Genomic DNA, 141,847 nt, shown 5'->3' with positions numbered 1-141,847 from the left:
ACCGGGCCTCCCACCCTAATCTTCATCTCTCCAGATAGCCTGTTAGCTCCTCTACTCCGTCATCTCAGGTCTATTCTATAGAACTTTGCAGACCATTCCTTACCTCAGCCATGTGATAGTTCCTGCCCACCCCCAATCCACATTGGGGATCAGGTTCTTCTTTCTCCTCCAGGCCAGCACCCCTCACCCCTTTCTCCTAAGTGGCAGGGACCCTTCAGGGTACTTCTTGTAGCTCCAACAGCTGCTAAGCTCGAGGGCTTTCCTCACTGGATTCACCTGTCCCATCTGAAGCCTTTCACTTCACCTCCACCCCAGGAAAATCTCTCTTCATACACAGTCACACAGACAGGGCCCTGCTCTCCTAAGTTCCAGAGGACACCAGGATCCACTGACCTGCCACCAATTGCAGAACAGTGAGGTCCCAACTCAGAAGATTTTCCTTCCTGATTCCCACTCCTAATTAAGAACCCAGCTAATTGTTACAGGACCACCATAGGGCTGGAGGCAGAGGACCACTGAGAACATCCAGGTGGTAAGGAACAGTAACAGTGCTCAGCAATTGATCACCTATGTCTCCTGGATGCCAAACTATAAAGGAAACAGGTGACTTAGAATTTACCTCCGATAAGACATATCTCAGGTAAAAGAAGAAAAAAATTTCCCTAAGCTCCAGAAACCAGCTTGAAATCATCCAGAAGGACTGGATCTGCTTCAAAATAAATATAACCCAAACTTTCCTGGTCCCAGGACCCCTCTCCTCCCCTCACCTACCTCACCCTGGGACCCCCTCCAAAAGAAAAAATAAAAATAACAATTTTTTTCTAAGTTCTCTCTGTCTCACTAGCGCTCTCCCAGACACAAGCAGTCATGGAGCCCCAAGCTGGGACAGATGGACGGATGGCTCCAGGACAGCAGATGGCAGCCCACCAGCCCAGGATGCCTGACTACCTCAGAAGCCCCCTTCTACCACCCCCCAAGAATCAACTGATGCTCACCAAGTCAGCTGGAAGCAGTTTTTGGGAGAGACGATGCCCCCATACTCACTTGTCCACCATCTTTTATAAAAACAAAGAGTCTGGAATGATAATCATGCCCAGTGATCACGCATGCTCTGGCAGGACAGTCATTTCTGCCCAGTCATTTCCGGGTCATACATCCTACCTAAACCCGTGCACTATGTGGTCGCATAATTCTCGCGCAGTGTAACCATGTAATCTATGCGCATGCGTGGAGTAGCCTCATGGACCCAAGTGGGCATGCACGGGTTAGTCCTTAAAAGGGGAGCCCTGCGTACCTGCCCTCTCTTTTTACGTGTTTTCCACAGGCCTGAGCACATCTTCTGTTTCTCTCTCTCTCTCTCTCTCTCTCTCTCTCTCTCTCTCTGTCTCTCTCTCTCTCTCTCTCTCTCTGATAAAGCTCTTGTTAATGGGTTTGCCATGTTTGTGTCTTTTCCTTGCCGCAAAAAACAACACATATGCCACCATTTATTTAAATTCTCTAGAAGCTTGGTGTTGAATACTTGGCAAAGACATAGGTGTAAATCTCTAAGTTAGCTTTTGTTAATCTGAATAGATCTTATAACATTAAATTTCTATTATCATATGGAGTATATTATAAACCAGAGTTGAATCAAATATAGCTTTACACTGCTATCATCATACAAAAAGTCCATACCAATCCTAAACATCTGAGGCTTGTTGCTTACTCTAGAAGGAGATAAAATGAACAAAGAGCTCATTAGGACTAAGAGGTGTACTCTTTAACCTTAGTAAAAGATGACTGCCAGCCATGTAGCTGCTTACATCATGATGAGGTCACCAGCCAAGATAGAGAAGAGCCATGTGGTTGCTGTTTAAACATGTTTTTCTAAACAATAGTTATATGCACATATACTCAGAGTTGAACCCAAATTTCATACATATATACACAGAATTAAACCCAGCTTACATTTACACATATAGGGTTAAATCCAAGTCACATGTGCACACACACACACATACACACACACACACACACACACACACACGCACGCACACATTAAACAAGAATTGAGTAAATTAAAAGAAAGGGAAAACCAGTGTGTGCTGAGTCAGATGAATCTGGCTTCTCCATCTCTGACTCTCCCACATTGCAGCAGACCTAGATAGGACAGAGAGAGAGAGAGAGAAGAGAGAGAGAGAGAGAGAGAGAGAGAGAGAGAGAGAGAGAGAGAGAGAGAGAGAGAGAAGAGATGGACACAAGCATGTCTTGGAGCAAAGAGAAAGACAGTGGAGAATTCTTTCTTGGTTCCCCAACTGCCGGGTCCAAAGAATACTGAGGCCAGTCTCACATCCAGGGTAGTGGTCAGAGGCGGGTGGCCCCACCAGAGACCCAATTGTTGGTACTGAATGGAAGGCAAAGCTTTTGATGAATGAGAAAACAGATTTGTTACAGGTGGAAGAGAACAGATCCGTTGTGGTTGGAGCAGGCAGATAAGGTCCTAGTGTGAAGTGGGTACCTTTCACGGTATGCCACTAAGCAAACACGCCACACACAACAGAGTTAGTGCAAGAGGTTTATTGGGAGGGGGAGAGTGGAAGAATGAAAGGCTGCATTGGAGTGGGGACTTGAGAGAGGCAGGCAGACAAGAGGAAGAGAAGAGAGACAAGAAGAGGCAAGAGAGGGAATGAGAGACAAGGAGAGGACGAAGAGGCAAGAGACGAGGCAGAGAGAACAAGCTCGGCCTGGCGGACGCTTTTAAAGGGTGCACATGCCGTGGAAAAGGACCTGGAGACAGGTGAGGATGTAACTGCTTTGGCAGAGGCTGAGCAGGGGACATGCAGCTTAACAGGGAGGCACAGGAGCAGGCTTTGTAGTTAGCAGGAGCCGAGGAGAGCAGGAAGAAAGAACAGAGAGAGGGGCTTGGAGAAAGCTTGAGAACAGGGGACCCCCTTCCATCTGTTGGATCGCTGGCAGAAGTTGCAAAGGTTCCGTGAAATACCAGGATATGAGATGCCAGTAAGCAGCCATTTGGATTGATATCTAAAGGGTATTGGGGCAAAGGTGAATAAGTTTAGGCCTTAAGTCGGGTGGTAGGTATGGTGGTAGGCACATTTTCCATGAGTGAGGTAGAGAAGATCCAAGGGCTGGAATCTCTAGCGTTCCAGAAATTCAGTGAGGACTGAGGGGGAGGCACAGGCTGCCCAGTGGACCATCATCCAAAAAAGCAGGGGCGGATGGGTTAAGAACCCAAGTCGGACACAGTCACCTGGTACCAGGACTTCGAGAAAAGCCCGAAGGTGAGGATTGTGCTCAAGAAACGAAGCCTCACTCGTGGGAAATGGCCAGAAGTGAAGAAGGGGAGAGTTTACCAATCGTTGGTGCTGGATGGAGAGTCCCAGAGATCCATTAGGTGGGAAAGTCGAACTGTGGCAGGCAGACCAGGTTCCAGGTTCCCCGCACATCTCAGACTGGTGGGAGAACCTGTCTGAGTCTCGGCACCAAATGTTGTATTTTAAAAATAGCAGGAAGGCCGGGCGGTGGTGGCGCACGCCTTTGATCCCAGCACTCGGGAGGCAGAGCCAGGCGGATCTCTGTGAGTTCGAGGCCAGCCTGGTCTACAGAGCGAGATCCAGGAAAAGCGCAAAGCTACACAGAGAAACCCTGTCTTAAAAAACCAAAAAAAAAAAGTAAATAAAAATAAAAATAGCAGGAAGGAGTCACACCGTCAACAGGGCCCACACGGGAGGGGCAAAGAAGGGGGCAGTCCCTGAGGATGAGAGCAAAGGAAGAGAAAGGGATAGCAGGTGGGCAAGGCCTGTCTTTTATAAGGAAACGTAAGGGATGTGCACAGTGGGTGTTCTCAGTGGCTGCAGCTGAGGATATATCCTATCAGGACATGAAGGGCAGGCCAGTACAGATGACTAAATGCTGACACTTTTAACCAAGCCACTCTCCAGCACCATAAAGTGAAATAATTTAAAATAACAAAGAAACAAACAAACAAAAAAAAAAAAAAAAACATGATTTGGGTTCAGGCCCCAGCTGCCCCTCCGGCTGTCGTGAGCACCACAAGGTGTTCTTTCACCTGGAAGAAGGTTCAGTAGCTCCAGGCTGGACCCTGGGAAGGTTTCCCAGGCAGCTACAGACTTGAAACAGTTCAGTCTGCAGAATGCTCAGCCTGACCCTCTGCTGACTGGAGTGCCTTCAAATACAAACACCTTCAGACTCCAGAAAGTCTGCTCCTCTTTGTAGCCATGTGTCTTGAGGTGTCCCAAGCCACTTTTCATGAACCACTGACTATTCAAGAGAACTGAACGGAAAGTCTGTCCAAAAGCTAGTCTATAACATACAATCTTCTACTCGTCAGTCCTTAACATCTACCTCCCTGAATTTCCATGGGATTCTCTTTTCTATGCAGTGGGCTGTAGCATGCAGTAAAGAGCATTCAAAAGAAAAAACAAAACATGATTCAGCAATCCCCCTCCTGTTATATATCCAAAGAAAATGAAGTATATGCACTGAAGATGCCTCCTCACTCCTGTGTTCAGTACAACACGATTTACAATAGCCAAGAAACAGAAACAACCTTCGTGTCCACCAACCAATGAATATATAAGAAAATGTGACTACTGTACACCTGTGGCAGCACTCCCGCTGAGCTACTGTGGGCCTGGCTCCAGAGAGTAGCACCTAGCCCTAATCCATCCTTTGTTTAACTGACACCTTTTGTTTCTCTTATACCTTTTGTTTCTCTTGTCGCCCTATGTGAATCTTCTCTGAGAGTCTCCAAAGGATCAAAAGCCTATGCAAAACTTGGTTCAGGAAACCCAGAAAATCATGGTACCTGAGAAATCAAGGAATTTGCACTTGACATTTTATCTGTGGGAGATCCTTTCAGGTTGCTTTGAAGGTACAGAAATTAACTGGTTAAACAGTAAATAGAGGGAAATAAAAATGCCCTAGGCGAAGGGAAAGTGCTTCAGTCCTTAGAGTCTGGACCCCTCCTCCCCCCGACCCTCCGCATTCTTAAGATGCCTCTGAGTCTTCTTTCCAGGATGGATCCGTGTGAATGCACACACCCATGCTGCGACAAACAGCGACAATCACCCACAAGAATGAAAGAAATACTGCCACATTGTGGCAGGGTGGGTGAAAGCCAGGGCACTTTGTATCTAAATCATAACAAGCAATTACTGCAAATCCACTCACCCCTGACACGACCTCCTAACACCTACCTCTCTCATTTTACAGCTGACAAACTGAGACACAGGGAATGGGAGGACTTGCTGAGGACCATGCAGTCAAGGTGAGGGTCCAAACACAGTACTGCTCAAGCTCATGGGCACACTGACATTTTGTGTTTGTTTGTTTGTTTGCTTGCTTGTTTCCAAGACAGAGTCTCACTATGTAGCCTGGCTGTCCTCGAACTGAACTCACTCTGTAGACCAGGCTGGACTCAAACTCACAGAGATCACTGGGGTGTGGCTCAGTAGTAGAGCCCCTGCCTAGAATCCCCCAGTGAGGGGCTGGGATCATGGGTCAGTGGTAGAGCCCCAGCCTAGAATCCCCAGTGAGGGGCTGGAAGTGTGGTCCAGAGATAGAGCACCTGCCTGGAATGCATAAGACCCTAGGTTCCATCTCCATCACTGCCCAAAAAACCTCATGTTGTCTAAGGCCTTGAGGAATCAGGAAGGGCTTTAAGCAAAGCAGCATCATAGTCAAGTTTGTCCTTTGGGGAAAATCACTCCAGTTTGGAGAATAAGAGAAGACAAGGCAGATTATGGGTGGTGTGGGAGAGGAAGGAGGCTATCAGAGCTCCTGGGGTAACAGCCAAGACAAGCTGATTGTTCTAACAAAGAACCCCAAAGATCTATGGCTTAAAGTAACTGAAGCTGAATTCTTATTTTAATCTCATTTGAATGAGGATCTGGTGGGTCTCCCCTGGTTGTGACCTTCTGCTATAAAGATACAAGGTAGACGATTTCACCACAGATATAAAATCACTTTGTCCCAGAAGTGATATATACCACTCCTTTTGCTGAGGATTAATCACCCAGTCCCATCCCATCAACATGCAAGAGGACTGGGGAGTCTCATATAACTGGGCAGACACTGCTCCATAACAGCTCTAAATTATGAAAAGCAGAGTTGAGTTTTTTGTGGTCATAGAGAGTCAATACCCATCACTTCCTAACTCACCAAATACTTACTGAAAGCATCTGTCACTCCAGTTCCAGAGGATCTGATGCCCTCTTCTGGCCTCTGAGGACATTACACGTGGTTCACACGCAGGCAAGTAATCACACTCTGAATGAATAAATAAATCTTAAAAGAAATGCGCTTCCTGGGTTTAAATCTCAGACGTGGGACTTTTGACAACTCACTTTCTTCTCTCTAAGCCTAAGTCCCTTCTAATGTACAGGGACTTCTAAGTCCCTTCTAATGTACAGGGACTGTTAATGCAGCTACCTCGTTCTGTCTTAGGAGACTCAGCAGGATGATGCGCCTGATACACAGTAACCCATCAGAAATATGATCTTCGTCTTCTTAATATTTTAATATTGATCAGTTACTATTTGTACTAAGATATGCTGCTAAAGTTGGACCCTTGATGCCTAGCCAAAGACTTGCGGCTGTTAAAAGCTTACTCCTCGACAGGCAGTGGGGGCACATGCCTTTGATATCAGCACTCTGGAGGCAGAGGCAGGCAGATCTCTGTGAGTCCCAGGACAGCCAGGGCTACCCAGAGAAACACTATCTCAAAAAAGAAAAAATAAATAAAAACAAAAAATTGTAAAAAGCTTGATACTCTGGGTGCTGGGGAGTGGGGCACCATCAGGAAATACTTGGGTCTTTAGGAGATAGACATAGAGAAAGATCTTTAGATCTTTGGGAATATGCCCTCGAAAAGCACTGTTGAACAAAATGCCCTTCCTATTCTTTTTGCTTGCTTCCTGTCCATGAGGCGAGCAGTTTGTCCTGCCACAGGCTCCCTGCCATTGTCATCCAGCTAGGAGTCTACCCGATAGTGGACTGCAGTCTATACTACTATGAGCCAAAGAAAACCACTTCCCTTCATAAGTCAATGACCTCAGGCATTTTCTCTTTTATTTGCCTATGTATGTTTATGTGGTGTGCATGCCTCCCTGTGTCCATGTGTGTGAGACCACATGTGAATGTGGGTGTATGCAGGGACTCTGACTCAACTCAGAGGTCATTGTTTCAGCTACTCTGACCAGCCAGTTTGCCCCAAGGTCCTCCTGTCTCTCTCTACCTCTCCTCAGCTCTCAGATATTTTCTTACAATGAAGAAAATGAACAAACGCACATGTATTAAATGCTTTACTCAAAACATCGCCCTGAATCCTCATGACCATTTGTTATTCATAAATATCCTCAGGCAAGTGTGGTACTAAGAGACTATAATCCCAGCAACATGTGAGACCAAGATGAGACAATGGTAAGTTCAAGGCCAGCTTGGGCAACACATGCAAGAATTGCCCCCATGCGTGAACATACATTTTAAAAAAATGGAAGACAGAAGAGCAGTTACTGGAGTATAGCACAGTGGTAAAGAATTTGCTTGGCAAGGGCAAGTAAGATCATGGGTTACACACACACACACACACACACACACACACACACACACACACACACATCAAATATTCAGCGTATAAACAGGTCTCAAGTGTAAAGTGGTGTCTTAGGGTTACAACTGCTATGATGAAACACCATGACTGAAGCAGCTTGGGGAGGAAACGGTTATTCTGCTTACACTTCTGTATCACTGTTCCTCATCCAAGGAAGTCAGGACAGGAATTCAAACAAGGCAGGAACCTGGAGGCAGGAGCTGATGCAGAGGCCATGGAGGAGTGCTGCTTACTGGCTTGCTCCCTCTCTCTTGCTCAGCCTGCTTTTTTTTTTTATTAAAATTTTTCATTTATTTTACATACCAACTAGAGTTTCTCCTCCCTCCTATCTTCCCATTCCCTCCCCCCACCTCCCATCTACCCCCTTCCATCCACTCCGCCTCCATTCAGAAAGGGGCAGGCCTCCCATGGGAGTCAACAAAGCATGTCAGCCTGCTTTCTTATAAAACCCGGGATTATCAGCCCAGGGTTGGCATCACCCACAATGGTCTGGGACACCCCCCCCCCGCCCCCATCTATCAATAATTAAGAAAATGCCCAATATCCAGATCTCATGGAAGCAGTTTTTTTCAACTGTGGTTCCCTTCTCTCAGATAAATCTAGCTTGTGTCAAGTTGACATAAAACTAGCCAGCACAGGTGAACACTCAGAGATCCACCTGCCTCCGCCTCCTGAGTGCTGGGATTAAAGGCGAGCGCCAGCATCTCCCAGTTCAGCCTCAAGTCTTTAAGCCTATCACCAAACAGCTTGTTGTAGACGCCCAACTTCCGGGGGCGACAGCGCCTTCTAGTGGCTGTTCGGGGAATGGCATGGCCAGGTAGAGCCTCCACGCCACCGCCAACCGCCACCGGAAGTACTTGTACGTGCAGCGGAAGTGATGCTATACCCACACTGCCGCCATTACACGGAGCCAGCAAAAAGAGCCACCACCATTAGATGGACTCTTCCTTCCAAGAGATCAGTGCCGTCCCCGATATCGTATGGGAAGAGATAGTTATGGGAGCTGTCTTCTAATACCAAAGGAGTCGTAGAAGTTGTGTTGACTTTTTTTAAGTTTTCCAGTTAGGTTCTCTGTAGCTTTGTTTTGTGAGGGGGGAAAGTAAAACATTTAATTTTGGTAGTAGGATTTTTTCCACAGGAAAATGTTAAGTGTGTTAAGTCCTGACTTGGACCAATGTAAGTTTGCAAATAAAGGCATTCCTAAAAGCCATTTCCTGTCCTTTTTTTTTTTTCAGTAAAGAAGTCAATTCCCAGATCATCCATGTGTATCTCCCCATCCAGAAGCCCATTGGTTTCTATTGAGAAATGAGTCACCCTGCTGCTCAAACAAGCCAGCTATTAGAGGGTAGCTGGGGTAGGCTACATTAGGACTTCAGGGTATCTTTCACCAAAACTCAGATCCCACATAAAATATCTGGTTCCGTCCGATACATAGGAAATTGCCATATACCCAGTAAACCCAGAGAAAGCTGGCCATACCCCACCCTCCCATCCCTACCCCAGGCAGTTCTTTGAGAATCTGGGGGGGGCAGTTCTCCCTTACCCCTCCCACAATAAAACTATCAAATGTGTATTAACTGCAGAATGCTAATGAAAATATTTGGTCAGAGCAAGAAAGAAAAGCAGTCCCCCTGTGCCACAGTAAACAATGCAAAACGTTAGGCTGGAGGAATGACTCAATGACTGCTCTTCCAGAGGACCAGGGTTTGATTCCCAGCACCCACGTGTCCATCCACAATGGTCTGCAATTCCAGTTCCAGGGGATCCAGTGCCCTCTTGTGGCCTCCGAGGGGGTCAGCCACATAAGTGCTACACATAGACTTACATGCAGCTAAAACATTCATACACAGAAGACAGACAAATTGGTGTTTAAAATATAATGCACCACAGGCCAGCCTGAGCCCTCAAGGCCTGAGCTGGAAGACACACACACACACACACACACACACACACACACACACACACACACACACACCCCGGTGCCAGGCTTGTGGGTCCCATTATGATGAGCAAATATGTGGTGGGAAAATGGGAGAAAAAGAAGTGAAATGGTTATATGCTGCGGAAAGAAGTGGAATAGAAGTAAAGGCAGTGAGGAGTAGACTAAGGTGGGAGGCCTTCTTGCCACCTAAGGCCAAGGTGATGTCTGGGCCTAGGCTGCTGCCAAGGACCATGTCTGGGTCCGTGGTCCGACCATAGCCAATCTGTGTAGACATCCATGGCCCATGTCTCCACCAAAGGCCACAAGGATGCCCAGTGCCTGGGCTGCCACCTGTGGCCATATAGGTTCCAAGAGCTATGCCACTCCCAGAGCCAGGCTGAGCTGGAGGGCCTGTGCTGCCACCAGGACCTCCAGGCCCAAGCTGCTGCCAAGGGTCATGTCTGGACGGTGGTCCTCCATCAACCAGGGTCTGTTTACATCCATGGCTGCTATTGCCATTGAGAGCTATTTGGATTCCAACAGTCTGAGCCACCACCTGGGGCCATGTTGGTGTCCAAGGGCCACAATGCCACTGGGGGCCATGCCGATCTGGGTAGACTTGACTGCCACCTGGGCCCATGATGGCATCCAGACCTGGGCTGCTGCCGAGAACCATGTCTGGGTCCCAGGTCCTACCACAGCCAGGGTCTGTGTTGAAGTCCATGGCCCATGTTGCCACCAGGGCCCACATGGAGGCCCAGAGTCTGGGCCACAACCTGTGACCCGGGCCATGCTGCAGCCAGGGCCACACAGATCTGAATGACCTGTGCTTCTACCCAAGTCCATAGTGTTACGTGGGCCCGAGCTACTGCCAAGGGCATGTCTGGGACCATGGCTCCTGTTGCCACCAAGGGCCATGTGGATACCTGAAGTCATGTCAGCTGCCAGAGTCCATATTGGTGTCCAAGGGCCATTCTGTGGCTGGGGCCATACAGGTCTGAGTAGGATGTCAGGTCCAGAACTGCAGCTGAGGGCTATGTCTGGGTCCCTGGTTCTACTGAAGCCAGGGTCTGTATTGAAGTCTGAGGCCACTGTTGCCTCCAAAGATCACACGGAAGCCCAGGGTTGAGGCCAAAATCAGTGGCCTTGTTGGTGTCCAGGGGCCAGTGACTCATTGCTAGTAAAGCTGATTGGAAAAAGGGTATACTGTGTGACACACTGCAACTCCCAATGCCACCAGGATGAATGAAGAGGTGTTGGAGAGGTGGGAAAGATGGAGGAACAAAGAAAGTTTTTGTTTCTGTTTTGTTTTGTTTGTCTGCTTGCTTGGTTTGGTTTTTTTATTTTCTTTTGGGAGGACGCTGCAGGGGTGAGGGGAGGATATGGGGATACTGGGAGGTGAACAGAATTAGGGCGCATGATGTGAAATTCTCAAAGAATCAACAAAGAAATTATGTTAAATTTAAAAAATAAAAAATACATAATGTAAAATCTTGTAACATAAAAACTGGTTATCTATTCTGAACTTCACAATCTCTTGGGGTGGTGAAAGCTTCTCCATGGGAAAGGCAGTGAACACAGACCAGACCCACCCCTGGAAAGAGGTTTTCTCAAAGGTGTTCTCCAGACTTTCCATCAAGGGCTCTGAGTTGTCCTGACAGTAGGAAGCTGATGCTGCCATGGGCTCTTCGCCTTCACTCCGGTCTCCCTCACTGCACTCCCTCCCTCTTGTTTTTGTTCTTCTAGTTTGGTTTGGTTTGGCTTTTAGACAAGACCTTGCAATGTAGGCCAGGCTGGGCTCATACTCATTGAAACCCTGCCCCAGCCTCCCAAGTGTAAGAATTACAGATAGTGCCAACATGCACCGTGTATGTGATGCTGGGGATCAAACCCAGGACTTTGGGCATGCCAACCGAGCACTCTACCCACTGAGCCGCATCTCCCAGCCCCTCTTGCCCAGTTTTGGGTTTACATCATGAATGGAGTGGGGCTTAGCTGGTACCACAAATAAGAGGTGAGTGGTCAGCAGCCTGATGGACAGAAGCAGCAGAGCCACAGAGCAGCTAGCAACATTGACAGCTGCAGAATAGCAGGAGTCACGATACTGGGATACTGGTACCGGGATACTGGTACCGACCACAGATACAGCGGCAGAAGAAACAGCAGCAGTAAAGGCAGAGTTAGTTGCTCAACCCAGCAGCTCAATAGTTGAGGAGAGGGACCGGGACAGGAACAAGAAGCTTGAAGAGAAGGTGAGTCAAGACACTTGCCACTAAGCCTGGTGACCCAAGTCTGTCCCTGGAACCCACATGTTAGAAAGTGAGATTGATTCCTCTAAGCTGTCCTCTGACCCCACACACACACACTTCCGTGTTGTGGCTTGTGGCGTATGCAAACTCCCCAACCTGTGCCCCTACACACAGACACACTAAATAAAGTGAGAAAGAACATAGAGCTGAGGCTAAAGGATAGAATACTGTAAAGAATTAGACAAGAGAAACTGAAGGTCCTGGTTGCAAACTTCCAGAGCCCTAAGGGCCAAGGGTCTCGGGCACCCTAGGCTCTGCTTCCTGGGTCCCTGCGAGAGCCGAATGCTAGAGGGCACCACCTGCTGCTTCTTGCTGCTGTCTATCCAAGAGGGCTACAACTGGGCCCTGGGTCAGCACTGGGTCCTCACATCCATGATTTACACCTGTAGAACAAACGGACCTCGGCTGGCTGTTTGATGATGGTAACATCACTCCGGTTTGGTAAACAGCTCGGTTTTTTGTTGGTTTGTTTGGTTTTTGTTTGTTTTTTTGTTTTGTTTTGTTTTTCCCTCATGATAGGCTTTCCCCCTGCATAAAACGAAATAACAGGCAATTCTGTTACTCCGTGAGTGTTGTGTGCTTGTAGCGTACTTGGCAAGTGGCCTTTCCTACTCTAGCGTTGAGAGTTAATTCTTTGCGTCAATCTGCCAATTCCTCTGCATTCGCTTTGGGAACTTAAGCGGCTGCATCTCCTGCCTGACCCTCAGTTTATCTGGAAGGGGAGAATCTTAAGCGCACTCTCCTCGGAACTTTTTTTTTTTTTTTAAGATCCGTTTTATTTTTAACTATTTATATGTGTGGGGGACTGTGCAAGGGAGTATAGGTACCCACTGAGCCAAGAAGGCTGCAGATCCCCTGGAGGGCGCGGGGGTGGGGGGCGGCGGAGGGCAGTTACGGGCGCTTGTGAGTCTCCTGGTGTGGGTGCTTGGAACCAAACTCAATCCTCTGCAAAAGCAGTACCCATTCGTCACCCCAGGGCCATCTCCCCAACCCCTTCTCTGCACTTTTGAGAACTGGATGAGCCCCTATCATTCTCTCTTTCCGTAATCTCCCTCCCACTGAACTGTAGTTTAGTCTCTCCCAGTGATTTGCGTACTAACAGCGCCACCTCGTGTTATGGAGGGTCTCATCTTCGGCGGGGAAACACAAAACTGAATGGTAGACTAGAGGAGAGGAGCTGTACAGAGAAGGATTGTAGAGCCGTTATCCCGGGAGGAGACCTGAGGAATTTTGTCTTGTCTGTGGCTGTCATGGCTAGAAAAAAAAAAATGTGACCTGTCCGTTCTGTCTGAGCCTGGCAGGGTCTGGATCTCACGAAGCACGGATATATCTGTGGACCACTACAGGCAAAGCCCCGGAGAAAGTCTGGAGTTACAGGGCTCTAGCCTGAAGTCAGAAAGACTTAAGTGAGCATGCGTCTCCCCCAGCAGGATCAAGAATTGGTCTGGACACTATTTGGGTACCTGTGTAGTTGGGATGATGTCCATGAATGTGAGTGAGTGAAAATATTAGACCTTGCCAGGTGGTGGTGGCGCACGCCTTTAATCCCAGCACTCGGGAGGCGGAGGCAGGTGGATCTCTGTGAGTTCAAGGCCAGGCTGGGCTACAGAGTGAGTTTCAGGACAGGCTCCAAAGCTACACAGAGAAACCATGTCTCGAAAAACCAAAAAAAAGAAAGAAAATATTAGACCTTAACTGCTTTATAGTCAAGAGCCAAAATGAATCTAGCTAAAAAAAAAAAAAAAAAGCCTTTCAGGAATATATAGTAATAATATTAATGTCATTCTGAATATTGTACATAAATTCAAGATGAGCACTTATTAGCCTAGATACAGATAGTTACAGATATAAGCAAATGATACAGACAATATATATAGTGTAAGAATGATCTAGAGCTATATGAGAGATAGTAAGAGATTGTAAAGACATAAATGGCATATAGATCATTCAGATACTCGGACAGCAGGCGGGTAGAGTGGGTCAGGTGCTCACATAGCATACACTAATTGGGTTCAGATCCTAGCACAGACACACACCTGTAATCCCAGCACTTGGGAAGTGGAGGCAAGAGAAACAGGAATTCAAGATCATCCTCTGTGTGTGTGTGTGTGTGTGTGTGTGTGTGTGTGTGTGTGTGTGCGCGTGTGCAATGCAGGCATGTGATATGGATATGACATAGATATAGACTGGCATGGTGAGGCATGCATACAATCTCAACATTGTGGGGGGTTTTTTGTAGTTTCTAGAGGAGCTATAGGCAAGATTTCCTCTCAAGAAAAAGAAAATTTAGGCCAAGCATGTTACCACACGGCTTTTAATCTCAGCACTCAGTAAGCAGAGACAGGAGGATTGCCACAAGTTGGAGACCAGTCTGGTCTACAAAGTAAGTTAAAAGCCAGCCAGGATACACAAGGAGATTTTGGAAGAGTGGGGGAGCAAGGAGGGAGGGAGGGATACAGATCACATAGAGAAGACAAATGTCACTAAATATTATGTTACTACCTTTGAGAACCAAAATCTTCCTGGGTATGGTGGTTCCTTACAGCAGTGCTTGGGGATCTAAAGCAGGAGGAGGATGAGTTCCAGGACCACATAGTGCAGCAGCAGAAAAAAAAAAAAACTAAACCTTCAGCTTAGGAGAAAGGGAATCCTGGTGTACAGTTTACATAGAAAAAGCCAAAGAGGGCTGGCAGAGATGGCTCAGAGAGTCAAGTCACTTAATGCCAACCCTGACAAGATCCCTGGGACTCACATGGTAGAAGAAGAGAAACAATTTTCTCAAGTTGTCCTCTGACTTTCATGTGTGTGTGGTACACATTCACCCACATAAATGTGTGCATACATAGGTAAATGTAATTTAACTTGTATTTGTCTTGGTAGTAATAAACATAGGGCCTCGAACTTGCTAGGCACAAACCCTGACAGTGAGTGCTAGCTCCAGCCTTTTACTTTTATTTTGAAGCAAAGTCTCTTAGAATAGCCCAGGTAACCTTGCACCTGAGATGCTCCTGCCTCAGCCTCCCAAGTAGCTAGGATTACAGGCCTCTGCCATCAGCCTTGGCTTCTTTTATGAATCTTCAAAATAATATTTTATGCCCTGCCCTGGCTAGGTTTCTGTTATTGTGTTAAACATCATAACCAAAAGCAACATGGGAGGAAAGGGTTTATTTCAGCTTACACTTTACAGTCCATCACTGAGGGAGGCAGAGCAGGAACTCAAGACAGGAACCTGGAGGTGAAAGGGCCAAGCAGACGCCATAACAAGCTGTCAGTCTTCTCCCAGAGATCAGGCCTCAATCTCAGTTTCCTGAGACTTGAGCAAGCAGTTTCTGGGAGGGCCGTGAACAAAAGACATAGTCCTTGCAGTAGCTCCCTTTCTGTGCATACTCTGACTGTTCAAGGTTCAGCCAGTTGTTTACTGTCTGGGACCCCTCACCAACTTAGAGCTATGTGCATGGGTCAATGTGAATGTGTGAAGCCAGCCAGTCTCTATGGCAGCTTAAGGACAAAGCCTGGGACTTGTCCAGGCCTGCCCAAAAATGATAACTGTAACCCTCAACCACTGAAATTCAAAGGTTACACACCCTCATCCAATCATATGATACCAAGGCTTGTACCACCCTGCTTATAGTTTTTTTTCCTTTAAAAACCCCTCACCCTAAGAGCTCAGGGCTCTCCTCCTCCACCCACTGTGTCCAGTGTTGGACATGGACCAGGCCTGGGTTTGCTTTTTATCAATAAACCCCTGTGTGTTTTGCATTGGATGTCGGCTCTGTGGTGGTCTTGCTCGGGGGTCTTTCGACACGAGCACAACAGAGGCAGGTACAGAAGCAGAACCCTGGAACACTGCTTACTGGCCTGCTTCCCAATGCTTCTAGCCCCAGACCACTTGTCCAGGGGTGGCCACATCCACAGTGGGCTGGTCCCTCCCAGGTCAACATTAATCAAGAAAATGCACCCACAGACTTGCCCCACAAGCTAGTTAAGGTTCCCTCTTCCCAAATAACTCTAGTTTGTGTCAAGCTGATAAAAACTAACCAGTACGGGGGCTGGAGAGATGGCTCATTGGTTAAGAGCACGGGCTGCTCTTTCAGAAGACCCTGGTTCAATTCCCAGCACCCACATGGCAGCTCATAACTGTCTGTAACTCAAGTTCCAGGGGATCCAGAATCCTCATACACACATACATGCAGGCAAAACATCAATGCATGTAAAATAAAAATAGATAATTAAAAAAAAACTAACCAGTACAGGTCTCCCCACTGGCACAGGCCTATAATGCCAGGACATAGGAGGTGGAGGCTGGAGGATCAAGAGTTAAAGGTCATCCCCAGCTTAAAATGGCGGCACTTGCCTTTAATCCCAGCACTCAGGAGGCAGATGCAGGTGGGTCTCTGTGAGTTAGAAGTCATCGTGTTTAATATAGTTCCAGGACAGCCAGAACAATATAGTGAGACCCCCATCTCAAAAAGAAAAGAAAAGAAAAAAAGAGTGGACTCCTTTAACATCTAATGAAAAGGACTCATGGAGTTCTTTCAAGTGTCATTGATAGGCTTGGTCACAGGGTTTTACAGCTGTCAGAATCTAGGAATGAAATATTGACAAGTGCTTCAAAAGCTAAACAAATGAAAACCACGGCAGTTATTAACTTGAAAAATATGCTTTGGGAAAAATGTAATCACGGGTCACTTCATGGCCCGGGTGAGGACTCATTTAAATAAACATAGTAATGTAAACATTCAATATTGATTTAGTTAGAAACTGAGATAAACCAAACTCAGGAACTGTAGGGAGGGGTAGAGAATGAGCACTGAAGGATTCTCCCCCAGGCTTGCCAGGATTTGGTTTCTGGAGGAATTTAATGGGAGACTAAGACGCTCCACCTCCTCGGTCCTGCTAAGTCAGGCTGTAAATGCAACCCCTGTATCATCATTACCTTTCTCATCGCTGGGACAAAAGCAGCCAGCAAAAACAATTTAAGGAAGGAAAGGCTTCTGGCTCGAAGTTCGGGGTACAGTCACTCCCCACCTCAGGTGAGGCTCTCTGGAAATGCCTTCATATACACTCAGGGCTTTGTCTCCTGGGGGATTTGAAGTTCAGTGAAGCTGGTAAGATTAACTGTCTCAGCCCTAAAGAACCTCACTCCCTGTGGTCTGGAATCTGACTGGGCTCTGGGGCATGGCAAAGGCATCTTGGTAGAGGTGATTATGTCAATCATCTTGAGATGGGGAGGTTCACCTAGACCAGCGCCTCTCAACCTTCCTGATGCTGCGATCCTTTAATCCAGTTCCTCATGCTGTGCTGACCCCCAGCAATAAAATTATTTTTGTTGCTGCTTCATAACTGTAGTTTGCTACAGTTATGAATTGTAATGTGAAATATCTGTGTTTTCTGATGATCTTAGCCAAGCCCTGTGAAAGGGTCATTCAACACCCCCAAGGGAGTCATGACCCACAGGTTGAGAACCATGGTTCTAGACCTTTTTCTGATTGCCAAATGTGATCACAAAGTTCTAACACGAGACAGGCAGAAATAAGAAATTAATGTGATTATATCCAGGAGCTAACAGCAGGAAATCAGCATCCTCCAGATGTCTGCAGAGGGAGGCAAGAAGCAGACCCGCTCATGGAGCCTCCAGGAGGAACCAGCCTACCGACACCCCATGCAGGCTTCTGTGATTCAGATCATCCTAAACCTCCAGAGCCATAAGAAAACAAACTTGTCGGCATATGCCTCCAAGCTGGCAGCAGTTTGTTACAGTGGCCATAGAAAAGAAATACGCTGGCATACTGAGTCCCTCCAAAGTGGAAGAGGGAGGGGAAGCCTGCTGCGTGAATTCCCTGGGGGTCATAAAACAGCTGCCTCTAGACAGCCGTGACAGCCCAACTGATGATTCATGAAAGTCGGGCTCTCCAGAGCTGGAGAGATATACGGCTCATCGACAAAGAGCACTAGCTGATCTTCCAGAGGACTTGGTTCCATCACCAAGGCCCATAGGGCAGTTCACAGTAACTGCAGTCCCAGGGGATCAGACGCCCTCTTCCGGCCTCCTTGGGACCAGGGACTCACATGTGTACAGATAGACATGCAGGCAAGACATGCAGGCAAGACATCCATACGCGCAAAATTTCTTTTTAATTTTTTAAAAAAGTTTACTTTTTAAAAACCAGCTTGCCAAGCAATTAAATTTCATTTGGGATCAATTACAGAATATTGCATACTCTTAGGCAGCTGCTCCACTGAGGACCTGTGTGGTGGTTTGAATAGGAAACCTCCCCACCCACACACACCACACCTCCACTCCCCGTAGGCTCATAGATTTGAACGCTTGGTCTTTAGGGGGTGATGCTATTTGACAGGGATTAGGGGGTGTGGCCTTGTTGGATAGGGTGTTAATAGGTTTTCTGTACCCCTATGATAGGTTTTTCCGCTGCCTCAGTAAGCAAGATCTAGCCTAATTAAGAAGTAAATGACCAGGTTTATTTGGGGCAAAGCCAGCCCCTAGTGAGTCCTCCAGCCCCCAGAGATCAAGGATGGTGAAGAGGCAGGAGAAAATTACATGGCCGAACTAAAGGAGGGAGCTGAAGTACCCTGTGGGTGAGGAGTGACGACGTGTCCTCCATAAGCTGGGTTTGTGCCCAATTATAACACTTTAGGCAGGGATTGGGCCGCTGACAACTTTAGGGAAGGAGCCGCCACAGTTGCCAAGAGTTCGAAACTGGGCTTTTGGGTAGCTCTTCTTCCTTGGAGATTCTCTGAGAGGGCAGGGTTTGGAGAGAGGGAAATGGGACTTAGGAAGGAATGAGTTGGAGGTTCCAGCCAAACAGGTGTGGCCTTGTTGGAAGAAATATGTCACTGTGGGTAGGCTTTGGGATTTCAAATGCTCAAGCCAGACCCAGTGTCCCTCTTCCTGCTGCCCGTTGACCGGAATGTAAAACTCTCGGCTCCTTCTTCAGCACTGTGTCTGCCTGGATGCTGCCATACTTTCCACCATGACAATAATGGACTAAACCTCTAAAACTGTAAGCCAGCCCCAATTAAATGTTTTCCTTTACAAGAGTTGCGGTGGTCACGGTGTCTCTTCACAGCAATAGAAACCCTCACTAAGACAACCGTCCACGATGTTTGTTTGCTGTTGTTTTGTTTTTTGTTTGAGACAGGATCTTGGCATATAGCCCAGGCTGGTTTCAAGGCCAGAATCCTCAGAATCCCATTTTGCCTTATGTTGCTGTAATGAAACACTAACCAAACCAAGTTGGGGGAGAAAAGGACTTATGTGGCTTACAGGTTACGGTCTATTATCAAAGGAAGTCAGGGCAGGAACTCAACCCAGGAACTGAAGTGGAAACCATGGAGGAATGTGGTGGGGGGCCCAAAACAGCTTAACTACACAGCTGCCATGACAGGCTTAGAGGCCCAGACACAGCTTCCGTGACAGACTTACTGGAAGGCAACACCTGGATCCAGGAAAAGCCATAAACCGACCCCACCCAGGGGAGCCTGCATCTAAGGAGAACTTCCTGACATCCCACATCCCAAACATTCTAACTGCTAAGATTAGATAAGATCGCCAGATGTCCCTGAGCCTAGCACAGACCTATTTCCCCTTTTTACCAAGATACCCCCTAGACAAATGCCGGCCAATCAAGGTCCTGGACACTAGAAATCCCCTCACTCCAACCTCTGCTATGATAAAAACTCTACCCTGCCTGGCTCTCTGCTCTCACCACTGTTCGAACAGACAGAGAGACCAAGCTTGAAATAAAGGCTCTTTGCTTTTACATTTGGGATTCAGTCTCCATGGTGGTCTTTTGGGGGGGGTCTCCACAATTTGGGCATAGCAGAATGCTGCTTACTGGCTTGCTTTCCATGGCTAGCTCATCTGGCTCTCTTCTACAACCCAGGACCACCTACCCCCACCTACAGACCAATCTGATGCTGGGGAGGAACATTTTATCAATTGAGGTTCCCTCTTTCCAAGTGACTCTAGTTTGTGTCAAGTTGACAAGAACTAAGTAGTTTTTGTAGCCTAGTTGGTAGAGTCCTAGCTACCATGCACAAGGTCCTGGATCTGTCCCCAGCACTGCAAAAACCAAGCATGGCGGGGCATGTCTATTAACCACGGCGCTAGGGTAGTGGAGGTAAGAGGATCAGAAGTTCAAGACAATCCTCTACTACAGAGCAGGTTCAAGGCCTGCTGGACCACATGCAATCCTAGCCCCTCAAAACAGAAATCCTTCTGCCTCTGTGACTCGAGGGCTAGGACCTGGCTCGGACTTTCTGTGTAGGTGCATTGAGCAAGGGAGAGGTGGTGAGAAATCAGAAGGGAATGGTGATAACAACCTCACTCCTCTTGGAATGGGCAGTTATAGTAAGCATGCCTCTGTCCCCAGGAGGAAATGCTAAAGGCCTCAGTATTCGTTACCTCCTGCTGCAGTCATTATCCCATTAGTGCGGTATTGTTTCCTTTATGTTCTTGCCTGAGCTGTGGACATGAGGTCTCCATCAATCTGCCCCCAAATAATGATGGGCATGTCAAACCCAAAGGACCAGTTTCCACACAAGGCCCAAGGCCCTTCTCCTGTCTTCACTCCCCTTTGGTGCTTTTGCTTTTTTTTTTTTTTTTTTTTTTTTTTTTTTTTTTTTTTTTTTCTGGTGACAAAGATTTGGGGAGTACCTTCAGCTGAAACTCCCAGCCTTCTCATCCCAACACGTATTATCTTCCCCTTGGTCTCTGCATGAACTTGCCCTGCCTCTTCTGTGGCTGGATTTAGGGTCCAGTAAGGTCAAGCGTTAGGATGGGGCTGTCGAGACGAAGGAGCAGGAAAGGGTGCCTGCTGCCAAGCCTGACGAGCTGGGTTCGATCCCCAGGACTCTCGCGGATGGAAAGAACTGACCGACTCCTGCAAGTTGTCCTCTGACCTCCACACTTGCCTGACATCGCACTTGATTGCACACACACACACACACACACACACACACACACACACACACATACACACACACCCCCAGAGGCACACATTCATACACACATGCATGCATGTACACACAAAATACAACAATTTTTCAAAAGTTAAGATGGGTGAGTCTGTACCCAGGGGCAGGATGGGGTTTGCTCCCCACACCCCCTTGTTTGTTCTGAGACAAGATCTGGCTTTCTAGCCCATGCTTGCCTTCAATTCATTATGTCTAGCTTCAGCTGCCCAATTCCTGGGATTACAAGCAGGAGCTACCACACCCGGCCAGAATGCTGATTTCTTTCTTTCTTTCTTTCTTTCTTTCTTTCTTTCTTTCTTTCTTTCTTTCTTTCTTTCTTTCTTTCTTCCTTCCTTCCTTCCTTCCTTTCTTCCTTTCTTCCTTCCTTCCTTTCTTCCTTCCTTTTTTCTTTCTCTCTCTCTCTCTCTTTCTTTCTTTCTTTCTTTCTTTCTTGGATTATCTACCAGTGTTGTGAGATTTCCCAGTCTGGCTCAATAAAGCCATGACAGAAAATCCAGGTTGTCAGGGCACCTGGTTTGGGTTACCCGGAGGTAATCTCATCTGTCTTCTAGAAAAATTTTCAGCGTGGCAGGTGGGGGTGGAGCATGACTGTCATCCCAGTCACATGGGAGGCTGAGATTGGAAGAGATAAAGTTCATGGCCAGCGTAGGCTATGGAGTTCAAGGCCACCCTGGGCAATTTAGTGAGGTGCTCTCTCAAGATGAAAACATAAGACCCGAAAGAGTGTTCAGCAAGTAAAGGTGATTGATGCTGAGCATGATGACCAGAGTTTGATCTCCGGAACTCATTTGGTGTAGGGAGAGGGCTGACACACACACACACACACCTCCAACCCCCAGGTAGCCTCCTGACTTATTATACACATGCAATAATGGTATGTGCGCACCCATCCATCCACACATTCCAAGAAGGCTGGAACTAGAGCTCAGCGGTAGAGAGCTTTGTCAAGCATATGTGAAGCCAAAGAAAGGGGAGGAAAGGGAGTAGTGGGGGAGCTCAGAAACTCAGCTTCTTTTCCTGGGTTTTTACTAACTTCAAACGAACTTGTGCCCAGCTCCTGAGTATCAGAGTTCTCACCTACAATTCCAACTTCTCCCTGACACTTTACACCTGCTACAACTGAAGTAGATGATCTTGTATGAGTCACGTCCTGACTCTGGCCAAGCATGAGTCTGTGCAAAAACATGAGCAGTGGATGGGAAGAGTCTCTGGATTATTAAGATTCTGCAGTTTTGCTGGGCCATGGTGGCACATAGCTTTAATTCCAGCACTCGGGAGGCAGAGGCTGGTGGATCTCTGTGAGTTCAATCAGCTTGGTCTACAGAGTGGGTTTCCGGACAGCCAGGGCAACACAGAGAAATCCTAAAAAAAAAAAAAAAAAAAAAAAATTCTGCAGTTCTGAGAGTCTATAGTCTCTAGGCAGTGTGGCATGTGTTTGCATTCAATTGGACCTGAATTCAAGCCCTTGCTCAAGAGTTACTCATTGAAAAGCCTTGGGGAGAGGCTTCCAAGCCCCCATTTCCTTGCCTGTAAAATGGGAATTAAATAAGGCAGTGCTCCTCGTGTGCTCAGCACGGTTCCTGGTGACACAAGCCATCGCTGTTGGATCGCAATGGTTAGCAATCGTTAAGTAGGTCTGTGCTGAAAATGCACCCTAGAATTAAGCATCCGATAGGACACAAACCTACACAACACACACACAAGGATGTACAGTAACAACTATGAAGTTGTAAAAGGATTATTATAGGCCATAACAGAGCAGAGAGTGAAAAACAGACACCATGACCCTTCAAGGTCATGACTAGACATTAGCCTGGCATACATTTACCAGAGATCTGTGAAGATTTTCCTGGGACAGACAGATACGGGAATGACCTAGAGGGAATGAGCACCCAGATCCTCATTTCTAAATAGGCAATCCCAGGTGAGGTGTTCTGGTGCACGCTTATATTCCCAGCTATTCAGAAGGCTGAGGCAGGGGACCACATGTTCAGAACTGGGCTAAATAGCTAGATCGCCTTCTTAATAACAATAATAATGATAACAGTAATGATATGCAGCAACATGAACTGAGAATCATCCGAAAATAACTAATTAAGAATGGCTTGCTCATTACCTGCAGGGGTGTGTGCGTGTGTGTGCATGCGTGTGTGCGTGCGTGTGTGTGTGTGTTGCTGATTAACTCCTGGGCTCTGAAAATGCTAAAACTGTTTCATTCTACCATTGAGCTACACCACCATCTTTTTGTGATTTACTTTTTGAAAGAAAAAAAAAAATAGCTTGGGATACATCACAGTGGTAGAATCCTACCTAGCCCAACATGTATGAGACCTTGGGTTCAATCCCCTAGTACCACAAAAAGAAAGTAAAATCAGCGTTACTTCCCTGCTGTCCTCAGTTCACACCGACATTGCAGAAAATGGGTGAACAAATAAAGAAATGGTTAGAACATTAATAGTGCACATAGCTGGGCTGGAAAGATGGCTCAAGGGTCAAAGTGCACATTGTGAAACCTAACAACCTAAGTTCGATCCCTGGGACCCACATGTTGTCCTGTGGCCTTCATACACACCCACACATGAGTACACAAAATAAATAATGGAATTTCTGAAGTGGCCAGTATCTTCGGTGTGCTAAACTGATGGCTGGTGGCTGATCCCCCTAGGTAGTTTGAGATGAGGGTTGGCCACTGCCAAGACCAAGGGAGGGTTAGAAGGTTGAGGCTTACAGCTAATTAATTCCATTAGTGTGGAGAGAGAGGTTGAGGGTCAAGTTCATCATCATGACCCATGATGTATTCAAGCAGGCTTAAATAAACAAGGCTCCATCAAAATGAAAAAAGACCAGGGCTGAGGGTGCAGTTCTGTCGGTAAAGGGCTTACCTAGCACCAACAAGGTCCTGCCTCCAGCCATCCTTAGCAGCCACATAAACTAAACATGGCACGCGCCTGTGATCCCAGCACTCGGGAGCTGGAGGCAGGAGGATCAGATTATACTTGGCTGTGTGGTGGTTTCCGGGCCAGCCTGAGCTGCATAACGTTACTTCCACAAAAAGGAAAAAGAAATCAAAAGAATGGGGTTGAAGAGCTTTCAGATAGCTGAATATGTGCTACCACATCTGCTAAGACATGATGGGCCATGCCTGTGTGTTCCCAGCACTGGGGACGCTAAGGTTGGGAGCAAAGAGCCCCTCCTCCCACACTTGACCCCATCTCTTTTATCTGTCCTTTTTAATAAACCAGGAAACATAAATACTGCTTCCCTGAGTTCCGCTCTGGCAAATTAATTGAACCCTGGGTGGGGGTGGGGAGTCATGAGAACCCGACTCATAGAGCACAGAGCAGACAACCCGAGGCTTTGCAGCTGGGTGGGGGGAAGCCTTTCAGGAGAGTCTCAACTTGTGGGATTTGGTACTGTCTCGGAACTTCAGGGAATTGGAGGGTACCAAGCTGCTGCCTGCTGCAGAATTGCTCGGAGTGTGGAGAAAACAATCCTCAGGGTGACAGGCCTCGTGATAACATACAATAGAGGGGCCCACAAGACGGCTCAGCTAGTAAAGGCACTTGCTGCCAAGCATGACAACCTAAGTTCAATGCTCTGGACCCACACGGTGGTATGAGAGAGCTGGATCTTGAAAGTTGCCCTCTGACCAGTCTACACTCTCACAGTACATAAAAATGTAACTTTTTGAAAAAGAATACAAGATTAAGCAGCTGGGTGAGTCCTTATCTCAAAAATAATTAATTAGTTAATTAAAAAGACAGGAAAAAACATTTTGGGTTTTCCTGTGTCTCACATGATTTTCTTGAAAGTCTTTGCATTTTAGTTTAAAACACACACACACACACACACACACACACACACACACACACACACACACACAGAAATGGTTTTTAATTGCAAGCCTTTAACCAGTAGAGGCAGGTAGAGGCAGGCAGATCTCTGTAAATTTGAGGCCAGCCTGGTCTAACATAGCAAGTTCCAGGCTAGCCAGAGCAATATAGTAAGACCTTGCCTAGAAATAGATACATGAAACAATTTTTGGAGGGGGTAGTGGTTATAGAACATAGCTGGTTCAAAGCAAGCCTGAGCTATGCAGAGAGACCTTCCTTATCGCAAAAACACCCCCCTAAAAAAATATGAGAGGAGATGTTACCGCATTAATACACCTTGGATTCCTGTTAAGTTATATAAATGCCATTTCTCCATACTTGCAGCAGCAAAAGTAAAGAGATGAAATTTTTGAAGTTTTGGTTTTTAGTTTGTGTGTTTATGTGTGTGCTTACATGAGTTTGTGTGCACCGTGTGTGCTGGTGTCCTCGAAGATCAGAAGAGGGCATCAGATTCCCTGGAACTGGAGTTCCAGGTGGTTGTGAGTCACCCAGCATGGGTGCTGAGAACTAAACCCAGGTCCTCTAAAAAGAATAAGTGCTCTTAACCAGCAAGCCCCAGGGATGAAAATTATTAAGACGTGGGGCTAGAGAAACAGCTCCATGGTTAAGAGAACACACTGCTCTTCCACGGGACCCAAGTTCAATTTCCAGCACCAAGTCTGGTGGCTCACAGCTGCTGAAACTCCAGCACCAGGGCATCCAATGGCTTTGGCCTCCTTGGGTACCTACAGTCATGTGTGCATACCCACATGCCGATACACACAAACATATAATCAAAAATAATTAAAATAAATTATTCTTTTAAAAAACTTTAGGGGCTGGAGAGATGGCTCCCTGGTTAAGGGCACTTGTTCTTGAAAAGGACCTGGGTTTGATTCCTAGCATCCACAAGGTGACTCACAGCCATTCACAACTCCCGTTCCAGGAAATCTAAGGACCTCTTCTGACTTTGGAAGGTACCAGGCACACATGTGGTCCACAGACATACATGCAAGTAAAACACTCATACACATAAAATAAACAAGTATTGGACTGGGGAGATGGGTCAGTGGTTAAGAGCACTGGCTGCTCTGGGTTCAATTCCCAGCACCCACATGGCAGTTCCCAACTGTCTGAAACTCCAAAATCTGGCCACCTCACACAGACATACATGCAGGCAAAACACCAATGCACATGAAATAAAAATTAAATTAAATTAAAAAGTAAGTAAATCATTTCTTAAAAATTTAACTGAAGGGATGGTGATGTAACTCCGTTGGTAGAGTGCTTGCCTAGCATGCATGAAGCACTAAACACCGGGTGCAGGGCTTCATGCCTATAACCTCAGCACTCAGGATGGGGAGGCAAGAGATTCAAAAGTTCAAGGTCCCCCTCAGTTACCGTGTGAGTTTGAAACCAATCTGGGCTACATAAGACCGTGTCAGAACAAGAGAGACAGAGAAGCATGAACACATGAGTGCTAGGAAGAGGGAGCCAGGGATCTCTGGGGCTCACTAGCCAGAGAGCATAATTTAATTGATGAGCCCTGGGCCAGTGAGAGACTGTGTCTAAAAATAGAATATATACTTTTCATATGTGTGTGGGGATGTGGATATATGGATATATATATATGTATGTATATACATATACATATTTTTTAAGTGGATATCAACTGAGGAACAACACCTAAAATTTGTCCTCTGGCCTCTATATGCACCTACCTACCTGCACATTCTCTCTCTCTCTCTCTCTCTCTCTCTCTCTCTCTCTCTCTCACACACACACACACACACACACACACACACACACACACACACACACTCACTCACTCACAAAACTGAAGTCTGTAATTACTAAATGCCTTCCCTAATGTTTCTCTAAGGGAGAAATATAATGGAATCATTACACAAACTCTCATAGGATGTGGAGATCAAAACACTCCAAGTTCGTTTCTTTGGTATACTTCAAGTTGGGTACCAAGAGAGACTGTAGACTGATCTGTCTCCCTGGCCTCTGCTGGACTGTGAGATCCATGAGTCAAGACTGTTTCCAAGTCCCCAAGATCCCCAGAGTGTGGCTTGGACATGGAGCTGATTCCCAAGACTGAGGTGGGAGTTCTTTAGACCTTTGATACCAGGGATGGCTAGAAGCACCTTCTACACCATCTTCTCCAGGCACTCCTTATTCTAGAAGCCAAGGCATGTTGACATTTTTTTTTTTAAAAAGATATGAGATTTACTTTTTCTTCAGAGATGTGGGTGTGTCAGGAGGACCATGACTCTCAGAAAGGAATGTTCAGGAGCCTCTAACCTTCTCTGTGAGGGTGGGTTTTTTCCTTCTGGAAGGGCAAAACAGGCGAGCCCAGGCCGGTTCAGGCAAAGAAAGTTAAACATTAGTAACTGCAAGAGTTGCCTGGATTGAAAATGGGGTGTGGCTGAGATAGCCAGTAGCCTGGGAGGGAGTGTACAGAGAAAAGAAATTCTTTTCATGAGGTCTTTTGAAATTGGTAACAAACCTGTTTTTACAAGTTACTACAATTGGAGGAACTGGATTTCTGTGAGAAGTTATACTGGAGAAAATGATGATGTCCATTCTTGGGTGGTTGTAAGACTTGGGGTCCACCCCAGGCACAAAACAAACACCTATAACTTTAGTTGCCACACATTGGGTGACTGACACATTTGCCAACCTGTGATACAGACATTAATCCTAGGATTCCCATGATCCTCTGGAAGAGGGATTGATGCATTGCCTGGACTTGCTGGGTGAGATCACTGGGGAAGGGCTCCTGCCCAGGGCCACACACAAGGCCAGCACAGGGTTTGAATGCAGCAGGGAAACAAGAAGGGAGGAAGGGGAAGGGTTATGGTGCCCCTCTCTGATTCCAGAGTATTTCCATCCCTGTAGGGACCATCTTCCTCCTGGTCCCATCTAGCCCTCCAACCCCAATTCCTTCTTAAAGTAGTGGCTCGAGGCCTGGAGCACGCTCTGGTGGACACTGTGTGCATGCAATGGAGTGAGCTATCAAGGAGCCACTCAGCTCACAAGAGGGTACAGTTCAGCTGGGCAGAGGGTCCCAGAGGATACAAAAAGATGGGAACCCACTCACCCATTTCTTCATCACCGCCCAGGGGGACCATTCTGACCATTCTTTACTGGACAAAGTGAAGCAGAGGAAAAAAAGGGGCATGGGGGGAGGGGTATCTTGGAAAACCAGATGCTGGGAAAATAACCTATTGTCCTTCAGCCCCAAGTTCCTCAATACAAGATAGAAAGGGTAGAACAGTACTTAATTTAAAGAAGGAATGGGGATGGGCTGGAGAGATGGCTCAGCGATTAAGAGCACTAGTTGCTCTTCCAGAGGATCCAGGTTCAATTCCCAGCACCCACGTGGTGGCTTACAACCATCTGCAACTCCAGTTCCAGAGGACCCAACACCCTGTTCTGTCCTCTGTGTGTATTTCACATGTGGTGCACAGACATACGCGCAGGCAAAAGACTTACACGCATGATAAAAATAAATCTTCTTTAAAAAAAAAAAAAGAAGTAACAGGGAATAGATGCAGATATGAGTGGCATTTACAGAGGAGGAAAACTGGGAGCTGAAAGGGTTTGCCAAAGCCACACAAAAGGCAGTGGCTGTGGCAGGGTTAACAATGCAGATAACCCCCTCCCTCGTCTAAAATGTCCAAAAAAAAAAAAGACTAAATCTACCCCCCTCCAACCTCCAAACATTGTCTGATCTTTTCCCAAGAAAACTCATTCTCCTCTTGGCTCCTCCCACTACCCCATCCACTCACACCAGACCCCTGACCACAGGTTTTTATCCACCAAGATAGCTCTCCCGCTCTGAGAATCCCTCCAACTGTTGTTTGTGTTTTTGTGGTTCGGCCTTTGTTGTTGTTGTTGTTGTTTTGTGGTTTTGAGACAGGGTCTCACTATGTAGCCCACACTGGCCTGGAACTTGCGATTCTCCTTTGGCAGCCTCCCAAGGATTGCAGATGTGAGCCACCAAGCCTTGGAATCCAGTTGTTGAGATTTGTAGGGTACCCAGCGGTGAGACAGATGAGAGATGTCTCTCCTCTCCAGTCTAGGCAGAGAAATCAGAGCTGAACATGCTGCATGCAGCTGGGAGTAGAGAGGCTTGCAGGGGAGGCCTGGAAGCCAGCTCTGGAGGGAACTAGACCCGTGGAGAAGGGCTTAGAGGGCAGGTCAAAGAGAGGGAGATGCAGAAGGAAACAGACTTCCTCTGACTCTGGCTTCTGAAATTCGATTCTCAACCCAGAAAAAGATGCGGAACTGATTTTAAAAGGAAAGGCCTGGAAACAATCAGAGATCAGCTGCGTCTCTGGGGGCAGCAGATGGAGACATATGTCAAAGTCATTTTGTAAAACGCCTCCCTGGAGGTAAAAACAAATGAACCAGAGCCACAGGCCTGGATAAAGACAACTGTGAAAGCTGAAGTGAGCCTCCAGTTGCAAAAGAATTAAGCGTGGGAGGTGGGGAGATGCCTCACTGGGTAAAGCCCTTGTTTTGCAAGTGTAAGGTCAGAGTTCAAATCCCCAGAACCCACAGAGAGCTGTGTAAGTACATCTGTAATCCCCATGCTATGGCAAGACAGAAGGAGGAGACAGAAGGATATCTCAAAGTGTACAAGGCCAGAGCAACAAAGAGAGAGTCAGTCTCAAACACTGTGGAAGGCAAGGATCAGTACCTAAGGTTGTCCTTTGACCTCCACACATTCACAGTGGCACACATCTCTCTCTCTCTCTCTCTCTCTCTCTCACACACACACACACACACACACACACACACACACACAAGAATAAGTGCCAATTGTGTGCCAAGCTGTTGTGCCTACAAAGGAAGATTTCTGTAGCCTGGGCTGTCCTCCTTTACCAGCTTCCCAAGTACCTGCACATCACCCCTGGCTTCTTTTCTTTTTTTTAACAACTTTTTTTTTTATGTGTGTGTGTTTGCCTATGTGAGTTTGTATGCACCATGTGCATATGGACTAGAACAGTACATTGACTTCCCTGGAGTTGGAATTAAAGGCCATTGTGAGCGGCCGTGTAGGTACTGAGAATTGAACATAGTTCCTCTGCAAGAACAGCAAGCGTGCTTAACCACTGAGCCAACTCTCCAGCCTCCCTGCCTTTCTTCCCCTCTTCCGCTTACAGTATTTATAAGGATTTTGTTTGCTAGGCAGGCACTCTGTCACTGACCTACACTCCCTGCCTCACATATAAAGATCTTAAATAAAAGTCAGACATAGTGGCACATACCTTTCATCTCAGCACTTGGGAGACAGAGGCAGGAGGATCTCTGTGAGTTTGAGGTCAGCCTGGTCTACATAGCAAATTCGAGGCCAGCCAGGGCTCTACAGGGAGACCCTGTCTCAAAAAAAAAAAATGTTAATTAATTATCTTTATAGGAAATTCTAAAACCATGCAACATTTCATTCAACCAAACAGTTTAAGTGTGCCAGTGGGCCAATTATGAGTTTCTACTGTGCTTTGTATTGAGCCCAGGTTTTTGCACACGATAAACAAGCTCTCTACTGCAGAGCTACATCCCCAGCCTTCCTTTTACTTTTTACACTGAGACAGGTCCTCATTACTTACTCAGCCTGACCTTGAACTCACTGTGTAACCCAGGCAGGTCTTAACATGAGATCTTCCCACCTCAAACTCACCCCACAAATAGCTTGCAGCACCAAGTCCTGCTCAAAACCCCTTCCTTTGTAAGATGGAAACAGAGAGGTACCGTAGGAAAATAACTTGTTAACATCAGAATTCCCTATCTGTGGGAGAATTGAGGCATGACAGCATAAGATTCAGTCGGGCAACACGGGACTTAGCATGATGACTCCGTTTTGATTTTTAGTCAGTACAGGAAACTAGTGAAAAATAATGGTGTATGTTGGACTCTGAGCACCACACCCTACAGCCTGAGGTTCTGGTGTCCTGACAGGGGACTATCAGGTGCAAAAAGAGGTTTTCCCTAAGGCCCATTTATCTTTCTAGAGATGGATCTAGTTTTAGCACAGCTTGGTTGCCTGAACCTGTAATCTGAACATTCCAGAGGCCAAGGCAGGAAGAGTTCATTGTCAGTGTGGGTCACTATAAGTTCCAAGGCAGCCTGGTCTACATAAGGAGACCCTTTCTCTAGAAGCAAGGAAGGGAGGGAGGGAAGGAGGAAGGGAAGAAGGGAGGGGAGAGGGAGGGAGGGAGGAAGGAGGGAGGGAGGGTCAGCCAGATTTGTTGGAACAGGCCCAGAATTCAAGCTACTCTGGAAGCTGAGGCAGGAGGATCACAGCCTGGGCTATGGAGTTCAAGACCAGCCTAACCAATTCAGCGAGTCTCTGTCTCAAAGTAAAAAGAGGGTACGGATACAGTCCGTGGAGATATACTTGCCTAGTATGTGCAAAGCCTTAGAGGTTCAATCCCCATGACAGCCACACACAGAGAGAGACAAACAGGAGAAACCCATTTTTACCATATGCATGTGTGTGGAAGACACACAAAAGTAAGAGACCACCCAAGAAAGGCTGCATGAAGTTTATTTGACCGTCCAGGGGTCACAGAAGAACAGAAGTTTTGGAGAGGGAGAGGGGAAGACAGGGGAGGAGGGACAGAGGGAATGAGAGAGGAAGGAAGGGAGGAAAAACAGTGGCTCTAGATTAGAATTGACTCACAGAGGAACTTGGACCTTGTTCCCATCTACCCACTCCTCTTCTTACCTTTCCCCATTCCTTTCCTCCCCTCACTCTCTCATAGCTTGTGTTTTAACTCCCCCACGCTACCCCGCCCTCAAAAAGAGCCCAGACAGCCGCTTCTGTCTTTGCTTCACAACAACACCGAAAGCTCGCCTGGCCCTTCTTTACTTCATGCGTATGGTGCTTTGTCTGCCTGTGTGCACAGCAGAAGAGGTACTAGATCCCGTAGGACTATGATTATAGACAGTTGTGAGCCAGCCTCCGTGCAGGGGCTGGGAATTGAACTTAGGGCCTCTGGAAGGGCATGTTCTTAAACACTGGGCCTTCTCTCCAGCCCCATCTGGCCCCTCTTAGGGACTTTCATTTTGTGTGACTCGAATGCATGTGTATATGATAAGAATAGATTTATCTTGCTTTTGAATTATTCTTTCTTTTTCTTTTTCTTTTTTTGAAACACTACATAGCTCAAACTGGTCTTGAACATTCTGTGTAACTCAGGCTGGCCTTGAACCCCACAGTCCTCAGTGTGTTGCTCCCCGACAACTCTGTCTCGTTTTTAAATTTCATTTTTATAATTTGCAGTGTGTGGAGGTGGGCACAAGCTGTGGCATCCACGTGGAGGTCCAAGGACAACTGGTAAGAGTCAGTTCTCTCCTTCCACCACGTGCGTCCCAGGGTGCAACCTCAGGCCCTCAGGCTTTAAAAGTAAAACACCTTTACTCTCTGTAGCAGCTTGAATGAGATGTCCACCCCACCCCCAACCCCGCCCCCACAAGTCTCTGGTGTTTGAATTCTTGGTCCTCATGGCAGCACTGTTGGGGTAGGCTCAGGGAGTGTGGCCTTACTGGAGAAAGTGTGCCACTGGGGGTGGTCTTCCAGGCATCAAAAGCCGTGCATGTTTCCACTTTGTTCTCTCTGCTTCCTGTTTGCCATTCCGGATGTGAGCTCTCAGCTGCTGCTCCATCCTCCATGTCTGCCTGCCTGCTGTCGCTCTGCCTCATCACGATGGTGAGGGACCCTTCTCCCTCTGGAACCTAAGCCCAAAATAGACCCTCCCTGCTCTAAGCGGTCTTGGTATTTTACCATAGCAATAGAAAAGTAACTACCACACCCACTGAGCCACCTCACCAGCCCCTCTTTGGTTCTTTGGGACAAGGTCTCATGTGACTCATCGTATAGCTGTGACTGTGACTCTAAACTCCTAATGCTCCTGCCTCTGCTTCCCAAGTGCTAGGATTACAGATGTGTACTATCAAGCCCAGCACATCTATGAAGTCCTCAAGGTGCTTTTTCTATCTAGCAAACAAAACCACCCCCCTTCCTCACTTCCTGAAGCCAATAATTAAATTAATTTGATATGTCAGAAAACCCTGGTTCATAGGTCAATATGTGATCTGAAATTCTTTTTTGTTTGTTTGATTGGTTGTTTTGGTTTTTTGTTTTTGTTTTTGTTTTTTTTTCGAGACAGGGTTTCTCTGTGTAGGTGCCTGTCCTGGCTCTCCCTCTGTAGACCAGGCTGGCCTCGAACTCACAGAGATCCACCTGGCTCTGCCTCTCGAGTGCTGGTATTAAAGGCGTGCACCACCACTGCCCAGCTGTGACCTGAAATTCTTTAGCAAATCCCAAAGGGTCCTTGCATTGATCAGGAAATACCACAACCAAAGTTTCCACCTCAATTTTTAAAATATTTGTGTGTGTGTGTGTGTGTGTGCGCGCGCGCGCAAGCATGAGAAAGGAGGGTGTGCCTTTGGAAGCAGGTTATCTACATTCACCTTGAATTGCAGGCAGCAAACCCAAGTGCCCAGGCTTGTGTGTCAAGGGCTTTCACCTGCTGAATCATCCTGCCAGTCACCAGCTCAATCTTTGGCCCAGAGAGTATAGATAGAGGCCACAACAATGTCTTCTTTTGATAGAGAGTATTGTTCCTGGGCAAGGTGGTATGTACCTTTAATCCCAGCACTTGGGAGACCGAGACAAGATCTCTCCTGAGTTTGAGGCCAGCCTGGTCTACATATTGAGCACCAGGACAGCCAGGACTACATAGAGAAACCCTACCACAAACAAACAAAACAAGGAGGAGGAGGAGGAGGAGGAAGAGGAGGAAGAGGAGGAGGAGGAAGATAAAGAGAAGAAGGAGAAGAAGAGGAAGAAGGAGGAGGAAGAGGAGGAGGTGACAGAGCATGATGGAGGAGAAGCCTGACAGGGAAACGTGGATGAAGTGGGAAAGTGGGGGTTTGCTTCCTCAGAGTTCATCTTTAGTTCTGATATAAGCTCTGAAAATTTCTCTTTTTAAAAGATTTTTATTATTTTTAATTACGTGTAGGTGTGTGTGTCCGCGTGTGGATATGTGCATGTGAGGGCAGGTGCCCTTGGAGTCTAGAGGTGTCAAATCTCTGGGAGCCAGAGTTACAAATGGTGTGAGCCACCCAGTGTGGGTGCTGGGAATTGAACCCGGGTCCTCTGGCAGAGCCACAAGTGCACTAAACCACTGAGCCAATCTGTCCAGGCACTGACCTTTTCTTATCAATTTCCTGTCCTTCAACATCTTTCGAGTCTCATGATACTGGAATATTGAGGTGTATAAGAATGATGGAGCCTTTCTCTTCTTAGGGAGCTAGGATCCGGGAAACTCAGCAGCCGCCAAGGCTGCCCTGAGCCAATAGCTTTGGGGTTCACGTCTCTCAAACTTAGAGAATGAAATTCATGGACCAAACAGAGTGAGTTTTAGAGAATTAGAAGGGAGGAGGGAGGAGGGAGGTAGGGAGTAAACACAGAGCTAGAACAGAGCTCCTGCAGAGCAGGAGAGGTCCCAGGAAGTAAAGTATCACCTAGCTGCTTCTCTGGGGCTTTTTGAAAGGACATATGCACGCCAGACATTTAATCCGAGTATTCATGCGGCAGAGGCAGGAGGATCTCAGAATTGGAGGCTAACCTAGTCTATCTAGTGAGTTCTAGGACAGCTAGGGCTACATAGAGAGACTCTGTCTCAAAATAAATAAATACAATAAAGTACTTATGCCAGAAACAGGGGTGTGCTATGGGGAGGGAATGAGTTAGCATTGCTGGCATCCAGCAAGGACAGTTAAGAAATGGCTACCTTGGGGTCCCAGCCCTACCTGACACCTTTCTGCAGCTTAGTCCCATCATTTTCCCCTTCTGAAGAAGTAACCCTAAAATCTTTAGGAACCAGACCAGGGAGCAGAGCACCAAACACTTCCAGCCTCTAGCCAGGAGAGGACCAAGGATAATTTTGGCTTATGGCTGAGGACATCACTGGAGGGGACCCCTGCCCTGTGTAACCAGCTTCTATCTCCTAAAACTCCTTCATCCATTTCTTGTACATTGACAATGTTATCATTTCTTCTCTTAGCTGTTTCTAAATTCCAACCAAAGTAGGGCCCCAACTCACCACCATCTTTCCTTTTACTACCAGACTCTGACTCAGCCACAGGGATGTCAAACTTCCCCATCAAGGAAAACATACACCCTGATTATCTTTAGTTCAGTCTCCACATTTTCCCAAATATTTGCAAGTTATCCTAACTATCAAAACAAAACTGTCTGGTATACCAGATGGCAGTTTTTCTTGAATGCGTTCCTCCTTCTTTACATTTCTTGTTCTGTTCCATTTTGGCTTTTGAGACAGGGTCTCAAGTAGCCCCTAGACTGGCCCTGCATGCACTGTTCAAGAATCTCCTTGAACTCTGGTCTTCTTGCCTCCCAAGTGCCGTATTGCTGGTAGACATATTGCCCTTGTATTTCTGTGTCCCTTCATGGCCTTTTCTCCTGAAATTGACAACCTTCTGTGCTAGCTGGAGGCTTATGCTTCAGACTTACTTAATCACCTCATGAGAGCAGGTGGTTAAGGTTTTACCCCAGCAGAGTCAGTTCCTCCCACAGGGTCTGATGTTCATGTTGTGTATTTATGGAAATGTGAGGGGACTCCAGGCACTGGGTGGTCACCCCTTATCTGTGCCTATCTAAGTGAGCCAAGAAAGGAACTTTTGGCCCAGGAACAAGGTATTTTGTTTAGTTTATTTTTTTTCTTTTATGTTTATTTATATTTGGGATGGAGCATACCCATGTCACACTGCATGTGTGGAGGTCAGAGGACAACTTGCAGGAGTCAGTTCTCTCTTCCACCTTGTGCATCCCCAGGATTGAACTCAGGTCATCAGACTCTGCAGCAAGCACCTTTACCCACTGAGCCACTTTGCCTGCCCAAAGGCATGTTTTGGGGGAGTCTCAAAAGGAGGCCACCATATGTCTCAGGGAGTTTCTCCAGACACCACCACCTGCTGGGTTAGAAGGAACTGGGGCTTCTTATCATCAGCATCTTTACAATCAGCCATCAGAATTTCTAAACTAAATGGGGTGAGGCTGCAAAGAAGAGGAGCAGGAGACGGGGAAACAAAGTTAGATGTTAGAGGAGCGGCAGCAGCAGAAGACCCAATGCTAGCAACAAGCGTCCTGAGACAATGTTTTGAAACAATAATAGGATGTCCAACATAACAACCAGCTTAGTATAAACCAACAGGCCATCAACCAAAACAAAAAGCCGGCAGCGGAGGGTGCAGGTTACCGACGGATTCGCCATTATCCACTCAGAGGGGCAGCATGGATGGTGACAGCCCCGTGCTGGGACCTGGTGCCAATGCAGATGACGCCTCGGGTGAAAATGATTTATCTCTGAGGTCCCACATCACAGTTCTTGGTCCAAAGGGAGTAAGAGATATTTCTTCAGAGCCAACTATGAGTACCCATGGCTGGAAACAGGGATTCAGACTGTCCCTCCCTTGTGGCATGTTCTACTGTGGAGGAGGTGACATGAACTTTTTATAGTCACAAAACAAAAGAAAGCTATAAGTCACTGTATTTACCAAATACATCAGTGGGGACTGAGGAAGGTGGGACTTTATAAGTTTCAGATGCTATCTTCTAATAGTCTAAGCCTTGGGGTTGGTGGGAGCCTGTGGTCTGCTAAGTTTAACAATGCATTCCAAAAGTTGCACCTAATAGGCACAAAGATGTGAACTCAGATACAGAGCTAGTAAATCTCTGTTACAGGGAACTAAAGATAGCCCAGTGTCCTTCGGACTCACAAGGAGCAACACTGAGTCTCTTCTTCGCAATCTGAAGTTGTAGTTCAGCCCTCAGCACGCAGGATCTTCAACCCAGATATGGCTTCTTCGGGGAACATCCGTTCATACTGCTTCCCTAGCACAGAAATGAAACACAACGTTTTCTTGTAAAATGTAAAGTCTTGCCCTACAAGAGGCACCCCCACATCCCTAGAGTCCTCACAGGTCCTATCTCCTACTCAATTTTTGGTACAGCAAATATTTATTGAGTGGCTGTCTGTGCCGAATGCTAGGGATACTGCAGCCAACCAAACCAGCAGCTGTCTATCATCTGATACTGCCTTAACCCTCTCAGGCCTTTGTACTTCCGGATTATCTGATCTCATCCTCATTTGCATGTGGAGATGAAGAACCCAACCCTCCTCTAGGTTGCTTACAACCCCATTGTCAAGATGGCTCTAATTCAGTGGTTCTCAACTTGTGGGTTGAGACCCCCTTTGGGTCACATATCAGATATTTACATTATGATTCGTAACAGTAGCAAATTTAGAGTTATGAAGTAGCAATGAAATAATTGGGGGGGGGGGTGTCACCACAATATGAGAAACTGTATTAAAGGGTTGCAGCATTAGGAAGGTTAAGAACTGATAAGTTTTTAATCCCAGTTGCTGGGTATCCGCTGCCACTGATGTAATAAACCAATCAAGCTGAATTAGTAAATCCAAGTTTAATTAACAGAGCAAAGCAATCCTGGGTAACCCTTGGGAAGGCTGGGGAAGAGTCACATGGCAAATATGGCTACCAGGCCTTAAGCGGCCTGTAGACATGGTCTTGAGCAGCCCCAGGGGGTGGGAGTCTGGAATGGGAGGGCAGCTCTAGAGGAGGGGCTGCTGTTTGGTGGGCTTTGAGGGGGCGGGTTCAGGGAGAGAGATGGGGGAGGGGAGTTCAGGCGGAGCTTCCACCAGAACATTCCAGACTCTTTGGGGATATGAATGCCAGGGTGCCAGGGTGCCAGGGGCTGAGGCAGAGCATCCACCAGAACAAGAACCACTGCTCTAAGTGAATCAGTGAAACAGTGGAGCTAGGAGAGAGCGTCTCATGGGGCCCCAAGCCACTCTGAGGCAGTGAGAGTCCCGGGAAGAGGGAGATTCCTTTCAGTGGTGTGGCCTCAGAATAAGATTGTAAACAATCTCTCACCTAAGACCCTGTAAGCAGCCCTAGTAAAACTCATCAGGTAACAGGTTGAATAGGATAAAAATATGTTGTATGTGCTTGAAAATGCCAGAATGAAACTCATTATTATATGTATCATTAACATGTGCTAATAAAAAATAAATTAGGGCTGGGAGATGGCAGAGTGGACAAGCACTTCCACCTGAGGACTGGAGTTTATAGGCCCAGAACACTTGTAAGGAAGACAGGTGACCCCTGGGGCAAACTGGTCAGTTAGAGGAGGAATTCCAGAGAAAACCTGACTAAATAAATACAGTAGAGAGGAATTGTGGGATGTCAACTCCACCTGCCCGGCAACGCCCATGTAGGAGCACCCCCATACACATGTTAACACATATACAGAGAAACACGAACACACAGATACACACTCAAAAACTAATTTAAAACACACACACACACACAAATGAGTCAACCATCCAGGCTTGATGTAGCAAGCCTTTAGTCCCACCAGAGAGCAGTGGAGGCAGGAGGATTAAGAAGTTCAAGGTCATCCTTAGTTACACCCAGAGTTTCAGGGCAGCCCGGGCTACCTGCGACCCCGTTTCAAAACCAAAGAATGATTCCACCAATCCAGACTGATCTAGGTCGGATAGCCATGTCACGGAGCCTTGTAATCTAGGGACAACAGAATGTCAAGTCCCTCCTAGTTGGTGAAGGTAGGATGCGGGAGGAAACTGCCTCCAAGACACGGTGACATATGCACGCAAGCACGCACACCAAGATAAGCAGAGGGAGAGGGAGCCGGGCAGAGCCACCCAGGGTCACCGCCCTGGAGGTGTGGCCGCTGCAGCCAGCCAAAGTCTCCTGCTCCCAGGTTCCTCTCGTTCGCTTACTACGCCCTACCTGGAGCCCAAGTCACTGTCTCCTCCCTCTGAGCCCCAGGAAAACCTAGATGACCTGGGAGATCCGTTCGTGCATTGGTGTGGGACCTCTAGCGTCTGCGGGCCGGAGGCGGAGAAATTCGGGTGCAGGGAGCAACGCCTTGCAGGAGGCTGCCCCGCCTCCCTCCGCCTGATTTCGTTGAGGAGGGAGCCGCCCCGTTCCCGCCCCTAACTGGCCAGGCGGCCGGGAGCTTCTAGGAGGTGGAGATCGAGCCGACCTGCAGAGATGGAGGCAGCTAGCACCTGGGCACTGCTGCTAGCGCTGCTGCTGCTGTTGCTGCTGGCGCTGGGACTGCCCAGGACCCCGGCTGGAGGCCACCTGCCCCCGGGGCCCACCCCGCTGCCGCTGCTGGGGAACCTCCTGCAGCTGCGTCCCGGGGCGCTGTACTCCGGGCTCTTGCGGGTGAGGGGACTTAGGGACTTCCTAACCAAGGGTGAGGAGGGGGGGCGGCGGGTCTCCTGAGTGCCTGGGCTCTGCAAGAGTCTTAGGCTGTTTTAGAAAGAAGGCAGAGGCAAGGGTCCTCGGGGCAAAGGGACTAAGAATGCCTTGAGCTGAGGGTGCGAACGTGCTGACCTGCGCTGAGCAAGGGAGGGTGCCCAGGATGGGAAGGGCAGAGCTCCCGTAGTCCTGGAAGCGGGACCAAGGGGAAGCGGAACCCAGGAGGTAGCCCTGGGCTAAGAAAGGGGCTAGAGCTGGGAGGGACACAGCTCACAGAGATTTAGAAAGAAATGAGAGCAGGACCCAGAGAGGCAGGGGTCCCAGGTCGCAGGGACCTACAGAATGCTGGGAAGGTAGTGAGCTGGGACCAAAACTGCAAAGCAGGCACTCTCTGAGGCGAGAATGGTAGTGGGCAAACTTGTTCCCAGTTCCCATGTTGGGAGGGAAGCATCTGGAAGCTTGTGGAGGCTGGAGGGGCTGAGCAGAGAGCATCCTGGGTTAAAAGAATCTGCCTCAGAGACTCCCGGAGTGGGAGGATGGGTGTAGCTCAGCTAGGAGGGAGCTAGGAGTTCCTGCCACCGGGTGGGAGGATGGGGAGGCAGTCCCAACCTGCCTGGGGTAGTGGGGGGTGAAACATTCCATTCAAAAATATTCTGAGGTAATTTTAAGGACAGAAAAAGGGGGTGGGCGTCTAAGGGAGAGAGATGGGACACGTTTCACTGAAGCTACCGTGGGATTTAAGGGTTTAGCAGAGGTTGAAATGGGTAGCTGGATATTGGGGAAAGGGAGATTATGGGAAACCAAAACTGGTTGTGGATGGTCCCAAGATCAGAGGTTAGAGCCTGGAAGTGAGAGAGAAGGCACAAGGATGTGTTTAAGAAGCACCCACTCTATACTCCCATGCAAAAAGAGAACAACCTCCCAAGTATTTTTGCTTGGGGTGGGGAGGGGACCAGTTCCTGGTATAGGGGCAAAAGCCAGACCACATGACTTATCCGAGGTACTAATACAGCCTGGCTGTTGGAGGCAGCTCCTGGGACCAGTGATCACCCTCTTCTCCCTCCCTTTCTGCCCCCAGCTAAGTAAGAAGTATGGGCCTGTGTTTACCATACACCTGGGGCCCTGGCGCCGTGTGGTGGTCCTGGTTGGGCATGATGCTGTACGAGAGGCCTTGGGAGGTCAGGCTGAAGAATTCAGCGGGCGGGGAACGTTGGCAACGCTGGACAAGACTTTTGGTGGTCATGGTGAGTCATGAGGGCAAATGGGGGCTGGTGGGTCCTGCCCCCACTTACAGGTATGGAGGTTATTTTTGCAGGTGACTTAGTGCCTCTCCTTCTCTTTGAAATGGGATGATAAATGGTGACTGTCACTTTGGGTTGTACTAAGGCCCAAGTGGAACTGGGCTTGTGCCAAATGAGTGTTTACTCACTAATTGCCGACTTATAGTGACAATAATTACTACTCAAGGGTCTGAACTGATAGACAAGCACTCACGGTACAGGAGCTTGACCAGGTGTGGTGATCCAAGTCTGCAACCCCAGCATTTAGTAGGCTGAGACTGTAGGGACTCAAGTTTCAGGCCAACCTGGGCTACATAGTGAGTTTCAAGGCCAGCTTGAGCTACATAGTACAAGACAGTGTGACCCTGTCGTGAAAAAAAACAGGACTAAGTGAGACGGTTTTGCACCCCGATAAGCCTCTCCGCCAACACAGCAATTCAAATCAGACCGAATTAGAAAAAGTCCCGGTTTAATGGGTAAAGCGTTCCGGGTGATTCTCCGGCACCCCCAGAGAGGAGACAGGGATGAGAGACCAAAAAACCACGTTTGTTTTCTGGAGTGCAGCTGTTTTGTTTTGTTTTGTTTTGTTTCGAGACAGTGTTTCTCTGTGTTGTTTTGGTGCCTGTCCTGGATCTGACTCTGTAGACCAGGCTGGCCTCAAACTCACAGAGATCCGCCTGGCTCTGCCTCCTGAGTGCTGGGATTAAAAGTGTGCACCACCACCGCCCACCCTGGGTTCAGTTTAAATACCCTATGGCGCCCCCCCACCCACCCACCCCGTGTTTGGCAGGACTTTCTGAGGGACAGGGTCTGGGCAGAGAGGTGGGGCTTCCACCAGAACATTCCAGACTCTTTGGGTATAGGGACACCAGTTCAAATATGGCTACTTCCTGCGGGCATGGAGCAACATGGAGAAGGGGTGAGTCAGGAGTTGGTGGGCTCACATTCAGCAGGAGGTATGAGTGGAGGAGCATCCAGTAAATTGTCATCCTAGAGAGCTCAGGCATCTGTTTCTTGATGAAGCAGAGAAGGCAAGTTGCTAGGGAAAAAAAAACCCAGATTATTAACATCTGCCCTAGTTATACCACAAAGATGAATGCACAGGGCAGAAGAGCAGATTGGCCCTTCTTTGGGACATCTTGGAAAACCGGAGGATGGAGAGTCCTAGCTGCTGGACAGACCACATATCCTGAACAAGTGCCCACTTGAGCCTGGAGAGATGGTACCAGTGTTGATGCCCCAGGAGCTTGGCAGCTGAGGGGGTGGTGAGGATCACAGCATAAGGTCCTGTCCATCGGGGCTCGAGAGACTTAGGGGCTAGCTGTTTGAGGAGTACTCTGTCTCCCGGGGAGAGTGGGGCTGGCAGTTGGGTCCATTTGATGTGGGGGCAGGGAGATAACTGTCAGCATGTGAACAGAGAAGAGACCTCAGAAAGGAGCTGTAGGGGAGGTACCCAGCCAGTGGAGGAGTTTGGGTCCGGAGGTGGTGACTGAGGAGGAAGGGCCTTCCCTAAAGGAGCTCAAAAGGGATCAGGCCTGTAGGAGAGTGTGGGGTGGGGACAATGGGGAGAAGGGAGGGTCAAGATAACCTGAGTTCACTGGAGAGCTTGGTGAGCTGTTGTTTGATGAGACCACTGGCCCTCTCCCACCTTTCCTGACGATTATGGACAATAGGGAATTTGGACCTTCCAGGAAATGTTGAGAGCATCTAACACCAGCTGCATGACCCTGGAAGCAAAGCCTGGCCCGTTGTCCATTTGTATGGTCTGTGGCAGGCCAAATCTAGGAATGACATGTTCCAGGAGTACTTGGGCCACCACATCTGCTGTTGCCCTGCCAATCCTCACCCGGTTTGTGTCCTCAAAGCTGGAGCAGAGGCTGAGGAGGGCCCCCTGTAGATTGACCTTGGCACATGTCTGGCAGGAGGAGTGGACCTGTGAAATACTCGGGAGAGTGTGTGGTAGCCAAGGTGAGTGTGGCCCCAAAGCAGCTGAGAATATCCCAACCAAGCAGCGGTACAAGCAGGTCTGACTAGAAAAAGAGTGTGAGAAGAATCACCCTGCAAGAATGCAGGGAAGTGTCAGGGTCTTAAGTGGGAAGGAAGGGATCCCATCCACCCCTTTGACAGAAATTGGTGAGGGAACTGTAGGACCCTAGTGAGATGTCATCTTGTCCACTAGGTGGGTTTGGTCTGCATACTGCCTAGCTGCTGCCTGAACTCGAATTCACTCCTGGGGAGTGAGAGTGGAGGCCTGGATCACATAAAGGTCATGTCAGGTGGGATCGTAGGCCTGAGACAGATAACGGAACTACTTGATATAAGGATTAGTAGAGAAGGAACCCAATTGCTTTTCTATTTGTCCTGAAGAGAGAAGGGCAGGCCGACCCAGACAATTCCATCATCTCTATCTACCTCTCAGAGAGAGCAGAGCAGGGCAGAAGTCTGGCAATATCGAGTATGAAAAGAAATGGGAGAATTCGGGGCATCAGGCCAGTGTATAAAGGGGACCAGGAGGTAGGTTGAGACGCTGGAGACTAGAGGAGAGGGAGGGCAGGAAGGTGGATAAGGAGGAGGAATTTGGTCTTAGACCTTTTTTTTGGGGGGGGGGGGGGAATGTGAGGAATGTTGTCTACTGAATGGAACGTGTGGCTCCCGTAGGAGGGGAGTGGGTAGGTAAAGTTTGGGGAAGTGGGGGAGGGGCCAGTGTCCCCAGCAGCATGGTCAGGGCAGAATTTTCAGGGTCCCAGTTTCCAGATAGGCAGGAATCTGGAGGCATCATGACCCTACCCAACAAGATCAGTGCTGTGGGACACTGGCTGCTGTAGGGAGGGTGGGAACACAGAACCCAAACACCACGGACCTAGGGCAGTTCTGTCCATTTATCTCCACACCAACAAAAAAAGATCGCAGAGGATGGAAAATTCTAAGGTTCCCTCCGGAGGCCACCTTGATTGGTTATCAAGAGGGTACTATGGCCAGGCCTTAGTGCTCAGAGAAATCAAGCGTTCAGGACAGAATGTATCAATTTAAATAGATTTTGTAAAAGACACCACAGGGACTAAGGTAGAGCTTCCACCAGAACATTCCAGACTCTTTGGGTATATGGCACCTTGGCATTCATATACCCAAAGAGTCTGGAATGTTCTGGTGGAAGCCCCACCTCTCTGCCCAGACCCTGTCCCTCAGAAAGTCCCACCAAACACAGTGCCTCCCCCAGAGATGCTCAAGACCACTCCCACAAGGTATTGAAACTGCATCCCAGAAAACAGACATATGGTTTTTCAGTCTCTCATCCCTGTCTCTTCTCTGGGGGGGGGGGGGGGGGGGGGCAGAGAATCACCCAGGAACACTTTACCCATTAAACCAGGGCTTTTTCTAATTCGGTCTGATTTGGTCTGATTTGGATTGCTGTGTTGGCGGAGAGGCTTATTGGGGTGCAAAAACTTTTCACTAAGGATATATAGTTCAGTGTTAGAACATGCACAGACCCAACAGTGATGATTGAAGGTCTTGTTCAGTGGAGAATGCTTGCCTAGAATCCCCCAGAGAGGGGCTGGATGTGGCTCAGTAGTAGAGCCCTTGCTTAGTATCCCCCAGTGAGGGGCTGAGGGTGTGGCTTGTTGGTAGAGCCCCTGCCTAGAGTCCCCCAGTGAGGGGCTGGGGGTGTGGCTTGTTGGTAGAGCCCCTGCCTAGAATCCCCCAGTGAGGGGCTGGGGGTGTGGCTCAGTGGTAAAGAGCTTAACATGTACGATGAATGCCCTAGGTTCATGGCCAGCAACCCCTAATATGATGGAGGGGCATGAACTTGATACAGACAGAGAAAACGGCAAGGACCCAGTTCAGGGTGGGGAATCACGATGCCTTTGAGGAAATGAGAGAAGTTGTAATAGATGATTAATAAAGCTGAAAGTCATTGTGACTCTGGTCACCTTGCAGTCCTGTGAGTCACACCAGAGCCGCTGGGCTTTTCTGGTTTTCTGAAATCTGTAACTTTTCAACAGGCAAAGTGAATAGAACTGAAGGATGGAAGAGACGAGCTAGACCAGGCCAAGGGCTAAGGATGGGGAGAGAAGGCATTTGGAAGAGACAAGAGCGTGAGAGGCCTACGGCTCTGTACAACAGCCAGAGGGTGGCTGGTGGGCCTGCGATGGGGAGGAGAAAGGTCTGCAGGCTAGGGTGTCAGACATGAGGGGGCCAAGGACAGCTCCCAACTGCCACGACAAGCCAGCCTTCAGCAAGGGTCACCGCCCTGAACTCTGCAGGGGAGATCTGTGCTGAGCAGGCATCGTGGGCAAAGGATTTCTGTTCATATTCTCGCCATGGCCTCATCTGACCATGCATGCTGGGATGTGCAGATGGGACAAAGAGGTAAAAAGGTGATGGGGGGGGGAGGTTAGTCACACATTCAGGAGACAATCTCCTCTGGCTTAAGCTCAAAGGATAAAATGCTAATTCAGTTATGCACTTATGGAGGACCTCATCACACACACACACACACGCACACGCACACACACGCACGCACGCACGCACACACACACACGCACGCACAGGCACGCACACGCACACGCACACACACACGCACGCACGCACAGGCACAGGCACACATGCGTGCCAGACTGGTACAGATTCAGGACAGGGCCCTAGGGGCATCTCACTGGGAGGATGGAACCAGTCCCTTCTTGAATCTAGCTTTCTATGCAGGGGTTTTCTTTGCCAATGGGGAGCGGTGGAAACAGCTGAGGAAATTCACCCTGCTCGCTCTACGGGACCTGGGCATGGGCAAGCGAGAAGGCGAGGAGCTGATCCAAGCAGAGGTGCAGAATCTGGTGGAGGCATTCCAGAAGACAGAAGGTCAGCAGGGAGGGGCCAACAAGTGCTTCCCACCAAGAGGAAGAGGAACCATCTCCATTGTTCCCCGGGTGGTGGTGGATCTGCTGGGGGCAGGGTGGGGGGCGCTTTGCTCACCTCCACACTGACTGAGTCCTTTCTTACCTGGGGGTGTCACAGCAGCCCTCTCTATTGTAGTCTCTCTCCTCCTCGCTCCCTTCTTCCATCTTTACCCCCTACCTACTTTGTCTTGTTTTGTTTAAGACGGAATTTCACTAGTTGGGCCAGGCTAGCCTGGAACTGGTGACTAGTCCTTCTACCTCAGTCTCCAAGTGATGGGATTACAGGTGTGAGCTACCGTGACTGGCTCCTTTTGTTGTTTTGTTTTGGGGGTTTGAGGTGTGTGTGTGTGTGTGTGTGTGTGTGTGTGTGTGTGTGTGTGTGTGTGTGTGTATGTGTGTGTTAAATACTTTTTATTTGATAACATACATAAGCCACAGTAAGTGCCTTTCAGTGGTAAAGGCAGCACCCTCGACATAGGGCATTCTAATTAAATCGTCATTGTCAAGAATAGACAGTTGCTTCCTGACATGTAGCCCTTGCCTGTCACAGGCCAGTGAACACAAACAGAAACACAGGTGAGTCTTCTCACTTCTGAGACAGTGATAGAATTCTCCTGGTGTTTAAACATATTCGTATGCCCAGTTACATAAATCAAAATACAAAACCATGCAGTAGGTTTGCACTGACACCCCCATCTCTGTGGAGAGTAGAATTACTAATTACATTACTAATTAAGTCCAATCTCATCTTGAGAAAGGGAGAAAAGTAATAGGACTTATCTACTGGAATTGTTGTTTTAAGAAGGATCACATCCGCGGGCGGTGGTGGCGCACGCCTTTAATCCCAGCACTCGGGAGGCAGAGCCAGGCAGATCTCTGTGAGTTCGAGGCCAGCCTGGTCTCCAAAGCGAGTTCCAGGAAAGGCGCAAAGCTACACAGAGAAACCCTGTCTCGAAAAACCAAAAAAAAAAAAAAAAAAAAAAGAAGGATCACATCCACTTTACTACATACAAGTCAGTTTTACTTAAATCAGGACTGCCCAACAAAAACATTGTTAGCCATTCATGATCTGAATGTTGGTGTATGAGTTAAATCACGACACATATTAAAAGCCATGAGACAGCTGGGAGGTGGTGGCGCATGCCTTTAATCCCAGCACTTGGGAGGCAGAGGCAGGCAGATCTCTGTGAGTTCGAGGCTAGCCTGGTCTACAAAGTGAGTTCCAGGACAGACTCCAAAGCTACACAGAGGGACCCTGTCTCGAAAAAACCAAAACCAAAAACAAAAACAAACAAACAAACAAAAAAGTCATGAGATATTTGTTATGTGATAAATGAGGCAATGGTGTAACTCTTAGAGACCTTTTTAAGATAAACTATTAGGTCTGCCCTTTCTCCCTTCTTAATTCCAGCGAAGACTGTTTTTGTTCCAGGGATGTACTTTCTGGGATTCTCCAAATGCTCCCTCAGGTGTCCCCTCCCCAGGTGATGCCTTTGATCTTGTTGGCATCTGTGTAAGAGAATCCAGCCGCCTGCCCTGTCTTTCGCCCAAACAGAACACGGAGATTCAGTCCAGTCTTACGCTTGCCTCCCTTTCCCAGAGTGTGGCACCAGGCACACTTCTGAACAAAAATCTCCTTGCCTTTCTCAACATCACCCATTCTTAATTTGTTCCCGGCTGGTCAACACCACAAATGCTACGACCCGGAGATAGACATCCTGCTCTCTCGACTTTTGTTGTTTTTGTTTTTTGAGACATGGACTCATTCTCTGTAGCCCTGGCTGTCCTGGAACTCCCAGGAGTCCTGCCTTGACTTTTCAAGGCTGGGATTACAGGTGTGAGCCACCACACCTAGCTCTAACTCTCTTTCTGTCCTGTCTCTTCATCTAATCCAGTCTTCTCCCTCTCTCTCTCCCCCTGCTGTCCATGCCTCGCAGGATGTCCGTTCAACCCTTCTATGCTGCTGGCCCAGGCCACCTCTAATGTCGTCTGTTCCCTCCTCTTTGGCGTCCGTTTGCCCTACGAAGATAAAGAGTTCCAGGCTGTGATCCAGGCAGCAAGTGGTACCTTGTTGGGGATCAGCTCCCCGTGGGGCCAGGTAAATGGTGGGAACCTTCCCCAGCCTCAGAGCTTCCGAATGAGCTCACTGAGAACAAGCTGTCTTCCTGCACCCACAGGCCTATGAGATGTTCTCCTGGCTGCTTCAGCCCTTGCCAGGCCCACACACGCAGCTCCAGCGCCACTTGGGTACCCTGGCTGCCTTCGTTGTCCAGCAGGTACAGCGGCACCAGGAAAGCGTCCACACTTCAGGTCCTGCACGTGACGTCGTCGATGCTTTCCTGCTGAAGATGGCACAGGTGTGGCAACGTGGGAGAGGAAAGGGTCCCTCTGGAATATGGCTACTGGCCTGACTGATAGTCCATTTACTTAGCATCTGCTGAGTCCTCATCCCTGGGCTGAACTCTGGATGGGACTGGGAATGGTTTGCTTTGCTGGGAGAAGAGACCATCCCTTCTTGAGTCTTAACCTACTTTACAGAGGAAATTCTAAGGATTTCCATTGGTCTCTTCCCTTTTTATTCTTGGTGAGATATAGTTTTACTTTGTATCTCAGGCTGGCCCAAAACTCACTCTGTAGCCCAGGCTGGCCTGGAACTTGCAGAGGACACACACACACACATACACACACACACACACACACACACACACACACACTGCTTCTGCCTCCCAAGGGCTAAACCACCAGGCTTGGCTTCAGGTCTCTTTCTCTACCAATATGTCTCTTTGTGGAAGATGTAACTCGGCCGACAATTCTGCCTACCGTTCAGGAAGTCCTGGGTTCCAACCCTAGGACCACATGACCTGGGAATGAACTCACACCTGTCATCCCAGCACCTGGGAGGGAGAGGCAGCAGTTCATCCTCAGCTATATAGCAAATTTAAGGCTAGCTTAGGCTACATGTGACCCTGTTTCAAAACAGAGGGGAATGGACAATGGCATGTCTCTGGGTAAAGGTGTTTGACACCAAGTCTGAGACTACCTGTGTTTGAGCCCCGGGACCCACACAATGGAAGGACAGAATCAACTCCTACAGGTTGTCCATGTGCATGCCATGGCATACACAGGCCCACAAATGAAATTAAAAAAAAAAAAAAAAAGATTTTTTTTTTTCCCTTGAATCTTTATCCCACTCAAATCACAGTCCCTCATTCCTCAACTTGTCCCAAACATTTCTCTTAATTTGCAGGAGAAACAAGACCCAGACACAGAATTCACTGAGAAGAACTTGCTGATGACAGTCACCTACCTGCTGTTTGCTGGGACGATGACCATCGGTGCCACCGTCTGCTATACCCTCCTGCTCCTGATGAGATACCCGCAAGTGCAACGTAAGAAACTGTCCCCACCAGCCAGGCCCCAGGAACCCAAGTGATGGTTCCAGAGGACAGAACATGCAGGGAGATGGAAATGAGCACGGAGTTTAGGGTTCCCCGAGCGGTGAGGGAGCTTCCGATCATAGTCCAAGGTATAGTGAAAGGCAAGACAAGACCTGTCTATGGCACCTTGTTACCTTTATCATGTGGCCTTGCCCCCAGTCATGGGGCGCCATAGAAGGACCTTGAGCAGGGAAGACATGATTCAATTTACATTTATTTATTGATTTACTTTTGTTTGAGATAGGGTCTTACTGTAGCCCAAACTGGCCTGCTACTCACTGTATAGTAGTGGCCTCTAACTCAGTGTCCTGGCTCAACTGAGTTTATAGGTGTGAATTAGCACTCAGCTTAAATCTGCATTTTAGAAAATCATCGAGCTGCCATGACAGGATGAACTGTAGGAGACTGTAGCTCAGAGGCAGAACTCTTGCCTAGAACTTCAGGGGAGGGTGGAGAGGGAGGTTCATGAGCCCTTGATTAGAATCCGCTGGTGAGGTGGGGATGTGCTCAACAGTAGTGATTACCTAGCATCCAGGAAGCTCTGGGTATCATTCCCAGCTACCCCCCCAACACACACACACACACACACACACACACACACACACACACACACACACACACAATGCATGCACGAACTCACGTGTGTGTGTGCACACACATGCATTCAGTGGACTGTAAATATGAGAGGATGCCAAGCACCTAGGAAAGTGGACAGAAACCTGAATAAGTAAGAAGCTGGGGGTAGGCCAGGCTATGGAGGCATGGGAGCGAGGGCAGAAAAGGCAGGTCATGGAGAATGAGGAAGGAAGGACTTGTCCAGGGGCAGACTTGAGTTTCTAGCTGGGAAACTGAGGACAGAAGACTCAACCTGAGCAAGGTACAGAAAGGATGAAGATGTAGCTGGTTTCAAAGGGGATGCTGAGCAGGGACGGTGGCTCATGCCTGTAATCCCAGCACTCAGAAGGCCTGAAGCAGGATGATTGCCACAAGTTCAAGGCTAGCCTTTTGTACACAGTGAGTGCCAGCCTTGGCTACGTGGCCCTGTCTCAAGAGAAAGGAAAAAAAGAAGGGTGTATGTAGGGGGAGGGATATTAAAGTCACCTCAGAAGGGCCTAAGCCTACAAAAGAGATGAATCCAAGCTCCGCAAGACACTGGATCAGGACTGGAGATTAAAAATTGTGGGGTTGGGGATTTAGCTCAGTGGTAGAGCACTTGCCTAGCAAGCGCAAGGCCCTGGGTTCGGTCCTCAGCTCTGAAAAAAAAATTGTGATCAGGGCTGGGGAGATGGCTCAGAGGGTAAGAGCGCTTTCGGTACAACATGAGGAACTGAGTTCATACCTCCACCATTCAGTAAAAAGCATGGCATGTCTGCACTTAACTGTAACTCCAGGGACTAAGACATGAAAAGGGATGAGGGCCTGAGATAGGAGAATCTCCGGGACTTGCTGGCTGCCGCCAGCTCCAGGTTCAGTGAGAGACCCTGTCTCAGGGGATTAAGGTGGAGAATGGTAGAGCAGGCACCTGACACCCTCCCTAGGCCTCCACCCAAGCACACTTGTGTGCACACCCACACACTCACACACACAGAGTCATCATCCAGATGAGACAGTACACAGCTGTAATCCCAGCACTTAGTAAGCTATGAGACAAGAGCATGGTGAGTGAGTCCCAGCCTTGGTTACGCATTGAGTTTACACTCTAGCCTAGACTATAGTGTGAGACCCTGTCGCAAAACAAAACAAAAAAACAGCGTCCTCCATTTTTTGTTACCGGAGTTAAGACAAAATAGATAAATACGCAGCAAATAGGATGAACAAGACCTCAACCAAGCCTAGCTGCTCTTCGCCTGTTGCCAGCCTCACCCCCAAACCACTGCTGCACAAGAAGATGAGGCTCCCAGAAGGAGGACCCCAGGGTCCATCCCACCCGTGACCTGCAACCCTCCTCTTGCATGCAGAGCGAGTTCGGAAGGAGTTGATCCAGGAGCTGGGTCCCGGCAGGGCTCCGAGTCTGAGCGATCGCGTACGCCTCCCTTACACGGATGCAGTTCTACATGAGGCCCAGAGGCTGCTGGCACTGGTGCCCATGGGAATGCCCCACACCCTCACAAGGACCACTCGCTTCCGAGGATACACTCTGCCCCAGGTGGGTGTGTGGCATGGCCACAGCAGTTATCTCTGCCCTAGGGACTCGAGTTTTGATTTCTGTGTGTCTGTCTGGACCCTCCACACAACCACTACCCCTTTCTCTTTGGCCTCAACTGAAAAACACTTCAGACATACAACCACCAGGGGGCGATATAGCCTCAATCCTGAGATAAGATTGGCAGCCGCTCCTTCTTGAATCAAATCCTTATGTTTTTAGCCCTGCTGTTTTCTTAGCTAGAACTTGAACAAATTGTTTCATCCACTGAGTTTCAATATGCCCCTCTTATAAATTGAGAATAATAATAATATCCAATTTGGACTTGAAAGGTAATGCTTATAAAACACCTACCCAGCTCTTAGTGGTGGGTTGGTACCCTGTGTACATACAAAGGACAACCACAATGTCACAATAACATGAATCTAACATATCCTTTACATTGTGCCAGCTGTTGTTCTGAATGCTTTCATTTAGTATTATTTTCTTTCATCTCCAAAACAACCCTGTGTAATTATCACACTCACTTTAGAGATTGAAAAACTAAAATCTGTAGGAATTCACCCAGCCCTCAAGTAGGAAGATAGGATTTGAACCCAGAACCTAAACTTTTTTTTGGTTTTTCGAGACAGGGTTTCTCTGTGTAGCTTTGTGCCTTTCCTGGAACTCACTTTGTAGCCCAGGCCAGCTCACAACCCACAGGCCAGACTGCTTAGCAAAGAACGTCTTGCCTCTCTCCTCCAGCTCCCCCGCCTGCCTTCACCCTCTAATGCAATGATTCTCAACCTGGGAATCGAATGACCCTTTTACAGGGGCCACATATCAGATATCCCACATATCAGATATTTACATTATGATTCATAACAGTAGCAAAATGGCAGTTATGAAGTAGCAACGAAATAATTCTATGGTTGGGGGGGGTCACCACAACACAAGAAACTATATTAAAGGGTCCCAGCATTAGGCAGGTTGAGAACCCATGCTCTAACATAACGGCCCCAAGGATATATATAAGAAGCTCTGATCTGGCTTGAGAGGCTGCAGCCCTGCCTGGCTGTGGCCTTCAGGGACAGCCCTCCCCCCCCCCCCCCCACACACACACACACCCTTCCCTTTGCCTTTGGAGGCATTCCCCAGAGAGGTGACTTTGGACAGCCACGGCTTAATCTCGGTATCACAACATACTCCCAGAATTTCAAAACAGTGTAAAAAGAACACACTCTGCCCGGCTGCCCCGGGGATTCCTTTGGCTACTGTTTAAGCTCTCCAGGCCTTAGCTTCCTCATCTTTTTTACCTTCCCACCCCCCACAGGGGAGCAGGGGTTGAACCCAGCACCTCTCACACATTCGGCAAATGTTCTACCACTGACTGGCATCCCTAGGCACATGCCCTTTTTTCTTCTCTTTTGAAACAAGAGCTTGTAAAGTCGGCCAGGTGGGCCTTGAACTTGCAATCTTGCCATCTTCCTGTCTCAGCCTCCGCAGTGTTGAGATTATAGGCATGTGCCACCACATCCAGATTCTCTTGTCTTTAAATTGGACATATTATTATCTCCTTCCTGGGCTTATTCCAGAGATTCAGGGAAAGAGGAAAGGAAGTAGGACACCGTGTGCAACCGTTACACACGAGGCTGTGTGTGTGAGTACCCAGAGAAAGCATTTGATTATCCCAACACAATGGCAGATGCCTGTAAATCCTGCAGGTTGAAGGCTAACCTGGGCTACATAGTGAGACCCTGTCTTGAAGGAAAGTAGGAGCAAATGGGAGAAAGGAGAGTGAGAGATACAGATGCATTTACTTAACACTGACTTTTTGGGTTTTGGTTGTTTGTGGAATTCTTTGTTGTTGTTTGAAATAGGGTCTCACTATGTAGACCAGGCTGGCCTTGAACTCAGAGATCCACCTGGCTCTGCCTCCTGAGTGCTGGGATTAAAGGTGTGCGCCACCACACCTGGCCCTTAGTATATATTTATTTTCATTTTTTATTTTATAATTTTTTTTCAATTTTTAAAAACTATGACCCAGCAGTGGTGACACATGCCTTTAATCCCAGCACTTGGGAGGTAGTATTTACCTATCCTTAACTTGCTTGAATTTCAAGTTGACAGTCAATATTAGACAAAAACAAATACAGTTAACGATAAAATAAGAAATTAACAAATCACTAGAAATGTTTAAAGAAATGTTTTGTGGTTTTGCTATTTATATTACATGGTAATAAAAATGTCAGTGGCTCAGCTGTTAAGAGCGCTTACTGCTCTTCCAGAGGACTCATTTTTAGTTTCCAGCACCCATGTTGACTGGCTCTCAACTTCCAGAGTATTTAACGCCCTCTCTGGCCTCCCAGGGCTTGTGAGCAAGTGCGCGTGCGCGCACACGCACGCACGCACGCACTCACAAACACACACACACAGAAATAAACAAACAAACAAATAAATAAAAATAGCTGGGCTGGAAAGATGGCTCATCAGTTAAGAGATCAGTGAGTTCAATTCCCGGCACCCACATGGTGACTCACAACCCTAACTCCAGTTCCAGGAAAGCTGAAGCCCTCTTCTGGCCTCCGTGAGCACTGCACTCATGTCGTACACAGCTGTACGTTCAAACAAATACTCATACACAGGAAACAAAAATAAAACCTAGCCTGTTGTGTTAGCACATGCCTTTAATCCCAACACTCGGGAGGCAGAGGCGGGCAGATCTCTGCGAGTTCCAGGACAGTTTGGTCTACAGAGCGAATTTCAGGACAGCCAGTGCTGTTAAACAGAGAAATCCTGTCTCAAAAAAAAAAAAAAAAAAAATATATATATATATATATATATATATATATATGTGTGTGTGTGTGTGTGTGTGTGTGTGTATATCTTTTTATTTGATTTTTAATCAAGTTATATTAAAATTACCGCCGGGCAGTGGTGGCGCACGCCTTTAATCCCAGCACTCAGGAGGCAGAGCCAGGCAGATCTCTGTGAGTTCAAGGCCAGCCTGGGCTACCAAGTGAGTTCCAGGAAAGGCGCAAAGCTACACAGAGAAACCCTGTCTCGAAAAACCAAAAAAAAAAAAAAAAAAAATTATCAATAGGAAACCTGTGTATGTGAGCTTTCATCTTTTCCCCTCAGGGCATTGAGGTCTTCCCCCTGATCGGCTCTGTACTGCATGACCCTGAGGTTTTCCAGAACCCCGAAGAGTTCCAGCCAGACCGCTTCCTGGACACTGATGGCCGGTTGAGGAAACATGAAGCCTTCCTGCCCTTCTCCTTAGGTATCTACTAGGCCTTAGGGATAACCAGAGGGTGCTGACTGGATATAACCAGTGGGTGTCAGTGCCAGTTGGGGAGGCACTTTCCTGCACCCCAGGGTCTCTGTTGGCTCCCCCTCCTCCATGGGCCCAGATGTGAGCACAGCTGACTCAGCCTCCCCTACTCCTGCCAGGTAAGCGGGTCTGCCTGGGAGAAGGCCTGGCTCGAGCAGAGCTATGGCTTTTCTTCACTGCAATCCTGCAAGCCTTCTCCATGGACACGCCATGCCCGCCAGAAGACTTGAACCTGCAGCCAGCTGTCAGTGGACTTTTCAACATCCCTCCAGACTTCCAGCTACAGGTCTGGCCCACTGGCGACCAGTCCAGATGAAGGAAGGGGTGGGAGCCACCTGGGATGATAGCCTCAAGGGGGTGTGTGAACCAGGTGTCTCAGAAGCTACACCATACCACACATCATGTATCCAGGCAGCTGCCATGACCCAGGACCACATTCCCCTACACAACTACAAGGAAACTGATGTGTATGCTTTTTTTTTTTTTTTGAAGAGGGCTCTCTGAACCAGGGTCTGGCTATGTAGCACAGGCAGGTCTCCAACTTGTGATCCTCCTGCCTCAGGTTCCTGAGTGCTGGCATTACAGGTGTGTACCACCAAGGGGCTGCATAGGCTTTCAGACTACTTAAATGTAGTATACACCATCTGGACTCAGAAGCATATAACCAGATTCCCCCACCAAGCCAGTCACCATACCACTCCTTGTCCTCACAATCCCAATCCAGCTACCACCTACACAGCCACACAAACAGCCCAACCGTGTTCCATGTCTATCATGGAACTGTGCTGCTGGGTCCCGGCCATAGAAAACAGCATGCCCCAGCTGGGGTCACGTCACAGCCAGAACCATGTCCTTGTCTACTCCCGTGAATGACCTCACCACCATCCAGGCACATGAGTACCTCCATCTATGGCCGCCAGCCAGTCATCCACACAGCCAGACCATACGTGACAGTGTCTTGGCTCTTCCGAATTTCTTCCTACTGAGACACACACCGTGACGACAAAACTGTTTCCGGCCACCTCCACACCCTTGTTGGTCAAACACACTCCTTCCAACCCATTTTCCCAAATCTAAATGTTTCCCCGTCTGTAGTTGAACACGTAGACCTTGTACAAATGAGGACCACCAACGGAGAAACTTCCCCAATCATGTTTATGTGCTCGTGTTTAATCAGGGCTCTGTTCTCAAACACATCCTGACTTCACTTGGCATCGAAGTCCCTGTCAGGGTGCTGGAAATGTAGCTCAGAAGTAGAGTACTTGCCTAGCATTTGTTAAGCCTAGGGTTCAATCCCCAGCACTGCTCAAAAAACAATTTTAAATCTCCATCGAGCCATTCCCCTGGAAGGACTAGATGACCAAAAGGAACCGGGTTCTACCCCTCTGTAAGAGGACAGAGGCGGGGTTGGGAATTTAGCTCAGTGGAAGAGCCCTGGGTTAGGTCCTCAGCTCCAAAAAAAAAGAGGACAGAGGCCATACCTGACGTCTTTGTGATTTGCAAGTCCCCATTTTGCAATAAAAGTTTGTTTCTGGCCATGGACTGGACCCCCTCTGCTTGTGTGACCGAGTCCCTGTGAGTAAGGGGTGGGGATGGGGAGTCCGCCCCTCCCCTGAGGCTGGGAGGAAGCTGAAAAACACGGGTCACCGCCCACCTCGCTGTTGACATCAGTACCAGATGTGAAGCTGTGGGGGAGGGGAGAGACAGGGCTGAGGCTGTCTGCTGTCCTGCTGGAAAGTCTTCAGCCAATGACAGATCTAGCCTCTGGAAGTTCTCCAAATCTGAAAGCAGAAACAGACACACAGGCTCTAAGGACCGTCGCCCTGCCTCTTGCCTCTCCAACCCTTTTTCTCTCCTGTTTTCCCCATTACTCCATTATTTAAACCATCAACTCTGCCTGGAAGTGTAGCTTGGTGGTAGACACCTGCTTGACCTGTATAGAACCCCGAGTCCCATTCTCATCACTGACAGAATTGAAATTACAATAACCACTGACTTTCTGCTGCATCTATTCCACTTACCACTCTTTCTTAGGGTTATGTTAAGGCAAACATTAGGAAATAATTGAACATGCCTGTCTTTTAATTTCTTTTTTTTTTTTTTTTTTTTTTAAGACAGGGTCTGTGCAGGCAGTGGCGGCTCACACCTTTAATCCCAGCACTCAGGAGGCAGAGGTAGGTGGATCTCTGTGAGTTCAAGGCCAGCCTGGTCTACAGAGCGAGTTCCAGGACAGCCAGGGCTACACAGAGAGACCTTGTCTCAGGGGAAAAAAAGAAGACAGAATCTTAGGTGTCCCAGACTGGCCCCGGATTTTCCCCTTCCTCTACCTCCCAAATGCTAGGATCACAGATGTACTCCATCATACCTGGTTTTTGTTTTGTTTTGTTTTTTGAGACAAGGTCTCTCTGTGTTGTCCCAGAACTCGCTCTATAGACCAGGCTGGCCTTGAATTCAGCGATCTGCCTGCCTCTGCCTCCTGAGTGCTGGGATTAAAGGCGTGTGTCACCATGCCTGGTCTGGGTTTCATATTGTTATTGCACTTCAAGTGATTTGAAAAGGGATAAGGTTTAAGGCTTTTTTCCCTTTTAATTACAGTTTTGTTGTTGTTTATTCTGGATGCATGTCAACGGACACACACACACACACACACACACACACACACACACACACACACACGCCACAGCTCCCCTGTGGAGGGCTGAGAAAAACTTGATGAAGAAGCCAGTTCTCTCCTTCCAACATGTGGGTCTCAGGGGTTATCTCAGGCCATTAGGTTTGGCACCAATGCCTTTATGCTTTGGGCCATCTTTATGGTCCTTAAAAAACAAAAACAATGGACCCAGGGTGCTACCAAGGACCACGTCTGAGTTCCTGGTTCTACTGTAGCCAGGCTCTGTGTTGAAGTCCATGACCCATGCTGCCGCTGAGGGCCATGTGGATGCCCTGGGCCAAGTCAGCTACCTGAGTCCATGTTGGTGGCCGAGGGACCTGCCGCAGCTGGGGCTATGAATATCTGTGTAGCCTGTGCTGCTACCTGACCCCATGGTGTCTGGCCAGAGCTGCAGCTCAGGGCCATGTCTAGGTCTGTGGCCCTACTGCAGCCAGGGTCTGTACTGATGTCTGAGGCTTCTGTTATCATGGAAGACCACCTGAATGCCCAAGATCTGGGGCAATGTTAGTGTCCAAGGGTCACGCTGCCGCTAGGGCCAGTTTGAGTGGCCTGCACTGCCACCTGGGGCAGTGATGACATCCAGACGCAGCTGTTGCCAAGGACCATGTCTGGGTCTGTGGTCCCACCACAGCTCAGGTCTATGTTGCCACCAAAAGATTACAAGGAAGCCCAGGGTCAGGGCCACAACTTGTGGCCTCTTTAGTGTCCAAGGGCCGTGCCACCACCGGAGCCACCCTGATCTGAGTCGCCTCTGCTTCTGCCCAGAGCCAGGTTGTCATCTGGGCCATGTTTGAGTTCGTGTGCCTGTTGTCTGATGTCTGTGGCCCATGTTGCCTCAGGAGGCCATGGGAACCATGTGTGATGGAATCAGAGGGCCATGCTGAGCCAGCCCTGCCCTTCACTGGCCCTGGGAATGCTGGTCCTGCCCCTTGCTGGATGCTGTAGCAAGAGAGCTCCCCAACCCCTCCACAGAGATGGCTCCACACCTCACTGAGGGTGGGGGAGGGCTGACCCTGAGGGCATGGGCATAGGGGAATTGGCTCTGCCCCTTGCCTCATAGGGGCGTATGGTGGCCTGATCTGACCAGCTCAACTACCACTCAGGCCCACACCCGGGCCTAGGGTTGGCCTACCCTAACATCCACCCTATCTAGGACCTGCTAGAGCTCCTGAAGGGACCAGTCCTATGGAATGATACCGCAAGATCTCCATGACTCTGGGCAGCCGGGGGATATCCCAGAGGAGTTTTGGTGAGGATCCAGTGTTGATGGTGTACCAGAAACCAGAGGCCTTGAACCAGACCAGTAACCCATTACAATGAACATTTGCAAGTAAAGCCAACTGGACAGAAAGGTCTACTTACTATGTGACGCACTGCAGCTCCCAATGCCATCAGGATAAATGAAGAGGTGTTTGAATGGAGGAGCGAAGAGGTTTCTTTTCTTTTTCTTTCTTTCTTTCTTTCTTTCTTTCTTTCTTTCTTTCTTTCTTTCTTTCTTTCTTTCTTTCTTTCTTCCTTCCTTCCTTCCTTCCTTCCTTCCTTCCTTCCTTCCTTCCTTTTTCTCTTTCTTTCTTCCTTCCTTTCTTTTTCGTTGTTCTTTTTGTTTTTGTTAGTTTGTTTAGTTTGGTTTGAATTTTTTAAATTTTCATGGAGGGTGGTACAGAGGGGAAGGGAGGGTATGGAGGGACTGGAAGGCGAGCAGAAATGGGGTGTATGATGTGAAATTCTCAAGATTCAACAAAGAAATTATGTTAAATTAAAAACAACAACAACCAAAAGGTCTTGCAGTGGTGGCACATGCCTTTCATCCCAGCACCTGGGAGGCAGGGGCAGATGGATCTCTGTGAGTTTGAGGCCAGCCTGGTCTACAGAGGTAGTTCCAAGACACCCAGGGTTACACAGAAAAATCCTGTCTCAAAAAAAAAAAAAGGAAAAAAAAACCAACAACAATGGCTTGTCTTTGCTTTGCATTCAAAATTCACATTCAAGGAACTCTGGAATCCTTGAAGTAATGTATTTAAAGAGTTTTGGAGCTAAATATGGTGGTGCATGTCTCTAATCCCAGCACCCAAGAGGCTCAGGCAGGGGGATCACCAAGAATTTGAGGCCAGCATGGAATACACAGTGAGTCTGAGATAGCCTCAGCTACATCTCAAGGCTGTCTCAAACTTAAGTAGGTAGATAACCCTGGACCTTGCACTATATTAACATAAAAGTTGACATTATGATGATTCCAATAGGAAAAAGATAAAGGAAAAAAAAAAAGACAAACTCATTCATGGCTTCATCCACAGACAAGAATTACTGGACACCGAAGGACAAACATGGTGTGTACTCACTCATAAGTGGATACTAGATATAAAGAGCAAAGAACAATCAGACTGCAACCCACAGAACCAGGGAGGCTACATAGCAGGGGTCTAATGACTGTGGCTTATAATAAGTTTTGATTTTACTCAATCACTGGGCAAGCCCTAATGAAACATTTCACCATTAGGACAAGAATTTGTACTGTATCAAGCTGGTAATAGAAAAAAAATAAATAAATAAAAATGAAAAATAAATAAATAAAAGCATGTGCCACCACCACAAAAAAAAAAAAAAAATTACTGGACACCAAGGCAAAGCCTACTGGATTAGTCAATGTGGTCTTTGAGCATTGAGTTGGAGACATAGTTTATTGGTACAATGTTTGCCTAATAAGCACCATAAAAACACTGATGCAGCTTAACCAGTAGAGTGCTTGCCTTGCAAACCTGAGTTCCTGAGGTCAAAACCCAGCAACACACACATACACACACTACACATTCTCTCCTTTCACCATCTGTGAGCTCCAGGGCTCAAAACCCATCAACTCTTTACTCTTTTTTTTTTTTTCCCCCCCGAGACAGGGTTTCTCTGTGGTGTTTTGGTGCCTGTCCTGGATCTCACTTTGTAGCCCAGGCTGGCCTTGAACTCACAGAGATCCACCTGGCTCTGCCTCCCGAGTGCTGGGATTAAAGGCGTGCACCACCACCGCCCGGCTTCCCATCAACTCTTTTAGCCAAAAGTGTATAATTTAATGACATTAAATAGATTTATGTTTATTGTTACGTGTGTGTGTGTGTGTGTGTGTGTGTGTGTGTGTGTGTGTGTGCATGTGTGTGTGCAGTACCTGCAGAGGCCAGAAGAGGGCGTCAGATCCCTTGAAGCTGAAATTACTGGGGTTTTGTGAAAGGCCCAACTTGGATGCTTGGAATTGAACTCTGACCCTCGGCAAGAGTAGCAAGTGCTCAATCACAGAGCCATCTCTCTGGCCCCTAATTTTGTTTGTACTGAGGCAGGAGCTCACTCTACAGGCCAGGGTAACCCAGAACTCACTATGTAGTCCAGGCTGCCTTTGACTACAGTGACTATCCTACCTCAAACTCCTGAATGTTGGAATTACAAGCATGAGCCACCACACCCAGCTAAAGTTTACTTTGAAAAATCAAAACTATATGACTCACTTTGATGCTCATTGTGACAAACAGATTAGTGTTTACATTTCCCTGGTAGCCTCATAAATGGATTTTGTTTTCACTCTTTTACAATTATTTATTTTGTGTTGGAAGGAAGTGTGGGTATGCGCATGCCATGGCACAAAAGTGGAGGCCAGGGGACAACTTGCAGAAGTCAGTTCTCTCCTTTCACTGTGTGGATTTCAAGTATCAAACTCAAGCTGCCAGGCTTACAGGCAAGCATCTTCACCCAGTGACCCATGTCACTGGCCTTATAAGTGTGTTACTAGTTTTATTACTCTTTTGGGGGGCCCATCACCCAGCTCCCAAAAAGAAATCACACACAGAGGCTTATTCTTAATTATGAATGCCCAGTATTAGCTTGGCTTGTTTCTTGCAAGCTTTCCTTAAATTATCCCAACTACCTTTTGCCTCTGGGTTTTTCCTTTTCTATTCCTGTATACCTTTCTTTGTTTCTTACTCCGTGTCTGGCTGTGTAGCTGGGTGGCTGGTCCTTGGAGTCCTCCTCCTTCTCTGGCTACTTCTTCTTCCCTCCCAGATTTCTCTTTCTATATATTCTCTCTGCCTGCCAGTCCTGCCTATCCTTTCTCCTGCCTTGCTATTGGCTGTTCAGATTTGTATTAGACCATCATGTGTTTTAGACAGGCACACACACAGCTTCACAGAATTAAACAAATGCAACAAAAACAAAAGTAACACACTTTAAAATAATACTCCCCAACATAAGTATATTTTATACATTTATTTTCATATTTGTTTATTTGGTGTCCCTGTGTGTGGGTGCAGATTTAAAATTTTTGTGTGGCCGGGCAGCGACCGCACATGCTTTTAATCCCAGCACCCAGAAGGCAGAGCCAGACGAATCTCTGTGAGTTCAAGGCCAGCCTGGTCTACAGAGCGAGATCCAGGACAGGCACCAAAAACTACACAGAGAAACCCTGTCTCAAAAAAAAAAAATTGTGTGTATGTGTTTATCTACATGTATGTATGTGTGCCATATGTGTGCCTGGTGCTTGTGGAGTCCAAAAGAGGGTGTTGGATCCCCTGAAATGGGAGAGAAAGGTGGTGAGTGGTGGAAACTCAACTCCAGACCTCTGTAAGTGCAGTAAGTGTTCTAACCACGAAGAGGTTGCGCTAGCCCAGTGGTTCTCAACCTGTAGGTCATATATCAGATATTGACATTACCATTCACCACAGTAGCAAAACTACAGCTATGAAATAGCAACAAAAATAATTTTATGGCTGGTGGTCACCACAGCATGAGGAACTGTATTGAAGAGTTGCAGCATTAGAAGGTTGAGAACCATTGATCTAGCCCCACTCCGTTTTGAGACAAAGCCTTGTGTAGCTCAGGCTGGCCAGCCTCAAACTTACCATGTAACTGGGGCTGGCCTTGAATTCTTGATCTTCCTGCTTCCACATTCCAAGTGCTGAGATTGTGGGTCACCGTGCCTCACTTAGACTTGCTGAAATTAAAACTCAAGGGCTGGAGAAACAGCTCAGCAGTTAAGTGCACTAGCTGTTCTTCCAAAAGACCCAGGTTCAATTCCCAGAACTCAGCTCACAACCACCTATAATTCTAGGCACCCTCTCCGGTGTTTGGGGCACTGCACACACAGTGCACAGACATATGTGCAGGCAAAACATCCATACACATAAAAACAGAAGCAAATTTTTTGTTTGATTTGGTTTTGTTTGGTTTTTCAAGACAGGGTTTCTCTGTGTAGCCCTGGCTGTCCTGGAACTCACTCTGTAGACCAGGCTGGCCTGAAACTCACAGAGATCCGCCTGCCTCTGCCTCCCAAGTGCTGGGATGAAAGGCATGGGCCACCACACCTGGCAATAGAAGTAAATTTTTCAAAAACTAGAATCCCAATTTCATTTGATAGGTTTCTTAAGTTTTTTGAAATCTGTAACCACTCTCCATCCTTTTGCTTATTAAATTTACTCTTTTTTAAACAATTTATTTAATTTCATTTTATGTGTATTGGTGTGAGGGTGTCAGATCCCCTGGAACTGGAGTTATAGACAGATATGAGCTGTCATGTGGGTGCTGGGAATTGATCCTAGGTCCTCTGGAAGAGCAGCCCCTACTCTTAACCACTGAGCCATCTCTTTGGCCCCAAATTATTAATTTTTTAAAATTTTATGTGCATTAAATAACCTAGCTGTCATCATAGAGCCTTTGTCCAGTGACTGATGGAGGCAGATGCAGAGATCCACGGCCAGGCACCAGGCTGAGCTCCTGGAATCCAATTGCTGAGAGAGAGGAGGGATACTGCAGGCGGGTGATGTCGAGATCATGATGGGAGGACGTGCAGAGATGACCGGCCACACTAGTGGAAGCCCATGAACTGTGGACTGGTGGCTGTGGAGCCCCCATGGGACTGGACTAGGCCCTCTGGATATGGAAGACAGTTGTTTGGCTCGAACTGTTTGAGGGGCACCCAGGCAGGGGGATCAGGATCTGTCCCTGGTCTATGGGCAGGCTTTTGGGAATCTGGTGCCTGTGGTGTGACACCTTGCACAGCCTTGGTGCAGTGGGAAAGGGCATGGACCTGCCTAGGCTCAGTGAGCTGGGCTCTGCTGACTCCCCATGGGAGACCTCGATTTGAGGGATGTGGGGATTCAGGGTGGCTTGGGAAAGAGGCCTGGGGGTGGAAGGAGGGAGGAGGGAGGAGGGGGGATCTGTGGATAGTATGTGGAGTGAGTAGAAAATTTCTTAATAAAGAAAAGTGAAAAAAAATAAAATAAAATACGTCTGCTGGTGAATTACAATTTCATTTGCATTTTAGTTATTTATGTATTTGTGCTGATTTTTCTATTAAATATTTATCCTTATTGATTGAAAAAAATTTATGTGCATTGGTGTTTTGCCTGCATGTGTGTCTGTATGAGGGTGTTGGATCCCCTGGAACTGGAGTTACAAATGGTTGTGAGCTGTCATGTGGGTGCTGGGAATTGAACCCGGGTCCACCTGGAAGAGCAGCCAGTGCTCTTAACCTCTGAGTCATCTCTCCCCTAAATTTATTCTTATTTTATCATTATTACATGTATTTATTTTTGTATGTGTTGCTTGTCTCCTTCCACCATGTGAGTCCCAGAGATTGAACTCAGGCAGTCCGCCTTGGAGCTGTTGCCTTTGCACATTGAGCCATCTCAGTGACCCTATTTTGTTTCATTTTATATCAGACAGCCGTGCTATGAAGCCCAAGATGGCCTCAGACTCAACATCTTTCAGCCTCCATCTTCTGAGTGTTGGTATTCTAGGCATGTGCCAAGACCCTCCATTTATCATTTATATTTTAAGTAAACTGAGTCATTTGCCCTGTGTAATTGTTTATATACTAGTTTTGGCTGATGGCATCTTTGTGCTACCATTCAGTGTTCTTCCCTTCCAAGAATCTCCCATCAGCTGGAAGCTGGACCAGATGCAGGCTCATTTTAGCAAAGAACTCCTTGTTGGAGGTGCAACACCTGTGACAGGCTACTAGGCCTTAGCACAACTGACTCCATGATGGAAATCCCATTCAGGCCATAAAACTCAGCACATGGACAATACCACCTGCCAAAATGAAAACAAAGACCTAATCCATCGAAGTCCATAGTCCTGGGAAAGTCTAGTAGTTCTGCTTCTGGCTAACTGTTCTAGTTAACTGAAATATGTCAACCCAGGATATGTTTTTGTGCTTAAAAGTTCACCCTGAGAAAGGCTCAGTGGTACAATGGGATCCTGAACACCCAGTGTAGTAGCCAGGCAGCAAATAAAGACTTTCTATTGGCTTAAGCCCATATTCAAGTAGTATTCTCTGGTGGATACCCTACAACATACCCTTTCTCATTGCATCACACCACAAAAACACATCCCCTGGGTCGTAATAGTTAGGACCAGTATGTGTGGGTCCTGGTGTCTGTCAGGAAGTCTCCCATCAACTTTCCCTTAATGGCTTTAGCAGGTAGGTCCTTTAGAAACCAACAGAAGATCAGGGAGACAGGTCACGGGGGGAAACGGTCTGCCACCAAACCTAACAACCCGAATTGTTCAATCCTAGGGACCCACATGGTGGAAAGAGACAGTGACTCCTGCAAATTATCCTCTGACTTCCACAGAGGCACAGTGACATGCCCCATACACACAAAATAAATAAATAAATAAAGTACCAATAAAATAAAAACAATCAAACCAAAACCCAATGGAGGTCTGGTGGTGTAAGTCAGTGATAGAGCACTTGTGTGGAACCTGTGAGGCCATTCATTCTATTGATTGATTGATTAAATTTATCAGCTAGGCATGGTGCCCCACCCTTCGTAATCCCAACACACAGGAGACTCAACAGGAAGATCAATAATAATAGTTTAAGGCCAACCTGAGCTATAAAGTGAAATACTGTCTCAAAAAACCCTGGGCTTGGGATGTGGCACAGTGGTAGAGCACCTCCTAGAATCCCCCAGTGAGGGACTCGGGGGTGTGGTTCAGTGGTAGAACCCCTGCCTAGAATCCCCCAGTGAGGGGCTAGGGATGTAGCTCAGTCACTTGATTCTTGCCTAATATGGACTTATTAGGGTGATTGCATTAAGGCCCCAGGTTCAGTTCTCAGCACCTAAGAAATAGTAATCAATAAACAAAACCAGATCAAATACTATTTTTCCTGCCCAAAACCCACTCTGGCCTTCAGAAGAACAAGCAAGGTCTTCTCTGGGCTGAGACTCTTCCTGACCCTACCTGGGCCTGCCCCAGTCTGCATTCATTCCAGTCACAGATGTGTCTCCCTGAAGTTGCTCATGCCTGCCTCAGTCTTTGCAATGGCTGTTTGCCCTTCCTGGAATGCTCCTGCCATGTGGCTTACTGCGGAGTTCCTTAGCTCTCCAGGTTAACCTCAGAGAGGCCTTCCTTAGCCACAGGCTCTAAATGTAACACAACCATGCCTTGCTGTCCCCTCCCCTATGCTGTTTCCTCAAGGTACAAACTACTTCCTCATAAGTATTTTTATAATTGTTTTTCTGTCTTTTAAGAATGGGAGATTTGGAAGCCAGGTGGTAGTGGCGCACGCCTTTAATCCCAGCACTCGGGAGGCAGAGCCAGGCGGATCTCTGTGAGTTCGAGGCCAGCCTGGGCTACCAAGTGAGTTCCAGGAAAGGCACAAAGCTGCACAGAGAAACCCTGTCTCGAAAAACCAAAAAAAAAAAAAAAAAAAAAAAAGGAAAAAAAGAATTGTTATTGTTATTTTTATTTTTTCTTTTGGAGGGGGGTCCCAGGGTGAGGTAGGTGAGGGGAGGAGAGGGGTCCTGGGACCAGGAAAGTTTGGGTTATATTTATTTTGAATCAGATCCAGTCCTTCTGGATGATTTCAAGCTGGTTTCTGGAGCTTAGGGAAATTTTTTTCTTTTTTTACCTGAGATATGTCTTATCTGAGGTAAATTCTAAGTCACCTGTTTCCTTTATAGTTTGGCATCCAGGAGACACAGGTGATCAATTGCTGAGGACTGTTACTGTTCCTTACCACCTGGATGTTCTCAGTGGTCCTCTGCCTCCGGCCCTATGGCGGTCCTGTAACAATTAGCTGAGTGCTTAATTAGGAGTGGGAACCAGGAAGGAAAATCCTGTGGTTTGGGACCTCTTAACTTGCTGGCTGGGTGGTGGTGGCACACGCCTTTAATCCCAGCACTCAGGAGGCAGAGGCAGGCGGATCTCTGTGAGTTCGAGGCCAGCCTGGGCTACACAGAGAAACCCTGTCTTAAAAAACCAAAAAAAAAAAAAACAAAAAAACAAAAACAAAAAACAAGAGCACTTGCTGATCTTGCAGAGGACCGGGGTTCAATTCTCAGCACCCACATGGGGGCTTACAACCATCTGTGACCCAAGTTCCAGTGATTCCAATGCCCTCTTCTAATCTCTGCAGGCTCCTGCACCCACACAGTACACAGAGATACTGAAGTCAGGTACACACACCACATAAAAATAAATGAATAAATATTTGTAATAAAAGCAAGAACAAGGCTGGAGAGATGGCTCAGAGGTCAAGAACACTGACTGCTTTTCCAGAGGTCCTGAGTTCAATTCCCAGCAACCATATATGGCTCACAACCATCTGTAATGAGATCTGGTGCCTTCTTCTGGCCTGTAGTCATACATGCTGTATACATAATAAATAAATCTTAAAAAAAAAAAAAGCAAGAACAGGTACTTCTTGCAAAAACCAACTTGTCATGCTCTCAACTCCTAGTGTGAAGGGCATTTCTGTCCATCTGTCTCCAATTTTTAAAGTTTTTTAAAATAAATTTATTTTATTTCATATGTTTTGCTTGCATGTATGTAAGTACATGCCTGGTGCCTTTGGAGGTCAAAAGAAAGTATCAGATCCCCTGGGAGTGGGGTTACAGACAGTTGTGAGCCACCATGTGGGTGCTGGGAACTAAACCTGGGTCCTCTACAAGAGCAGCAAGTGCTCTTAACTGATGGGCCAACTCTCCAGCAGCGTCTTCATTTTCTAAAATGCCATTCAAGGTAATTCAAGGTAAATTAAAAACACATATAAGGTGCCAATACTTTGTTGTTTGTTGTTGAAACAGGGTCTCACATAGCCCAGGCTAGCCCCAAACTTTCGATGTATGAGGATGTAAAACTGAGGATGACCTTGAACTCCTGATCCTTCTGCCTCTACTTCCCAGGTATTGGGATTGTGGGTGTATACCACCACACTTGGCTAATAGTTTTGATTTTGTTCGCCTTTGTGAGATGGTCTCACTATAGAGCAAAGGCTGGCCTTGAATTTGCTGGCTTCTTTCCTGCCACAGCCTCTCAGGTTCTTGAGCAAATGGCTTCACAGGTTTAAATTTGACAGGAATCCCCACTGATGTTAATGAATCTATACAGGGGTGTGATCTCCTTTTAAAAAAATTGTGGTGTGTGGGTGTGATATGTACGCATATGTGTGCATGTGTGCCTGCCTCCACATATACAGATGCATGTGCAGGCATGTGTGTGAGGAGGCCAGAGGTAGAGATCAAATGTCTTCCTCTTTCTCCACCTTATTTTTATTTATTTGTTTGTTTGTTTATTGCTAAGGGTTGTTGTTTTTTAAATGTGTGCAGGTGTTTTGTTTGCTTATATGTCTGCATATCATGTGCATGCCTGGTACCTGCAGAGGCCAGTAGAGGGCGTCAGATCCCTCTGCAACAGGGGGCAGCGATGTGCCCTGTGTGGTGGGAACTGAACCCACGCGTCTCAACTGCTGAGCCACCTCCTCAGCCCCTCCATCTTATTCTTTGAGGCAGGATCTCTCACTAAACCTGTGGTTCAGTTTCGACTAGAATGGCTAGCCAGCATGGCCCAGGGATCCACCCATATCCACCCCCTCTAGGGTTATAGGCGCTCACGCCCACACCTGGCTTGTACATGGGTAAAAGCACTAGCTGCACCTGAGTCAGGTCCTCAGCGCAGCAAGCACTTTCCCCACTGAGCCATCTCCCCAGCCCCGGAAAGGACTTCTGTACCCTAGAGATGCCATCTTTTTTTTTTTTTTTTTGAGACATGGTTTCCCTGTGTAGCTTTGCGCCTTTCCTGGAACTCACTCTGTAGTCCAGGCTGGCCTTGAACTCACAGAGATCCGCCTGGCTCTGCCTCCCGAGTGCTGGGATTAAAGGCGTGCGCCACCACCGCCCGGCTGATGCCATCTTTATTAGCAGTCCACAGTGTGGCAGGCCTTTTCCATGGGTTACAGCAGCATCTGAGATAGCCCCAGTCTGTCCTCCCAGAGCCCACAGGTCAGAGAGAAGAGAGAAAACAGAGAATCATGCAATAAACCCATAATGACAATCCACAGGAAATGCTGCCAAAGGAAAAGCACAGGGCAAGCTGGGCGTGGTGGCGCACACCCGGCCGGCCGGTCAACCCGGCACTCCCGAGGCTGAAGCGAGGGGGATTGGGAGGTTGAGACCAGCCTTGGCAATATAGTGAGACCATCTCAACAAAAGGAACAGAAAGGTGTTGAGAGTGAGCAGCATACTGTGGGAGTGCAGCTAGGTTAGACTGGAAGGGGCTGGCAATGGTGCCGTAGAGAGGGGAGAAAGCAGGTGGGTTGAGGGATGCATAGGAGCGTGGGACCAAACTCCACAGAAGGATGCTCCAAGGTGTGAAGGGAGGTTCTTCGGGTGAGGAAAAGAAAGTTGCTCACGGAGGTGAGGCCAGGGTTGAGTGGATATGAGGGGTACCTGTAACAAACTTGTGGCTTTATCTGAAAGGCTGAGGCAGAAGTGGGGCTACAGCTAGCTGGCAGGGGGAAAGAGGAGGGGGGTGGGAGAAGGAACGGGTCAGATGTGGGATTAGAAAATACCCTGTGACTGCTAAGTGGGAAACGTGTCAGAAGAACCCACAGACTCAGGCCACCCAAGGAGGAAACTGCAGCTGGGACCCAGGTGGCAGAGGACAAGACTAGACCAGGGTGAGGTGGTGGAGAGGGAGCTGAGCAAGAGAGAGTTCTCCATGGAACTTTATAATCCCAGCACCCATGCTGAGTGTTCAGAAGGACCCCAAGGCCCAGACCGCCGGCGGCGGCGGGTGAATCCGATGCTGGGGTGATCACTAGAGGGAGTCACAAATAGAATGATGGTTAGAGTTAGGACCCTGAGTGAGCAGCTGGGGAGCTTGGAGTTCATCCTCAGGGCAGTGGGGAGTCATGGCTAGGGAGCAGACAGGGTTAAACATGGTTAAAAGGAGGCCTGGCTCAGAAACATCCTCCTAGATCCTAAGCAAGAGATAGATTGAGGGAGGGAGAGAGGAAGTAGAAGAGAGTAGTGGATGTGGAGAAGGGGAAAGGAGGAGAGACATCAGGAGGCAAAACAGAATTCTGAGGTCATCAAAATCAGTTACGGGGCTGAAGAGATGGCTCAGAGGTTAAAAGCACTGACTGCTCTTCCAGGGGACCCGGGGTTCAATTCCCATCACCCACATGACAGCTCGGAACTGTCTGTAACTCCAAAATCTGACACCCTCACACAGACACACACACACAGGCAGACCACCAATGTATATAAAACAAGAATAAATAAAGTGTATATAAATATATAAAAACAGTTCTAATAAAGCAGTGCCCCGGTTCATGGAGAAGAGAGTTAGGTGCTAGAGGCCTTCTGAACACAGCCTCTATGGCAAATACCTAGAGGCACAGTAGACAGGCATCAGAGCCAGAGTCCTGGCCCCAGATCTGCAAGGGCTGGATACAAGGTTCCCTGAGGAGCAAACAGCGCAAGTGCAGAGAGAGACAATGGGATGCCAAAAATCCTGGGCACCTTGTCAGCTGGGCTACCCACGTGCAAGGAACTGCACTGCACTTTGACCTAGATCATTCTCGCACTAGCCTGCTACATTAGCAGGGGCTGTCCTCATTCCCATCTTACAGCTGGACACACTGAGACACAGGAAGATAGCCGTGTGCCCGCTGCCCGTAGTTGTTGCCGGGTTGGGATAGGGCTGGAATTCCCACTCCAGGCTGCAGCCACCTCTGGATTCCTGTTACTGTGTTCAAGTGGGCTTTTGTGGATGTGAGCGTTGACGTCTCCTTAGATGAGTGCCCCAATCCTGGGTATGCCCATCCCGCAGTGATCTTCCATTTGTAAGACTTCTCCAGCATGCAAACGCCTGACCCAGCTCATCTGAGGGTATATGTGGGCAGGCAGCATGCCACTGCGTGTCTCTACCTGTCCCGGCTTCTGTGTCAATGCCATGGGAGGGAGGGAGGGAGGAAGAGAGAGAGAGAGAGAGAGAGAGAGAGAGAGAGAGAGAGAGATTGTGTATGTCCTTGTTCAAGCTGCCATGAGTGTGAGGGGAGTGAAGGGAGGCCTGGGAGGCTGGGCTGAGGGTGGAGGCCCAAAAGGGGAGCGTCTTGGGCTGAGAGGAGTGGAAATTCTGCAGGAATGTTTACCAGACCCTGAGAGAGTCCAGGGGGACAGCGCCCATTCTCCTAACTCACCAGCCCAGGATCGGCCCTCAGCCACCATCAGCCACAAAGATCTTACAAAGGTCTTCCACCTCCCCAGCCTCTCTCCAAGGCGCCAAGGCCCCTTTAAGACGAGGCCGATCCAGTACTCTTCTCTTTTCGTTAACCCCTCCGAGTCCCAGTGGCCCCTGGGCTGGGGCCCTAGTGGGCGGAGGCAGAGGGGGAGCCAGGGGCGGGGAAAGAAGTCTGGGAGGGAGAGTATGAGGCAGGGTAGCCGGGAAGACAGCTAACTGCGGAGGAGTTGAGCCAGCCGAGGGGCTCCCGCTGTGCCAGGCGGGCAGTGCCAAATCCCAGGAGCCCAGAGCTGGGGGGAGGGCCGGGGACAACCCGGCCCTGCCCCCTTCCCGAGAGAGGTGCCCATCAACTTCGGAAGAAAGTTTGGCATCGATTGCAGTAGTGGTGTCCTGAGGATGGGCAGGGTCCCGCTGGCCTGGTGCTTGGCGCTATGGTGCTGGGGGTGTGCGGCTCCTAAGGGTGAGTGATGGGGACTCACTGAGGCAGACACCCGCTGATGGGACACAGGGCAGGGGGAGTGAGGGGGGTGGGGGCTGGCTAGCAGGTGTTGGGGGTGCTGGGCTAGTTTAGGGAGTTTCCTCGGGACGACAGAGAGCTGACTTGGAGTGGGGGGGAGACAGAAAGACACAGACGGGGGTGGGGTGGGGTGGGGGGGATGTTAGGGAAAGCAACTGAGAGGGGACCAGAAAGACAAAAAACAGAAACTGGGAGGACCAGAAAGACACAAAACAGAAGATGGACCCGGAGGAAAGACAGAAGGAAGAAGCTGAGGCAGGGAGGGCTGGGGGCTGATGAATCTGGGTCCTGAGGAGAGGGACAGAACTGGGGGTGGGGGTAGATGACAGGAAGGGATCTTTCCCCCAACAAATACAGAGGCAGACTGAAGGAGGAGGGCTTGGGAGTCCTGGGCCCCCCTTGTCACTGCTGTACCCCTCAACCACTTGTTCTCACCCTGCTGGAGTATTCTCTCTCTCTCTCTCTCTCTCTCTCTCTCTCTCTCTCTCTCTCTCTCCCTCCCTCCCTCCCTCCCTCCCTTCGCTTCCCTTCCCTTTCCTTCCTTTCCCTGCTCCGTTTTCTTTTCCTCTATCTCCCAGCCCAGACTGTGAAGTCCCTGGAGACCGGAATGGCAGGGACCGGCCTTGCCAGGCAGTCCAGGGCGTGGGAGGCTGCCAGATCCCAGGCCTTCCTCCTAACAGACTGGACATGGGATGGAAACCGACCTCAGTCCCCTGGGAAGACTTCCATCCTCCCCCATGCCTCTAACTCCCCCTGCCCCCCCCCCCCCGAGATCATTCTACAACTATGTAGGGTCCTGGCAGGGGTGGGCAGACAGAAAAGGTAGAAGAGAGAAGCAGTGAACTGTGGGGGGGGGGGGGGGGTTCCTAAACACACTCCTCTCCATCTCGCCTGGCAGACACACAGACTGAGGCTGACAGCCCATTTGTGGGGAACCCAGGGAATATCACCGGTGCCAGAGGACTCACAGGAACCCTTCGGTGTGAGCTCCAGGTCCAGGGAGAACCTCCTGAGGTGCTGTGGCTTCAAGATGGACAGATCTTAGAACTGGCTGATAACACCCAGACCCAGGTGCCTCTGGGTGAAGACTGGCAAGATGAATGGAAGGTCATCAGTCAGCTCAGGTGTGGCACCCGTCCCTGACCAGTGATCCTCACGCATACAGTCCTTCCACACAAAGCCACTGGGCAGCCACTCTGCCTGGGTTGGGAATCTCCACTTGACCACTTACTGGCCATGTGGCTCTGAGCTTGCGATATGACCTCTGGGTTTCATTTTCCTCTTCTGTAAAAATGAGCTAAAAATAGTACCTATTTCAGCCTTCTATGAGTTTCCTGTTCAGACCCCCTCTTTCAGTTCTGCTGACCTTCCCAGTGTTGAGTCCTAACCCCAAGCCTCTCTGTCCCTCCTCTTCCCTTCCAGAATCTCCTCCCTGCAACCTGCAGATGCAGGAGAGTACCAGTGTATGGTGTACCTGGAAGGACGGACCTTCGTGTCTCAGCCTGGCTATGTAGGGCTGGAAGGTGAGTCCTCAGGTCAGAGCTTCTGAAGGGATAGAACGTAGAGTCTTTCCATCAGGACATAAAGCCTAGATAGAGATGTAGGGAATCTTGGGGGGTTGAAAAGGCTTGGGAGGCCATCAATTATGTTGGTCTAAGGGAAATTCTATGTCCCAGAGGGGAGAACATTTGGGGAGATTTTGAATGTCCTGGAGGATCAAAAGAAGCACTTGGAGCAGGATATGCCTGCGTTTAGAGACACATCACTTCAAGCACATCATTTCTTCATTAGTAAAACGATACAAGGCAAGCCAGGCATGGTGATACACACATAAATTTGCCACATTCAGGAGGCTGAGGCAGGAGGATCTGTAGTTTGAGGCCAGTCTGTGGTACAAAGCAAGACCCTGTCTCAAAAAGAGAAGAGTCAGTCAGCCATGTTGGCGCACGCCTTTAATCCCAGCACTGAGGAGACAGAGGCAGGTGGATCTCTGTGAGTTCAAGGCCAGCCTGGTCTACAGAGTGAATTCTAAGACAGCAAGAGCTATGTAGAGAGACCTTGTCTCAGAAAAACAAACAATAACAGCAACAGAACAGAAAGAGAGAGAGAGAGAGAGAGAGAGAGAGAGAGAGAGAGAGAGAGAGAGAGAGAGAGAAGAAAGAGGAAAGGGGAGGAAGTGGGGGAGGAGGAGGAGGAAGAGAAAACAAGAGAAGAGGTGATACTCTCACATGCTCTGGAAACTGCCCAAGGTGGTCAGGCATAGACGGAACCAGATGTTGGAAGCATGGTCCTAGGCATAGAAGCATAAAGGGTCAGACATCTGAAGGTGACTCAGGTGTCCTGAGGGACCAGACAGAAGGGACAAGCCAACAAGCTGCAGGGTGGATCTAGTGTTTAGCACCTCCAATAGCCTAATGATAATCTGGGCCCTGAGAGGTTCAGAGGGAACTCAGCTTCCACCACCAACTTCCCAGGTCTCCCATACTTCCTGGAGGAGCCTGAAGACAAAGCTGTGCCAGCCAATACCCCCTTCAACCTAAGCTGCCAGGCCCAGGGACCCCCTGAACCCGTGAAACTACTCTGGCTTCAAGATGCTGTTCCCCTTTCCCCCATCATGAGCCACAGCTCTCAAAACAGTCTGCAAGCTCCAGGTGAGTCTGAGTGTGGACCAAGGCCGGGGAGTGCCCTTCATTCACCGTGCTGTCAACCTGTCCTTCCTCTGCCTTATTTCTGTCTGTCTGTTTTTCATCCCTCTGTTTCTCCATCCCTTGCTCACTGCTTCTCTGTGTGTGTTTCTGTTCACCCCAGCCTCTCTCTGAATAGCATTCTTTGTCCCAAATTTCCTCTAAGCTGTTCAGTGGCCGAAGTGTGTAGGCCTGCTGCTCCTTTGTTAGCCCTTGACCCAAGCAGGGCATCAGAACTAACCAATACCCTCCTCCATCCACCTCCTCCTTCAACCTGCCCACCTCGTGCCCGGAAGTGTCCCCTGGGCCTCAACCAAGGGGAGGAGGTCTCTGCTCAGCAAGGGTTCCTGGGAAAACAGAACCCAGAGAAGAATGAGGGAGAGAAAGTGAGCAACAGAGAAAAACAGAGAAGACAAGATGGAGGTTCATACCTGTAATCCCAGAATTTGAGAAGCTGAGGCAGAAGGATTGTTACCAGTTTGAGGTCTGTCTAGATGACATAGTGAGTTCTAGGCCAGCCTGGGTTATGGTGTGAGACCCTGTCAATAAAGAAAAACAAAGGGCAGAGGATGTTGCTCATTTGATGGAATGCTTGCCCAGCAGACACGAAGCCCTGCATCCATTCAGAGCATCCCATACTTGGTGGTGTATGCCTGTCATCACGTGGGTGGTGGAGGCAGTAGTACCGGAAGTTTCAGACCATCCTCAACTGTATATTGAGTTCAAAGCTAGCCCTGACTACATACTGAGTTTGAGGCTAGCTTGGGCTATAGAAGACCTTGTCTCAAGAAAAGGGAAAAAAAAAAATCAGGGACAGGGAGGAAGGAAAACTAAAAGTGAACAGGCCACTGAAGTGGTCCAGCATGGAGAGACACATGATAATGTGGTCTGAATGATGGGATCCCTATTTCAGAGTGACCCTCCCTTTCTGTACTATACAAAGGGGGCATTTTGCTTAGGGTCACATGGTTGTCAGAGACATGGCTGGGGGGACCTTGTACATAGAGTGTCCCTTACTAAAGAAGAAGAGATGGAGACACAAACATGGGGATAACTCATCAGGGGAAGCAGCCAAACCCTAAGAGTAACAGTTTCCTAAACTCCACCTGCTGCCTTTCAGGAGAGGTGGGGAGGGGTCCTTCAATGTGGCGGGAAGGGCTCACATTCTCAGCATTCTGGGAGCCCTGAGTGTGCGAGGAAGTGTGATGAGCGTGCTGGCCCCCAGAGGGGTGACTCAGGCCTGTGGCTCGAGTGGTCTGGTAGGAATAGGAATAGGGCCTGAGTCAGCCTGGCTGGACAAGAAGGGGGGAGGGGAGAAATGGGGCACACAACTGTGAGAGGGTCTCATGTGTCTATCAGTGTGTTATGACCGGAACGGCAGCACCTGCAAAGAGATGAGGAACTCTGAAGGTGTGTGGTTGGGAAGGGGAGCGTCTATACACGTAGCCTTGTCCTCCTGAATCAGCATATCCATCAGTATTGACTGCTTTGTAGGGGAGTATGTCTTAGTGGGGGCCAGTTTCTGTGTGTTTCAATTCGGAGTGTGTTTCTGTAGGTGTCACTAAACATCAACGTTGACGTTTATATGTTTTCCCTCTGTGTCCTGTGTTCATGGCTGTTGGCATTGTGTGAGACCAGAGCTGCTGACACTATGGGGCTAGCTTGAACACTTCTGTCTGTTAAGGCGACGGCTCACAGCAGTGCACCTGCGGATGTATGTCGTGATGTGAGGTCCTGTTCCCTGGCAGAATCAATAAGTCACACGGGGCATGGCAGTTTGTGCCTGTAATCCCAGCACTCCAGGAGGATTACAAATTTCAGGCCAGCCAGGGCCACACAAGACCCTGTCTCCAAAGGGAGAGGGAAGATGGATTGTATGACTTAAGTTGATGTGTTTCTTATTGACTGTCGAAGGAAAAGTATGACTGCCAGCATGAAATTCTGTGTCTTAGTATGTACCAAAGGAGAGACAAAAAGACAGGCTGAGATTGGTAGCAGAGTATCAACGTGCTTCTGCTCTCTCCGGGGTCTCCTTATTACTGACTCCCCCTGATTCTTAGTGCCCGAACCCCAGGAACTCACCTGTTCCTCATGTGTCTGTGCCAACCCATGCATGTGTGGCAACGTCACTCTCTTGCAGTCTCTACAGAGGGCCACTGTGGCCACGCAATAACTGTTTTCTCACCCATCTTTGTCTGTGTGTGGGCACAGATTAAGGCTCCGAGCTCTCCACCCCCTCTCTTGGGGGTATGGTGTGGTGGTTGAGGGAGTCAACATTAACTTTTATTGCTTCCTGGTTTGTATCTATTTGTCTGTCCTTGTCAGGGCTGACATGTGTTGTTTGGGGGTTCAATGCCTAAGTCTGCAGAGGTTCGTTTGTCGGTATTAACGTCTGTGTAGACTGTTTGGCCAGGCGTTTACAGTGGATGTGTGCAGTTGGACTTGGTGTTTGTATGTTCCTCCCCACACTGGCTCATGTGTGTGGGGGGGGTAGGGGTGGGCGGCTATGCCTCATTGTCAGCCCCCATGTGTTTACCAGTAAGTCCCAGGGCATTTATGTCACTGTGTTTGGGACAGCATCCGCCCTGTGAACGGTGTATAGCTTAGCCAGTGCTGCTTTTCTGTGTTTATATTTGTGCTAATAACGGACCCTGTGTATTTAAGAGTGATTCACTGTCGGGGGAGGGGAGGGTGCTTTGTGAAGGAATTTTGTCAGTTTGTGAGTGTGTATGCCTCTCTGTCCCTCTCTATCTGAGTCAGGGCGTGTCCTCTTCTCTCTCCATCTCTCATTCCCTTAGAAAAGCCAAGGGTGGGGGTGAGCGGATGGGGTGGGGGCGGGGCAGTACATCTGGAAAACACATCTGGAGTCCACAGGCTCTTGTGGAGCAGTGGAATCCAGGAGAAGAGGATGGGGGTCCCAGATCCCTTGGTTCATCCTAGAGTCCTTATTTGAGATGCAGCCTCCGGGACTTGAGAATGGGGAATCCCACGCTGTGCACCCCCAGGAGAGGCCGGAAGTGGAAGGTGGGGGGGGGCGCCCCGTGACTCAGGCGGGGGCAGGAATGCTGCGGTTGGAACAGAACAGAGCTCCAGAACTAACGCCCCCCTCCCTTGCCCCGGGGCTGCTCCGACTGGCCTGGGGCGCCAACTCCTGTGTAGTGGCCTCCACGTGCCAGGTGGCTGGACGCGACCCAGCGCTCGCCCCCTCCGGCCGCCCTCCCTGGGCCACGCATCTCTTCTCCGGCCGCGGGGGCTGCGGCGCCGGCACCTGACCTTGGCGGGAACGGCAGCCCGCCAGGGCAGCCGCGGCTTAGGGCGCTTCCCTGCCCACCTCCTTCCGGCCTTCGAGACGGATTTTCCCCGGTTCCACTCCCTCTGCAGTCTGAGAAAAGGAAACTTTGTGTCTGGCTAGCGAGGCCACCCTCCAAAATACCAGGTGGAAGGAACGCGGCGCTCGCACAAATGCAGATGCCAGAATCATACGAGTACACTATGTCCCCCGACTTACACGAGCCATGAAACAGATGGGCGGACGCACGCACATCCACATCCACCACGCTCAGAATTACAGGCTCAATAATACTAGAGCCTTCACTCATCTGCCACACTCACGTGAGTGTATCGGGAACCCTGCATAAACCGGTATTGCATATCTGCTTGTTTACGCGCTTGTGTCTAGGGTGTTTGTAGTTGTACTTTTTTGTGTGTGCACGGTAGTGACACAGGTATACACAAAGAAGGGGTGGACACACAAACAGAGACGAAACAAGAGACTCGGACAAATGCCTTTGGCCCACAAATCTCTCCCAGACAATGTTTATTCAAAATGCACTAACTGGCTTGCTTGCCTGTTACGTTGTACAGGCTCCCCTTACACACTGAAACACAGATGTACTCGCATGAGTTCATTTGCCTATCAGGCTTGGTTTTGCCTGCCTGTAATCCCAGCTACTCCAGAGGCTGAGACAAGGAGGATTTCATGTTCAAAGCCCTTCTGCGTTCCAGGGTCTCCTCAAGCCTGTCTGGGCCCACTCAGTGAGATCCTATCTCCAAAAAGTAAAATGAAGGTTGGGGTTGTAGCTGGGCAGCGAGTATCTGCCTAAATCTGTCAGGGAAGAGATGGGGTGTGGCTCACCTGTAGAGCAATGGATTAGCATGTGCGAGGCTCTCGACTTAATCCAAAAGATTCAGTCTGGAGAGATGGTTTAGCCAATAAGAGTACCTGCTGCTCTTGCAGAGGACTTGAGTTCATTTCCCAGCACCTACAATGGGCCAACTCACACTCTCCTGAACTTAGAGCTCCTAGGAATCCCATGCCTTCTTCTGGCCTTTGAGGGCACCTGAACACCTGTGGCAGGCACACACACATACACACATGCACACACTAATAATAAATCTTCTTAAAAATTCACTCACTCATTCAACAGACATTTGTGGAGCACCTACTGTGTGCCAGGCCATGCTGCCACCGTAGGGCTACTTAAACAGACAATCCCTGCTCTCCTAGAATGGACATTCTACTGAGGGAGAGCCCTAAGCAGCGTGATTCTTGGGAGGGGGCAGATATAGAGGCAGGTTCCAATTCTACACAGACTAGTCAGGAACAGGGTAACTTAGGAGTGTCATCCGAGAAGAAACATAAAGGAAGGCAGGGGAAATCACATGAGCATCTGTGGGAAGACTGTGCATGTGCGAGAGAGAGAGAGAGAGAGAGAGAGAGAGAGAGAGAGAGAGAGAGAGAGAAGGCCAGTGTGTCGGTAGCAGACCGAGCCAATACAGCAGGTGTAGGGGACAAATTTATCAATGCGCCAACACTTGTACATGCCACACACTTCCGTTCTTAAGTGTGTGTTTATGTTTGTGTCTCTCTATAAATCTGTGTAGGCCTGTGTGAGTATGTGTTGATATGTTGGTACGTGTGTACCAGGGCCTGGCCCCCCGTTATCTGAAGCAACGGGGATTGAACCCAGGGCCTTCACACTATAGGAAAGTACCAGTGAGCTACATCCAGAATCTTGCTTTTTTTTTTTTTCAGTACTTACTTCTTTTATATGTATGTGTGTGTGTGTGTGCCTAAGTGTATGTGTGTGGACCACGTGCATGGTGTGATAGTGGAGGTCAGAGAGGGCATCACATCCCCTGAAATTGGAATGACAGGCAGCTGTGAGCTGCCATGTGGGTGCTGGAAACTGAACCCAGGTCCCCTGCAAGAGCAGTAAGTGCTCTTAACCACTGAGCCATCTCTCCAGCCCCTTCTGATCTGTTTTTTTTTATTGTCTGATTTTGAAACAGAGTCTTGTGCTCATTCTTCCAGGCAGGCTTGAATTTGAGATCCTCCTGCCTCAGCTTGCCGGTCATCTGGAATGACAGGTGTAAACCATCTGGCTAGGCAGATGTGAACACTTCATGGGCCTGTGTGAGTTGAGTGTGTGTGTGTCTGCCTATGTGTACATAAGCATGTGTGTTTCTGTGTGTACCCAAATGTGTGTATATGTGACCGTGTGGGCCACTATCTGGATACAATGGCTTGTAATTATGTTAGCCTATGTGGGCCATGTATGTTCATGTAGTGAGGCATAGGACTGGTGTCTGGGAATGGAATCTGTGTTCCTAACATGTTGTTCTCTTGCCCCCACACTCCCACTCCATGCAAATACTAGATGGACTGGCCTGACCTGGCCAAGTCAGGCAAGGTGTGGGGGCTCCTCATAGCCTGGGAGTCTCCCCTTCCCCCACTTGACACTAGACTGCTTTCTCATATTCTTCCCCAGGCCTGAACAAGACATCTTCTTTCTCCTGTGAAGCCCACAATGCCAAGGGAGTCACCACATCCCGCACAGCCACTATCACAGGTACCAACCAGCAAGAGGATTCAGGAATCTTGATGGTAGCAGTGGGCTGGGGAAGGTGGCTGGACCAGAGAAGGCAGAGGGAATGTGGAGAGCTTCAGGGAAAGGTTTCTAAGAATCAGCCTTCCCTCATCTGCCCACAGTGCTTCCCCAGAGGCCTCACCATCTCCATGTGGTTTCCAGACAGCCCACGGAGCTAGAGGTAGCTTGGACCCCTGGCCTGAGTGGCATCTACCCGCTTACGCACTGCAACCTGCAGGTGAGACCCTCTGACTTTGATCCCTTCCTTCTCAGCCCTCCTCCCACCCACACCCACAGGCCCACATCTTCCCTATGAAAAACCAGCCCTTCCACTGAGTGTGGGGAAACAAAAGAGACACCAGGTAATCCAGCTGTCCTGGATTTTAATCCCCACTTCACCTGTTGGCTGTGTGAATTTGAGCAAATCCCATAACCATTCTGGGCCTCAGTTCTCCCATCTGTAAGATGGGCACGATGGTAATATTTATGAGATAGGAATGAGAATTCAGTAAATGAAGGCAAGTAGCCAACTTAAAAAAGCATCTGGGGACGTATTACAGACTAGTAACTGATTTTATCTATTTTTTTTTTCCCGAGACAGGGTTTCTCTGTGTCGTTTTGGTGCCTGTCCTGGATCTCGCTCTGTAGACCAGGCTGGCCTCGAACTCACAGAGATCCGCCTGGCTCTGCCTCCCGAGTGCTGGGATTAAAGGCATGCGCCACCACTGCTGGGCTGGTTTTATCATTTTTTTAGGGTTAGTGGTATTGACTTTACCAGATTAGGAACTCTGAGCCAGCAGGACTTGTAGCTGCTCCTGTCACAGCACTATGCTTACTGTCTTCGCCCTCACCACGCTAGGTTGTCGCTGTCTGGCATAGGTCTGTCCCTCTCTGGCGTTTGGGCTCTCTGAGGACAGTGCTGTTAGTCACATGGTCGCCTAACTGTTGCCTAGCATAGGCCAGACAGATGAGGCTGTTCGATGGAATATATAACAGCCCAGTTATAATGGTACAGGCCTAAAAAGCCAGCATTTGGGAGCAAGAGGATGGAGAGTTCAAAGCTATCCTGCGCAACATAGCAAGATTATCTCAAAATAAAAGATTTTAAAAGCTGAAAGTATGGCTTAGTGGTAGAACCCAGGCCTAGAATCCCTAGTGAGGGGCTGGGGACATGGCTCAATGGTAGAGCATCTGCTTAGAATCCCCCAGTAACGGGCCGGGGGTGTAGTTCAGTTGTAGAGCTCCTTCCTAGAATCCCCCAGTGAGGGGCTGGGGTGTGGCTCAGTGGTAGAGCCCCTGCCTAGAATCCCCAGTGAGGGGCTGGGGTGTGGCTCAGTGGTAGAGCCCCTGCCTAGAATCCCCCAGTGAGGGGCTGGGGTGTGGCTCAGTGGTAGAGCCCTGCCTAGAATCCCCCAGTGAGGGGCTGGGGTGTGGCTCAGTGGTGGAGCCCCTGCCTAGAATCCCCCAGTGAGGGGCTGGGGGTGTGGGTCAGTGGTAGAGCCCCTGCCTAGAATCCCCCAGTGAGGGGCTGGAGGAGTGACCCAGTGGTAGAGCCCCTGCCTAGAATCTACCAGGACGGGTTTCCCTTTCACGGTATGGAACTGAGAGGTCCAAAAAGGAAAGTGGCCTGCCGCCCTAGCTAGAAGAACAAAACTGAGGTTGAATCCTGGCGTCTCACCAACTTGAAAGACCTCAGATGTCAGGTCAGCTGCACTCCTACCCACATCCATGCAGGGTCCAGAGAGAAGCAGAAGTGTGTGTTCTTCCCTCTCCAGGTCTCACTTCCTGCTGCCCACAGGCTCAGGCTGGACAGTTCCTGAGGGAGGGTCAGGGCTGTCCCAGGGAAAAGAGAAGTGGGAGTGGGTTTGAGCCCACTGTCTGAACTCATCTCCCCTTTGTCCTGGCAGAGGTTCCTCTTCCTGTCTGTCACTGTAGGTCAGAGAGCAGGCTCGTCCCCTCTTGCTACCCATCACTGGCCTGCCTCTTCAGATCTTGGAGTGTCAATGTCACCCTCTCTGGGGACTAGGTCACTTTGGGAAAGCTACTGAATTTCTGGGCCTCAACCTCCCCATCTGTAAAATTGGAATGAGACAAAGAATTGAGCCTATAAGTGGAGAAGAGGAATTGGATGTGTTTATCCATAAACAGGCTTAACAAGGGACGTGGCACAAAGTAGGTACTTGAAAAATACTGACTTTGGGGGCTGAGGTAGGATTTAGTGGTAGAATATTGGCTTGGCATGGATGAGACCTTTGGGTTCATCTTCAGTGGTGCCTAAAAGGGGGTTGGGGGTGTGTCTCAGTCGGTACAGTGTTTAGCATGCAAGCTTGAAAACATGATCCCTAGAACCCACACGAAAGAGCTGAGTGTAGTGGAACGCATTGTAATACCAGTGCTGAGCAGATGGAGATGGGGGATCCCTGAAACTCATTGCCTGGCCAGCCTAGCCCCATCAGTGAGCCCCAGGTCCTATCGAGAGACCCTGTCTCAACAAACAATGTGGGACCAGCAAGATGGCCCAGCAGGTAAAGGTGCTGGCTGCCAAGCCTGATGATTTGAATTTAATTCCTGGGACCCAAGCATAGTAGAAGGAGAGAACTGACTCCCACAAGTTGTCCTGTAACAGACATACACTCACAAATAAACAACTATTAAATTATTAATAATAATAATAATAACAATAAAAACACCAGGCATAGTGGAACATACCTTTAGTCTCTGCCTCTGGGGAGGCAGAGGCAGGTGGATCTCTTTTGAGTTAGAAGCCAGATTGGTCTATGTAGCAAGTTCCAGGCCAACCAGGGATACATAGTGACACCCTATTTCAGAAAAAAAGAAGTCAAGGAGGGGGCAAATTGATATTATTGTGTATAAACAAACTAGTCTACATGTCTTTAAACTTTGACATATGACAAGTAGAGTCCCCTTGTCACTCAATAGGGGACAAGATCTGGAGACTGGATTTTTCTTTGTTTCTTTTGTTCTTGTTGTTGTTTTCTCGAGATAGTATTTCTCTGTGTAGCCCTGACTGTCCTGGAACTCGATCTGTAGACCAGGCTGGCCTTGAACTCACAAGCTCTGCCTGTCTTTGCCTCCCTAGTGCTGGGATTAAAGGCGTGGGCCACCACCAGCTGGCCCTGATTTCCCCCCGCCCCACCCCCCTCACCCCAAAACAAGATCTCATGATGTAGTCCAGGCTGTCCTTGAACTGCTGAGCCTCCTGCCTCACTGAGAGCTGGGATTATAGGTGTGTGTGTGACTACACCAGCTACACAACTGCATTTAATCTGTTTGTTTGGTTGGTTGGTTGGTCTGGTCTTTTTGTTGTTGCTTGGGGGACTTTGCTTAAGGATGTTTTTCTGTGTGATGCTGGAGGTTCCAGTGTGTGCGCTGGGCAAGTGTTCTGCCACTGAGCCACTCCTTCGGCTTGTCCATTTCATCTCTAAACAACCTTTCAAGGCATCTCTGGACCTCTAAATGAGGAAACCGAGGCTCAGAAAGGGCAAAAAGGAGTTGCCAGAGGTAGCTTTTCCAAGTGGCAAGACACAGATGGTGTGGCCGTATGGTTCCTTAGCTTTGCAAATCTGGATGTTCATGTTCTTCTGTTGTGAAGTCACAGCACACATGCGCGTGGACACACAGAGATGCATGCAGGCTCAGAGGCAAATGCACACGCACACACACACAGACACACACTCAGAGACCCACATATTCTTGTAAACTTGTATAGTTACGCTAGGACCACAATCAAGAGTGGTGTGACTATTCTCTGGTCCTCCTGTCCTTCCCCATCCTCAGGCTGTGTTGTCAGACGATGGGGTGGGCGTCTGGCTGGGAGAGCCAGATCCTCCAGAAGAGCCCCTTGCGTGGCAAGTATCTGTGCCCCCTCACCAGCTTCGGCTGGAAAAGCTCCTTCCTCACACCCCATATCACATCCGGGTATCCTGCACCAGCAGCCAGGGCCCTTCGCCCTGGACCCACTGGCTTCCTGTGGAGACCACGGAGGGAGGTAAGAAGGTCTTGGGAGGAAGATGCCGTTGAGCTCTGCTTTATTGGTGCCACCCCGACCTTCTCCTCTCACCCCTTTACCCCACATGTCCAGCCGCTGACCCCTGAACTCTGCCCACTGGCCTCTCTCCAGATCTCTCCCTGAGCTTCCGCTCATGGAAGGCCTGCACGAATTGCCCACGCGTATGCTCTTTGCAACCTGCCCCACTTCCTGGGAACAGGGGAGGGGGTCAGAAAGAGGTGGGGGTACCAGCTTCCCTCTTCCATGTCCTCCAGTGCCCTTGGGCCCCCCCGAGAACGTTAGCGCCATGCGGAATGGGAGCCAGGCCCTCGTGCGTTGGCAGGAGCCAAGAGTGCCCCTGCAGGGCACCCTGTTAGGGTACCGGCTGGCATATCGAAGCCAGGACACCCCTGAGGTGGGTGCTGCTGGCTGGGTTAGGGTGGAATGGTTGTGGGAAGAGGGAGATGGGGAAGAGATGAAAAAAGCAGACGTAGGCAGCGGTGCGAATTCCGGGGATCCTAAAGGGGTCCACAAGGAATGGGCTGCGGAATGTCTGTTTGTAAAAGAACCTTGTGGAGCTTGGGAACTGTAAGTTTTACAGCATCTTAAGGAAGGAGTGCTTCCCTAATTTATACAAATGTTTTATCTGGGCTAGCTACACCCCAAGGTGGAGAGAGGGAATGGGAAGTTAGGAGGGGTTGGATGGAAATGAAAAGATAAGGTATCAGTTCTTCAACAAATGCTGAGCTGTGCCTGGTGCCAAGCACTGTCTGAGACGCTAAAGATATGGCCAGGAATAAGACAGAGTCCCTGCCCTATGCAGCTGACATTCCAGAGTGCGTGGGGCTAGAGATGTGGAGAGAAGTGGAGATGAGGGCCTGAGGGTGATGGACAGAGCTGAGGCCGAAGTCTTAGGAGTTCTGGACCCAAACGTCCATCCTGATGTCACCTCTGGACTTCCTAGGTACTTATGGACATAGGACTAAAGCAAGAGGTGATCCTGGAACTTCGGGGGGACAGGCCTGTAGCTAACCTGACTGTGTCTGTGGCAGCCTATACCTCTGCTGGGGATGGGCCCTGGAGTCTTCCTGTGCCCCTGGAGCCCTGGCGGCCAGGTAACTCCAAAGCCATGCCCAGGCCTCTTCCAGCTGCCCTTAGGATTGCCTCTTCCTGGCCCCCTTGACTTGCTCCCCATGCCTCTGAGTGCTCCCCCAACTTAGATTCTGTTCCTACCCTGAGCCTAACACAGAGCCTCCCTCAACCCCTTCACTTGTATCATGGCGGCCTCGCCCTCTCTGAGCACATCTCCCCTCTGTCCTCTCTCCTCACAGGGCAAGGACAACCACTCCACCATCTGGGTAAGGGCTTTTGTACCCCCTTTCTCTCCCCCACATCAACATGCAGTGAGGGCGTGTACTTTTCACGCCCCCCTTCATGCTTCCCAAGCACGTTGCTCTAATCTTCCTCTTCTTTGGCTTCTGTGGTCCTTGATGGAGGTGCCTAGAATGGCCCAGTGAGTGGTGTGGTTGAGTGGATAGATTCACAGACGCACGGGTATGTGAGGAGTAAATGAACAGATGTTGGGTGGATGGATGAGTTTGTGGAGACTGGGTTGAGAGATAGACTGAAGGATAGCCAGGCACCGTGGCACACAAAGTGAGTTTGATCCCAGCACTTAGGAGACAGAGACAGGCAGATCTCTGTAAGTTCGAGGCCAGCCTGGTCTACACAGTGAGTTCCAGGCCAACCACATAGTGAGACCCTGTCTCCACAAAGAAAAAAAAAATTGAAGGATAGGTAGATGCATAGATGGATGGATATATGGGCATATGGAGTGTGAACTGTTATACACATAGATGAATGCATATATGGACAGGCTAATGGATAAATGGATGGATGGTTGGAAAGTCTGAGGGATGAATAGACAGAACAGTGGAAGGAAGGAGGGAAGGAGGGAAGGAGAGAAGGGAAGAAAAAAGGAAAAGGGAGGAGAAGGAAGGGGAGGGGTGCTCTCTTTCAAATATTCTTCAGCAATTGTCAGACATTCTTCGTATTCCCATAGTGCCCTCCTAGCATTATTACAGCCGCCGCTTAGAACGCAACTCACTTTCTTTAAATGCCCTTCATATATCTGCTCATACTTCTACCTCATCCACCCTCCTCTCCAGCCCCATTATAACCCTTCATTCCTTACACATGCCCATTGCATACTCAACTTTTCCTTTTTTGAGACGGGGTCTCACTATGTAGCCCCTGGCTAGCCTGGAACTCTGTATGTAAATCAGGCTAGCCTGAAACTTTATGCTTGCCTCTGCCTCTGCCTCCTGAATACTGGGCCCAAAGGCATGCGCCGACATGCCCAGCTATACTCAGCCTTTGTGTGTGTCTTATATCCATCACACATGACACAATTGCATCCACTGAAAAATGTATAGTCAGCTGGGTGGCGATGGCGCAGGCCTTTGATCCCAGCACTCAGGAGGCAGAGCCAGGCGGATCTCTGTGAGTTCGAGGCCAGCCTGGTCTACAGAGCAAGATCCAGGACAAGCATCAGAACTACACAAAGAAACCTTGTCTCGAAAAACCAAAAAAAGAAAGGAAGAAAGAAAGAGAGAGAGAGAGAGAAAGAAAGAAAGAAAGAAAGAAAGAAAGAAAGAAAGAAAGAAAGAAAGAAAAATGTACAGTCCACAACTGTCCCATACCTTATAGCTGTTTTTCCAGGAATTTTACCCACCTTAGTCCAAATGCCCTCGCCCTTAACAGTCCTGTTATCTTTCTGTCTCTATGCCTCTCTGTGTCCTCCCTCTGTCCTCCTACACACACACACACACACACACACACACACACACACACACACACACACACACTCACGACACTATACTCGAGTCCTTCCATGCTCTGTTCTATGCTCATCCTTTCCTTATGCCCTTCCTATACTCCTCATTTGCCAGTTCACACATTTTGCTTGTTTGCAGCACACTCTTTTGGTGCTAAATCACATTCCTAAAGATCACTGCTCATAGCCTGCCATGGTGGCACACACTTGCAACCCCAGCACTTGGAAGCTATGGAGGCAGAAGAATTAGGAGTTCAAGCCCTCCTGAGCTACAACGAACCTTGTCTCTAAAAAGAAAAGAAAAAAAAAAAAGAGGCAGGAAAAAAAAAAAAGGGCGAGGGCATTTGGACTAAGGTGGGTAAAATTCCTGGAAAAACAGGAATGTAGCTCAGCTACTAGAGTGCTTGCCTAGCATGCATGAGGCCCTGGGTCCCATCCCCAGCACTACATAAGCCAGGCATGATGGTACATGCCTGAAACCCCAGCAGAAGGATGAGATGTTAAAGGTTGTCCTTGGCTGCATACTAAGTTTGAGGCTAGCCTGGGGTTCCTTTGACTCTGTCTCAAAACAAAACAAAAACTGTGGATGTTTCTCATTTGCCTTGTGCCCCCAAACTCCTCCAGTGGCCACACACTTTGCACACACACACACACACACACACTTCCCCTCTGCACTTGTATTTCTCTCTCATTCCTCTCCTCATTGAGCACGCCCAGAGATATTCCTTAGTTCTTCGCTCCCCAGCCTTGAGCTGCTTGCACCGTGCTCCACGCACTATCCTGCGCTGTGTGGATTCTCTCCCTCGCTCACCTGCCTGTCCACACCCAGGTCACTTCCTTGCACAGTTATCCTGCCACTCTCTCCCCTTTGTCCCCTGTAACTATTTCAGATTGTCTCCCACATTCATCCGTCCTTCACACACACCCACTGTCGGCACATCCGACCCTCCCTTTCCACCCAGTTCCACTCCAGCCTCCCTCCCATGTCACTCCTTCTTGGGCCCCAGGGAACTGGATCCAGGGACCTTAGCCATGATCTATCCCCCATACCCCCTGACAGTGAGTGAACCCTCACCTCCTGCCTTCTCGTGGCCCTGGTGGTATGTACTGCTGGGAGCAGTTGTGGCCGCTGCCTGTGTCCTCATCTTGGCCCTGTTCCTTGTCCATCGGAGGAAGAAGGAGACCCGCTATGGGTGAGTTAGAACTCCATGGGAGAGGCCCCGTGGACAGGGATGGAGAGGCTGGAGTCACGGAAAACCGAAGAGGAGGGTGTGTGTGTGTGAAGTGGAAAAGATGGAAGGCAGAGGGTGGTGGTTCAAGATGTGCTCTGCAAACACTAGCGGAGAAAGCAACACGGGTTGGGAGAGTACTGGTGCCTGCTTTTGTCCCCACTAGAAGGACAGGGTTCCAGAAGGTTCTGTTCGTGACCCACCTTTTCCCTTCTCCCTCCAGGGAGGTATTCGAGCCAACAATGGAAAGAGGTGAACTGGTAGTCAGGTATCGTGTCCGAAAGTCCTACAGTCGCCGGACCACCGAAGCCACATGTAAGTGAATTCCACATCTCCTTCCATGCATTGGCTAGTCACTTGAAAAAAAAAAAATCTCTGTAGGTGATCTGAGTTTCTGCAGATGCATGAGAGAAAAGTTTCTGAAGGTCTTTAGAACACAAAGTCTTTAGAGCCTCAGGCCGTAGGGACAGTGAAGCCTGGACCACACATAGCTTTGGAACAATAGAAGGCAGGGTGCTGTGTATTCTCAACCCCTGTGACAAAAACAGCTTCAAGAAGAAAGGGTTAATTTTGGCTCAGAGTTTGAGGGTGTGACTAGTCCATGGTGATGAGGAAAGGCTGGGGCAGCTGGAGCATTAGGTGGCTGGTCAATTTCAGTCTGCACTCAGGAAGCACAGAGAGATGAAGGCTTCATGCTCAGTTCGATTTCTCCCTTTTATTTGGTCCAGAATCCCGGCCCATGGAATAGTGCAGCCCACATTTAAGGTGGGTCTTCCCATCTCAATTCCTAGTTCAGAAACTCCCTCCAACGCATGCATAGAGGCTGTGGCCTGGGTAATCCTAGATCCTGCCTGGTTGATATTAACCGTAACGAATAAGTATTTGGGGTTTTGTTCGTTTTGAGACAAAGCTCAGGCTGAACTTCAACTTCTTTTGCCTCTAATCTCCCAAGCGCTGAGACTTTTCTGGCTCTTTCTTTTTCATTCTTTCTTCTCCTTCTTCCTCCTCCTCCTTTTCTTCTTCTTCCTCTTCTTCTCCTCCTCCTCCTCCTCCTCCTCCTCCTCCTCCTCCTCCTCCTCCTCTTCCTCCTTCTCCTCCTTTTTCTTCCTCCTCCTCCTTCTAATACAGTCTCACTCTGTAACCAAAGCCAGCCACAAACTTCCAACCTTCCTGTCTCTGCCTCCTGAGCACTGGGACATGGGCCACCATGCCATACCAGGTTAGGGTCATTGAATCTCAGACACAGTAAATCTTAAGAACACCAAAATCTAAGAGCCAGCCGGGCGCGACAGTGGCGCACGCCTCTAATCCCAGCACTCGGGAGGCAGAGCCAGGCGGATCTCTGTGGGTTCGAGGCCAGCCTGGACTACAGAGCAAGATCCAGGACAGGCACCAAAACTACAGAGACACCCTGTCTCGGAAAAAAAAAAATCTAAGAGCCAGACGATCTTGGGGAAATGATGATGATGATGATGATGATGATGATGATGATGGAGAAAATGATGGTGGATGATACTGACATGAGATGATGATGATGATGACAATGGCGTGACATTCCCCCACGCTTTTCTTTTTTGTTTCTTTTTCCTTTTGGTTTTTTTCAAGACAGGGTTTCTCTGTGTAGCTTTGGAGCCTGTCCTGGAACTTACTCTGTAGCCCAGGCTGGCCTCAAACTCACAGAGATCCGCCTGGCTCCGCCTCCCGAGTGCTGGGATTAAAGGCGTGCGCCACCGCCGCCCGGCCCCCCTACACTTTTCTAAGCTTTCATGACATCCCACCCACCCCCACACATACACTTTTCTAAGCATTCGATACACATCACCTCATTTGATCCTCGAAACAGGCACATGGGTGCCTGTTCTCACCTTCACTTCACAGATGAGGGAGCTGTAGCATAGAGTGGCTGAGCAATTTGCTCAGTGTCATGAAGCTTGTCGAATGAATAAGTGAGATTTTTTTTTAAAGATTTATTTATTTTATTTATTATGTATACAGTATTCTGCCTGCATATGTTCCTGCAGGCCAGAAGAGGGCACCAGATCTCATTACAAGTGGTTGTGAGCCACCATGTGGGTGCTGGGAATTGAACTCAGGACCTCTGGAAGAGCAGTCGGTGCTCTTAAACACTGAGCCATCTCTCCAGCCCCGAATAAGTGAGATTTAAACCCAGCCAGTTCTGTCATTTTTGTTTGGTTTCGTTTATTTTTGATAGGGTCTCAGGCTGCCCTTAAACTTTCTGTGTAGCCAAGATTCTCTTAAAGTTCTGATCCTACTGCCTCCAACTTGTTCTGAAGCTCCCTCCCCTCCCCTCTCTCTTCTCTTCCCTCTTTCCTGGGGCTGTAACTCAGGGCCTTACCTATGCTGGGCAAGCAGGGTACCACAGACTCACATGCCGTTGCCTTCTTGAGGTAGTGTCTCACCAGTAGCTCAGGCTAGCCTGGAATTCTCCTCCATCCTCCTGCCTCAGATTCCCATATTTTGGGATTACATAAGTGTGTCACCATATACAACTTGAAGTCAATACTTCTGCCACACCCAGAAATGGCCTCTTGGAATTATCAAACATGAGAAACAATAGAATTATAGACTCAGTCTTGGTGTGAAAAATAATATGCTTAGCACTTATAATTTTGAAAATCATATGGTCTTAGAACCGAAGACCCTTAAGATCACAGAGTCACAGAAGGTCCCAGCTGAGGGTGACCCTCAGAGGCACCACCCATTAAAGCGCCTCGGTTTTCCAGCTGGGGAAACTGAAATCCAGAGAACAAAGGGACAGAGCTAAGTCTAGATCTAGCACACAGACTGCCAGGGTCCCAGGGGATGCTGGGAAGGTCTGGGAAAGACATTTATGTAGAAGAGGAGGCAACAGCAGTAGCGTGGCTGCAGTGATCTGATGGAGTAATACACAGCCGCAGTTCTTGCAGCGTGAGCCTGGTCCCGAGAGGTTCCTGAGACCTGGGCTGGACATTCCTGAGGTCAAAGTGATTTTCACAGTGATACCAAGATGCTACTTGTTCTTTTGCACCCTCATTTTCTATAAACTTTCAAGGGAGTTTCCCTTGGGCTCACTGATCTGTGATAATATCATCAACAATCTGTAGTCAAAGGAACATATGTTGTGTGTTATTGTGTTTTTTAAAAACTATTGTCAGGGGCTGGCAAGATGACTCATTGGTTAAGAGCATTTGCTGCCTTCCCAGAGGACCTGGATTTGATTCCCAGCATCCACATGGTGGCTCACAAACATCTATGACTCCTGTGCCAGGGTATCTGGTGCCCTCTTCTGGCCTCCATGGATACTGCATCACATGGTGCACAGATACACATGCAGGCAAAACACCCATACCTACATACATATAAACAAAATTTTAAAAATAAACTATGATCTTAAATGAGACACAGTTGCAGATCATGGGAGGCTAAATCCAGGAACATCAAAAGTTTAAGGATTGCCTGGGCTAGGTTGAGTTCAAGGCTAGCCCGTGTAACTTAGTGAGACTGTCTCAAAAGAAAAAGTAAAAAGGGGTCTGGGGATGTAGCCCAATCTTCAGTAGTAGAAAGAACACTTATCTAGAATCCTCTAGTGAGGGGCTGGAAGTGTGGCTCAGTAGTAGAGCTCCTGCCTAGACTACCCCAGTGAGGGGCTGGGGGGGTGGCTTAGTGGTAGAGCCTCTGCCTAGAATCCCCCAGTGAGGGGCTGGGAACATGGTTAGGTTGAGCTGCATATTAAGACTCTTTTTTTTTTTTTAATGAATTGAATACAGTGTCCTTTGTACTACCTAATAGTATTGTTTTTTTTTTTTTTTTTTTTTTTTTGGTTTTTCGAGACAGGGTTTCTCTGTGTAGCTTTGCGCCTTTCCTGGAACTCGCTCTGTAGCCCAGGCTGGCCTCGAACTCACAGAGATCCACCTACCTCTGCCTCCCAAGTGCTGGGATTAAAGGCGTGCGCCACAACCACCCGGCTTAATAGTATTCTTATATGAAGACTATGGATTCTATTTTGTTTTGGTTTTTTTTGTTGTTGTTGTTTGTTTGTTTTTGAGACAGGGTTCTCTGTGTAGTTTTGGAGCCTGTCTTGGAACTCTGTAGACCAGGCTGGCCTCGAACTCACAGAGATCCACCTGGTTCTGCCTCCCAAGTGCTGGGATTAAAGGCGTGCGCCACCACCGCCCGGCATTGTTTTGTTGTTGGTAGTGGTTTATTGTTTGAGACAGGGCCTCAGTATGTAACCCCCACTGACCTCAAATTCATTATGTAGACCAGGCTGGCCTTAAACTCACAGAGATAGGCCTGCCTCTGCTTCCCAAGGTGATAAAGATATATGTTTTTTAGACTGGCCCCCTTATGTAGCCCAGGCTGGCCTCAAGCTCAAAGCAATTTGCCTGTTTTTTCTCCCCGGGGAGGACTAGAGGAATGTTATACCATACCTGGCCTTACTTATTTTGTAATCACATAATTATATTTATGGAGTACAGTTTCTGGAATACAAGGAGATAACTAGATACTTGTGTATAGTGTGTAATTATCAAGTCTGGGTGATTAGCTAATTAGACTTTACATGTCCTTGAAACGCTTGTCGTTCCTTTGTGCTGGTAACCTCCAACTTCTGAAGAACTGTGTGTTTAACAGATCGTACAGAGAGTACTGACCAATTAGGGTGCCCACTGGAGCAAGATTGTGGCCAGGTTTTCACCTTGTGTTTCCTTCTACGGAGCAGATTTAGAGGCTCCAGCAGTTGGGATGGGTTGAGTGCTTGAGACAGGAGCTAATTTTGAACCAATGTGGAAGTAATTCAGTGACTCGACAATGCCTATGTCCCTCTTGGCACATATTGCCTAAACGTCAACCCTGCCACGAGGCTCTGTCCACCTCTTTTCAGTGAACAGCCTGGGCATCAGCGAAGAACTGAAGGAGAAACTACGAGATGTCATGGTAGATCGGCATAAGGTGGCCTTGGGGAAGACCCTGGGCGAAGGTGAGTCTCTCTCTCTCTCTCTCTCTCTCTCTCTCTCTCTCTCTCTCTCACACACACACACACACACACACACACACACACACACACACACGCACACGCACACGCACACGCACACACACACACACACACACACACACACACACACACACACACACACGCACACGCGATCCACCAGAACCCGGAGATTCCTCTCTCCCCAGTTCTCAGCCACCTGAAGGAAATAACCATTCCCACGGGTCCCTCTGAGGTCAATATCTTTTATCTTCTGCTACAGGGGAGTTCGGGGCGGTGATGGAGGGCCAGCTCAATCAGGATGACTCCATCCTCAAGGTTGCCGTAAAGACAATGAAAAGTGAGTATGTAGGCATGTGCATGTGCATGCGCGTGTGCGTGTAGGGCCCTCGTCCCTAACCCAAAACTCTTTCCTATGCTCTGGGAAAGCGTCAGTTAGAAAACGGAGCCCATGCCAGACACTTGAAAAAAAGGAATTGAATTCAGGAACACTGCTATCACGTTGAATGAAGGTCAGATTGACATAATAACTGAGGCATCAAAACAGATTAGCCACAACAGGAAGTCACTTCCACCTCTAGGCTGAAGGGCAGAGGGAGGAAACTGTGGCCAGAGCCCATGGCCAGTGAGAAGTTGAGAGCACACAGAATCAAGGGCTTCCCTGGGCAAGTCAGAAACCTGATGGGCCTGCAATAGCTCCAAGGTGATTCTGGAAGCAGAAAAAGGGTGAGATGCCTGCCCTCTCCCCTCTTCTCCCTCAACTGCCAGCCTCCCACCAGTGTCTGCTGCCGACAGACTCCAGCAGGGAAGGGAGCTTGGAAATGAAGCTTTCGAGGAGGACAGGGCAGAATGATGCACAGTTGGCCACTTCATCTATCGGCTGTGACTCTACCTCCCCCAGCCTTCCTTCCTTGCTTGGAAAAGTCACTCATAACGTCGCGATTTCCTAGGGCTATTATGAGACAAAGCAGTACATGCCAGTGGTGGCGTGTAATACATACTGTTAACGTGGGTGTGACTGTATCGCCGGAGAGGGTAAGAGTGAGTCCAGAATCAAATAGCACAAGAAATCAAGGGGGGAGTCTTCCTATACTGTTGGAGCCCACTAGGTTTCCTAGTGGCTGTACCCAGCAGGACTGTATAAGAGGTTGATCGGACCATGAGCCTGGGTACCAGGTGTTTGTAAGGATGTAACTAGCAAGGGGGAGGTCTTTTGCTCCACCCCTTGGTATTGTTATAAATAGACCTTTGGAATAAAGTTCTGGGCCTCTTTGGATAAGGATCCAGGCCCACCAGAGTCTATCCTGTGTTTTCTCTCTGTTCTCTCTCCTCACTATTTTTTTTTTCTTTTTTTCGGAGCTGAGGACTGAACCCAGGGCCTTGTGCTTGCTAGGCAAACACTCTACCACTGAGCTAAATCCCCAACCCTCTCCCCACTATTTCTAACTAAGTCTCTTATCCCTCAAGAGTTCCTGGGGTAAATAAGTGTGGGGGCTGGTCCTCTACACTATACAGGAAGAAAAGCCTAGAGGGGTCAGGCAAGGGCTGGAGGTGAGAGAGGATTGATCTTTTATGAATTATAAAGTTTAAGGGCTTCAGCTACCGAGTCATCAATGCATTTGCATATTCATCACTGAGCATCTCCTGTACACTGGGTTAAGCTGTTTTGGGGGGGTGGGGGTGCTGAAGACTGCAGAGCCCTGTACATGCCAGACAAATACCCTACCTCAGAGCTACTTTCCACTGCTTTTATTTTTTCCTTTTAAAGTGTTTTTTTTTTTTTATGTATTTTGGTGTTTTGCCTACAAGTATGTCTGTGTGAGGGTGTTGGATCCCCTGGAACTGAAATTACAGACAGTTGTGAATCTGCCACGTGGGTGCTGGGACTTAAATCTTCTGGAGGAACAGCCAGTGTTGTTAATCCTTGAGCCATGCCTCCAGCCGCTTACTTTTTCATTTTTAGACAGCATCTCATCATGCGTCTAAGGCTGGCTTCCAACTCATAATCTTCCTTCCTCTGCCGACTTGACAAGTATACACCACCATGCCCTGCCTCCTCGTCTTTCAAACTGGCTAATAAGGTGGCATAAGCTGATGACCCCAACATTTGAGAGGCTGGGGCAGAAGGATCATGAGTTCCAAGCCAGCCTGGGCTACAGACTTGAGACCTTGTTTAAAGAAAAAAGTGGTTCAGTGGTAGAATATTTGGCTAGAATTCTCCATGGAGGGACCGAGAACATGGCTCACCAACAGAGCTCTCCCTCTAGAGGGATTGCCTTCCGTTTCCAAGACCCTGGGTTCTCTCCTCAGCACTACGTAAATAAGCAAACAAGCTAACACTATGTACATCTATTGAGGGTAAAATAATCTAACATAAGTAAAACGGTGAGTCTGGAATCTTAAGATTCAGTAATACCGTTTGAAATAATCTAACATAAGTAAAACAGTGAGTCTGGAATCTTAAGATTCAGTAATACCGTTTGATGAGGATGAGTGATGATGATGCTGGAGGAGGGAAGGAGTCCTCTCCCTCCCTCCCCCCTCCCTCCCTCCCTCCCTCCCCCCTCCCTTCTCACTCACCTCCCTTTCTCTCCTAAGTTGCCATCTGCACAAGATCAGAGCTGGAGGATTTCCTGAGTGAAGCTGTCTGCATGAAGGAATTCGACCACCCCAACGTCATGAGGCTCATTGGTGAGGGAGGGGCATGTTCCCTCAGGGCCACCCCAGAGCACAGACCACCTCCTTCTGTACTGGAAAGATCAGTCTTCCTGGCTCCCCACTCGCCTCTCCTTCAGGATCAGCAAGCTCCCCTTCTTTTGCTCCCTCAACTTGGAATGTGACCTCTGAACTGTTCCCAGACATAGCGGAGGTCCCCAGGAGGGCTCCGGAAACATCCCTGGGAAATGGCTTCTCTGAAGGAAGCCACGTCCTTACCACCCTCTCCCAAATAATGCGGAGATTAGATTTGAGGGAGTGGGAAAAGGGGAGGCTGAGTCTGTCTGGGAGTGGGGTTGGGTTCCCCTCAAAAGAGCCTACCCAGAGTGACCGATCTTCCTTGTGTGTGGGGGGGTGCTCAGGTGTCTGTTTCCAGGGTTCTGACCGAGAGGGTTTCCCAGAGCCTGTGGTCATCTTGCCTTTCATGAAACATGGAGACCTACACAGTTTTCTCCTGTATTCCCGGCTCGGGGACCAGCCAGTGGTGAGGAGCATTTATTCTTCCGGTCCATTAGTATTCATGCAGACCTCCTAGCTATGGAGAAGGAAGGAGACAGTTTACCTCAAGCTTGCTCTGTGGATCCTGTAATGCAGGGACCGACAAGGCAATAAATAAATTAACCGAAAGAAGCAAGAGCATTGAGTGCTACTAAGGAAATGCAGAAGGAAGGATGATAAAGAGGCCTTGCAATTAATTTGGCTGGAGGGAAGGGTCTGACTAAAGGGGTGACCTTGAAGGAAGCGCTGACTGAGGAGTTATTGGGAGATCCAGGCAGGAATCGATTCCAGCCAAATGTTTAGCATGGCCCAGGGTCTGAAGACCACGAAAGGGCCCCTGTCTGAAGTATATGTCAGAAGCTAAAACAATAGCCCACCAAGTCAGAGAGGGGTAGATTTTCTAGGATCCTCTTATCTATGGAAAAGCTACAGGAAAAGTTGATGTTCTCAAAGCCCTGGAAAACCACAGCAGACCCAGCTAGGCACACACAGGGAAGGAAGGAGGCCTGAGGAATAAGACAGGGTTTCTCTGTGTAGTCTTGGTGCCTGTCCTGGAACTCACTCTGTAGACCAGGCTGGCCTTGAACTCACAGAGATCAGCCTGCCTCCTGAGTGCTGGGATTAAAGGCCGGACTGAAGGTGTGCACCAAGCTGCCCAGCTGGAGTGAGGCACTTTTATGACTCTTCTGACCACGCCCTCTCTTGGCCACGCTCCCCAGTTCCTGCCTACTCAGATGCTGGTGAAGTTCATGGCCGACATTGCCAGTGGTATGGAGTACCTAAGTACCAAGAGATTCATACACCGGGACCTGGCTGCTAGGAACTGCATGTGAGTTGCAAGTCCACTGGAAAGCCCCTCCTTCCTCAAGGAGCTTCCTCCCCACGCCCCAGGATGAAAGAGAAATGAGCCATTAGGGAAAGCTGGACCCCCAGACAAGGTTAAAAAGGTGTGGCACTCAACTTTTTGTGCCTGTGACAAACCTAAGAAAACCAAGTGGAAGAGGAAAGAAGGATTCCAGGTCGTGGTCACCTGGGATGAGCCAGGTGGGAAGGTGTGGGATGGTGATAGACAGCATGGTAAAGGCAGAGCTGCTTACCTTGTGGGAGCAGGAAATCGGAGAGACACAGAGCCCCATCAGAGGTACCACCCCAGTGATCTAATTCCTTCAGCTAGATACTGTCTCATAATAACCACTCAGTTGTGAACTTTTCTATGGATCGCATCCCATTGGGCAGCTCTCCAGAGCATCACCAGCTGGGGACCAAGCCTTCAACACATCACCTTTTGCAGGGTGACACTTCATATCCATATCATAAGAGAACACCAGCAAGGAGGTGGGGAAGGCTTTCTAGAGAGGTCCTGAAACTGAGGTCTTTATTGTTGTTTATTTGTTTGGGAGGAACCCTGGCTGTCTTGAAAGCTGCTATGTAGACCAGGCTGGCCTTAAGCTCACAGAGATCCTCCTATCCCTGCCTCCTGAGTGATGGGAATAAAGGCATGCACCACCACTCCTGGCTAAACTGAGGTCTTGGAGGATTTAGATGTGGAGATAGAAGAAATGGGAGGCAGGGGCAGCTTATTGTACAGCCTGAGGTGAATGAAGGGACAGAGGTGACAGGTGGTGGTAACATGAGCCTCATTTCTGTCTCTTCGACACTGAGTGTCTTCCCTAGGACTACTCTGGAGGAGAGCCACATTGGATAAGGGGACTCTGCAGAAAAACACAAACAGAAAATAGGCCTGAACTGGAATTAAAAGATAAAGGTGGAGGGCAGGCCATCATAGACTTAGAATATTAGTCTCAGCCAGGCAGTGGTGGCACACGGCTTTAATCCCAGCACTCAGGAGGCAGAAGCAGGCAGATCTCTGTGAGTTTGAGGCCAGCCTGGCCTACAGAGTGAGTTCCAGGACAGCCAAGGCTGCACAGAGAAACCCTGTCTTAAAAAAATGAAACAAAATTAATTAATTAATGACATATTCTTTTGTTCAAACCAAGGCCAGTTGGCTGATATGACATCCTCTATTTAAAAGGTGGTGTTTGCTGGATGGTATTCACTGGTATGAAAGTTTTGGACTTTTTTTTTTTTAATGTAGATGCTGGATATATGGATGTGTTTAGTTATCATTTGTGCCCATCCTGATACACACACACCACGTGAGGTTTTTGCTTTGTTTCTTTGTTGGTTTTTTTTGGGTCAGTGTTTTTTTTTTTTGTTTGTTTGTTTTTTTGTTTGTTTTGTCCACCTTTGTTTGGTTTTATTTGGCTTGCTTTTTTAAAAGATTTATTTATTTGTATTTTATAAGTTTAGGTATTTTGACTACATGTGTGTACACTACCTGTGACCAGTGCCCAAACAGACCAGAAGAGGGCTTAAAGACTGCTGTGAGCTGCTACATGGGTGCTGGGAATCAAACCTGGGTCCTCAGTTAAAACGCGTGCTCTGTGCTCTTAACTGTTGAGATATCTCTCCAGGCTCATTGCTTTTTTTTTTTTGGTTTTTCGAGACAGGGTTTCTCTGTGTAGCTTTGCGCCTTTCCTGGATCTCGCTCTGTAGACCAGGCTGGCCTCGAACTCACAGAGATCCTCCTGCCTCTGCCTCCCGAGTGCTGGGATTAAAGGCGTGCGCCACCTCCGCCCGGCTCATTGCTTTTTTTTTTAAATTTATTTATTTTATGTGCATGGGTGAGTTATGGATGGTTGTGAGCCACCATTGGGTGCTGGGAATCAAACCCAGGCCCTCTTCAAGAGTAACAAGTGCTCTTAACTGCTGAGCCATCTCTGCAGCCTCCATAGTTTGTTTTCTTGAAACGGGGTCTCACACAACTCAGGTTGGCCTTGAACTTACTATGCCGCCAAAGGTGACTTTGAATGAATCCTTCTTCCTCTACCTCCCAAGTGCTGAGATCAGAGATATACACCATCATTCTTGGCTTGTTGGTTTTTTTTTTGTTTTTTTGTTTTTTGGTGTGTGTGTGTGTGTGTGTGTGTGTGTGTGTGTGTGTGTGTGTGTGTGTGTGTGTGTTGAGACTATACAACTATACTACTACTCAGGATTGCCTGGAACTCATGATGTAGACCACGCTGACCTTGAACACATAATCCTCCTGCCTCAGCCTTTCAATTACTGGTATTACAGGTATGTGAGACCACCACTAATGATGTGCACATTTCTGTGTATTTTGTATACATCAAGGGTACTAAATAAAAGGAGGCATACTGGAGAAATGACTCAGGGGCTAAGAGTGCTTACTGCTCTTCCATATAGGACCCAAGTTCACTTCCCAATACCCACATCATCGGTTTACAACTGTGACTCCAGCTCCAAAGAGATCCTACACTTCTGGCCTCCGGACACCTGTACTCATATGCACAAACCTACACGCAGGCATTCACATACACATAATTGAAATAATAAATTTTTTTAATAAAAAAAAAAAAAGAACCGGGGGCTAGAGAGATGGCTCAGAGGTTAAGAGCACTGACTGCTCTTCCAGAGGACCTGAGTTAAATTCCTAGCAACCACATGGTGGCTCACAACCATCGGTAATGAGATCTGGTGCCCTCTTCTGGCCTGCAGTCATACATGCTGTATACATAATAAATAAATAAATCATTAAAAAAAAAAAAAAAAGAGCAGTAAGTGTTCTTTTTTTCTTTTTTCTTTTTTTGGTTTTTCAAGACAGGGTTTCTCTGTGTAGCTTTGCGCCTTTCCTGGATCTCGCTCTGTAGCCCAGGCTGGCCTCGAACTCACAGAGATCCGCCTGGCTCTGCCTCCCGAGTGCTGGGATTAAAGGCGTGCGCCACCACCGCCCGGCTAGTAAGTGTTCTTAATAATAATAAAAAAAAAAGAACCAAGGACTCAGGAGTTTGAAAAGGATCTCAAGACTCTGATAGAAAGCTAAAACCGAAGAAGCCTCTAGAAGCCCTTTTGTCCAGACTCAGTCTAGCAGGAAGAAGTAAAAGCACTTCCCTATGGGACTGGGGTGAGAGTTTAGGAGTCATACCCCCCACACACACCAGGACCATGAGATCAGGCAGGAAGTGGAGGCATATCTGAGACCCAGCAGGCTTCCTGGTAGAGCTGACCCATGTTCTGACGTTATTGCTTTTTCTCAATCTGAGCAGGCTGAATGAGAACATGTCCGTGTGTGTGGCAGACTTTGGACTCTCCAAGAAGATCTACAATGGGGACTACTACCGCCAAGGGCGCATTGCCAAGATGCCAGTCAAGTGGATTGCCATCGAGAGTCTGGCAGATCGAGTCTACACCAGCAAGAGTGATGTGGTAGGTGTGCCCCAGCCAGGAGTGGGTAATCATGCAGTGTGTGGGCTAAGTGATGAGACCTGAGAAGCTGCAGAGCTCACAGGGACCTGTGGGCTTCCTTGCACAGGAATCTATCTGTGGGACCTGGACATGTTTGGGGAATGTATGAATAGTATATGTACATGGCTAGAATAGTGGCAGGGTGGGCAGTTTAGGTTAGGAAGCAGTGGTGACCAAGTATGCCATACAGTGTGTGCAACGTGGGCATGAAGGGTGACATGTGACATCATGTAAATGTGTGCATGGGTGTGCATATCTCTACATCCTCTGAAGTCAGTCGTGTGTGTGTGTGTGTGTGTGTGTGTGTGTGTGTGTGTGTGTACCTGCGCCAAAATCTTTCTGTGCATACCTGTGATACATATATACCGCTGTCAACAAATGCCCTTGTAAGTGTTGAGTGTGTGCCTGAACTTACGTGTTGGAGGTGTCTTTGTGTAGGAGAGACCCTTTCACTGCCTTCCCCTACTCTGACAGTGGTCCTTCGGCGTGACAATGTGGGAGATCGCCACCCGAGGCCAAACTCCCTATCCAGGAGTGGAGAACAGTGAGATTTACGACTACCTACGCCAGGGAAATCGCCTGAAACAGCCTGTGGACTGCCTGGATGGCCTGTGAGGATCTTTAGGACTCCCCAATCCCACTTCAGAATTTACTCCAACCCTCAATTACCCACACAGAGCACCCAACATCTCCAGGACTGGCTAAATGTGCATGGAATCCCAATCCCTCAGAATATTGAGAAACCCATTTGCCTCTCATGAATGCTCTGAGCTGTGTCACTCCTAGTCAGCCAGTGGGGGTGCAAGGTATCTTTTCCAGCTCTGTCTGTTGTGTGGAATGCAGGCTGGTCAACCCTTTCCCACCTCAATCAGGTATTCTTTTTGTTTTTGTTTTTCGAGACAGAGTTTCTCTGTGTAGCCCTGGCTGTCCTGAGGAACTCAATTCTGTATACCAGGCTGGCCTCAAACTCACAGAGATTCACTTGCCTCTGCCTCCTGAGTGCTGGGATTAAAGGTGTGCGCCACTACCACCTGGCTTTCAGCCAGGTATTCTTTTTCTTTTTTGGTTTTCCAAGACAGGGTTTCTCTGTATAGCTTTGCGCCTTTCCTGGATCTCGCCCCGTAGACCAGGCTGGCCTCGAACTTACAGAGATCTGCCTGCCTCTGCCTCCCGAGTTTAGGCGTGTCCCAATTAAAGGCGTGTGCCACCACCGCCCCCAGCCAGGTATTCTTAAAACAACTGCATACAACCTTCCTGGGCAGCCCTGGCCCTGAGACACCAACCTCCCATGGTCCCTCACCTCCCATGTGCCCGAGTACCCAGGGCCCTTTGCAAAACTCTCCATTCTGTTTAATTGACCCTCTCCAGACTCTCAGATCTCTAAGCGGCTAGCAGAAACCTTCAGGATATGGTTATCAATCTTTGAGGCATCTCAGCGTGCAGAGAAGGGTGTAACATTTAGCTAGTGCTTTGAGGTTAAAGAGAGGATGTCGCTTGGGTCAGGAGGAGATAGCCTGGGATTCAGACTGGGCACTCCTAGAGCTGAAGAGGATGAGATTAATAGCTAATCTTTTACAGAACCTACTGGAAGGCAATGAGACAAGGGCGTTGCTTGTATTGACTCACTGGATCCCTTCCACGGTCAAAGGGAGTAGACAGGCATCATTGTCACCCCCGTTTTGCAGAGGAGAAAATTGAAGTCTACAGGGAGGGCATAGCACTTGCTGCTGCATGAGGGTCTGCACTCTAGAATCTAATACTTTAAATCCAGTGAACATTTATTTCATCGTTTCTGAAGATCAGAGTCTGAGCAACTTAGGAGGGTGGTTCTGCAGGTCTGTAACAAGGTTATCAAAGTGGCAGCGGAGGCTGCATGTGAAGACCAGAGGCTGGACAACGGTTTTCAAGATGTCATGCTCACATGGCTGAGGCAAGAAGCCTGTTCCTTACTGTGGGGACCTTCATTAGGCCACTCGAGCTTCCTCAAATGACGATCCAAGAGAATGTGCAAGGGGTAGCCGAAATGCCTTTTATGACTTAGTGTTAAAAGTCACATGTGTGCCATCCCTTCTGCTGAGCCAAAAGCAAATCCCTACACTCAAGGGGAGGGGCCTTAGCCTTGACCTTTTGAATGGTGGAGTGTCATATAAGAACTTGTGCAAATCACTCTAGAAGACTTCTAATTCATCCTAGACTCCCATAGGTTTCCTCTACCCACAATGTGCTTGGTAAATGGCAGAGCCAGGCCTTGATATGAGAGTCTGTTCTGGGTGGTCACACTGGGACACTTTGCCCTCAAACCCTCACTAAAAACCACCTGAGACCCAGAGAGGTTTCCTAAGATCTTTCCCAGCCCACCTCAGAAACTTGGAAATTTTCAAATCCCTGTATCTTGCTCTAAGTTGCTGAGGTTCTCTGTAGTCCCCAGTCACCTGAGTGTCCTAAAGCCTCCCCTGAACTCCTAGGATGATCCCCTTCTAAGCCCCTGCTTAGCCAGCCACCCTTTACTTTACCTCTTTAGGTATGCCCTGATGTCTCGGTGCTGGGAGCTAAACCCACGGGACCGGCCAAGTTTTACAGAGCTTCGGGAAGACCTGGAGAACACATTGAAGGCTCTGCCCCCTGCTCAGGAGCCTGATGAAATCCTCTATGTCAACATGGATGAGGGCACAAGCCACCTTGAACCCCGTGGTGCTGCTGGAGGAGCTGATCCCCCAACCCACCCTGATCCGAAGGATTCCTGCAGCTGTCTCACTGCAGCTGAAGTCCACGCTGCTGGACGCTACGTCCTTTGTCCTTCTACAGTTCCTGGACCCAGTCTGTCCGCTGACAGAGGCTGCCCAGCACCCCCAGGGCAGGAGGACGGAGCCTGAGACAATCTTCCACCTGGGATGCCCTCTCAGGATCCAAGCTAGGCACTGCCACTGGGGGGAACCTCACCCCCACTTTGCCACTCCAGACCTTCTCCCCAACTGCAGCATGATCTTTCCTCCCTTCTCAAATTCAGCACAGAAAGACTTGTCCTTCTTTCTGAGACATAAACATCCTATGCATAAAAAGAAGGGTTGGGCTGCAATCTCGAAGGATCTTCTCAGATCTGACATCCCAGCATTCTGTATTCTATGGTTTGAGTCTAGATTTCAGGGTTCTAGATCTCAAAGATGATATGAGTCCTTGGATCTAAGGAACCGAGACCCTTTTCAAGAGTCTCAAGAGCTATTGTTATAGACATGGCCCACTGTTCAAAGGCTCTGAGATTCTGTGGCTCTAGATTTTTCTGGTTCTAAAATTCTTGGTGATGCCCTTATGGTTTTCGTTTGCACAGCTCTGAGATTCCAGGATCTAAGGCCTTGTGATTCTAGACTTATTTTTCTGGAGCCCAGGGTCCTATGAGTGGAAGCTTCTAGATTTTAAAATTCTACAGGTTCTAGGCATGAAGGTTCTAAGGCATACTGTTCTCAAATTTAACAGCTCTTCATGTTGCAATACTCCAGATCATAATGTTTCAAACATTTTCTCAATTTCTAAGATTCCAGTGATGGTCATTTACAGCCTCTGAGGTGTTATGATCATAAGTTCTTTTATATAAAACCCTGCATCTCAAGGGAATAAGATTCTAGAATCTGAAATTCAAAAGCTTTAAGAGTCTCCAGACTGAGTTTCTAAGCTATGATGTGATGATAATCTAAAATTTGGTCTGAGGTTCTAGATTCTCTAACATTCTACATCATATGCCCCAAGATTACAGATTATTAAATTCTAATGTTGGCCTGCTCTTGATCTCAGGCACTGTAAGATACTGTGGGTCCAAGACTCGGGGTCCTAAGAGGCTCACAGTTAATTGTGACTAACTAGACACCAAAGTTCTAACCATTTCTAATGCTGGACACCTCTAAGTTCTGTGCTGCTTCCTGCCTTTCTAGCACTTAAAGACCCGAGAACACATGTTTCTAAAAATATTAAAGCTCTAAGCACTGTAATTTAGGAATCCAATGTTCTGAGATTTGAAAAGTCCACAGGTCTAGAATATTAGGTACGATTCCAAGGTTGGAACCTTGTAGCATTCTTCTGTAAGCCTTTCCCTCCTTAGCCACCTATGCTTCCTCTTCTCCTCATGTGGGGTGCACCCCACCTTAAGCCTGTGCAATGCATTGGGAATGCCTTTCCTCCAAGGGATGGACCTTCTCCCCTCCTTATGGGCCATGTTGCCCCCTTGAGCCAGTCCCTTATCCCTGTGTGAAGTGTGGACTCTGGTGCCTCCAGAGAGGCTCAAATCACATAAAACTTTTGTCAATCACTGTTCGGTCTCCTGTGTCCATTCAGCTGCGATATGGCCCCTCTCCCTGGAGATTCCATTTCCCCATTGTAAAATGAAGGGCTGCTGTGTGTAGAAGCTCAGGTCTATAATCCTAACACCTGAGAGGCAAAAGGATGGAGAATTAGTTGTAGGCCATCATGGCTTACAGAGAGACCCTACCTCAATAAGAAAAAAAGTAATAAGGGTTTAATGGACCTGGGAATGTTTTCTTCATTAGTGATGGTAAACATTAACCACGCACATAGACAAATAGATACAACTGAGGAAAGGTAGACTCTCAGAAAGCCCTGAGGAATGTGTGTACACACACACACACACACACACACACACACACAATATACACATATGAATACACACATATGTAAGTATATATGGAGACAGAGAGAGATTGAGGTCCCCACACGGTCTTACACACATGCTCCAAAGTAACAGACATGTGAATTACTAAATTTGCACAGGTACACCTAGCCACGAATACGAAGACATAGTTATTCAGACACAGTAACAGAAACACATTAACTCACACTGGCAAATCTGCAAACATCAATAGGCTGGTACTCACCAGCAATAGGAAAAACCTTTAGTAACTGAGACACAGAACAGCATTAGGCACACTGGAGAATCAGATGTGTGACTGTATTCCCAGCACTTGAGAGGTGTAAGCAGGAAGCTCAAGAGTTCAAGCTCATCCCTCATTACATAGATCCAGGTCAGCCTGGGCTACATGAGACTGTCTCCATAAAAAACAAACACGCCCAGACCTATGGAGTACTAGCACAAATGATTCTCACACAGTCAAACATTCAGATAGACAAGGATTGGACCAGAACACCTTGATGCATGGATGCACAAAAGAACTCCGCACTAGCCAAGGCCAATCACTGGGTCTTCAGTTGTTCCTGGGTGTGTCGGACTGCGGACATAAAAACCATAGGCGGCGCCCGGTCGCCCCCCAGTGGTGGCTGCCGAAAACTGGGTACAGTTCAATCCGGGCCATAAAGTTTTTTTTTTTTTTTAAACAAATCGTTGTGGGAGCTGGGAGGAGAGAGGAAGTCGGACGTGGGCAAGGGGCGGGGTGTCTGGACTGGAACCTCCGGGCCCACGTGAGTGTCTGTCCCGCTGCTGAGTGGGTGTTGTGTGTCTAGGTTGCTGTGGTATAAGTTTGTAGCGTGAACTGTCCCAGTGGAGCTTTGTCGTGCGATGCTTCTTGCTTGTGCCACACCTACACTGCCGTTTGATGTCTTAACCTGAAATGATGCTCTCGGCCTGTTAACGCCTATTCGTTTATTGCGCGATGTTTGCCTTTATCTAAGCGGAGAGTGTGGCTTTTGTTGAGCGTAAGGCCAGGGATTGGTTGATAGTGGACGTTTTGCATTGTGCGTTTCGATGGTGTCATTTCACTAAATTTTTGTCTTCTGAGCTGGGGCGACAGGTGTACGGATTAACACGAGGTATAATTACGGATCCTCATGTTCGAAGTGGTTAGTATAGACATCAAACAGCAAGACTGAATGAACAGTTAGAGGATTCGAGATGGAGAGCCGCAAACTTCTGCTCCTGTGTCCAGAGCGGGAAGGCTCTATGATCGCGTGTAGAGCGGCCTGTCCTTGCAACCATAGAGAAAGCGCCTTGAGAGATGTACTACCAAAGGGAGGGGCGCGATTTACCGCACTTTTCTCCCGTGGTTAGCCTAATCCTCGCTCTCAACCCTTCAGCGCTCTCCAGAACCAATTTTTTTTTTTTTTTTAGTTTCTCATAAAAGCACCTGGGTTTGTAACAGACGATGAGTAACATATTCTCTTAATCTCTATTCTGTATTAAACATTCCTGTACCGCGAACTTTGCGAGGCAAGACTCTCAAGAATGACCAATCTAGTTAGCTTTTCCTAGAGCGCTCAAGCTATGGCTGTGGGGGAATGTAAGCGTAACTGCGATTGGCCGGCAGGTTGTTTTGAAACCGCCCTAACGGCAAGGGGCGGGCTCTCCGTGAATTAATCTCCTTCCGGCTTCCGAAAGGCAGCAGGAAAGACAAGGGTTGGCTGGCCTCTTCTCACCACATTTGATTGGTTGTAGTGATTTTACCCGCTTGGACTCCGCGAGGGGCGGGAGATCTGGACCAGTCAGAATGTGTTTTACAAAGAGTCTGAGCGAAAGACGGCTCGGAGAGACTGGGAGACCATTCTGAGATCTCATTGCTAATTGCTCCAAATCCTCACCCCCTTTCCTTCATTCGACCGTACCGCTGCTGGCGCGCGGACGCTACCCAATCAGTGCTTGCTCCGCCCCTTGCCTTTTCCCGCCCTCCACTTTGGCCGCGACTTCGACGTAGGCTAACGCTTCCTCTCCGGCAGCTCCTGAACCCTCTTACTGCCGTTCTTTTGAAAGCCACACTGTGATTGGCTTAGTCTCCGGGCCTGCGCCCGTTGCCCTATGCGCTGACCAATTGACACCCGTGTTACAGCGTGCGGGTACGGGCAAGGGGGAGGCGGCGGCGGCGGCCATTTTGAGCCGCCGCCGCCATTGGAGTGGCCCCCCCCTTTCCCCCTTCGCCTCCTGACAGGCAAGGTTTAGGGGGGACAGAGCCCTGGGAGGCCGGGCCAGGCTCGGGGGCCGCCCCGGGGGCCCGGGCCATGGATGTGCGCCGTCTGAAGGTGAACGAACTTCGCGAGGAGCTGCAGCGCCGCGGCCTGGACACTCGCGGCCTCAAGGCCGAGCTTGCAGAGCGGCTGCTGGCTGCGTTGGAGGCCGAGGAGCCCGAAGAAGAGCGGGAGCTCGAGACTGAAGACGAACCAGGGTTACCTGAGCACAACAACGAGGAGGTCGAGACCGAGGGGGGCTCCGAGCTGGAGGGGACCGCGCAGCCACCGCCGCCCGGGCTGCAGCCGCACCCGGAGCCCGGCGGCTACTCGGGGCCGGACGGACATTGTGAGAGTGCGCGGGGCGGGGGATCGGGGAGCTTGGAGTCCGGGCCGAGGACGGGCTGTGGGACTGTGCGGGAAGTCAACTCCAGAGATCCAGGAGATGGCCTTGAGGAGCCTGGGATCCCGCCACCTGCCGCTGTAAAGGATCTGCGGACAGGGCCTCGGGGCAGCCTGAGGGCGGATCCAGGCCTTCGGTGCAGGGAAAACCCTGGGGGTGGGGGTGGACTTTCTTTTTTTTTCTTTCTTTTCTAAGGCGACTAGGGTACGAGCGAGCGAGTGGGGAGGATTCCACATCCTGAGATTGGGAGACCAGAAACTTATTTTAAAAATTTTTTATTTTGTTGGAGCAGAAGAGTCGGAAGAACTAGAAGCTTTAAGGGGAAGGGGTATCTCGCCGAGGGTCTTGGAAAATGGTGATTCTAGCTGGGCTTTGAGTTGACATCTTGGGTGGCCGTGCCAGTCCACCGTTTGGGCTGGGTCTCAAAAGCCGGATTTCCAGGCAGGGGGAAGAATAGCCAACGGTGCAGGCCTGGGAGAATTTTGAGGATAGGGGATCTCCGATTTTGCGGTCGGGTGAGATACGGGATATCTGCTCAGTGCTGGGGGGTGGAATGGTGCTGTAGAGCTGCTGGTGTCCGAGGCTGGGGAGATGGGCCAAGCGCTTCAATGCTTGGCAGGTGAGCTTTCAGGTAATAATGAAAAGCCAGCAAAAGATTGGGTCGTCCCGTGTTCCCCTCCTCCCCCCACAACCAACTCGTGCATTTCAGTTACAGGTCCAACCTTGAGGACAGGCACAACTTGGATATTTGGTACTGGGAGATCTGGGTTATCTAGTTGGCTTCTAGAGGAGGCACAAGAGCTTTGGTGGCAAGGAAAGACAGTATGTTTTTAATGGACAAAAGAGCTAGGGGGTCTAGAATTGGGAAGGCTCTTAAGACAGCACCCTGTGGCTCCTGCTGAATGGCCTTGCATTGTTAGCTATGGGTAGTTTTCAAAACAGGGATAACTGGAGTTGGGGAGAATAAGTTGGTAGCAAGTGGATGAACTGTGTTGTGTGGTGGGCAGAGAACTTTTGTGTCCCATAGGGAGTATGCAGCTAGCAAATGTTTGGGAGGGAAGCATGGAGGATTTGAAGAAGAAAGGAAACCTGTTGATTTGGCTGGAGGCCTCATCTTGGAGCTGAGGGAGTATTCCTTCACAAGAGAGTGCTCCTGAGTCCCCAGAAACAGTGACTTGTGTGCTCAGGGGACATGGGGGAACTTGATCATCCAGGAAGTGTGTCTCTAAAGAGTTAGGATTAGAGTGGAACTGCCTTCCTGTGAGTAAAGGAGACCCTGGTATGAGAGGGAACCTGGAATTAGACACCAAGGCATCCAAGGCTTAGAGTGTTTCTCTGAGAAGAAATCACTGTGAGACTTGGGACTAAACATGAGAGAGAAAAATGAGGCCTTAAAGGAGTCTTGGGATTGGTATCCAGTACTCACTTGTTCATGAGAGGTGGGAAGCTGTGGAGGGACCACCCTGGGTCTACATGTGCAGGATTACCCACGTGCAGGCAAGTGGTCGGTTCCCTGGGATGAAGGGAGGAGTGGCCACTGTGAATGTGTCTAGAGCTGAGGAACCCTGGCAAGAACGACTTATGAAGGAGCAGCAAGGGTGCAGCCTTAACTAACCTTGCTTCTTCCAGAAGGGTTTTGGGAAAGTGAGTTGATGATGCTTCGGAGCACAAACTGTAGACTCAGGCAGGTTTTTTTTTTGGAGTTAAGCAAATCATTTGCCCTCTGAGCCTGGTCTCCTTGTAAAATGGGAATGATAAAAGTGTCCTCCCAGGGGTTGGGGATTTAGCTCAGTGGTAGAGCATTTGCCTAGCAAGCACAAGGCCCTGGGTTCGGTCCTCAGCTCGGGTGGGTGGGGGGTGGCCTCCCAGAGTTGTCAGTAGTGAGATCTTATGTCTAAGGGACTTCACACCAGGGTTGTCTATTGTTATGGGAATGTTGTAGACAGTAGAAAAGGATCCCAGAGTCATATCTTCCCTAGCCCAGTCTACTAGGAGAGACAACATGGGCTTTCTGGGGAAAACACTGTCCTGAGGCTCTGGAGGAAGCAGAATGGTTGGAGGAGACCTTGTGTCCCAATTAAGGAGATATTCTGTCCCCTGTCATGTCATGTGCCCCCCCCCCCCCCCAACATATCTACGACAAAATGCTCTAAGCCCCCTTCAGGTCCCTCTCCAGCACTTCCTTCATCCTTGGTAAACAGACACTTCAGGCTCTCCTCCCTTTGGGCTGCACCTAGTTTGTGCCCAGATGTATTTGTCCTCTGAGAAAGAGTCCAATCAGTTAACAAGTGGTAGAATAGTCTATCCTTCCCTGTGGTTCTGCCTCGCTGCTCCTGGCACAGCTTCTAGCAGGGCTCTGGAGGCACCCATCAGCACACTTACCCCAGGGACAGGGAGCTGCGTGCTGCCCATCCGAAGTTCATCAAGTTCTCTCTTACTTTGTTTCTGTTGTAGTTCTATTTCTAAGCTTCTCACAGGAGATGGTGTCCTTCCCCAGGAATGTTCTCTATCCTCATCACTGAACCTTTGACTGGAGCCTTTGAGTTGAGGCTCATCTGTTCCTTCCTGGATCCCGTTCTCAGCTTTTGGTGCTTCATAGACAGTCGATACATAATTTTGTACTATAAATGTCTGTTAATGTGTGTCTGTCTCCCTAAACTGGATGCTTCAGTGGGGCGAGTTCATACTCACCAGTATATCAGGGTCTGATGTACGGCATATATTTCATAAGTAATTACTATTGCTATTCTTACCCCTCTTCCTCACCTCCTGGACCGACAGAACACGTTTCCTAACCACTTCTAACTCCACCTATTTGGTGACCTATTCCTAGTGAGCCTGGAGGCTATTACCACGATTCCAGAGGTTTGTACATTGTGTTGACTGTGCTGGAGATAAATGTACAGCAAAAGACAGGAGCAGTCAAGAAGGTTCAAATCACAGATGGATGGGACTAGTGAGAGGGTTGGTTTGTGCTCTAAGTTTTGAAGACTGGGTCCTGAAGTAAACTCTGAGCAATACACCTTAAAGTAGAGATCAGTATTAGCTGCTCAGTGAAGTGCCTGGTACATCTTAAAGTGGCTCCCACCCTTGAGGTTACTTAATGGACGAACTTCTTCCTCAGTTGGTTTAACGTATTCAGTTTCTATAGAGCACAGTTGCAGATCTGTTTGTAGACTTTTGAGACACAGAGTACATACCCATAGGCATCTGGAAACACCCCTTGCCTAAATAGATTTCCATCTAAAGATGTTATTCTTTGCCTTCTGACAGTCTGATTCACACCAGTGAGGATGATGTCTTAGTTACAAGACTCTTTCAAATGTATTCATCTAACTGATTTTTTTTTTTTTAACCCTAAGATGTCATGGACAATATTACCAGGCAGAACCAATTCTATGAGACGCCAGTCATCAAGCAAGAAAACGAGTCAGGCTATGACAGGAGACCATTGGACATGGAGCCACAGCAGCAGGCCTATCGCCCAGGTAGGAAGGAAGGCTCCCACACTTTCTTTCTTGAAGGAAACAGAATCCAAGTAAGACCTTGTATCGTTCTCTTCTGGCCTTTGTCCTTCTGGCAAGGTTTTATTTGGGTTGGGATTTTGGTTTTGTTCTGTTTGGAGTTGAAGGTTTTGTTCTTGTTTTGGTTTATTTTTGAGATAACATCCTTACTAGGTTGTTCAAGCTACCTTAAACTGCAAAAGGAGTTGGGACTGGCTTTGTACTCCTGGTCCTTCTGCCTCCATTTCTCTCCCAGTTCTGTTTAGTTTTGAAGAAATTAACCCAAGTCTGGCTTCCTGGTATCTTTTCAGGTGTTAGTACCCTGGAAGGTTTAGACATGGGGGCTGCTGCCTGAGCCTTAGAGTCATGCAGTGTGGGAGCCAGAAACAGCTTTCTGAATCCAATGTGGCGCTTGCTGTGTTCTGAAGAACACCGCTCCTGCAGACTACTCATTGGAAAGGGGTTCCTTAGCCAGACAGCTATATAGAAAAATGCAGCATGGTTGTATTGCCACATGGAGATTTACTATGTTCATTAAAGGCTCTGAGAAGTCCTAGATTGAAATAACCTCATGTTGTGTATTTAAACTCTGCACTTCTAAAACCTGTACTATATTATTGCAGAACATTGTTTTCCATAGTAAGCAGGGGGACAGATAGGATCCACCTAGCTTCTCCCCCGTTTATGAGAGGAGGTGACTGGTCTGATGGCAAAGCTAAAACCCAAGAAACCAGCTCAGACCAATGTTCTTGGTACATGAGTTGTATTTCTCCCATGAAAGTCTGACTGTTTAGGAATCACCATAGCTAGCTCCAGTGCCTTTTCTAGTGAATCTAGTGATCCTATCAAATTCCATTCTGCTTCATCCACAAAGTAAAAGCCCCTGGTGGGTACTTGTGTAGGGTGGGAGTGGGAGTGACTAGGGACATTAAAGAATGTAGGTTAAACTATAGATTTGTGTCAGGCTGTGTCTTAGGGCTTCTATTGCTGTGAAGAGACACAATGACCACAGCAACTCTTAGAAAGGAACACATTTAATTGGGCTGGCTTACAGTTAAGTGGTTTAGTCCATTGTCATGGCGGGACATGGCTGTTTGCATGCAGGCATGGTACTGGAGAAGGAGCTGCGAGTTCTACATCCAGATAGGCAGGCCTCGGGAAAAGAACTGAGCTACTGAGCCTGAGCTTGAGCATCTGGGACCTCAGAACCCGCCCCCACAGTGACACACACACTTCCTCCAACAAGGCCCAACCCCCTAATAGTGCCACTCCTTATGGGTTAAGCATTCAAACGCATGACTCTATGGGGGCCATTCCTATTCAAACCACCACAAGCTCTGTGGGACTTGTGGGGTCATTTGGCCCAAGGAGCTGGTTTTACAACCACCAGTGGCCTCCGAGTCTAGTTTATGCTTAAGCCATGGAGGCAGCCATCAAAAAAACTGAACCTAGTCTCTGCCCTTGAGAACCAGGAACATTGACTAGGAGTCCATGTGCCAAAGCTAGGGAGTGACTTGAACAGAGTGCTGGGATGAACATCAGCAGTAGGTAGGTGGTGCCCCTTCAGCACCCTATCAAAAGTAAGGCCCTATGAATCCATAGCTTGCTCTTTGTTAGCTATCAATTCATGGGACCTGTCTGGGGCTTTCCAAATGTTATCATCCTACCTTGACGTCTTGGTGTGATTTAATGAGGCTTCAAGAAGAGCTGAATGACTGACCCTCCCACTCAGTTGATTGGGCTTGTAGAAAGTGACTGAAGCTAGTAGAGTTTGCTATAGATCCATAGTACTCTGCTGAGTCCACCTTCTGCCTTGGCTTTGTCAGAAAGAAGCTCTGTAAGAATGAGGCACACAAATTCTCTGGGAAGAGACACTTTAACTCTTGCTTCTCAGAGTTTACAGCATCTTCGCAGGCTCTTAGGTCTCACTCCCTCTTGGTGTAGGCCAAGGTAGTAACTTTTGAGTCAGCATTTATGAACCTTCAGAACATTAGCCAAAAACCATTGTTCTACCTTCGGGTCATGTGAGGGATCTTGTCCTTTAAAAGTGTTGAAGGCCTGAGTGTTACCTGGCTAGTATACTGTCACCCATCCAGCCTTACATCATCCTGGCCTCCTTGGCTCACTCAGTAGGCCTCTGGAGCACAGCCCTTCATTGTAGTCACAAGCCTGCCAGCATCATCTTGGGTAAAAGGGATTGGAGACGTAGTAATCGGAGGGCTTTCCAAGTGTCTTAACCATCCTGATTCATCCTGACAGTGGAACTGAAGACAGAAATGAAGCAGGAAGCACCACCTAGCTTCCTCTCCCCTGAAGCCTCACAGCTCAAGCCAGACAGACAACAATTCCAGAGTCGAAAGAGGCCTTTTGAAGAGAATCGGGGCCGTGGGTACTTTGAGCACCGGGAGGACCGGAGGTGGGTACATGAGACAACAGCCACTCTTGTCATTGGTTCACTCACTGAGTGGGACTGAGCAGAGCTCTCTCTCCCTGGTATTCCTTCCTTTGCTGGCTGGCAGATTGCACTTCCTACGCTTTGATCCTTCCTCCCGCTCCACCCTGCTTATTACCTGCAGAGCAAATTCCAGACACCTTAGAGTTTTACCTAGATGTCTTTTCAGCCCTTCCCCTTACTGCTTGTGCAGCTACGCAGTGTCCTTTTTTTTTTTCTTCTTTATCTTTTTCCTTTTTTTTTTTTTTAATAGACAAGTTCTCACTATGTAAATTCTGACTGGCCTGAAACTTACTGTCAACCAGGCTAGCCTCAGACTCACAAAGATTCTCTTTCCTCAGCCTCCATTCCTGGCTAGTGTCCGGTTCTTATTGGCCACTCTGTATCCCTTAATTTGAAAGCTATTTCCTGACCTTATTGTGTGACCCCAGCACAACCCTCCTCCTGCCCACCCCTCATCCAGTCAGCATTCATGAGATCCCTCCCTGGGACTAGATACTGAGGCTATAGAAACATTTTGGACAGTGGACTTGCCTTCTGCTGCTTTCCTTTTTTTTTTTTCTTTTTCTCCGAGATAGGGTTTCTCTGTGTCGTTTTGGTGTATGTCTTGGATCTTGCTCTGTAGACCAGGCTGGCCTCGAACTCACAGAGATCCGCCTGGCTCTGCCTCCCGAGGACTGGGATTAAAGGCGTGTGCCACCACTGCCTGACTGCCTTCTGCTTTTCTGATATCGGGTTGGAGGTAGACTGTTACAAGTAAACCACAGACTCAGGGTGAACAGCCGAAGATGTGAGTTTTGGGAGCTCACAAGAAGATGTGATCTTTTCTCTGGCCATTTTCCTTTGGAACAAGCCCTCCCCTTCCTTTCCCTCCAGGTCCTGTCCTACCCTCCCTGCTACCCTCTTGGCTCCTGTGTGAAGCCTTTTCTAGTCATGGAGTCTAGGAATGACTGCTTGTCTGGTTTAGTCACCTGACACATTTGATTTCCTTTCTGGAGAAGTCCACCTCTAACTAGCTTATTTAAGAAAGGTGGGAGGGCAGGGAAGCTGGGGCAGGTGCTGATGTAATTCAGTAGTAGGACTCTTGCCTAGCATATGTTAAGCTCTGGGTTCCACCCCCATCATGGCCGAAGAAAAGAACTGGCATGGATCTCCTGAACTGTAATTGAAATTAGGACAAGGAACTGACATCGAATGGATTAGACCAGAGCTACTAGCTGATGAAGAGCAGAGGCGGGACATTAGCTCTAATTTGGAGCTGTCAGGGAAAGCTTGCTAGGGTAGACTTAAGATGCCATGAGCCTGGCATAGTGGTGCAATAACTTTAATCCCAGCATTCGTGAGGCAGGTGGATCTCTGTGAGTTCCAAGCCTGCCAGGGCTAGGTTGAGAGCCCCTGTCTTTAAGTAAATAAAGAGACTAACCTGGACTGGCAGGGCTGGATGGTGCTTCCCTAGAAGTCCTCCTGCTGTGAAGAGTGTCAGCAAATCCAAGCAGAGGCTGAGTGTTGGGCTCAGCCTTCTCCTCTTTGTTGCTCCTGTACAGCAGAACTCCAGTGTGTTAACAAAATACCTTTTTTTATGTTATAGAAAGATAACATGTTCATGATTAAGGACACTTTAAAGAGAGCGAGAGGCTGGAAAAAGTGGGTCATACCATATCCTTTCAGATGCAGGATTTTAAGAAGCCTGATCTATGGGTGCATTGTAATTACGTCCAGGCCCTTGCCTTTCATTGCCCTTACTGTCCCAGCTTGAGTACTGTGGCCTCCCCTCAGCAATACTCAGTGAGGGCAGCAGTTCACACAGTGCAGAATATGGGTTAGAATCTTAGGGTGTGAGAGAAAGATCTGAAAAAGCTCCTTGAATGATTGATTCTGCTGCCCTTCTTTATACAGAGCAGTCCTTTGTCCTTTTCTTATGTTGGGAGTTAATACTCACTGCCCTCGGCAGGTATCTGATAGCACCTGGGAAGAAATGGTGATCCAGAAAGTGGTTGTGAGCCACTTGTAAATCTCAGCAAAAATTTTATTCACATATCTCCAGCTATTTCATGACTTACCCCTCTTTCCATCACAGGGGCCGTTCTCCTCAGCCTCCTGCTGAAGAGGATGAAGATGACTTTGATGACACTCTTGTTGCCATTGACACATGTGAGTCCTGAAAGTGCGCATCTGATGCGACCTTCTTGCAGTCTGTGTTGCAAGGCCATCTTTGGATCTCCACCATCCCTTTCTAGTACCATCCAGAGCCACTGTTCCATCCATGAGCCCCAGCCCAGCTCTAGACCAGGGCGTTAGTGTGGAGTCAGGCCTACTCCTAAGTGTAGCTGACGGGTCCTAGGCAAGCTGTTCTACTTCTCCCTGCTTCTTCAAAAAGAGGAGCAGTGTAGCCTTCCTACCTCTGCATGTCCAGCGAGACTCCGGGGATAAGGTCCCAAAAGGAGTATGAAAACCCTCTACCACCCTGTGTGCACAAGGGGTTTGTCTCTAATCAGGAATCTGAGTGCTGCTAGGGAAACTTAACTCTTTGATAACTGACTTGCCAGTTTCCATCAGCTGCTCACGTTCCGAGTGAAACCAATGCCACTTTGTCCTCCAGTGCACTAAGTGGCTTTCACCTTGACTATGCATCTGACAGATGATTATGGAGGGATTGGGCCACTGAAGTCAATACATGGTAGAGCCAGTGAGTCTGTTTTCACATATATCCAGCAGCCTACTCGGCTCTAAGAACAATGTACTTTATCAACACAGGTGTTTCATTACGTAGCTCTTATTTATAGAGTGCTGGCTTTGTGTTTTGGTGAGGGATAAAGACACAGACATTCTCTTCTCTCACAAGCTATCAAAGACAACTAACCATTTTTAAAAGTGTTGGGTAGCAGTGGTCCACAGGGCAGCACATGATTAAATGCTGATGTATTGACAGTAGTGTTCAGCCTGCCAAGAAATGAGAGCACCTTGGGGGCAAGGTGGTAAGGAAAGGATTCCCTGAAGTTGTGACTGGCTTTTACAGAGTTGGCACTATGCATGAGATGGGACGTGACCACCTGTGCTACACCTGGATGGCAGGTGTGGTTCAGGTCAGATGTTCATACCACAGCTAGCAACAGAAATCTGCTCTTAAACAGTCAGCACTGGGAGGAGGTTAATGTGTATGGTGCTGGGAGTAAACCTCATCTTAAAATCTCTGTTTGAATTTGTGAGGTTGTTGACACTCTCCTTAGGCTGTGACACATTCCCTTCAAAGGTAATTACTACAATTTCTGAGGGACTTCCTGAAGCCTATCCTTGAACCCCAAACAACAGTCAATTTTCTGGGGTTTTCCTCCACAGATAACTGCGACCTGCACTTCAAAGTGGCCCGAGACCGGAGTAGTGGCTATCCGCTGACGATCGAGGGCTTTGCGTACCTGTGGTCAGGAGCCCGTGCCAGCTATGGGGTCAGAAGGGGGCGTGTATGTTTTGAAATGAAGGTGAGTGGGAAAGATAGACAAGACAGAAAGCAGGTCTGTCCTCTGGAGTAGCCTGTCACCAGCCACCTTCATCAGAGCCGTGACTGCAAGATACTAGATTGAGCTTAGACAATGCCCAAGCAAACAAAAATATGATGAACTATCACAGACAGCCTCACTGTCTCAGAAAAGGTAGACAATCATTCTTTTCTATGGTGGGATTTGCATCAGGTAATACAAAGCCAAACAGTAATGGTGATGTTTGTAAAATGGCCAAATGGGTTGTCTCAAAGAAAGAATGGGTTCTGGGGCCGGGGAGATGGCTCAGCAGGTGAGGGCACTTGCAGCCACACCTGACAACCTGCAGTCAGTCCCCTTACCCACATGGTGGAAGGAGAGGATCAGCAACCTAAAGTTGTCCTTTTGACCATGGTGTACACTCATACATAATCTCCATAGGTGTGGTTTTAAAAAGGACAGTGGACTCAGATACCACTACTTTACAGGGAAGCTAGAGGAAGAGAGCAGGGCAAAGAGAGAGCTGCCTGCATTGGCCGTTACCAAAGTTCTATGTCAAGTTGATGACAATAGTGTTTGTTCCTGTGGAACAAGAGTTGGCAACTTGGGCTGGAGAGATGGCTCAGAAGTTAAGAGCACTAGCTGTTCTTCCAAAGGTCACGAGTTCAATTCCCAGCAATCACATGGTGGCTCACAACCATCTATAATGAGATCTGGTGCCCTCTTCTGGAGTGCAGGCAAAGATGCAGGCAGAACCACTGTACACATAATGAAGAAATACGTCTTAAAAAAAAGAGTTGGCAACTTGCAGATTGTAGAATTAAAAGGCAAAAGTTATTAGCATGTCCTTTCTGTGTGCCTCCCCCAAGATCACATATACTAGCAGTCTTTGGGGCACAAGGAATAATGCTCAAGGAAGTGACTTCCACCCTTAGCACTGGAGAAAAAAATTGTGTATTCTTTGTATATCCAAACTTATTTATCTGTAGAGCCCTTCACACACAGTATCAGTGCTGGGTTCTTTGTGTGGATTATCTCCATCAATCCTCACATTGTTACCATGAATAAGTACTCTGATACCCCAGGCTAGAGGTGCAGCTGAGACAGGTTTAGTTTACTGACTGACACGGTATTTAATGTGCCAGTTAAAAGAAATACTGTCAAACTACATGGCTTTCTTCTGTGGATTGTAAGATGAACTGTTCTTTCACAGAGAGATATGAAAAATGTCTGCAAGTCAGTGGAATGTGGTATCTTTCTAAAGCTATAGACCAGTTCTGGTAGATAGGGATACCAGGTAGCCGCCACTGTGATGTAATTAGGTAGTACAGAGTATGGAATTAAAAAGTAGACATGCTCCTGTGCTCCCACCCTATTCCTTCCCTTTAAAGGGAGTTTAGAGGGAGAGAAGGGCAACAGGGATGTTAAATGTGCTATTGGCAGCCTGGTTACAAAGTGAGATCCAGGACTGTTACACAGAGAAATCCTGTCTCGAAAAACAAAACAAAAAAAAAAGTGTGCTATTGTTTCCTTGCTTCTGTTACTTGCTATTGTGTCTTGGATGTTTTTATATACTCTTACCTTAGCCCTGCCTCATCTTTTTAATTGGTTTTGTGGCTTCATTGGACCATAATGTACCTGGTTCCTTATTGTTCTTTTTCTTCCTGGCTTTTATTAAAAATTGTTGCACTCAGTGTCCTTCCAAATCCACACTGTACATACTTGGGCACCTAAGACCTAGGGATGATCTAGAGGTGCATGGTTACAAGGTGTGTGCACTTCTGTCTTGTTTTTATGATGCTGGGGATCCAGCGCACAGCCTCATTCGTGCTAGGCAAGTGCTTTGTCCAGTGGAAGTTTATTTCCCCTGCAGCAAGTATTAAAACTGAAAAGGAGGGGTGGGGTATTTGGAAGCACTCTGTGGCACCTTAAGAGTCCCTGGCCCCCCCCCCCCCCAAAAAAAAGAGTCCCTGCCATCACAACAGGCTCTTGGGAGCTGCATGAGTTCCTCTTCCAGCAACCAAGTTGTTTGTTTGTTTGTTTTAGTTCTCTTTTTGTCTGTCTGTCTTATCTAGGCAGGATATCATTGGCCCAGGCTGGCCTCACCCCTCACTGTGTACTCAAGCTGGTCTCAAGTTTGTGGCTGTCCTCCTGCCTCTGCCTCCTAAGTGCTGAGATTACAGGCATGAAGCACCATCACTGTTTATTGCCTGATACACTTACCTCCTACTTTGCCTGATAATCCAGCAGCTTTGAGACAATCCTGAGCCTTCTTGTGTTCTGTCCTCAGATCAATGAGGAAATCTCCGTGAAGCACCTTCCATCTACAGAGCCCGACCCCCACGTTGTCCGTATTGGTTGGTCCTTGGACTCTTGCAGCACTCAGCTAGGTAAGAAGGTCAGCCAGGCAGTCCTCAGTATAGAGTGATCACCCTGCCCCTGGATTCTCGGGGCTCCTAAACTGCTCTTCCCAGTATTGGACTGAGAACGTCTACCCTGGACTGGAGACGGGTGTGGCTGATGCTCGTGTCACTGCCGGACTCGAGGACTTGTCACTGAGCGGCTCTTTCAGAGTAAATTCAGAGAACTGTTTCCACCATCCTGAAATAAATTCTTAGGCCTGCTAAGTTTTTTATGAACTTTCTGTCCAGAGTAGAACCTAGAGTAAAAGCAGAAGCAGCTGAGACAGTGAGGTTCACTGGCAGAGAAGCAGGAGCTGCTTGCTGAGAGATTGAATTTTCATAAGGTGCTGGGGCTCGGTAACAATCTGCAATTTTCTGGATGTTCCTTTTGGTTTTTATACGTACTCAAACTGGGTCATGCTATGAAGTTTATATAGTCTAGTTTCTTCTAATATATAATGGGCCAAATATTGAAAATAAGTATGGTTTCTTAGCCAATGCATAATTTTCTATCTTATAACTTTTTATTTTTTTGTTCTGTAGTGGGTGCTGGGAGTTGAGCCCAAGGCCTCACAAAAACTCTTACCACTGAGCTACATCCCAACCCTATTGTATTTATTTAACGGGTTTCCTTTTGTAGCTCATTTAAATTAATTGCATCTTTTTGCTTGAATTCCTGTTCTTGTAATTACTTGACAACTTTAGACAAATCCTTAAAAGTAGGTATGTTAGGTTAATCCTCAACACCACACACACACACAGCAAGATCTATCAAGTTAAGGGCTGTAAGGGCTGGTGAGATGGCTCAGCCAGTAAGAGTACTTGGTACAGAAGCCTGAAGACCTGTGTTCAGTCCTTGGGACCCATGTAAAAATAGAAGAAGAAAACTGACTCTGCAAGATTGTCACCTGACCTCCCTGTGCATGCCCATTCATACATAATAATAATAATAACTACTATTTTTTTATTTTTATATGTAGCAGCATTCTTTATTTACGAATCATAGGTAGAGGGACTGGAGAGATGGCTTAGCAGTTAAGAGCACTGGCTGCTCTTCTAGAGGACCCAGGTTCAATTGCTAGCACCACATGTTGGCTCACATTGTCTGTAACTCCTAATTCCATCTGGCACCCTTATATAGACATACATGTAGGCAAAACATCCATGCATGTAAAAATGAATAAATCTAAGTCAGATGGTGGTGGTGGCGCACGCCTTTAGTCCCAGCACTCGGGAGGCAGAGGCAGGCAAATCTCAGAGTTCGAGGCTAGCCTGGTCAACAGAGTGAGTTCCAGGACAGCCAGAGCTACACAGAGAAACCCTGTCTCAAACCCCCTCCATCCGTCCAAAAAAATCTTTTTTTAAAAAATCATTTGCCTGGTGGTGATGGAGCCTGTCTTTAATCACAGCATTCGGAAGACAGGCTGATCTCTTGAGTTTGAGGCTAGCCTGGTTTACAGAGCGAGTTCCAGGACAGAGAAACCCTGGGGGGAGGGGGGGAGGGGTGTGCGGCGTTGCAGTGCTTGTTGCTCTTACAGAGGATCTAGGTTTGGTTCCCAGCCCCTATATCAGGCAGCTCACAACCACCTATAACACCACCTCCAGGCACCTGGACCCACATGGTACACATAAATGCAGGCAGGTGCACACACACGTATACATGGGTAAAAATAATGTTTAAAAGTCTGTAAAAGAAGAATCAGTTCAGGAGTGGTGGCACACACTTGAAATCTCAACTTTTGGGCTGTGGAAGCAGAAGGATCAGAGTTTGAGGACAGACCTGACTCCATAATGAGTTTGAGTCAAGCTGGGGCTACATGAGACCCAATCTCAACAAAACAAAACAAAAGAATCATAGGTCAGAGCCAGGTGCAGAGATAAACTAAGTCCTGGCTATCCAGAAGGATTGAGAATGTAAGGCCAGCCTGGACATTCTGCAATACTTAATTTGAGGGGGGAAAAAAAAAAAGAATTAGTCATCTCATTTTATCTTTGTCTTAGTTTTAAAATGGTGGTAGTGGCCAGACACGGTGTCATACACCTTTAATCCCAGCACTCAGGAGGCAGAGGCAGGTGGACTTCTGTGGCCTACAGAGTGAGTTCCAGGACAGTCAGGTTATACTGTGAGACTGTCTCAAAATAGTAAGGGCAATGACTGTGGCAGCTGTGAAGGTGTTGTGTCCATCAGAGATTTAACCTGCCTGTGCCTTCCTTCAGGTGAAGAGCCTTTTTCCTATGGTTATGGAGGCACAGGGAAGAAGTCTACCAATAGCCGCTTTGAAAACTACGGAGACAAATTTGCAGAGAACGATGTGATTGGCTGCTTTGCGGTGAGTGCTGGCAGCCTGTGGGAATTGGCAGGGCCAGGTGCCTGATGTAGACTTTTTCAGGATACCTGTATTGTTGTCTATGCTAATCCAGCCACTCTATCCATGTTATTTTCTCTGATGGTTTGATATTGTCTCCTCCAGAGTAGGGATTACTGATTTGTGTGAGATTCTGCCATCCTTTCCCTTCTTGTCTTTATGCAGAGCTGACTGTGGTACCATGAAGATTTGAGGACTTCAAGTGTACACAACTCCCTCTGTCTGGTTACCACAGTGACATTTTAATCAAACTTGAGAATTTCTTCCCTGTGTTGGGAAATAGCCAGTCTGCTTTCAAAGGCATTGTGTTAGCTTTTGGCCCCCGTTGGCATCACCTTATTTTCCAAATTGTTTTTTGAACTGACCTTAGTTGAGCTGACTTCCTGTCATGCACTGCCCTCTGACAGAGCGGAAGCAGAAGCTAGAGGAAGCCTTTGCTGCTGCATTAGTTCTGGAGAGCAGTAACCAGCAGTCACTGATTGGGTGGTAGCTTTAGGCTCTGGAGCCAGACTTGCTGAGCTTAGTTGTTGTTGGTCTTAGGCTCACAGCCCTGGACAACTTCCTTGTTAGTCTCTTCCAAATAAGAATCTTTGTACTTACCTCTTTTGTGTTGAGTTTTAACCCATTCCAAACACTTAGAATAATAGGTGGCACATAGTAAGTGCTCGGTAGCACCCCTTCGTACAGTTAGCATTGTGAACACACAGCAGCCTTGTGTACTGTGTCATGAGGCCCCAGAGAAGAAAGGGACTGCCCAGAGGCTACGTACGTCCTCAGGGTATTATCTTCTGTGCTTATTTGTTCACATAACTCCTTTTTAAAAGAAAGTTCTTTTTTTTAGCTTGGAAACTTGTTTCAAACTTTGAGGCACTGGGGAAGCAGCTCAGTAGATAGTGCTTGTTGAGTATGTAGAGCCCTGGGTTCAGTCTTCATCATTGCATGAAACTGAGTGCAGTGATGCCTATAATCCTAGCTCTCAGAGGGTAGAGACAGGAGGACCCCGAGTTTAAGTTCATCCTCAGCTACATAGTAAGTTTAAGATTAGCCTGGACTACATGAGACTCAAAAAAAAAAAAAAACCAAAAAACAAAAAAAACAAATCAGTAAAATTTTTGGTTTCATTTTTCTTGAGACAGGGTTTCTTTGTGTAGCCCTGGCTGTCCTGAACTCACACTGTAGACCAGGTTGGCCTCGAATTCAGAGATCTGCCTGCCTCTGCCTCCCAAGTGTTAGAATTAAAGGCATGCACCACTACCACAATAAAAATAAGTAAAAACACAAAGGAAAAGGACTCCATCACTCCCAAAACAAAACAGAAACTTTAGAAAAATAAGAATAAAGAATTTATAGGACCTTTTACCACTTTTGCTGTGTGTGTGTGTGTATGTGTGTGTGTGTGTGTGTGTGTGTGTGTGTGTGTGTGTGTGTGTGTATTTGACCCATTTGAGAGTAGGCTGCATTCCTATCCTTAATATTTCATGTATATTTAAGTCTGCCATCTTAACTGTTTCCCAGATATGAGATTGATATACTACTGTTAAAGGTGTAGCCCACATTGAAATTATGTCAGTTGTCCCGTTGGCTTGTTTTAGTGCAATTGAGTTTTTTGGGGGGGTGTTGAGAGCCGACCAGGATGTGTTACTTTCTGTTGCCCTGTCTTGATTCCTTTAGTCTGAAACAGATTCCCAGCCTTCCTAGGTATTGTATGACCTTCGTGTGTATGAGAGAGAGAAAGAGAGACAGGCTTTCCTGGAACTCATTTATGACCTTTGTTTTATTTTTTTAAAGCAGAGTCTAACTCTGGCCAGGAGCTTATTATATAGACTAGGGTGACCTCTATCTTTTAGAGATTCACCTGCTTCTGCATCCCAGTGCTGGGACTCAAAGCCATGCAACCACCATACCATGCTGTTTTAATAAAACACTTTTAGACAAAAATTAATGATGGTTATATTCTACAGTCTTGAATACAGTTTTTCCATTTAATAGTATATTCTGATAATCTTCCAGTGTCCACACAAGTGATATGGAGCTAACTCAAGCATTTTTAAAATTAATTCATGTGATTTAAAGAGAGAAACAATAAAAGAGTATAGCTCTTACCCCCTACCCATTGTTTCGTATGTCCCAGCTGCACATAGGAGCCACTTGTTCTAGGGTGAATCTGAATATAAGAGAGAGGACATTTATTTTGTTTCTTTAACATAAAAGGTGGCATATTTATTCTACCTTTTGCTTAATTATGTGTCTTAAGATCTTTTTCCTAGGGCTACAGAAACCTAAAGGCCCTCTTTGTTTTTGGATTGGGGCTCTTATTTTGTATTGTCTCTAGTTTTCACCACCATTGTTGATGGAGCCTTATTCCTTAGGATTTATCAGCTATGGCGAAGGTGCCAGAGTACCCTCCTTTAGAAGCTGGTCTTTCTGTTGCTCCCTGATATCTCTTTTCTGGTAGACATAGAGATAATGCCAAAGAAAATACTTGTCATTTTGTCACTTGCCAGGGTTGCACAGAGACATTTGTAACCCTCCGTATGGACCTCTATACAGTTGTCTCTTCCCCGTTGGAGCAGCTTTTGCTGTGCTTACGTGAGCACTTTCACATACATCTGTGCATTCTTATGGACTATATATGTAGTGCTTCTTCCTAACTTAACTTCTGGTTATAAGTTGTATATAGTGGAGGGTGGGAATATGCATGTGTACACTTTAAGACAGGGTTTTACTGTGTAGTCCAGGTTGGCCTAAGACTAAGATTACCCTGCCTTTGACTCCCTAATCCTGGAATTAAAAGCATATGATACCAAACCTGACATTCCACCTTACTTTTTTAAGACAGGGTCAATCTCATTCAACCTGGAGCTCATCATTCTGGCCAGGCTAGCTGGTCCGCAAGCTTAAGGGATCTTCCTGTCCCCTCCTCACTCTTAGAGGTTACAGGTACATGCCACCACACCACATGCTTTCCACCCAGGGCCTGGGTATCCAAACTTGGATCCTCAAGCTTCATTGGTAAACATTACTTAACAACTCATCAGCCCCATATTTTCAAATATTGATGGCCAGCTACCACTAGGACCGCACTTTCAAGTTGAAGACGTTAGTATCTGACCATGTTTTCCAAACCCTTGATTCAGCATGATGTTCTGCAGGCATGTGGCAGTACAGAACTCCAGGCTTCTATCCAGTGTCCGACAGGTCATCTCTACCTAGTTTAAAGATTTCAGGAGAGTGTTTGGTGCTTTTAGCTTTTTTGTTTGTTTGTTTGTTTTTATGTGTATGAGTGTTTTGCATGAATGTATGTATGTGTACTGTGTATGTATCCCTGGAGGCTAGAACTTGGGTGATGGAAATTGAACCTTTGTTCTTTGCAAGAAAAACAAGTGCTCTTAACCACTGAGCCATCTTTCTGGGCCCAGATTTACTTTACTTTGTGTATCTGGATGTTTTGCCTGCATGTATGTCTGTACACCATGTACATGCAGTGCATGCGGTGCCTGTGGAGGCCAGAAGAGGGCATTAGATCCTCTGGAACTAGAGTTACAGTCAGTTTGTAGCTGCTGTGTAGGTACAGGGAACTGAGCCCAGGTGGTCCAGTCTTCTGCAAGAGCAGCAGTGAGTACTTTTTTTTTTTTTTTTTTTTGGAGCAGAGTCTTACTATGTAGCCCTGGCTAGCCTGGAACTCACTATGAAGAGCAGGCTGACCTCAAACTCACAAAGATCCACCAGCCTCTGCCTTCCATGTGCTGAGATTAAAGACTTGTACCACCAAACCTGTTTTTTGTTCGTTTGGTTTTGGTTTTTTGAGACAGGGTTTCTCCATGTAGTTTTGGTGCCTCTCCTGGATCTTGCTCTGTAGACCAGGCTGGCCTCAAACTCGAACTCACAGAGATCTGCCTGGCTCTGCCTCCCGAGTACTGGGATTAAAGGCGTGCGCCACCGCTGCCCGGCCCTAATCTGGTTTTTGAGACAGGATCTCAAACTCACTTGAATTCCTGTTCCTCCCTCTACTTCTCAAGTGCTGGGATTACAGGTGTGAGCCACTGTACCATCGAGGGGCCGTCTCTTGGACAGTTCACATCCTCTCTTTCCTTGAGCATCTTTCTCTTCCTTAACATTCATACATAAACCTGTATTCAAACTTTCTTAATAAAATCCAGCTCTGTTTAAAGAAAGGTTCCTCATCCCATTCCCTTTTATTAGAGGATGTCGTAACTTTAAAGAGGTTTGTAGCAGAGCATTTGAAGGGGCTATAAAAATGAGGATGGAGGAAACAGGAACCATGTTTGTATAGGATCTCTTGACAAAAGAGAAAGGACTAAGCAGCTTTCCAAGTGGGGAAGGGATGGTGCATTTCAACAGTAGGAAGTAGAGTTACTGCAGCTAGAGGGCAGCACTGAGCTGTGTCTTCAGCAGGTGCTATCAACAACCCTGCCTTGGACAGGTGGCTGTGTGGGTAAGCCTGTTAGCTGCGGGTGCTGGTTTCTTTGCCCTGTGGTGGTTCTTCTAATAAAGGTGGTGCCCAAGGCAGGCGACACCCACATTATTCATTTCCATGCTAGAGCAAAAGTGATGGGAACCAAGGGAACATTTAAGGTGGTCTCCTAATCTCAGAAAGAATACTACATCCTGTACTATTTTGTCAGAAACTAGAACTTATACTTGGCTTCAGTGTGCTGTCTCATCCTGAGTTTTGAAGCTTAACTATAACCTCCTCTCCAGCACCTACAGTGACCTTTCTGGAGCAGCTTTGGCCAGGCCACTGTGCTTAAAACAAGTCAGTGCTCTGCTCCACCATCAGCAATGCTTCTAAATTCCAGAGGGAACTTGGGAGAGCCTGTCACACTCTTAAGGAGGAGCCATGGCTCTTCCTCCACAATTCCAGCACAGCCCCCAACACCTACAGTGCCTGGCAGCTTGTAGTGAGAGCTCAGTTCCAACATGCATCTCCTGTGTGTTAAATGCACTAACCTATCATATTCTTACAATGACCCTGTGTATTAAATACCACAAATACCTTTTCCCCATAGAGAGACAAGATAAAATAGTTTGCTTAAGGCCACAAAATAGGACCCACTAAATTTCAGCAACTCAGTAAATAAATAAATGAGTCTGTCCCTGTGTGTCTGAGATTACTTTTCACTTGCCTTTTATGTGTCAGGGTGCCTGGCCTGTATTCTTTTTCCACAAGGTTTGTGCATGTGGCTCATTTCCATCTACTGATTGAGACCTAACATAAGTTCCCTCTAAGAAACCCGTGGGAGGTTTTCCTGAATTACAATACTGAGACTCCTTGTTGGATTCTCCATTGGCCCCTTAGTTCCATGGAATCCAGATCAACACACTCATGTACCGGGGACAATGTGAGAACTCTAAGAATGTGTATTGAATGAACAAGAGGCTACATCTTTAGAGCTGGATTCAGCTGTTAAAAGTGCCAGGTCTGGCTTCTTTCATCTCTATCTGTACGGGCTGCCCTGTCTGTTTGGGGGATAAGGCACGATAACCTTTGCATTCATTTTTATCTCATCCTAAGCACAAGACAAATATGTTACCAGCTTAAAGGTCTTTGGTAAAGAGAGGGTTTGGGTAAGTGACTCTGAACCTTGCCTGGTGCTGCCTAACTTGTGTGTGTGCCAAGGAAGAATGCACTGGGGTCCAGAAAAATGGCTGTTTACTCCCTGTATTGACTCTCTTGTGAGTCCCAGTGCCTTAAGCTAAGTGATTACAGTTAGTATCCTAGCATTTGTTTGTGGTTTTGTTCTTAAGATAAGACTTCATGTAGCCCAGACTGGTCTAAAATTCATGCTCCTGCCTCAGCCTTCCAGATACTGTGATTACAGATGTCCACTATCACACCGGCTTACCCTTGGCTTTTTCTCTTAGGATTTTGAATGTGGAAATGATGTGGAGCTTTCTTTTACAAAGAATGGCAAGTGGATGGGCATTGCCTTCCGAATCCAGAAAGAAGCCTTAGGGGGTCAGGCCCTCTACCCTCATGTCCTGGTGAAGAATTGTGCTGTGGAATTTAACTTTGGGCAGAGGGCAGAGCCCTACTGTTCTATTCTCCCAGGGTTTACATTCATCCAGCACCTTCCCCTCAGTGAGCGGATCCGGGGCACCATTGGACCAAAGAGCAAAGCAGAATGTGAGGTAAGTGGGACCAGAAGACTAAATTGGTGGCCTCTCCAGAGCCATCCAAGGCAGAGGAGGGAAACTAAGTAGCTTGTATGTGGTGAAAGGGACAGAAATTTGAATAAACTTGGGCATGTGGCTTCTTTGTCCCGGCTCCTTGGGGTTGAGATTGGAATTGAAAAGCAGTTTTGAAAAAAAAGTTCCAAAGGGAAGTGACTTCACTACTTTCCAGTGAGGCCGGAGTCTGGGGAAAAGAGGCTTCCTCGTAGCAGAATGGGATAGCAACATACTCTGATACCCAGTGTTCTTGGAGAAGGCTGAGCAGTTCCACCCTTCCACTCAGGGCTTAGAACATGACAAGTGACTTGGGGAGCTGTACCGGCGATCCTTGTCTCTGTTTGTTTTTAATGAGCCAGGGTCTCTAGCCCAGGCTGGCCTTGAATTCATAGCAGTCCCACTCTAGCCTACCAGATGATGTAGTTGTGGCTCTTTTTCTTAAGATATGTATTTCTCAGGGATTGAGAGATGGCTCAGTAGTTAAGAGCACTGGCTGTTCTTTAAGAACTTGGGTTCAATTCCCAGCACCTACTTGGTGGCTTACAGCTGTCTGTAACTCCAGTTCCAGAATACCTAACATCCTCATGCAGGCAAAACACCAATGCAAATTTTTTTTAAAAAAAGGATATTTATTTCTCTCTCTCTCTCTCTCTCTCTCTCTCTCTCTCTCTGGTTATTTATTTCTCATAAACATTTTTTATTTGTTTTTTAAAAAATTAAGAAATGTATAGAAATCTTAAATTTCCCATAATTCTACCATCTATAGATAAATTTATCTGAAGATTTTGGAGTTTATCCTGTTTTTGATGTTCTCCATTTATAACTGAGATCTCGTGGCAAACAATTTGCTGTCCTGTCATTTTACATATTTTATGGTCTGTGTCCTACTGCATGAAAATCTCCCTCTATACATCTTTCTTTGAGACAGTCTTGCTGTATTATCCATGTTGGCCTCAGACTCCCTGGACTCCTGTCATTTTCTGCTTCAGCCTCCCTGGTAGCTGGGACTATAAGTGTATACCACCACACCTGACTTAACATATTAGTGGCCTCAAAAAAGATTAATTCCCCTTATTCTGCATTTAGGTTACATGTAGTGTTTGTTGAATTCTAAATATAAAGATTAAATGGAATTCATGACCCATGGGCACAACTCAGTTCCAATTTTCAGACTCTTTGAGACTGTACAGTTTTCCCATACCTGTCCATGGTTCAAGGTCACATCTGGCAGGGAAAAGTCATCGTTTTATAACCTCTATTGGTGGGACGTGACTTAGTGCTTACCTATGCCAGATCCTAGACTCAGAATCTGACAAGCCTTGTCTTTGACTCCCAACAGCAGCACTGAGATAGATGCTATTGCTTCCATTTTCCAGAGGCAACCAGGAGGTCAGAGTCATCATCATGGGCACCATCAAGCCAGGGTGGCACTATGCCACCATGCCACATGCTGCTGCTGTTTCACAGCACCCTTCCCTGTCCTATTCTTGTAGATTCTGATGATGGTGGGCCTGCCTGCTGCCGGCAAGACCACATGGGCCATCAAACATGCAGCCTCCAACCCTTCTAAGAAGTACAACATTCTGGGTACCAATGCCATCATGGATAAGATGCGGGTAAGGATGACCTATGGCTCACTTTACTTACCTCCCAGCTTTTGGGTGCTGTCCAGTACCTAGGTTCACTTGCCTTTTATTACCTCTTGTCCACAGGTGATGGGCCTGCGTCGGCAGCGGAACTATGCTGGCCGCTGGGATGTCCTGATCCAGCAGGCCACTCAGTGCCTCAACCGCCTCATTCAGATCGCTGCCCGAAAGAAACGCAACTACATTCTCGATCAGGTACTTGTGACCAGCGGTCCTTGGGAGAGGGAAGGAGGCCTAGTCACTGCGTGAGAAATTCCCCAGCCCTTTTCTCATTTCTCCATAATGTTTTGTAGCAGCTGTGCTGGCCAGGGGAACACCATACACGAGGTGTGGCTATAGACCCTTCACATTGCTTTCTAAGCCCTATCTGGGGTTAGGGCCACGACCCAGACATATTAGCTCATTCATTCATTCTTAGACAAAAGTCACATAGGCAAATGAAAGAGGCATAGATTTTTTTTTTTTAAATTTATGTGTGTAGGTGTTTTGCCTGAGTGTGTATCAATATACTACATGCATGCCTGGCTCCACACAGGCCAGAAGAGGCATCAGACCCCCTGGAACTGGAGTTACAGACAGTTGTAAGTTGTCATGTGGGTGTTGGGAGTCAAACCCAGGTCTTCTGGAAAAGCAACCACTGCTCTTAACCACTGAGCCATTTCTCCAAGAGGCAAAGATTTCTAAGCCTCATAGGCTGGGCTTGAACCCCAACTCTGTTACTTGCTAGCTCTGCATTTGTGAGCAGCCAGCTTTATCCTGTGGATCTCGGCATCCTAGTTTGCAAAATGGAAAGCTTATTGGCCCCACACCTTCACAGGACCTATCTCGGGACAACTGATGTATGTCATTACCTGCTCTGCAGAATAGGGGTGGTCTAGCTGCTGGCCACATTTTTATGAGTGGAGAGCACATGTTTAACTCATGGTATTCTATCTACATTTCAGTTAAGGTTTGGTCAGTTTTGAGTTTGAATTAAAAATATGCATGGTTTCGGCATTGTCAAAAGAATGAGTGGCTGAAAATAGCTTAGGATCCCTGTCTCTAATGAGTTCCACGTGTTTGTTGCCTATGTAGCTTTGTACTTGACATTTGTCATGTAGACTTTATGGAGTAGCAGCAAGGGGTGTTTACTTGCTTGTCTCTGGATCTGTAGTTAAACCTTACATTCATGCTCTCTTAAGAACCTATAAGTAAGCCAGGCAGTGGTGGTGCACGCCTTTAATCCCAGCGCTCAAGAGGCAGAGGCAGAGCCAAGCAGATCTCTGTGAGTTGGAGGCCAGCCTGGTCTACAGAGCAAGTTCCAGGACAGGCTCTAAAGCTACACAAAGAAACCCTTCTCAAGGGGGTGGGGGTGTGGGGGCACGAAGGGGGTGACACCTAAGAATAAACAAGCAGGACACCTTTTAAAGTCCCACCGTATAACCTGGCTGAAGTGCCTCCTATACGTGTGGACTGACTGCTTGGTACTTTGAGTTTAAAGGCCTGATGAAAAGAGCTGGTAACTAGCATTGGTGGTTGGCATGCTGGGAAGGAAATCTCTAGGAACTATGTCTTCATGTGAACTGAGATCCTTCACAGACCAGTTGGGGAAAGTATATGAGTGTACTTTTTCTTTAGTCCAGTCCTGTCAGAAAGGTCCACTCAACCTTCTCTCTGGAGATCCTTGACTTCTTTGTACTGGGAATTGAATCTAGGACCTTACAAATGCTGGACAAGTGTTCTCCAATCAAACTATGTCTTCACTTGCTCCCCAGCTCACTTTGCCCTACTCTTCTTGTTAAGCTCTTTTGGGATTTTAGTCTGTCTGTACCCAATTGGACTTACTGTTCTGAGAGTGTTAATACCCTAAGGTTCCTCTTTTGGGGTCCCCAGAAAGAATTTGCCTGTTCTTTAATTTCGCTGGTCAAATTAGCACACTCAGCGTACTGTGTGCCATTCTGTCCTGCAGTTTAGTCAGGCACAAAGTAGAGCTGAGTCCTCAGCCTTCTTACCAGGTGCTGGCTTGTTTGGAGCTGGAGTCAGGACCAGGGCTGCACTAGATTGCCTATGGTCTTCAGCCTGCTGACCTTGCAGAAGGAATGCACATCAGGCTGTATGAACCAGACCAACCATTCTCCAAAGTAAAGAACACGGTTCTCTAGTTAACCCAAGGCTGCAGCCAGGGGCTAAAGCTCTAGATCAAGGAGGCCAAGAAAGGCGTTTAAAGGTACTAGTTTTTCCTGTTTTAGCCTCAACTCTGAAAATATGTTGCAGAAAATTCAGATTATGAGAAAGGGAATGTTGCATGAATGTAAGCAAAGGTTTAGAACAGATCCTGGCATTGCCCACAGCCTCTGCTGTGAGGGTTACGCTGATAATGCATAGGAGTACCTCTGTTCCCAGACTCTCAGCCCAAGTCATACTCCCTACATTTAGCTCTTCTGTACCTATTATATGTGCCAGCCTCAGACGTGTCTATTCTTGGAAAAGAACTCACCTGTACAAGCCTGGTGAGACTGAGCAGCCAAGATTGTACCTTTGCCAGGCCCCAGCCCCGCACTAGAATGTATTGGATAGGCACAGCTCTCATCCCATAATGATCTCAGCAGCTTCTTCAGATTGTATGGGTATCAGAGAGAAACATCTAGAACATCAAAAATAGAGGTATTCATCCTAGCACCTGGGAGGCAGAGGCATGCAGATCTCTGCGTTTGAGGCCAGCCTGGTCTACAGAGCAAGTTCCAGGATAGCTGAGGCTGCCCAGAGAAACCCTGTCTCAGGGGAAAAAAAATTGAGGTAAAGTAGAAGAGAAACAAAGACCTCATAAAGGAAGGAGCATGCCCTAAAGTTGGGCAAGATTGTGTGCTGGTAACTTCCCAAGTAGCAGGATGCTGGGTAGTTGGGTCTGTAGTGGGAACTAGGAAAGTCTTTCAGAAGGTAGGCCTGGGTAAAGAGAATTGAAGAACAGACAGAGCCTTGTCCTCAGAGCAGGTGGTTGGTCATGTGTACAAGGGTGTTGGGGTGAGGAACATGACCAAGAATGCCTGGCTATTGAAAGCCCCAGGAGGAGCAGGGGAGCCTTGTGGCTTCAGGTGGCCCTGTTATAGAATGAGGTTTCTAGCCTGTCCCTAGGCTATCAGAGGGCCTTGAAACAGAATACACAGCATGAGCTGTGTGTTCCAAGTGATAATGAAGTTGTCTTACCCACCTGGAGTTGGGTGCTATAGTCTATGGGACCCTTCCAGGAGTGTGTCAGGGCCTAGGCCAGGCTGGGCATTGGTCAGTCAGGACTGGATACAACTACTTTCTGACTTAATCTCACACTCACACTTTGGTTCTAGCTGAGCATGATGATGCATACCATAATACCAGTACTTAGGAGGCAAAGGCAAGCTGATCTTTTGAGTTCCAGGCCAACCAGTACTACATTGTGAGACCCAGATTCAAAATAAAACAAAAAAACTTGTGGTTCTAGGCCCACTCTTGTCCCTGTTGGCAGATGCCACATTTTTTCTTGACACAAACCTAGGGCTAGAGCAGAGCCCCAAAGTACTGCCTCTTGTTAGCAGGCACTGGAGGGAAGTTTCTATCTTCCACCCCACTGTCCCTAGAGCCTCAAGCCTGCTTGGTTTCTGGCACTCAGACCAGTCCTCTTCCTGTGTGTGTACTTCCGTCCGCTGGGATTCACCTCACTCAACCCAGAACAAGCTTTCTTTGCCAGATGTGCTCCTCTGGAGCCCACCTATACTTCTGCTGCCAGACTGGCCCTGTTGAGCAGGACAAGAAAGAGCAGACAGGTTAGACAGCAGGCCTTCTGAAAGAGCTTAGAATGTCAGCAGAAGTTACCGCCTGTGTCCGCTGTGTCCCCTGCCCCACTGTCCCACATCAGAACTAATCCAGCATCCTGTCTAAGAACCCCCACTCTTACCATCTTCCCTTCTGCCTAGGTTAGAGGTAGTTTACAGCTTGAAAACAGGCCCTGGCTGCTCTCTTAGAGCTGACATCCTCCAGCATTGTGGGACTGGAGGAGCAGGAGCTGGGTAGTGAATCTAGACTGGAAAGGCTGACTTCCCTGTTGTTCTTGTCTCCTGGCAACAGCCCCAGAGCCCCCAGAGACCACATAGTGCAGGGCTCGCCCTAGGGCTCTGACCTCATTGTTTGCTTTGGTAACAGCCACCAGAAGTTCATTCCTTTCCTCCAGGAAAGCTGAGTGTTTGCATGGCTCTTCTTCCCTTCTCCAAGCCCAGGAAGCAGCAGGGGAGATAGAGACTCTTAGAACTTGTCCAGAATGGACTCCTCAGTACTTCAGTGCTCAAGGACATGCCTTAGAGTCACACCCCATCCCAGACAAAGGTCAGCCACTTGTGAGTCCAGGCTACTCTACCCTCATCCCTCTTGTAAAGCTACAGAGATTGGCCCCTTTGTGAGGGTTACTGCTCTTTGTCCCTTTGGAACTTTGACAGGGCAAGTGTGCCATAGCAGATATCCAGAATGTGTTTCTCTTTGCCTCCCAGGTTAGAGGAGTAAGAGCAGGACCACTTGTGGGCACCAGACGAATGGACCAAGTAATCAGCAAATAGCCTGGGCCACGTACATCCTAATGCCCACTACCCATTCTGGCTTTTGTGTCAGGTGGAAACTTAACAGTATTGCTGAAGGAAGCCAGATGCTTCACTTTTAGTGTAGGTACTGAGTAGGACCTAGCTTTACCCCTGTAACTATATATAATCTCTGTCTTGAAATCATTTGTTATTCAAAGCCACAGTATGTAGGTGTCTGCCTTCTATTCCATCGCTGTGCTTCCTTCAGGAAGTTCTGGGAGTAGGGAAGAACGTTCAGCCTGCCATGGACATTAGTCCAGGGAGCTCGTTGGTTTAGGACCAAACAGCTGCACGCACAGCTTGGATCTCCCAGCACTCTGTGATGGTGCCCCAGCCTCTGACCTCTTGAAGTAAGATCTCTTGTACTGTCTTGTCCTCAGGCTGAGTTTATCCTGGTGTTTGCATTGGGAAGCCTCTCAGATCACTGTTGGCCGTATGTTGAGATCCACCCTGTGGCTGGCTTCCTTCCCTGCCACATGCCACAAAATTTCACATCTGCAAATCCTTACCAGAGGCAGCAGGAGGGCATTGTGATCCCATCTCTCGGATGCAGTTTGAGGCTCGGACTAACTAGGGGACTGGTCTACAGACTCACAGATTCTCAATGGCACAGCTGGGATTTCATCACGCAGCTTCTCCAAAGCCTGTGCTCTTTCTGCCTGCCTCACTGTTTTTCCACTTGGGAGACTGCAACAGCTTAACCTTTCCCTTTGGTCTGGGTTGCTTCAACATCATGATATAAATATCCACAGCACCCCACCCGTTATCAGTGGTGGCTCATATCTGTTGAGTGCTGGAAGTGAACCAGGGCCCAGAGCTTCCGTTGACATAAACTCATTCTATCTTCACAGTAGTGAACATGAGGCTTTCATACTGTTGGCCCTCTCAGGGCCAGAAACCAAGTCAATCCAGAGTAGCAGGCTGAAGCTCTGACATAGAGCCAGGCTCTCCAAGCTGCACCTCTCATGGAGGCGTTTGCTGTCTGATAGCTGTCACTCATACCTTGTCTTGCTTTCTGTTCATCCTCCCAGTCCTGGTAAAGGACTTGACTGGCACATGGTGGGTGTTGGTCACTGGATGTTGTTATTGCTGCTCTCAGTCAGTGCGTGTATTCTGCCAGCGCCTGCCCAGGAGGCAGCTGCCTACCGCCTCAAGGAAGGAAAACAAAGCAGTAGCCAGCTGCACCTTGGAAAAGCACAGGCTGTCACTTTGTTAGTCTCCATGAGTAGACTCGTGGGTAAGGCCAGTGTTTGAGAAGAGAGAAGGTTTAAGGTGCTGATGGAAGCAGTTTACACAATTGTCAGAAAGACTGGTAGGTTATGTCCTTTCCACTAATGAACTGTTTAAAAGAAACACTGGTCAGCGGTGGCACACGCCTTTAATCCCAGTACTCGGGAGGCAAAGGCAGGCGGATCGCTGAGTTTGAGGCTGGCCTGGTCTACACAGTGAGTTCCAGGACAGCCAGGGCTGTCTCATGATAGATCTTGTCTCAACACCCCCCCTGCCCCCTGGGGGCGGGGAGGGGCAGGGAAGACGTTTAGAACTAATACTGTAATCTTGGCACTCAGGCTGAGGCAGGAGGATTATGAGTTCAGAAGAGTGTATGCAGTAGCAATCCCGTTCATACTAAGCAAGATATAAGTACTTCTAGAAGTGTACATTCGAATCCAGTGTTACTCTGGGAAGTATGGTCCATGCTGGATGGTTGGAGAGGTTCTTCCCTTAAGCTTTATACCTTGTATGGAACATTTTACTGCAAGCACATAATCCTTTGAGAACAGGGGAAGGATTTGTGAACTGCAGTGCCGGTAACAAATGGGATTAATAAGGAAAGCCCAACTATTATGAGTCGACCTCTTTGTGTTTCCTAAGTCACCTCATTTGGGACATGGGTCTAAAAAGTGAAGAAGAGCTATTTCCTGAGTCTGCTGGGAGGATCCCTAGTACCCCTTTCTCGGCACTGCCCTACATAATGAATGCCCTGCAGGAGAGACAGCTCTGAATATCCCATTTCTCACCTCTTACCTACCCTTAGACAAATGTTTATGGGTCAGCCCAGAGACGGAAAATGAGACCGTTTGAAGGCTTCCAGCGGAAAGCTATTGTAATCTGTCCAACTGATGAGGACCTAAAGGACCGCACAATAAAGAGAACTGACGAAGAAGGCAAAGATGTCCCAGATCATGCAGTCTTAGAAATGAAAGGTAGGAAAGAAGTGGCTCCTGGGGGCCCCACCTCCACCCCAGCTCCTGATGATTCCCTCTGTGCTCTCCTCTGTTTCTATTTTGTCTCTCCCATCACTCACATAATGAGGGAACAGGCTCCTGGTCTCAGTTTGGGTAAGAACTTTCAGGATAGATGAGGATGGGTGTCATGAAGAAAAGTTTGTGTAGAGTCCAAGCTGAAAGGCCTGCACCATCTCCGGCCTCTGGCACCCACCAGTTGGGCAAGCCTCAGTTTGCTCCACAGTGGAAGAAAGAGGGATGTGGCTGTACTTGCCGCCACAGCTCCTGGAGGTGAGGGTGGAGGGACCCAAAGTCCTCTTTGGTAAAGGGAGGGAAAGAGTCTTGGTTAGCCCCTGCCAGTGTTCACACCAAGCAGTTGAGGGGTCTTGTCTTAACCTGTCTTGTTCACTTTAGAATTCCTTCAACCTTCGTGCTCTGTCAGAGGATGAGGAGGGCCAGGTGTCAGAAGGTGCTGACCTGCTTTCCCTGTTTACTTCCTCCTAGCCAACTTCACTTTGCCTGATGTTGGGGACTTCCTGGATGAGGTTCTGTTCATCGAGCTCCAGCGAGAGGAAGCAGACAAGCTGGTGAGGCAGTACAATGAAGAAGGCCGCAAGGCCGGCCCACCCCCAGAAAAGCGCTTTGACAACCGAGGTGGTGGCTTCCGTGGCCGTGGGGGTGGCGGCGGTGGTTTCCAGCGTTATGACAACCGAGGCCCCCCTGGAGGCAACAGAGGAGGCTTTCAGAACCGGGGAGGAGGTGGTGGTGGCGGTGGTGGAGGAGGAGGCAACTACCGAGGAGGTGAGACACTCTACCTCCTCCATCCTTTCATCCCAAGGCCAGGCTGTGGGGGAGGGCTGGCAGGAGTCACTACTCTAACCTCTGGACCTTTCCACTGCCCAGCCTCCCGAGTACACTGTGGTCTCTTGTGCTCGTCTTCCCCTGTCTGACCACACGGTTCTTTGAGGAATCTTAGATTCCATCTTTAGATCTGACAAAGGGCAAATATAGGACTGCTTTTTGGTTTAAAAACAAATGAAGAATGTTTCTTAGAGTTTAGTGCAGTTGATTTGCCTACGATCACACAGCTAAGTTGAGCTGGGAGTCTAGGAGCTAAAGCCAAGATTCATAATAAGCGTGGTGTCTAAAATGAAATACGATCCTAAATTAACAAACATGGGGTTGGAGAGATGGCCCAGCAGTTTCCAGAGGGCTCAAGTTCTCAGCAACCACATTGAGCTGCTCACAACTCCCTGTAACTGCAGCTCCAGGTATCCAATCCCCTCTTCTGACCTCTGTGTACCAGCCACATATGGCACACACACATAAAATAAAATGTGTCTTTGAAACAAAACTTGGAAAAAAAAAAAAATGATCCTGTCCTAGACCCTACTTCAGTGGTCAGGGATGTTCTTGTAGACAAGGAAGCAGCTCAGGAAGGTCCCCTGCTGAGCCTGGTTTTGGTGTGTTGTGGGATTCAGGTCCAAGAAACAATTGTACAAAGGCTCAGGAAAGGCCACTTGGCCTAGCATGTGGAGGATTTCTGTGAGGAAGTGAACTCGATTGTGACTTAGCATCCTTCCTGAACATCCTTTTTAGTTTGTTGAACAGCTATGTAGAGCTGGACACACCCAAGATAATCTGTGCCTTGCCAGCTCACAGTCCAGTGGAAGACATAGACCTGTCTGCAAACACCTCTAGGTGTTGGGTCAGGGCAGGGACAAGGAAGTGTAGCAAGGGCCTAGGGGAAGCTCAAATGGATCACTTGCATTTGCTTGCTTTATTGAGCTCAACCTTGGGCATAGCCATGCTGAGGCCTCTTTTACATGGGGTTTTTCAATGCAGGTTTCAACCGCAGCGGAGGCGGTAGCTACAACCAAAACCGCTGGGGTAACAACAACCGGGATAACAACTCCAACAACAGAGGCAGCTATAACCGGGCTCCCCAGCAACAGCCACCACCACAACAGCCACCACCGCCACAACCACCACCACAGCAGCCACCACCACCACCCAGCTACAGCCCTGCTCGGAACCCCCCAGGGCCCAGCAGCTACAACAAAAACAGCAACATCCCTGGCTCCAGTGCCAATACCAGCACCCCCACAGTGAGCAGCTACAGCCCTCCACAGGTGAGGTCATTATGTGTATATGTGTACACATACGCACTTGCATAGAGGAGAGGGGAACAGGCCTGATGTATCACCAGCACATTATTTGGCCACCGGTCTGCACTTCTCCCTGCAGCCTATCCCCCCTTTTAGTTTTGCAGCTACTCAGCTGTGTTGAACACTAGACATGGCTAGACCCCCAAGCTGGAGGTAGCTACAAGCCTTGGGTCCTACCAGCAAGGTCATATCACTGGCCTCACTGGGTCTATAAGAAAACACTCAGTGAAGTCACCTCTTGCCCATCATGGGAGGCCTGGGTCCCAAAGTAGATGAGAACCTTGTCCCTGAGCAGCTCCAGGCCCTGTTCCAGTTCTTAGAAAGACAGTACTTCTGTGAACCGGAGCAGTCTCTTATTTCACAGCCATTTCCTAAGGACCTTTTACATGCCAAGAAGCAGCTGGGAGCAGCTGCCAGGAGACAGCTGAGTGCTTCCTAGATGCCATCTAGCCAAAACATTTCCTAGGGGTTTGGCAAGACTAAGTTCAAAGCCTAGCTCCAGAGCCTGGCTTTGTGATCTTGGACAGATAGCTTGACCCCGTCTGGTCCTTGTGTTCCCCATAAAGGACCAGAAACATGACTAGAACTCACTTAGGAGTTCCTGTGAGGTTTGATTAATGAAGGCTCTGGGACCAGGCAGACCTCAGCTAGTCATTTTAGTAGTGTGGACTTGGCCCAGCAGCCTCACTGGGATTTAAGATTGATTATTGTTAAAAATGATTTTATATATGTGAATGTTTGCTTGTGTGTGTATATATGTGTGTGTGCAGTACCTGCGGAGGTCAGAAGAGAATGGTCCCTTGAAACCTGAGTTACAGACAGTTGTGAGTCACTGTGTGGGTGCTGGGAACCAAACCTGGGTCCTCTACAAGATAGCCAGTATTCTAACCACTGAGCCGTCTCTCCAGTCCCAGCGCTGTAAAATAGAGCTAATGAAAGTGATGCCAGAATTGCTAAGGAGACTGAATGAGTTAATGATCCATCTGTCATGTACATGGGAAACTCCTTGTCTTAGAGTTTCTGTTGCTGTGAAGAGACACCATGACCACTGCAACTCATAAGGAAACATTTTATTGAAATGGTGGCTTATGGTTTCAGAGGTCAGTCCATTGTCATCATGGCCACAAGCTTATTGAACGTCCACAATAGGCCAGAGGGGGGTGGCTGTGCCAAGATGGTTTTGTAGACTGGGAAGCAGGTTTAGAAGTACCATGTAACTTGTTGCCCTCAGGCCTCAGAGCTCAGGCCTAGGATCTGCTGCTTCCCAGACCCATCCTGGCTATGCACAGAGTTGCCTCTGTTGGGGAAGTTGCCTCCATACCAGTGTATGCTGTCTCTCATGGAGCTTTTGTCTTTTTTTCTACCCAGCCTAGTTACAGCCAGCCACCCTACAACCAAGGAGGCTACACCCAGGGCTACACAGCCCCACCGCCTCCGCCTCCACCACCACCTGCCTACAACTATGGGAGCTATGGCCCCTACAATCCTGCCCCCTACACCCCACCACCACCACCCACTGCCCAGACTTACCCTCAGCCCAGCTATAACCAGTATCAGCAGGTAAGTACAAGATAGGCCTTCCCAGTAAGGCTTTTGGGAGCACTCTTGGGTGTGTATTCAAACTTGGTTTCCTGCCTATTCCTGAAACATGGGTGGCTGCTTGCCTCAAGCTAGTGTTCAAAAAACCTTTGGTAAACTGGTATTCACTGGCTAATAAATAACTGGTGTGTAGCCACTGGCCCCCAGTGCAGCAAACTGACCTGGCTGGGCTGAGTCCTGCTCTGACACCATGGCCAGGGGTGCCAAGTGCTATTCCAAGTTGGTACTGGAGCCACCATGTCTGCAGAGGACAGCCAGCAAGCTTGGAGATCAGGACTGCATTCCCTGATCGCTGGTTTAGGTGACGTCAAGTCAGCCCTTATCTTTCCAAAGCACTTTGGTTTCTGTCAAAGGACGCCTGTGTTGAGGGTAGAGACCATGAGAGGAGCAAACGAACAGTCTGGAGTGGCGGGGACATAACCTGGCGTTCTCTTCTCTCCCCAGTATGCCCAGCAGTGGAGCCAGTACTATCAGAGCCAGAGCCAGTGGCCGCCGTACTACGGGAGCTACGACTATGGAGGCTACTCGGGCAGCACGCAGGGGGGCGCAAGCACACAGTAGCCGGTGCTGGGGCCTTCAGAGGCCCGTGCCAGCCGCTCCTACTAGCGCCTGCCTTGGCCCCTTCCATCCCCTCCGAGTCCTGTGGTGCTGGGGACAGAGCTATCCCAGGGCTGCCTCTCTCTAGCCCACTTCTTCCAGAGGGGCTTCTTCTCCCTTTATACAGGCCAGGCTTTTTTTCTCTGGATTCAAACAGGCAGCAGTGACCTTTTCTTTTATCTTTGTCCCTTCCACTTTCTCCTCTCCCTGCCTTTTTGACTAAAGAAGTCTCCTCTCCTTTGGTTACCACAGTGACTGGGGAGGACCCCTGCCTGTCTGCCCCTAATTACCCTGCTTTAGCCCCTTGGCTTCCCATACTCATGCAGTTGGTTGTAAATTCTTCCAGGAGCTGTTTTACTGTCTACTTTTCAGGATTTAAAAAAAAAAAAATCAAAAACTTTAATAAAAAAAAGTTTAAGAAGCAAAATGCAGAGGTAGGAAGCAGCGACATATTTTTTGGTAATTATGCTTTTTTTTTAATTTTTAGAATTTGTCTGTTTTTACTGTGGGTCAGCTGTTGATACTTCATCAAATATCTATTTCTTTGCTGAGTTCAGGTAACCGAGGAAGAGCCACAACCTCGAAACAAACCACAAAATCACCTTTAACCTAACTTTTTATATGATGTCTCAGTTCCCCGTAACTTTGCTCACAAGCATCTGTGTTCAGTTGGATTGTAACTGCTTTTTGTATTTGGAGAGAGTGTGACTATTGAACTTGAAACCTTTTACTCCAGGAGTCTTGGTAGTTTCTGGTGGGCTTAAGTGGGTGAGAGGGTGAAGGGAAGGTGGGGTGGGGCCGGCTTCCCTTTAGACCTTAAAGTCCCTCACCACTCCTCCATTGCACTTGCAGGTGCCAGACCTCCTAAGTTTTAGTGGTCCCTTGATTATTTTCACTTCCCCTTCACCCATATATTTTAATTGGATTTTAGCAAACTGCACTTATTAAGAAATGTTTTACCCTGTTTTGTTTTATTTTCTTTCAATAAATGACATGGCACCTCCTATCAGGAACGAAGCAGGGTTGAAGCCCTGAAGTGTTACTGCAGTTGGCCTTTAATTGGGATGGGAGGCCTTCGGAGGGGGAAGTGCTTCACTCATTCATTTAAACAAAATGGTTCTCTAGCTCACACAACCCAGATGCTCCTCGGGCAGGGCACAGACAGATGGGACCTGTAAGGAAGAGACCAGGCTGCTTCAGTGCCATCCCCAGGTGTGTTGCCCAACAGCACCCCCGAGGCGTGGCCTGGATGCTGCTCTTGGCAGTCTTGCACTGCCTCCCATGTATGTGTTAGCTGCTTGCTCTGTCACCATCCTGGACAGTGCTAGGGACCCTAAGCGCTGCAAAGAT

General features: G+C 48.2%; 3 protein-coding genes and 1 pseudogene across 7 annotated transcripts; 3 read left to right on the top strand and 1 right to left on the bottom strand.

Annotated features, from left to right (window-relative positions):
* Positions 1-38,515: 38,515 nt before the first annotated feature.
* Positions 38,516-55,683, top strand: LOC128094807 (cytochrome P450 2S1). The gene is made up of 9 exons (XM_052713372.1): positions 38,516-39,045; positions 40,160-40,325; positions 45,063-45,212; positions 47,188-47,348; positions 47,428-47,607; positions 48,498-48,639; positions 50,646-50,833; positions 53,951-54,092; positions 54,263-55,683. Exons 1-9 carry the CDS (start codon positions 38,869-38,871, stop codon positions 54,457-54,459), a joined length of 1,503 nt encoding a protein of 500 aa, XP_052569332.1. The 5' UTR covers positions 38,516-38,868; the 3' UTR covers positions 54,460-55,683.
* Positions 46,270-47,178, bottom strand: LOC128094808 (cytochrome c-like; annotated as a pseudogene).
* A 14,824-nt stretch (positions 55,684-70,507) lies between the features above and the next one.
* On the top strand, positions 70,508-104,296 carry Axl (AXL receptor tyrosine kinase). 3 transcript variants are annotated; one of them, XM_052712130.1, is made up of 20 exons: positions 70,508-70,783; positions 71,739-71,964; positions 72,263-72,363; positions 73,315-73,491; positions 79,296-79,376; positions 79,517-79,632; positions 83,193-83,403; positions 83,679-83,818; positions 84,368-84,518; positions 84,735-84,761; positions 87,300-87,432; positions 87,692-87,783; positions 92,351-92,446; positions 92,721-92,798; positions 95,057-95,149; positions 95,536-95,657; positions 96,391-96,500; positions 99,799-99,958; positions 100,472-100,608; positions 102,519-104,296. In XM_052712130.1, the coding sequence occupies exons 1-20, from the start codon at positions 70,720-70,722 to the stop codon at positions 102,868-102,870; spliced, it is 2,667 nt and encodes an 888-aa protein (XP_052568090.1). In that variant the 5' UTR covers positions 70,508-70,719; the 3' UTR covers positions 102,871-104,296. The 3 variants fall into 3 exon arrangements, with proteins under 3 accessions (XP_052568090.1, XP_052568091.1, XP_052568092.1); XM_052712131.1 differs by lacking the exons at positions 83,679-83,818; positions 84,368-84,518; XM_052712132.1 differs by lacking the exons at positions 83,679-83,818; positions 84,368-84,518; positions 84,735-84,761.
* A 1,039-nt stretch (positions 104,297-105,335) lies between these two features.
* Positions 105,336-141,503, top strand: Hnrnpul1 (heterogeneous nuclear ribonucleoprotein U like 1). Of its 3 annotated transcripts, none has more exons than XM_052761002.1 (15): positions 105,336-105,418; positions 110,657-110,782; positions 113,057-113,213; positions 115,327-115,400; positions 116,586-116,725; positions 119,013-119,112; positions 121,342-121,454; positions 127,377-127,643; positions 129,176-129,298; positions 129,395-129,523; positions 135,944-136,112; positions 136,638-136,934; positions 137,979-138,265; positions 139,670-139,861; positions 140,345-141,503. In XM_052761002.1, the coding sequence occupies exons 2-15, from the start codon at positions 110,662-110,664 to the stop codon at positions 140,459-140,461; spliced, it is 2,286 nt and encodes a 761-aa protein (XP_052616962.1). In that variant the 5' UTR covers positions 105,336-105,418; positions 110,657-110,661; the 3' UTR covers positions 140,462-141,503. The 3 variants fall into 3 exon arrangements, with proteins under 3 accessions (XP_052616962.1, XP_052616960.1, XP_052616961.1); XM_052761000.1 differs by lacking the exon at positions 105,336-105,418 and adding an exon at positions 106,771-107,240; XM_052761001.1 differs by lacking the exon at positions 105,336-105,418 and adding an exon at positions 107,029-107,134.
* The last annotated feature ends 344 nt before the right edge of the window (positions 141,504-141,847 follow it).

This window comes from Peromyscus californicus, unplaced genomic scaffold (assembly GCF_007827085.1).
Source record: "Peromyscus californicus insignis strain IS unplaced genomic scaffold, ASM782708v3 Scaffold_4__1_contigs__length_199733344, whole genome shotgun sequence".
Lineage (NCBI taxonomy): Eukaryota > Metazoa > Chordata > Mammalia > Rodentia > Cricetidae > Peromyscus > Peromyscus californicus.
The sequence above is the reverse complement of the archived record's forward strand: the minus strand, read 5'-3'. Positions and strand labels throughout refer to the sequence as shown.

Bases quoted from the DNA above. Each gene is read 5' to 3' on its own strand.
- LOC128094807 (XM_052713372.1), top strand. From the start codon at position 38,869: ATGGAGGCAGCTAGCACCTGGGCACTGCTGCTAGCGCTGCTGCTGCTG. The intron at 45,213-47,187 runs GTCAGCAGGGAG...CATGCCTCGCAG, and splicing joins GGCATTCCAGAAGACAGAAG to GATGTCCGTTCAACCCTTCT. The intron at 47,349-47,427 runs GTAAATGGTGGG...CTGCACCCACAG, and splicing joins TCAGCTCCCCGTGGGGCCAG to GCCTATGAGATGTTCTCCTG.
- Axl (XM_052712130.1), top strand. From the start codon at position 70,720: ATGGGCAGGGTCCCGCTGGCCTGGTGCTTGGCGCTATGGTGCTGGGGG. The intron at 71,965-72,262 runs GTGTGGCACCCG...CTTCCCTTCCAG, and splicing joins AAGGTCATCAGTCAGCTCAG to AATCTCCTCCCTGCAACCTG. The intron at 84,762-87,299 runs GTAAGGGCTTTT...ACCCCCTGACAG, and splicing joins ACAACCACTCCACCATCTGG to TGAGTGAACCCTCACCTCCT.
- Hnrnpul1 (XM_052761000.1), top strand. From the start codon at position 106,946: ATGGATGTGCGCCGTCTGAAGGTGAACGAACTTCGCGAGGAGCTGCAG. The intron at 129,299-129,394 runs GTAAGGATGACC...TCTTGTCCACAG, and splicing joins CCATCATGGATAAGATGCGG to GTGATGGGCCTGCGTCGGCA. The intron at 136,935-137,978 runs GTGAGACACTCT...TTTTCAATGCAG, and splicing joins AGGAGGCAACTACCGAGGAG to GTTTCAACCGCAGCGGAGGC.